Source organism: Chenopodium quinoa, unplaced genomic scaffold (genome assembly GCF_001683475.1).
Source record: "Chenopodium quinoa cultivar QQ74 unplaced genomic scaffold, ASM168347v1, whole genome shotgun sequence".
In the NCBI taxonomy this organism is placed as follows: Eukaryota; Viridiplantae; Streptophyta; class Magnoliopsida; order Caryophyllales; family Amaranthaceae; genus Chenopodium; species Chenopodium quinoa.
In genome coordinates, this window is record NW_018744100.1 from 1053622 (window position 1) to 1164087 (window position 110466).

Genomic DNA, 110466 nt, shown 5'->3' on the forward strand with positions numbered 1-110466 from the left:
AAAATAAATAAAAAAAATAACCTATTTTTTAGGTTACCGGTTATTAGGGACCATTAAAAGAAGATGACCCCTAAAGGTGGGATTATTATCTGCGAATCGGCAAAAGGTTAGATTATTGGAATCAATTTTTTTTTTTTTATATTTATTTATACTTTATTAAATATTTATAATTGCATATAAAAAGGTGGGAAAAAAAAAGAAAAAAAGAAAAAATTTATCCGATTTAGCCTTGATAAAGTAAGACAAAAACATTTTAGTTTTGAAAAATAGAAAAGGTTGTAAATGGAGAAAGATTTGTGGCCGACCACACTATCCTTTTAAGATTAATGTTTTGACATTATGGTCTCATTCGAATTGTTGAAACTTCATTAATCTTGTTTTAAGTTGATTAATTTTATAAAAATTTTATATGTCTTGGTTAACTTGAAACATACTTGAATTAGACGACTCGTCAGTGAAATATGACACTTACAAGCCATTCACACTAAATTGAACAATCTATTTGTCACTTTGCATTCAGTTATAAAGGACTTTCTTCGTTATAAACTTAAGGCCTTGTTTGGTTGACAACATAAAATGGGAGAAGTGAAAATTCATGGGATTTGATAAATTGAAGAGTTGTTTGGTTGACACAAAAAAACAAAAATGAGGGAAGTGAAAATTCATGGGATTTCTAAATTCCCACATTGCCAATCAAACAAATTTAGGAAATTCCTAGAAATAACTTCCTATGAAATGCAATTTCCTATGAAAATTTAATTCTCATGTCAACCAAACAAAGCTAAGGCATATTCAGCTTATGTAAAATTCCTAGGAATTTCATTAGGGAAATAAATTCCTATGAAATGCAATTTCCTATGGAAATTTAATTCTCATGTCAACCAAACAAGGCTAAGGCATATTCAGCTTATGTAAAAAAAAAAAAAAAAAAAAAAAAAAAAATTATATCTTTTTTTTAAGGTCAAATTTCAATGTCAATTTCATTGATTTTGACAGGGAAGTTTCATTGAGAATAAGACTAGTCCTTTTATTTGCACACAAATTAAAATAAGTGGAGAGAGTTGCTGATATTGTGACTTGTGAGTGTGTAAGAAATAAGTGAATGTAATTATCAAGCTCGTTCAACTTTTAGTTGTAACAAAGGAATTTCTTATACTTTATAAATAATACCCATTTGTTACAACTAAAAATTAACAGAAATAATAGAAGATCGAGATTGAATTGAAAGTGTTAAAGATGGATAAATAAGAAAAAAGAGTGGAACTTGTAATTGGGGTTTGCCAAATACATCGTATAAAACAAAGGGTAAAGAACTTTCAAGAATGGTGTAAAACAAAATCGTAAAGAATTTATGGAAAGAAAGTAAAAAAAGTATTTATGTTAGATTCCGAATAATAATACAACTTAAACAATAGAGTAAAAAAGCTTGCAAGAACAAAATATATACTTGTATAATCATGTGAGATTCGATTCTGATTTTCAGCTTGATGTGTAGACACGTTGAATAGTCAAATTTCAACTAAAAAAGTGAACCCATTTCGAGCCTAGGGATTGAGTTGGATTGTACCAACTATTGGGTCGGACTCTTCCTATCAAAATAGTCTGATTCTTCGCATTAAATTGGGCCAACTTAGGTTTTAGATTAGAATAGTACTTCAAAAAAAAAAAAACCCTTAAAATTTCCCCAAGCTTTAATTTTCCAAATTCAACATAGAAATTAAATTGTCAATTTCGGGTCAAATTATTGAATCGAATCGCAGATTGGAAGACTAAAAAGTTTGGCGATATAAAAATATTTCCACCAAACTAATATTGTTTGTTTAGTTATAGATTCTTAATATGAGAGGAACTTATGTTAGATTACTCTTGTTTGATGTTATAGGATAAAGATATGACCTAATACATATGAATGAATGTGGATGTCACCTTCAAGAAAGATTTAGAGTATCTACTAGTACTCTAGTTGGGTGTTCATCTGAAAGCGAAATGTAGATTATAGTTCGTTCCAAAATTTAATTATATTTATATGATGCTCAAATGACAGTTTAGGTAGTTTCTAAGATAAATACAAATTAATTATGTACTTAATTTAGCCTAGCATGTCTGCAATTATATGAAGTATCACAATTTTAGGTAGGGGACCATGCATGTTTCAGCTTAATCCTCGCGTAATCCGGAAGTATGCTGCACCACTTATTTCTCTAAACCTACAGTTTAATGTCTCTCTACCTTTCCACTCTCTCGCTTATCTTTTATTTAAGGAAAATGTCAACACAACCTTTAACAAATGAAAATGCAAACAAAAAATTGTTAATCAACTACTAAACTTAATGATGCATAGTTTTGTCATGAATTTTTTAGCTTAGTAGTACGTACCAAATATGAATACAGATTAAGTGATTTGATTCTTTTAATTAATTGTATGTGCGTGTATATATATATATATATATATATATATATATATATATATATATATATATATATATATATATATATATATATATATATATATATATATATATATATATATATATAAAGTTTAAATAAAGCTATGTTTAACGTGACTTTCTTCTTATTGACTACAATGCACCAATTAATAATTTTTTTAGCATCATATACTATACTTTAATTGTATCCATGTATACATAATACTTCATCCGTTTTATTAATATTGCAACAATGGACTTTTTGCACTATTCATCATTCTTGTTTAACCATATAATATGATTTATACGTTAAGCAAAATATAGTCATGTGGGATCTGTTGGATTCGTCTCATAAAATATTTTCACAATATCAACTTTTCTATAATTTTTACTCTTACACAATTATAAATATTTAGCATATAAAATGTGCTTTAAGATGCATAATTTCATCTTTGTTGCAATATTAATAAAATGGAGGAAGTAATAAGAAAAAAATGACTAATAATGACTTATTAGAGTACAACTCTTGTCAACCAACCTTATTGATTCAAAGAGTCCGTGGGTCTATAATTACAAGACTCATGTAAGTGAATAACATACGTCAAGAATAATTATGAATAACATATGTCAAAGCGGATCAAGTAAAAAAGAATAGAGGAAGAAATAATTATTACTTCCTCTATTCTTTTTTACTTGATCCACTTTGACTTTTACACTATTTACCACCTCTCTTTGACCGTTTTTTGAGAATTATATGTAATGAAAAATATATTGGTGTCGGATCTTTTTAAATTCGTCTCAATAAGTACTATCATAATATACATAACTTTTACAATTTTTAATTATGGAGAATTAAAGTTATTGATCGTTAAAGTTTTGCATTAACAAGCGTGATAAAAGAAACAGATTCAGTAAAAGAGAACTGCGAAAGTATTAAATTTACATAGACCTACTTTTTACCAATAATATTCATGTACCTTTCTCCGATCTGATCCTTGATCAGTTCTTTGTGCATTTATTCTCCATTAGAATCACTAATCCATTAAATAATCTTTGAATGTAATTAGTAGATTATTATCTTGCATAGCCTCATTATCTACGTCTAAATTAGGGCTCCTACCCTCCTATCGTCAATTAGCCATATAATGGGTAGCACATTAGCAATTTATGGGCTGCTGATGTTAGCGTGCTGGCTTAGGTAGCCGTCTTAATTAATTACATTTTTTTTCTTAATGTTATTTTTTTTTAATATTTTGGGCAAGTGGTAAGGAGAAAAAATGAACTATAGAAGATAGTTTTCACGATAACTAATATTTCTGATTCTGAAAGTTCGACTCACTTATTATTTCATGTGGTCAAAATAAAATAACTTTGATCATATTTTATGATTTATACAATCAAAATAAATTAATAAGTTTGATCTTATTAGATTTCCCTTATGATAAAATTTTCAAATATCAAACTTTTTTAAAATTTTACGTATACATAGCCGAAGTTATTAATGGTCAAAGATGTTCTTTGAAAACAGTGTAAATGCAAAGTGAGTCGAACTTTCAAGAACAGAGGGAGTAAGTGATTTATACATCAAGTAATGAAAATTAGGCTAAAAATAAGTAAATTCAAGCAATACAAATCAGTTATTTATTTATTTTTATTTTTTTTTTAGAGAAACAAAGTAGTAACAACGTGGGCTCTCGGTGATCAATGAATTACACCCTCTCATGGAATTGTAGAGGTTTGGGGAGTACCTCAGCGATAAATGCAGTTAAAAATGTGGTAATGCTTGAAAACCCCAAATCAATTTTTTATCGGAAACAAGGCTAAAAAGTTTCGAGATGGAGAGGGTAAAAAATAAGCTTCAGTTAAATAATCTTCTTGCTGTTAGTTGTGAAGGGGAGGGAAGGAAACGTAGTGGAGGCCTAGCTTAGTTATGGAAGGACACAGTGGAGGTAGAAATTAAGTCATACTCTTTGCACCATATTGACTCATGGGTAAAGATACTTGGTACCCAAGGTTGGAGATTTACTGGAATTTATGGCAGCCCAGAAGCTGGAAAAAAGCACTTGACTTGTAATTTGCTCGAAAGCCTTAGAAGTCAATCAAGCATCCCATGGATTTGTAGGGGGGACTTTAACTTAATGCTAATGTCGAGTGAGAAACAGGGTGGACATGATTTTCGTATGGAGGAGGCTGAGAACTTTCGGAATGCAATGGAGGCTTGTGAACTGGTGGACTTGGGATATGTAGGCCACGGTTTTACATGGACAAACAACCAGGGAGGTGTCCGTAATGTGCAGGGGCGTCTGGACCGATTTTTAGTCTACAAAGCATGGAAATATATCTTCCCTGGTTCTTTTGTGATGCATCTATCAAAGAGAAAATCGGATCATCTGCCCATTCTGGTGTGTATTAATGAGGGGGTGGGGAAAATAAAAAAGAAGAAAAAAGTCAAAAAATACAGATTTGAAGAAATGTGGCTCCGAGATGAAACATGTGGTGACATAGTAAAAGAGGCGTGGCATTGGGAGGGCGATATATGCTCAAAAATTGCTCATACCTCGAACAACCTGAGTGCTTGGAGTAGGAATAAATTCGGTGATTTTAGAAAAAAAAATGAAGGAATGTAGAAGCATGATGGAGAGTCTCATGGGGGAACAACAGACAGAGGAGATTATTGCTCAAACTCGGGCTCTGGATGACAGAATGGATGAGTTTGAAAGGAGGGAGGAGGCCTATTGGAGGCAACGAAGTAGGCAAGATTGGCTAAAAAATGGCGATAAAAACACGACTTTTTTCCATACAAAAGCTAGCCAGAGAAAATCAAGAAACCACATCAGAGAAGTGAAGGATGCGACTGGGAATTTATTCAGAGATGAAGAGCAAATTTCAAAGGTGTTTGTGCGTCATTTTGATGAATTATTTTCTTCAGGAGGACATTGTGATGTGGAGACGGTGATTGAGAAAGTGGACTCTGTGATTTCAGAAGCTCAATGTGCAGATCTTGAGGCTCCGTTTGTAGGTGAGGAGGTGCGTGAGGCTCTTTTCCAGATGCACCCTACTAAGGCTCCTGGGCCTGATGGTATGTTTGCTATCTTTTTTCAAAAATTCTGGAATGTTGTCGGTAGAGATGTAGTGGAGAGTACTCTAAATATTTTGAATAATGGTGGTGACATAGGTTCTATTAATCAGACGAATATTGTTTTAATTCCGTAAAAAAAAAAGAATGTGAGTCTCCTGTTGATTATAGACCTATTAGTCTGTGTAATGTACTCTATAAAATTGTGTCGAAGGTCTTAGCTAATAGACTAAAAAAAATTCTGCCATTTATTATTAGTGAAAACCAGAGTGGCTTTGTTCCCGGTAGACTAATTAAAGATAACATTCTAGTAGCCTATGAGTGTTTCCATTTTTTGCGGAAAAAAAAGACAGGGAAGAAAGGATATATGGGGCTAAAACTGGATATGAGCAAAGCATATGACAGAGTTGAATGGGTTTTCCTAGAAAAAATGATGATGAAATTTAGCTTTCCAGAGTTTTATGTGAAGAATATTATGAGATGTGTGTCATCGGCCTCCTTTGACGTTCTTGTGAATGGGCAGCCATCTCGGGCTTTTACTCCAAGCAGAGGTTTGAGACAGGGAGATCCACTATCTCCTTTCTTATTCATTATGTGCGTGGAAGGCTTATCTACTTTACTCCGAGAGGCGGAAAAGAAAAAGTATATCCATGGTGTTAAGATTAGAAGGCATGTTGAATCAATTTCCCATTTATTTTTTGCTGATGATAGTCTCTTGTTTGTACGAGCAAATGAGGATGAAGCTGACAAAGTGCTTGATTTACTGACAACCTATGAGATGGCGTCGGCCAGAAATTGAATATGGAAAAATCAGAAGTGTCTTTTAGCCGAAATGTCGACCCTGAGAAGAAAAACATGCTTCAGATGAAGTTCGATTTTAAGGCTGTCGAGGGACATGACAAGTACTTAGGTCTTCCGACGTACATTGGAATCTCTAAGAAACATATTTTCCAGAATATTCAAGATAGGGTTTGGAAGAAGCTCAAGGTTGGAAAGGAAGGTACCTCTCTCAAGCAGGGAGGGAAATTCTCATAAAATCTGTGGCACAGGCTATCCCCTCTTATGCTATGCAATGTTTCTCTATCCCCGTCGGCATATTAAATGAAATAGAAAAAATGTGTAGGGGTTTCTTTTAAGGACAAAAAGGGGAGGAACGGAAGATGAGTTGGATTGGGTAGGAAAAAATGATTCGAGCAAAAAACCTGGGAGGGTTGGGGTTTAGAAATATGAGATTTTTTAACATAGCTTTGTTAGTAAAACAAGCGTGGAGAATTGTGACTAATGAAAAGGCTCTTATGACTCGGGTCCTTAAGAGTAAGTATTTTCCAACCTCAACGTTCTTTGATGCAAAAGCTGTCCCGAACATGAGTTTCACGTGGAGATCGATTTTAAGTACTAGGGAGGTAATTGAGAAGGGTGCTATAAGAACAATTGGAGGAAGGAGTAGTGTGCATTTGGGAAGACCCGTGGGTGCCAAAACTCCTAAATTTCAGAATCATGACTCAAAGGAGGGAAGGTAGTGATGGGCCGATGTTTGTGAAGGATTTGTGGGAAAATCAGAGGTGGAATTTACCTACCCTGAGGGAATTATTTTCCCAGCGAGAAATTGATGCAATTTGCAGCATTCCAGTTCCTATTTTGAACGAAGAGGATTCCTGGTCATGGCACCATACGAAAGATGGGTTGTATAGTGTCAAAAGTGCCTACAACTTTTTGATTGAAGAAGAGACTCGGAAGAAGGCTACCTCATCAGAATGTAATGTAGACTTTAACTGGAAGCATATTTGGCATGCCTGTATCCCACCAAAAATAAAACTGTTTGCGTGGAGATGTGTGAGGGAGGGTTTAACCGTGATGAGCCGGTTGCTGGCCAGGGGTTTGAGTGTTGATCAACGGTGCCCTATGTGTGGGGAGGATGAAGAAAATACAGCCTATCCGATTCTTTTCTGCCCGGCTGTTTCCTCTATATGGAGGTACTCGGTATTACGGCTTGACACAAAGGCTTTTGCTGCTAATGAGTTTCGAGAATGGTGCAATCGGGTGTATGGGAAGATAAAGGAAAAGAAGTGGTGGGACATTTTCTGGTGCCTGGCGTGGGGAATATGGCTGAAGCGCAATTCATGGGTGTTTGATAGAGCTGCGAAATCAGAAGAAGACACCATTCACAAAGCAATGTGCTTAGTGGGAGAATTCGAAGCTGTCAATGCTTCTGGTGAAGGAGAGATTCACGAGCAGAAGGACAGATCAAAATGGAAGGTCCCCTCTGCTGGCTTGTATAAATTGAACTCTGATGTAGCCTTTCAAGAATCGAGGATGGGAATTGGAGGGATCTTGAGGGATGAGGAGGGAGACGTTGTGGTGACTTACTGTTCGACAATGTATGGGAACTTTGATGTGGCAGTAGGCGAAGCTGTTGCTATGCGTTCTAGCCTTATAACAGCTATGGAAGCGGGATTTAGGAATTTGATTCTGGAAACCGATATATCAGCTTGTTCCATCATTTGAAGAAAGCCTTCTCTCCTTCTGCTATTTTGGAAGTGTGGTAAGGGATATCCTTTATCTAGCAACAAAATGTCGGAGGTGTGACTTTTCTTTTGTAAAAAGGTCGGGAAATTGTGTTGCCCATAGCTCAGCAAAGTTGAGTTTCTCTTTTAGCACTTACCGTGTGTGGCTAGAAGAGTATCCCCCTGAAATCCAAGGGGTGTTATGTACTGACTCTGATAATTTGGTGAATTAATAATATATGCTATGCTATGCTTTCCGTCAAAAAAAAAAAAAAATTCTTATCTCTCACGATACCACTTCGTATCATAAAAATATTTCTGTAAAGACATCTAATCTAATAAAAATCCACAATTACGGAGTACTTAAATTTTGCTAACCTTATTACTCCGTACGGGAATTGATTTTCTCACTCCAAAATTAATTTTTCGCTTCTTTTATTAGAGCACGAACCCACAACTACACAAGTAATCATTTCTCTTGTACTATAATAGAGAAAACAAAACATTGATCCTAAAAAGTACTATAAATTTCTCCTAAATTTGATCTAAAATCCCAAATTGGTGGGTGGAATATTGACAATGTTCAATTTACAACATCAATAGTGCAATGTTTTCTTCAGTGCAATAAATTTATCATTTCACACGTTACATTATTCATCTTTACCACTCATTTTCAATTTTCATGATACTTTTACTAATGATCCGTACTATAACTTTATGATGGACGTAAATGGAAGTGTCGTATACATACAAGATTTATGCTCTCATATATAGTATATCCAACAACAGTATCCATTTCCATTTCCATATACTTCATACATCGATCAGTTTCATAATATCATAACAGTTACTATATATATACTCCTTATCTCTATCCTTTCACGCGTTAGATAACGTAAACCATATTTCACGAGTTTATATAATGTAAGAATTGAAACACAATTAGCTTAGAGATTTTATTAGGCCTGTCTCAAATATATAAATTTTTAGAAGTTTTAAGTTTTATATATAACTTTCACTTATAAATAAATGGTCAAATATATTAATAGTCAAAATTGTGGATTGAAAACCAAGCATTGACCAAGTGAGTCGAACTATTAAGAACGTATATAGGAAGTATGTAATTCAATTAAATCATAAAAATCTTTTTTAACTAGCACAAAAACATATCTTGTCAATAAAATGAAGATTTAAAATTTTAAATTAGTAGAAGGTATCACATTCATACACAAAATACTTGTGAAGTAAGAAAAATCATTGATGATCAATAAATATCAACTCTAATAAGGTTAAACTAGTTTTGAATTTGATTGGTAAAGTTTGGTTTTGATCATCAAAATGGATTTAGTAACAATGCTGAATTTTCTTGCTAGAAGATTACAAATACGTACGTATGAATCAACTGAAACCAAAATGGGTGGATATGATACTCCATAATTAATTGAATCCATTGTAAATAGAGCTGATCATCAATAACCCATTTCATTAGTCTTATTTGATTCGAAGAAAGTGTAAATTTGAAAGATCTAAGAAATGGTTTGATGCTAACTAAAAATTTCCATAGTTTGATGCCAACTCAAATCTCCTTATAGTATATAGATAGGTGGTGAAGTTAGATGGATGAATGATGGCATGAAATTACTTTTTTTTTTTTTTTTTAAAACCTTAAATTAAGAAGTGTGCAATATGGCATCAGAAATATTCTTAGCCTCTATTAGTAAATGGGCCAAGATTTCTCAGCTCAACTGTCCAAAAGCCTATATTTTGTGGTCCATGGCCCAATGATATGTCCATTGGGTTATGATCTTATGATCACAAATTAGATCTAGGGCTATACAGCCTTTAATCTTTCTCAGGCCCATTAAAGAATTATACATCTTGCCACAATAATTTCAAATTTTCAACTACCCAACATTTTTTTGGATTAATGCAAATAATTCATATGGATAAATGCAAGATTTTGGATTAAATCTTGTTATCTGTAAAATGTTACTTGTAATAATATAAGATTCTTCTTCTTGGTTAACATTTACAACATTTTCACAAAATTTACTAGCATGGAAAATAGAATGATTCATCTCCAATGAAGATTTTCGCTACTATTATTGGTTGAGAGTCTTGAGACCACAAATGGCATAGTGATCCTAAAATAAGTACGCCAAGAACCTACATGTATGTGTAGTGTTATTGCAACATTTGCGATTTCAGAAAATTGTACTCGTAATAACTAAAATAAGCCAGTATCTAAGCGAACAAGGTTGAGATAGGTGGCAAAGATACGCACTAAGATAACTTTTAAAGGATAATTTTATTAAAGAATGATCCAAGATACATACCCACTATAATGCAATTGATCACTACATAGAGTAGAATTATAATTAAACCTAGGTACAATTGCAATTACATATTTGTACTATGATAAAGAAATGTTTTAATCATACTCCTCGCTAACTCAAGTTATTACGGGTTTCCAAACTTATTTATTTGCCTCAATTGTAATTACAATGACATGAACTAGCCAACCCTCTGAAGACGTTCACCATCGCAGCTTGGATGGGAAATACTGCATTCAAATTCAATGGAAAACATTAGATTATTAGGTGACTGACGGAATTTTATCATTTTATACACACATTGTGTAACTCAAACTAATAATATGACAACTAAATATGAATGAAGATGGGAAAGTATGACTTATCAGATCAAGACAATTGGGCCTCGATACCATTTGGGCCAGACACAATGCAAATTTAGCCACACGAAAATGGCAACCCAAATCGGACCAACTCGGCCGGATCATACATGATCAACTCTAGTGAAACGATGTTACATAAACACCCAAATTTGAAAAAAGAATAAGGTAAGAGTAAGGTTGAAATACCTTGTTAATGAGAGAAAGGTAGTATGGCTTTACTTTCTCTACATCAACTCGAACTTTGCTCTTGCTGTAAAGATCATATTTGCTGCACATAAATGGTAAAACACGAATTTAATCAATTAATTAATTAAAAAACAAAGCGATTATAATATGAAATTTAATACAAAAATCGCGCTAAATTACTTGAAAACATGGAGCCATTTCAAGTTCTCCTTATCCTCATCATTCAACAAATGCATATATGCTCCTGATCTATGCAAAGCTGCAAAGCCATTAAAATAACATTATAAAATTTAGTTCAACATTAATTAGCCTTTATATAATTGCATAATTAAGAATTTATGTGACATTTAATCTTACCATAAAACGAGTGAAATCGAACTATGAACAGAGCTGCTGGAGGAAGAGTCGTACCATTTTCTTTAGCAACCTACAAATAAATATATTATAATTAGATTATTTTCAATTAGTATTACAATTAAAATTTAACTTTGTAATTAAAATGAAAATAGTAATTACCAGGTACATATAATCATCATGTCCCCAAGAAATCAGAACATTGTCTAAACCACATCCTTCAGAGTAAATACCACACTTGGTGTTATAAGCAGGGTTGTGATGATCTGGATTTAACTCGAAATACTGTTTAATAATTGCGAGTTTAAAAATGTGTTAGCGTATTTAATTATGTGTGTTGATAAAAATATCAATTTGATTGATTATTTAGCTAAAACTAACCTTGTGGTGAACAATTGATTCATCAAATGCACATCCAACAGGGAACGTGTCGCCGACAACTGCCCATTGAGGAAGTTCTCCAAAGCTAGGATGAACAAGAACTTTTCCAAGATCTAAGAAAACATACACATCAATTTTGTTAAGATATCAATTCAGTGACGCAATTTCTATTGTACACTTGAGAGTTAACGTTCTATGATAAGTACACTCAATACAACATGTGCCTCAAACATGTATGTACGTGAGGACAATGTAATAATACACGTGTCCAAGTGTGTGCACTACTTGCCTCAATGTACCACATGTAGGTGTACATGTCTTATAATATACGTGTTGCTAATGATTAAACCCGGGTGTATGATAGACGTGAATTAAGTATGAAAGTACAAGTTAGCGTACCGTGAATAAGGGCAGTCAAGTGAAGCCAATCTTCATTAGGGTAGTCCTTCCTGATAGCTTCAGCAGTTTGGAGCAAATGCTCAATTTGAGGCTCATCCAAGTCAGGGTCACTTTCGTCCACAACTGTGTTTAAAAGTTCACAACACTCCCATATGCTCATTTCCACCTTGTCCAATTTACTGTATTCCTCCCTCATTTTTTTCACCTACAATCCATTTTTTTTTATATTGTTAATTTATACATATTTTTTTTTCAAAATTTTCTCGTTTTTTCGACTATAAACACTTGATTAACTTTTACAAAGTATTAGGCAATATAGGCTTAATTGTTCTCCTAAAAATTGACACCGTATAAATAATTGGAAGACTCAATACGTTTGAACATCAAAATTGTTATGAGTATTTATCTAGTTACACTAATCCCAAAGTGTCCCTAGACATATGAAAATGATTTCGTGTCACAAATTGGACAATTCAAAGAGATATATTTATCATTGCTCGAGGCGGAAAGAAGGGAATTTACATAATTTAATTATTACTTACAAAGTCAACTGTTTGGTGGATATGGTTTTGCTTGTAGAATTCTTCAACAGCCTTTCTCCTTTCAGTTTCCGCGTCATAGTCTCTGTACATAAACAACGTTGAACATGTTAAAACATGACTCAATTATTATTCAAATATTATTTTTTATCATAAACTGTATAAATGATTTTAATAATTTTTAATATTGATCGTAATAATTTGATTAATAAAAATAGATGGAAAATAAGACCTGAAAGTGTTGCCAAAGGCATTGGTTTCGGGAGTCGAAAATCCATTTTCTGAAACCAATTTGGATTCGGGCATTTTAAATCCAGCATCCAGTACCAATTCATTGGTATCCAAGTTAATGTTCTTGATGTTTTCTTCGATTTCTATTGCAAAATATTTTCAAAAAAAATGAACAAGATAGAAATCAGATTTAACATCTAACATAACAAGTTAATCATTTCATTAATTTAAGCAACCAAATGATATTTACTACTCCCTCTGCTCTTTTTTATTTGTCTCGTATTTTTATGCTGTTTAAATTCAATATTATAATCATATTAATATATCTCTGTGCACGTATTTGGTTGACGGGAATATATTTTAATCATTCACAAGTATTTTGCTACATGAGACATAATTTGTGGCCGGTGAGAAAAATACAAAACAAACGTCAATCTAAGTAGTGGAGATTTGGTGTATTCGGCCAAATTGTTAATAAACTATACAGTAGTATATAAGTACCTTATCTATCCGATATAAAAAATAAATAAAAAATGAAAGGCTGAAATCTCCAATCTTAGGCATTTTGGTATGCTATATATTATGAAAAACACTCGAAATACAGCCAAAAAAATAACTAGTAGGAAAATCATAAATTTAAAGAATGGAAAATTTGATAATAGTGAATGACGCAAGGATTTGATAATTTTCTGGATTCTAAATGAAATTCATGAGACTAATTTTGCCCTGATTTATGATCCCCTATACCTAAGGGTCAAAGATCGACAAATAATTTTAATGTAGGGTTTTTTCAAGGTTAAAGAGAGATTTAAAACGATAATGATGCAAACGAAATACAATTTAACTAAATTAGCTAATATTTGTCGTGTTCGATACTTTGAAAAGAGAGAAACTCACAAAAGTTGGACAATTGCAAAAATTAAGGGTAAAAAGAAGACCAAATATAAAATTTTAACATACCAAAAACGGGTTTCTCAACAATTACAGTCATATTTGATAATCAACTAGAGACGATGAAGCGCACACCAAAGAAGAATCAGAGAAAGCTTTGAAGAACAAAACACAAATTTAAAATTGGATACAATGAAAGAGGAATACACAAAAAGATAATGGAAAATGGATATGCTATAAATGATTAGGGTTATGATATTTATAGTGAAGGTGGAGTCCTTGTTACAAATATAGAGACATAGTAAGTCCTTGCTTGAAATTTGAAGATTTTGGTTATTGTACATTTATTACCATAAGCAACGTACAATTGTGTCCTTGATAAAAATTTCAAGCGTTAGATTGTCCTTAATAACAAATAGTATGTTTTTGAATCTTCTTAAGCCTCATAGTTTTATGGATTGAAGTTTCCAACAAGCTGTCATCAGACTCATCACCAACGCAGCATGCACTGGCTTTATCCACATGCCACACAAGCGCGTACTTTTTGGGATTGTAATCTCAATTAATTTATTTTCGAATTAGAATCATCTGTCTCATTTTTAGTGATATCTTATCCTTTATTTAAAATCAAAACTAATATCTTACCGTTTATTTAAGATCAAAATTGATTTCTTATGTAGGTTGCTACAATTTATTGTAGAATGTATAAATTTGATAATAACATAATTGAAATATCATTAATGGTATACACACTAATTTAATATATGTTAAATGGGAGTACATATCATTTACTATAGTATTTTTGTAATCTTTATCTTAATAAATAGTCGTACGACATCTATCATATTAATTAATAAAGGAACGGCAAAATGACAAATATAAATATCAATATTAATATTTTATACTTCACGCGCTAATTAGTAGGCTACAAAAGGCATGATTGGTTGAAATATAAGCTGGTGGAAATTAAAAATGTTTAATGTATGAGAATTCTGAGTCAGCATTGCGTAGATATTTAGATATGATAAAAATATAGTCACAAGTTCAACTAAGTTGACGAAGATTATTGTTGGCATTGAGTCACTCCCAACCGCCCAAAATTTTGGATTTACTTTCTTTCAATGGTTTGGATTTATTCGGAGTAATTTTAATGTATGAGAAATATTTGGAGTCATAGAAAAAAATAATGTATCAATCAAAAAATCTTCATGAATTGCAAAGAAGGAATTGGGATCCACCCAATTATAACATATTCTAATACAAAGAGTTTATATTTAACCTTCATGAAACATTATATTTACATACATTATACATTATCTTTTCATAGTAGTTAATTGATAACTAATTGCTTGCTTGACATTATTTTTTGTTTTCAATTTTCTGTTTTTCTGAAAACAAAAAACTAAAAATAGGAAACAAGAAAAAGGCGTTTTCACTTTTCTGTTGTCAGTTTTCAAAATTATCATGAGTTTAAAAAATTTGACTACTTTTTTTATTCATTATATGACATATATCATATAATTTTGAAAAACAAAAAAACGAACCACAGTGATGCCAAACGAAACCTTTCAACCACAGTGTTTTAGTTGATAACTTGTGAAGCAACCATTAGCCGGAAGGATAAAGTTCACTATAGTTGTTGCTTTACTTTTCTAACACCTTCAAATGTTATTGTTTGTAGGATTAATTGAAGTATATAGGTCGAAGGAGTCAATACGATGCTAGATAAGGGGTAGGTCAAAATGGATGAAACAAAGTTCAGTTACAACGTTTTGAATGTGGTGAAGCAGCAAATTGAGTTGAAAGAATGAGGTATTGCAATACAAGTCTACAAGGTAAAGAAAGTAAACCAGCTTGAAGTAATCTGCGGCATAAGACAGCAACATTTTCTTGGTTTAAAAGGATAAATTACCGAAAGAACGTGTATAGGTTTAACAGAGCATTCCAAAACCCGAAAATCTTCATTTTGCTTTAATTTTTAAAGATTTCAAAAAAAAAAAAAAAAAAATCCACGAATCTCTTTCAATTCTAACAGAATGCGAGAGATTGTTATATACACCCAGGTGTATGGTGCACCCAAGTGTAGTTTTTAGTCATTTGGATGGTAATTGGTTATTAAATCATCAAATTAAAAACAAAAATTAACCTTTACTTAGTTGGGTGCACCGTACATCCGGATGTACATAAAAAATTCCAACAGAATGCGAGTATTTAGGGCTGTTTTTGGAACATTAGACTCATCACTTAAGTTTCCACTTGCTATGTATGCATCAATGCATGTATCTTTCAAACTTTTAACCATTGAAGATGTTATTTACAGCATATTGACAAGAAAAGAAAAAAAAAATTAACTGCTACAAATGAGCCTTTCCCCCCACCCGGCCACCCCACACAAAGGGGCGATATACATTTCTCACTACTATTCTAAATTAAAGCCTTATCACAATTTACAAAATGTGAACGGTAAAAATGTAAGAAAATTATAAAGACCTCGGTTCCAATTGTCCTCGACAGTACAAAAAAAATCATGACTGCCAGAACTGGTCAGGGTCCTTGCTGTATAATGTTAGATCCTGAATCTCCTGGTTTGCGACATGGTAATCGATAAGTCGGGCTTGAAAAAGCTTGCACAAAATTAAACCTGAAGGCAGCACCCACCATTCACTTTCTTGCCTGCAGTCAAAATATAGTCAAAAACAATAGACAAAAAAGTGAGCCACAATGACTGAAGGATAAATACGAAGTATAATTTACCCTTGCCTGCTAAAATTCCAAGAATGGACGTCCCCAGGTTTCTTGCTTGGTTGAATCTTATAATGAACAAGCCCGCAAATTAACGCAGTGAACTGTCACCGACAAATTAATGTAACCTTTAAGCTTCAAGATATTGCTCAGTATACACACACATAAGAGATTTTATATATAATAAGCAAGACAATAAAAACGTAAAAGATATGATTCAGTGATTAGGTTTTGTCACAAGTTGATCCAAAACAGATAAACACATACAATAAGTCAGTATGTGACAATAAACACATACAGTAAGTCAGTATGTGGTAAAAAAACAAAATGCCTTTTACAAAACACATTGACTAATGTTCAATCATTTGACATTGTTTAGAAATTAAACCACATTCAAAGTAGATGTACTTTCCCTGAGCACAGCATAGAATTCCTATAATGTGAATCATAACCATATTGTAAAAGTAGAGACTTACCACATTGATAAAAGAAGTGATGTTCCAAAGAGCATGAATGCGTGCAAGACCAGCAGTTTTTCTAGGTCCTCTGCTGAACAAAGCATTTATTCCAGCAGGAAATGGAAGTAATATTCCAAGAGGAAGGATAAAAAGAACCATAAAAAAGTCCAGAAGTGAAATAGAATATAGCTGAATCAGCGTGAGCACTACCAAGCTAAAATCTGCTAGCAATAGTGTTGAGAGGGCGAGACCAATTAGATCCTGCAATCGCACCGCATGAAAGAGGGCTGTGTAAAAAAGCTACAGCAATATTCTTGGATCCACAATAGTTACTGAGGAATTGAATTACCTGATGACCAGCGGGCTTGGTATTACATGCTAAAAAGTTGAAAAGACAAAAAATGTTCCAACTATTTTTAAGCATGTGCAAGCTCTTTTCTTGAAGAATATATCCGGGAATTTTTTTATCTACCATCTGGAGTTCAGAGTCTTTCATGTGGTCCACTTGATCATCTTTATGAACCCTGCATATGTGAAAGAGAATCAGTAAAATAAAGTCTTAAACACATTAAACAAATAGTATCAATACATACACCACAGTCACATACAACAGGAAAGAAATAGAGGGTAGACATATATAACCAAGGACATGGATTAACCTTTTTTCAGTTGGTACACCCTTAATTATAATTCATGTGAAAACATAATTTGGCTGGCCCACAAAAGATCTGCAGGAATAATTTTTTTTCTTCACACTTCTTAAATTAAATGGAAATTATATCCTGCACATGGATGGATATGCACATCATGCCCTCAAATGAACAAGTTCAAAATTTCGAGCATTTTGTTCGTGGACTATTAACATATGTTTAAATAGTTACAAATATTATGAACATTAATTTAATATACCATGAACATATAGTTCAAAGATTGCGAATCTGTAGTTCAAAACTATGAAAATAGGAAGAAAAAAAAAAATCATAATCTTCGAAGTATTATTCATAATAAGGAAAATAACAAGTATGTTCAAAGCAAATATTATGAGCATATAGTTCAACATTATGAACATCGAAAATAGTTCATAATCGTTGAACTATATATATTTAAAATCTCAGAGCTATTTGTTCATTCGGAGCACAGTGTGCATAATTAATCTTGATCCCAAGTGCATGATATAAATTCAAAAGGAAGATTGCTTGCAATAACCTACATTGTCCTACATAATTGACCAAAATAATAATAACCTGAACTGTACTATAAATAGATTTATCACTGTCCCGGGAGGATTTTGCAGGTGTGGTATTCTTGTTCTTACTCCCTTTATAGCCATTTCTAGATTTAGACCTTTACTATCCCTCGACCATATTTCCATCACTTCCAACTAAAACTTGTCTTTTCTATATGATCGAAGGGGAAGTTTGGTTCCACCACATCAAAAAATAAGTACGGGATTAGAATCAACAAGCTCATACTTGTATAATAGCCAAAAAAAAAAAGGCATTTCAAAACCCATGCCATAAAGCCCCTCAAAACCTATAACCTAAAAAATCAAAGAGGATAGGCAGATTAGAGAAAAAGCCGCCATCTTTGGAATCAGGTTTAAAATAGTTCATATTATATTTGACTCATTCATCCTCACACTTGGACCATCACTACCATTCTCCATTGTTGTTGTCGGCAGCCGGCACCACCGTACCCATCATTATCACCCCCTATATTAAATTGGAATACATATTCCACCATCTGGAGTCATTTAACCCACCTAATACAATTACCAACAGAGAGATTTCTTGGAATTGCAGGCTATGGGATTTAATTTTCATCCAACATCTAGAAGCAGGTATAGGTCATTGCCATCATTCCAATAATTACCTAAAACTGTACTTGCTACTAGTCATTAAACTAAGCAGGGGTTAGAGGAGGACACTAGATCAAGGTAATGCCAAACTCCAGCAGTCCAGCATATCGCTATAACTAGACTATATCCAAAACAAAACAATACTAAACCTAACTCCATTTTTTCAAGAATAACATATTCTTAAGTCTCTCAGTAGTCAGAATAGATCCAAGAGACAACAATTTGGCATAGCATCTATGTTTCTTTTCAATTTCCCCCTTTTTAGCCAGGGGGTGGGGGGAGGGAGGAGTTTTGAGGTATACGTTAAAGTATAAGAGAAGTGAAAGGTCCGAAGAAAGTGGTAACAGAGCATACATGCATTTCAATGCAAGTAAGTAAACATCTGGCATATATCAGTTCGGCATTCTGCATTTTACCTTGATGGTGGCTTCGGAGGAAGGAACCTGTCGATATTACCACCAGATGGCTGGACATTTCTTGCTCGACACACCACAAGACCAAACTGAGAATAGCCAATAGTAGTTGGCTGAAACCATGCCAGATCAACTCTCAAGCCATGGATGCTAATGACAGGGTTCCCTAGGGTTTCAAGCCAGTTGACAATAGGTCCAAAGGTTGACTTCAGTTGTCCACGACGAACAAGACGCAATTGAGCATTGAGACCAGCAACAAATCGATACCAAACTGTGGGTGGCATAGACTGCAACAGAGTGACAAAGAGGCATATAGTACTCATTCAAAAGTTCACATTCTCACAAGTCTACACTGAATTCAAGCAAAAATAATATTTACCTGATTTATAAGGCTAGTCAAAACATTATCATTGTGAAGAGAGAATGGAGCCATATAGCTTCCATCGCCTCCAAATATCAATGTCAAAGGTAAACGCTGGTTTAGACGAGGAGGAAGGTCAGATCGTTTTTCATCTCCACCCAGGTAGAAGTCCAGGTATGCAAGCATCAAGTCTGAAGTAGCAGATAACTGGAACAGTAAACCAAGTCAAATCAGGCTAGATAACCTTAATCAAACTACTGATAAGTGAGTTGGTCTAGTCAGATAGCTGTATTATTATAAAAAGTCTTCCCAAGTGAGCACATTATTATAACACTTATCATTAATAAAAAAAATGAAACATCTACACGATTCATTCATAAATACATCTTAAAAATCTGGGGAAAAAACATTTAATTGTTTGTCAATTTCTGAATACTTTCATTTTTCCATCTCCAAATAAAAGATACCCAAACCGCCAAGCATACATGGAGGACAAACCCAAGCAGAGTCAAAAATTGCTATGGAAAATTGAAAGGAGGTTAAAAAAAAAAAAAAAACCTTCAGCCCTTCATAAAGAGCACGAGAGCGACAGGAACGTAAACAGGAGTGATCATACTCTGAACGGACAAATTCACGTAGTCGCTGTAGCTTCTTTTTTCGACACCACTGCAGCCATGACCATGCCAGTGGATATGCTAGAATAGAGAGAATGCTGTGCACCGATCCTTCCCACCACTGATAAGAAGCAACTCCATTTATCTCATCAACAAAGCGGATAAATGCATCCTCATACCTGCAATTTGGATATTTCTCACAGATTAAAACAAAGTTGCAGCTTATGCATTCATGCTGATACACAAGCAGGGCATTTTTAGTCAGGCTCAATTCATCTTTTTATGCCAATAAACATTTACAAAAGTATAGCATACCCACTTATCATCTTGCTATCTCTTCTAAACCCAACCAAAAAGTTTGCATGCCAAGATAAGAATCAATATGAATAAGTCACATGTGCTAATGTCTCTATCAGACGGTAAATAGGAGTTATCATGCACATACGATATAACACTAGCTGGTATCTCAAGTAAATAGATGTATGCCAAGATAAGAACCAATGGAAACCTACACTATCTCTTTCACTTGATCTGGAGGAGAGTGAGGTAGATGCCACGGCTCACTAAATGTATTCGGGCCCAGGAAATACATTCTATGAACATGGCTCTGTGCTTCCTCATTTCTATTTGTCTCCAACACCTGGAACACAGACACTAACACTTGTCACAAACACATAATAAGGGTGAAGTTAAAGGTGTATTCAAAAGGAAAGAATTACGAGCAGAAGAAGAAGCTTTGCTAAGACATATAAGAGCCAAGAAATAGATGCCAACCTCATTCAAGGACTCAAGGAAAGGAAAGGAATGGTCTAGTTGAGTACGTCCTCGATGGGGTAATAAACCTGGAAGATCATCCCCGGAAGCAAATTTCATCCGCGCAACACTAAGAACTAAAGCCAGCAGGATGAGGATACTGAGAAGGAAAAAACAAAACCACCACGGCCCACCAAATGTGTACACTAACTCTTCCAATGTTGTGCGGCAGTGTGGCATGTGATATCTATCAGATACACACTTGTATGGACAAGGAGTTTCAGTAACACCACCTGTAAAGAATATAGAGCCAGAGAAATAAAAAAAAAAAAAGTTACCAGCTTTATCCAAAATCTAATGATCTCTGAGGTCCTGAGGCACTATAAATCAATTATACAACACAGTAAATAAAAACAATCTGAGACATCAATTCTCAAGGGCACAAGTTATAAGGAAAGTATTAAAAAAAATAAAAAATAAAAAAATAAAAAAAATAAATATTAAAAAATAAATAAATAAATAACTAAACAGGTGATAAATAACATAGCACCATACTTGCAAAGTTAAAAATGATGAAAATCTGAGATACCTCGTTGATGAGTATACATGCCACGATCTGGAAGCTCAATAGCTGGGCAACTATGACAGAGGGTCGCATCAGACCCGGTGACATTTTTGAATGTGCCAATAGGACATTCCTGTGATACAGTAACAAAAAATGGTCTAAGATGCAATCATCAAACACATCTGAAAGTATTTTCAAACAACTAATGTCAGGCAATGAGCAGGATAAAGCTGACACAAATATCACAGCCCGCAGCCTCTCAGAACTAACAACAGTTGTAACTAGATGACACTTAGCTGACTTAAGTTAGTTAGACATTCTAATTTTCTGAAGGACATATAAGAAATGAAATTAAAACACACATAAAAGATCATGAGACAAAAACGCTTGAATGAGATAAACTCATCTTATTAAATCCTTCTTGCCATGACAGGTTCCATGATGTAAAGAAACAGACAACCTTTTGATAATCAACAAGAAAACAATAAATCTACCTCACAAAAGATTCCATGGAGCCCAATTGGGCACGCCTTTCCAGTGACAGTTCCTTCTTCCCCAGGATACCCTTCACTTTTACCTGGGCCACCTCTGTATTAAGAAGGCATTTACTTATTACATAAAAACACTGAAATGACCACCAGAACAACAATTAATTTTAAAAAAGCATAACTGAAGTATGAACCAAACAAAATCAACGTTAACCCAATGTACAACCCCCCCCCCCCCCCCGTCCCCCAACCCCACCAACATTAAGGTCTGAGTAGCCTTATAGTTATCCCTCCACTATGGCAAGGCTGCTCCCTTGAGCAAGAACACACCATTCATAAAACACTACCAAAAACCACTCTCAAAGCTCACCATGACTAGACCTCTTTATTTCTCATATCAGGATGAGTCACCAACCCTTAAAATAGCCAAATTCAACCACAACAAGGTGATGGTGCAGCAAGCTCATTAAATGAGGAAGAAGAAACAATGAAGAGAGAAAGGAGAGCTTTGTGGGGGCAAATGATAGGGAGGCAGTGATTAAATTTTTCAACCTATTCAAATGAGTCCCAAAAAAAAAAAGAAAAGAAAAAAAAAAAAAAGATGTTTCAAGTAGGTAGTTTGCAGCTTAACAGAATAAGGAGAGTTACAAGTTTACAACAATAAGTATAATTTTTGACATGACAAACATATCACGATAAATAATTTATCCCCTAATTATAGTCTAAGAACTACTCCCAAGTATTTTATTGGCTCCAGAGCAAAGAAAACTTTAGAAAATAGATATACGGGTCACTACGATAGATAGAGCACCTTGGCCCTTGCTTTCCTTCATGCGGTCTTGGGTTGCTCTATTATGACGTAAAGCAGGACGAGACTTTTTCTATTGCATTTTTATTCTTCAGAGATTCTTTGGGGGAATCCTGTCTCCAACTATTGCAATCTTTTCTAGTTCATTTTGTCCATAAACTTATATGTTCAACAAAATTCATACCATGAATTGCACTCATTCCAAGCATGCCTTTGATTCTGCCACTCACACTATCCAAACAGATATCCAAACAGGAATATGTAACAACCAGATAAACATAAAGGGAAAAACAAACCAGATATCCAAACAGGAATATGTAACAACCACAGATACCAAGTATTAGGGCATGACATCAGTGGGCAATACATACTTAAATAGATATAATGTATAAATAAAACCCAAAAGTTGACAGCTGGATACTAACCGAACAAGGATTCTGCCACTCACACTAGCAATGGGCTGGTACTTATCTGCAACTGGAATGTCAGACCAATGAAAATGGACCCTTCCTCCACCGCCACCACCACCACCATTTGGGCTACCATTTCCTCCAACAGCTGAAACCGCAGAATAATTCCCAAGATGCAATGTTTGAACAAATACAAGAATGGTTCCACCAGAACCACCACCTGGGCCATTACTTGCAAACATTGCACCTCTTTGCTTTGTTATACCTTCTTCACAACTCTGCCCATCAGCAATTAATGAACCCTCAATAATCATATTGGGCAAAGAGTGCTCCAGGGACCCCATCACTGATCATGATGAAAAAAGGTATTTCAAAAAATAAATATATATATAGGGTAATGAGAATCCTAGAAAGAAAATATAGTTTTTACTTTTTTACAGCTTATAAAACAACAAACCCAGAAGGTAAGAAAGGGTACATCGCTACAATACTACAACCAAGATAAAAGAAGAGATATGTTGTTCCAGTTAAGATGTACAGTAGAAAAACAGTAGATAACAGGGATATTTATCTGAAATCTGATCAATAAATTAGATTCCACCTAGAGCTGTAAGGGGGCACACACACACACAAAAGATGCTCCAGGAGAGTGAGCGTTTTAAAAATTCCAAACTCTGACATGGAACAAGTGTAAGTATTTTTTGACGGGAGACAAGTGCAAGTTTCTTCCCAACAAATGCTTATTCGAAGTAGCTTGAAAGTACAATAAGCCAGAATGTCCAACTTAATTCTCCACCAAAGAAAATTGGAGAGCAGGGGGTCAACTATATGTAAACCACGACTAAAAGGGTTGGCTCCATTTTGATGATAGCCATTTTGTTTCCAGGTCTGGGAACATAGAAATCCAGAAGTTTTAGTTTTACCCAAAAAAAATCATCTTTCAGGCCACAATCAAACCCATAATGTAGAAGCCACTTCCAAGAAAAATCAAGCACAATTAACTTCCATATCTCAAAAACCCAAAGCATTGTCAAGTTGTACTTCCACCACCAGAAACTATTCTACATAATAAGGGCTCAACAGTTAAGAGGGATACCACAAGATAGGCAGAATGCAAGTGCCATTAAAATTTACGTCAATGATTTGCGCGAAAGCACAAGGGGCAGGGGGCGGGGGGTGTCCTTTACCCATCCTCAAAAATGCATTAGGATGATTCTTGAATGTCTAATTAGCACTGTAATCGAAAATGATATAAACAGGAAAGAAACGTGAAACGTCTATCATTAAAGTGTTGTAAATATTACAGATATATGGAATCTACCAGAGGAGCAACAGCAGAAATGCTTGTTCGACGGCCCTGTCTCTTTTAGGAATATTCATGACTAACAGCAAAGGTGTAGTATAACTAAAGACCTGGATAGCAACACAAACATCACAAGAGGAAATATCTGGGAAAACAAGAGTTTCTTTTATATACAATCAAAAGAAATGATACTTGTCCCACATGCGCGATTGTCAACAGATGATGCATGTAGTTCTTGACATATGTCATGCATGTTTGCCAGAATTAGCCATAAGAAGAGAGATTCCAGGTAAATATTTTTTCATCCTCAATACGTATATGAAATGAAATAACCCGTCTTTACAGAGAATTCTGCTTGATATACAAGTAGAGCCTATTTCTTTTGTCAAAATACTTCAGCAATGATAAGTGAAACATCAATCTACCCCACCAATTCCATCAAAACAAAGAGATCAAGGAAGAAGATGAAAAGAATAAGGAAACATCGATACAGTACAAGGCTGTTACTCTTATATATTCAAAACAAAATATAAAGCATACCAATGATACCGCCACCAGCAGTTGATCCTGGTAAACTATTGTTTCCGCTACCACTACCGAGTTCGCATGGCAAATTAGCATCTCCATACGCACCACCACCATCAGCAAATTTCCCATCACAAAATCCATCTCCACCTCTGCCACCATGTCCTCCACCCCCTCCAAGACCATTGCTGGAAAGGTTTCCTCGACCAACACCTCCTATGCAGCCTACACACATAGCAAGAAATCATTACTCCTTAAATACATATTCCAACTCCCAATCAGTCATGATAACCAAAGGAAAATAAACACAGAGAGAGAGAGAAGGGGGGGGGGGGGGAGAGTATTGTAAATTCTTCAAGGAAAAAGAAACACGGAACAATCTTCGACTAGCCAAACAGTTCTCTCCTCCTCCCTACCTTATGAGAATCATACAGCATCAAGTTAACCAACTTGGTTGAAAAAGACGGAGAAATTAAGACTCTGTTTTGATCAAAAATATTTTCCAGGAAAATGATTTTTCCCACTTTCCGTTGTTTGGTTCGTAAAGGGTGGAAAATAGTTTACCCAACAGTGGAGAATCCTTTTGAAAGGAATGCCACATTTTCCTTCCTACTACCAACATCCCTTTTTATCGTCCCATCCATCTCTTTAAACTCACACTATTTTCTTTGTCTAAGGTTCTTCTTGTACAAAACAAATAAAGAAACACTATTTTTATTTTTACAATTATGCAGCTTTCCCCAGATAAATGTCAAAAAAAAAAAAAAAAAACAGGAGAGACCTAAGAGCAATACCCAATCCAGATGCACTAATCATTCCCGTATGTGGAACGGACACAGATCTGACCCAATGGAAATGAACAACGGATCCTTCCACAACACCTTCAATGCTAACATCTTCAACACGACAAATCTGCATTATAAAACCTTGTCAGAGGGACATGAGAGTCGACAAGAGTGAGCAAACAAGGATTATATCACTCCAATATGGATAGAAGAAGCTTCTCTACAGCAAAAGTCAAATACTCCATATCAATGTTGAGTCTCCATCCCCCCCCCCCCCCCGAACAAGAATAAATTTTTACTCTATGTCATTCCCCCCCCCCCCCACCCCACCTCTTCCCAAAAAAAGGAAAAATAATAATAAAAACACAAAGCACTTTATCTAACAACCCCCCCCCCCCGAACAAGAATAAATTTTTACTCTGTCATTCCCCCCCCCCCCCACCCCACCTCTTCCCAAAAGAAGGAAAAATAATAATAAAAACACAAAGCACTTTATCTAGATCAGACTTGGCAAAGCTATTGTTCTTATTGATCTATACCTGTAAGGTGAAGGGCAGTGAGGAGTTCACATTACAATCTTCAGGCGGATGAAGTATTTCCACAGGGCATTCTTGCCGGTCACAATACAGATGCGGGGAACTGGAAAAATCACAAGGTGCAAAGTAAGCAGAAAATATATATTGAGGAACCTAAAGAATGGTTTCAAAGGCCAGAAGACTAGCTTACGCATCATGATTGCTCGTCCTTACCAAAGGACCTCGCAAAATTGATTCTGGCCCAACCTTCATAAACAACAAGTATGATTTAAGAACATTAATAAATAAATTACAAATGGTTTCTCAAGAACAACAAACGAATCTAGTAATATTGATATTTGGCTTGATGAAAACTGAACACCCACACCTATGACATCTTACTATCTTAGAACCTACTCCCTGAGTTTCCCAAAGATGGTTACACTTTCCTTTTTTAGCCAACTGTTACACTTCACTTTCTATGGGTGAAATTAATTTATTACTTCTTTCTCCACGTACCTTATTTATTATGCTTTCCTTACAACAATTTACTACTATATGTTATTTTATTCATTACTTACAACTTCCACTACTTACAGTGCTCTATTTGATTTTTCTTACAGCTCACTACTTAATCATTTTCTTTGTTTTTGTGTGAAAAGTGAAGTGAAGTAAATCTTGAAAAAATGACCGCACCTCTTGAAATTACATCTCCATTTGTCAATACACAAGCAAGCTTGGATTACAGAAAGAGATAACATATAGATGATGAACAAGATGTCCTCAATGCAACATGAGAACCTAAAAAAAACACAAAAAAGGTCTAGAGAGCTCAAGCCCACTTAAGCAATCCTTTTTTTTCCAGACAATTACCATCTTAAATAATGCCGAACTTCAACTTTCTAGTACCACATTCCAATTTACTCCCAGGATTACGTCTAAGTAAATAAAAAGCCTAAGCTATTTTATCATTGAGTCAACTAATATGGTAATTCATTTCCATGGAGTACATTTAACGTACATTTCCTATCAAGCAATCAGACAGACAGACAGACGGTAATGACTATGCTTCAAACTCTGAAACAGACGAATAAAAAAACGACAATTATGTTCAGCAAATAACTCACTCGTCAATTGTCACTCACACATCAGGGTAGTTAGGATCGAGATTCTACATTGGATTGATAAGGGGAATAAGATCGAATTGGATCGTAAAATTATAAGATCCTACTAAATAACAAAAAAAAAAAACGTGATAATATTGCTACAGTGTGACACAAAATTGCATGTTTATTAGTATTAATCATAAAGACATTGTTTTGCTTACATAAGGCTAATACTTGAGAATTTGAGATTTAATAAGTGTACAAACAATTAAAATCTATAACACAAGTTTTAATCGATACGGTATGGCAAGATTGTCGAAAATAAGACTACAAGATTAATCGACTTCAAAACTTAATTAATAAATATGTTCTTTATTTTATTTTTATTCTTTTTAAGCACAATATGTGAATATAAACGGTCAGAATGTTAAACTATTGTCTTACATAGGATCGGATCGGTGAATCGCAAGATCGCAGAATTGCATTATGATCCTATCATCCAAAATTATTTTTTAGCTATGATCGTAAGATCCTAAAAATATTAAGACCATACTTAAGATCCGGATCGGTGATGTGTTTATGGATTGTAGAATCATAGGATCATAAGATCCGAATCAGGACTTTAACAACCTCTTACACATTTCATTTAGTCAAAATAATTTTAGACTCATTTATTATTTGTTTGTTTTTATTTCACCGAGAAACAAGCGTTGGAATAAAAACAAACAAATGCTTGCTAGATTAAAATGTTAGACTGCCAAACCACATTTCGATTATATGACATTGGAGCAAAGGAACTCACATAGATACTGAAAAATAACGAAAGAACAAGACGTTGAGCCTCAATAACATTTCCAGGGCCAGTCAAATTCAAAAATCCTTGTCCGTGAACTCCCAGATTTGCTGAAGAATGTATTGCAGACGATTCCTAGAGATCAGAAAAATGAGCAAGCCAGTAATCCTAGTATGGGTGTATGTCTCAACTAGAGTTGCAACAGTTGTTACAACTGAATAGTAGAACAGTAATAAATAACAAATGGTTAATTTTTAAGTACCTTGAGAACCAGTAGATTGCTGATCTCAAGAAGAGAAGTAGCCACAATTGCATCACTGCTGCCATCTATCAACATTTGTGAGTTCAACATGAGGTGCATCTTCACAGTCATACGTAAGGCGCCATATACCTGAGAAAATTGAATTATAGAATCATAGTAAGTTATCAAACTTATCACTATAGAACAAATTCAAATGGTGAACGATGAAAGAAAAATCATCAACATGATTACAAACCAAAAATTTAGAATACTACAAACTTGCAACAGGTTGCAAAAATGCAAACATATGAGCATAGTGCAATATAAGAACATACAAGATTTGTTGCACGCTAATTTAGCACATACAAATATTCAATGAAACGACTGTTGTCACTTGCATGAAACATGATGTTCTCTCTATCTATAGTCAATTTTATATCAACATTAAGGTTATTTCAGTTTTTTAATTATTTTAAATAAAAACTTTACACAGAATTTTCAGCATACTATAAATGAATTCAATTTCACAGCATAAAGGGCAAAAAATAGATATTGACATTCATGATGGGACCTCAGGTGTATTATAATATTTGTCAATTAGAGTTAAATAAAAAGAAGAGATTGTCTTTTAAGAGAAAAAGAGCAAGGAGAGGGAAAAAGTCAGCACAAACTGTCATTAAAAAAAAACCAAAATAAATAAATTAGACAGCACTCCTCACTTCTGCTATTTCAGACCAAAGCAAGCTGCCTTGAAACATTGGTGAACCAACAACCAGAGAGGCCAAAAACAGCTCTTAATCCAAAGGATAAAATAGAAAAGGTTATTTTGGGAAGATCCTAGAGATGTATGCTAGAGTAAAACACCAAACAATTGCTGAGATAGAAGTATAGAACAGTGCCTACAGAAGAACCAAATCCTTCATTGTCCAGAAGCAGCAATTCAGAGTTATAGACCACAGGCATATAGAAACATCACATGTATGCAATTTGGTGTATGTTTGACAGGTAATCTTATCATTAGCCCTTCAATGGACTAATACACAATTAACAGAGAAATTCCGAAAGTAATACAGCAGGCTCAGTGATGCTGAACTTCTTCATCTTAGGTTGATTAGTTATGGCTTCCTCTTTCAAATTGTCAGCCTTGAGAAGGCCTTTAACCTCTATCATATCTAGTAATGAGACTAATGACAAACATAGTGACAGGAAAAATATATATGGAGCATACCTTAATCAACGAGTCACTCATCAAGAGTTCTTCTGCAATTAGTTCGAATGCTGATGATGCATAATGTGCGAGGCCAAAGGTCAAAGCCGCACCGGAGGACAGAGTAAGCTGTCCTTGGACCTGTTTAAATTAAAAATATACATAAATCAAATCAAGATGAAACGAGAAGCAACACTGAGTAAGATCTAACACTTGCGTCAAGACGAAAGATTAATCCTTTCCACAAAAGCTAAACTCCAATTAATCACATTACTAGTAGCCAATCAGTAAACTGCAGATTGCTCTACCATAGGCTATGTTACTTGGACACGGCAATTTTGCCGTCATACCCGGGTCGGTACGACCCGACACGGATCCGGGTATGAAATCCGTTCCGGCCACGTCATCTTGCTCTCAGGTACGGCCGTTAAATAAATCTCAGAAATTCAGGCTATAAATTTTATGCTTTTGCGAGTTCATGGCTTCAAGCTCTTTGGAGCTTCAAAAATGGCGGAGAAGATGAATCAACAATATAGAGGAGAGAGGAGAGAGAAATAAAAAATAAATGGCTTATGGCTGGAGAGAGAAATATAGACTGACAAGTACTACTTTTCTTTGGAAGAATGACCGACAAGTACTGCTACCCACACTCCATTTTCTCTTTTTAGAAAAATTATAATCTATGCTTTTTAAAGCTTGTTCAGTAAATAAGAGTACTTTTTTTTTTTATTAAATTTGGCAGTACATTTTTAGATTAGGTAAATAGTACTACACCATATAGTCTAATAGTCTATTTTAAAATTTTAAAAGAAAAACTTGTTACCATTTTTATGGGAACTTGCCACGATTATCCTTTTTTTTTTTTCCTTTTATTGCCGTATCCGTACCCGAGTCCAAAGTTAAGACGGTGTCCCCATGTCCTAAATTTTTGAAAATGACATATCGGACACTCGGATCCGTACCAATATCAGATACCCGTACCCGTGTCAATGTAACATAGACCATAGGCCTCCTCAAGATCCAACTTCACAAATGTCTTGTATGAACAAAACACATTAATAATCAAGAGGGAAAAAAAAAAGGTTAAGAAAAAAATGTTCAGCTTTTGATCTCAAAAGTAAAGAATACGATTTTAAGGATAAGAAATCAGGAATCAGTTTGGGAAGTTGTGTAAAATCAGGGAAGCACCTCAATTTTCCCATTATGATAATCTAAGGGTCCATACATACATATATAAAGTTCATATCACATCAGTAAAAATATGGTATGCTAAACATAGCAAGACTGGGACACAATATTTGCAAATGCCTAGAAATAAGCACCAGAGATGACTCAATAGTCAATACTAAAGGCAATCTTTTAACTGCATGATTGAATCATAGAATGAAGCAAAACATTTTCTTTTACCAAGTGAATAAAGTGGGGCAACATACACAAACTCAGGGCTGAAACAAAAACAATTACCAACACCACAAAATAAAATGCTCAAATCAACACACTGTTTACCTGCACACGACTCCAAAACAAAGGAACTGTAGCCTTTGCCTGATTCTGTATGTAGACATTTGACCACAGTGGCTGATTAGGGAATTCTAGAAGAAGTGTGTTTGTGTCTGTTGACAAGTTGTGATTGTCGATAGTCAGCCTCCGAGGAACATAATCATAAAATGTACCAGCACCACCAGAGTTTTTAGGGCAACCAAAACTTCTCCCTCCTATAAAATAAAAAAATAAAAATAAAAAAATCAATATATGCCTAAGTATAGCATGCATAAACAAATAGGGGAGACTGGACACGGGCAAGATCTATGAGTCCACTGGCAAGAAAAACTAACTACCATCTTACAATTTCTGTCCAAAACCTCCTAAATTGAACATAAAATTAATGGCGGCAGTACTTTTACGTCATGGGAACTGTGAGCCCTGTAAATTTCCACATTATAGATCAGGAGGTAGTGTAACTAAGTTCAGCAATACAAAGGTCAGAATGTAAGACATTTGATCTGCCCCTAGTTCCATCCTTGTAAATGTTCATGGATGAAGTTAGCAATACAACAGGTACTTGGGAGGTTCAGAAGAATACTAGAACACAGTCACAAAAAGGCAGGTCAGCTACTGAGTTATTTGTCACCATTGCATAAGAAATCCAAGTGAGCAAAATTTGATAAACAACAAGTTTATGCTGGATCTCAAAAACCTAAATCTTCCACTAAATATTTTATAAATCTTTTCTTCCTACAAGTCCAGAGCAGAAAAGCAAATGGTTCTTGTTGACAGCAGTAGTCATATATTTTATCAATATAAGAAAAGGAATACATTTAGTTAATTAGCCTATATAAAATTATTGAAAGGTAGCATGGAGGAATTGTTACCGTGAACATAATATTCTTGATCATCATGCCTGCTAAAGATGTTGATAGAAACTCTTCCACCACCTCCTCCAGCAAAGCCGTCACCTCCAGATGCACTTACCCGGCCATTTCCAGCCCTGCTCTTTGCAAGGAAAATTATAAGGGTAGATCCAAATAGCAGATTGTAGCAGCAAGGTATATATAATGAAAATCAATGTGGTATGCTACTATGCTTGCAATGCTGTCCCAACAGGTTGTTAATTCCGAGAAAGGGTGGAAGAAGACACTATTGAAAGGAGCAGAAGCAGAGAGGAACAACACTTCAACCAACCCATCCTCAACCATATCCTATGCTTGAATAATGTCCCTCTAGAGACGACATAAATTCAAACAGCACCAAGCACCTCATACTGATTCAGCAATCCCACTGATGTAATATAACTTCTGGAAGAGAGGAAAGCTTTCCTCCTCGTACATTCTTCTCTCTTCCATAAAGATGTCCCAAAAGGTTGGTAATTCCGATAAAGGGTGGAAAAAGACACTATTGAAAGGAGCAGAAGCAGAGAGGAACAACAGTTCAACTAAGCATCCTCAACCATATCCTATGCTTGAATTGTTGTCCCTCTAGAGACAACATAAATTCAGACAGCACCAAGCATATTCTACTGATTCAGCAATCCCACTGACGTAATATAACTTCTGGACGAGAGGAAAGCTTTCCTCCTAGTACATTCTTCTCCCTTCCACATCTCCAGTCTCCCTCATCTTAACAATTTAAAATTTCATGCATTCTGTTCCTTGGACAAAAGAATGATTGGCACTTGGCAATCTAATTCCTCATAGGGCCATAATTGATGTCTGGCTTATAAAAAAGTCATACTGGAGGGGAATATGAGGGAATATAATGAAACACTATTGGAGCTTGAACAGTATTATATGAGTTTGTAAATACTATATTGTAAACGAAATATAACAGAAAGCTACACATCGGAATAATTTATATTCCTAATTATAAGAATACATTGGGGTCTGAGTTAAAGCTTGAACAATAAAACGGTTGACACTACAATGACTCAGCTGCAAAACCAAAGTGAAAAACCAATTCTATGACTGAATCAATACAAGTTAAAGAGCTATAAAAACTGATGTACAGAAGCAGCATTTCAAGCCCCTTATCAAGTCTCTATTGAAGGGTTGTGACCTTGTATTCTTCCCTCAAGCACACCCAATGAGCTCAGCTATTTAATTTCTATTAGTCCCCACTCACATCCCAAATACACAATGCTGAGTATACCATCCACTCTAACCTAGAGAGTGAGAGCGAGAGAAAGATGAGATCTTCTAAATGTACTACAACAAACCTGTCACTGTACCCAACTCTTCTCGCTTAGCAATAACAAAAAAACAAAATTGGTGAATAAAATTCATATGAAAAAATCAAAAAGCATGTCTCCTACCAATCTGCCATCGAATGGTTTGAGGTCTAGAAGCATCTAGCCTTACCCCTAACCAAAAAAGAAATTTTTTTTAAAAAAAAAGGAGTAAAAAAGTAACTTAGCATTTTCAAAATGAATTAACTTAAGAAGGGAGGAGAGTTGGACCACTAGCAATCTAGCATTCCTATCTCAACTCTAAATAAAGGCCCTACTTGAATTTCATTGTGATACTAACAGTAACGAATTCATTACCCTGATGCCTCTAAAATAGGCTCCTGCCTTGGTTGGGGCGAGCAGATCAATAGTAAATTAGTAACCAACATTCCCCGTGTAATAGCTTAAAGGTTGTTTCTAACTAACCATTAATCCAATAATCTGACCTTCTACATCATAAAACCTGCAACACCACAATTCCTATCCAAGCCTCATATTTCATTCATGGATCTTCCACTAGATCAGAGATAATTTCCCTAAATTGTTTAACTAGAGACTCCAGAGAGCAAGCTGTCTGACTAGAATATGAAATGCAAGGAGTTGAAGCATTGAAAAAAACATAAGGTAAAACTCCTTAGATAAAGATCCTGGCAAGTTACAACTTGGAACAATAACCAATATGTACGTAGTATCTTCTCACTTTAGAGCACAAAACAGAAATTTTGTGGCAGCCGGGGGGGTTGGCATGCTGCAGAGCATGGGGTTGACAAAGGATTACTGAACAGAAAAGATCATTCCCTGAAATTCTGAGAACAATATATAGAAGGCATAAGAGATGAAATAAGTCCACTCAATTGTCACCTGAAGTTCTAGGTCAAAACCAGATGCTGAAAAGCACCATGGGCTCTACAAGAAAGTGATGCCAAGAGAACACAGCCAGGGTGTGCCATAGTACAACTGAAAAGCCCTCCGGAAGATATGGCAATGGATGGCACCTAAGTCCTAACTAATACAAGCACTTGCTGCACAACCTGAAGGGTGGTGCTATTATGCATCTTTTATCTTTTAGTTATGCCATATCCTTTCATGACGGTATGGGGCTTGAAATGCTGCTTCTATACATATCTTATAGTTCTTTTTGTTCAAACATGCATCTTTAGTCATGAGACTCATGACAAGGATTTTAACAACTAAAAATGTTCACAATGGGCCATAATGCCATATCCTTTCATGACGTTATGGCCTAAGAGGCTGAAATAGTAATTATGGAATGAAGGACCAAATCCAAATTCAGCTTCTAGTCCAGGATAACTTTACTCCAACAAAATAATGCTGAGGCAAGCAAAGCCAACGTCAAAAATCTATATACCATAGTCACAAGACATTAGGTCTAAAAACCCTTAACTCTTAAATGTCATATATTTCTTACTCGCATAACAAACATAGATAATCAATAAAAAATTTAACCATTTAACAAACTAAAAAAAGCCATCTCTAATGACCATAAAATCCTCCCAAACATCTAATTCGCCCACCCAAAGGATTACAAGTAAGTACAAACTACAAAGTGACAACAATATAGCCTGTAACAAAATATCATTATATACCATCAACAGACTTAACAAAATTCAAAAAACCAAAATCAACATAAAAATCCATAATTAGAGAAAGCAGAACATACATTTTAGAAGCCTTTATAAATATGCTACCACCTGATCCTCCTCCCCCTTTGATACCCGTGGTGCCGCCATCCGCCAGAAGAGTCCCATCCATTTCAATTGAATTAGCCATATTTAACAGTATCCTCCCACCACCTCCACCACCATAATTCTCCCCTTTACTTGTAGTCCCACCGCGGCTGCCAAAACTCCACGGCTTGTCTACCTCAGACCAAGCATAGGCATCCCCACCCCACACATCCTCAGGAAGCTTTGAATTGTCTGCCAAACAATTAGCACCCCTCCCACCATGCCCGCCACCGGCACCCTGCACCCCTACAGGCGTCCCGCTAGTCTGTGCGGGCGGAGGACCACCCAAAGCACTAACATTAACTAAAGAACCTTCAAGAAAACTCGCATTCTCGGCCACAACCCAGAAAGCTCCGGCAACTATAGTAGCATTCCTACCCAACTGAAATTCACCACTCAAATTAACAGTTATTGAACACCCAGCAACAGGGCAACTAATAATCACACCAGAATCAATCTCTAAATTACCACTCCCTTTTATATACAAATCATTTGATAATTCTAAGCTAGAATTAAGCTTACAAACACTCTCAAGCGATCCAAAACCCCTAAGATCACCTTCACACGACGCCGAAGGCGGTAACGGTGGAAGCACCGGAGGTGGAGGCGTCGGAGGAGAGTAATCCCCATGAAATTGATACGAATTCTCAACCCCACTTCCAATAATCGAAAACCCATCATCATCAATTGAATCAATTGCAAAAGTATAATTTAAATTCAACCCAAGTATAACCATCACACCCACAAAAAGTAGCAAATCTCTGCATATTCTCGACATTATAGTTCATGTAACTAACAAAAATTAAAACCCCAGAATCAAAATCAGAGTAAACCCTAATCAGAAACAATGATCAATTGCAAGAATAGAGAATAAAAATGGGGAAAAGGGTAGGAGAGAGAAAGAGGAGTGAGAGTAATGGAGTGACGTCGAAGGAGAGAGAAAGTGAAAGGTGGGAACTTGAAAGTGTGTACTGTAATAACAAGGAAGAAGCAGTAATACCCAGGAAAGAACCCAACTGAGCTTTCCTGGGTTTCGTTGATTTTGATAGAGAGAGAGAGACACTGTGGTGTATTTATTTTAATAATTCCATTTTTATTGAATTTTTTTGCTTTTATTTTTCGCTTTCTTGCTTCCTTTTTCTGGCTTTTTTCTAGTTTTATTTTATCTCTTGGGCGGTTTGGTATACAATAAGAAATTCAGGATGGTGTTTTCATGAGGTGAGTAGGTGATACTGACACACGGACATGTATGTTACTCAATCCGTTTGGAAATAATGTTTTATTTATCTTATTGGAAATTATAAGGGATTTTAATGAAAATACTGCGTAAAATTTAATTTTTGAACGGTTTTTTCTATATGGAGTACTTCGAAACATTATAGTCGTATAGGGTCTTGTTATTTGTTGTGATATTTAGTTTCCAAACATGCGATTTTTTAATTGGGTGAGTAGGTAATACACAATAAGAGTCTAACTCATATGTTAGTCAATCTGTTTGAAAACGATAATCATGTTGACCTTATAACCCCATTATTAATTATAGCTCATTAAGTCTTTCAGGAAAAAAAAAAAAATTATAGCTCATTAAGATAAAAGGAAAAATTTATTTACTTAAAATCTTGTGCTGTGAAAGCATGCCAAAGTAAATCAAGATTGAGGGAGTATATGCGAACTATAATTGCATTATTGTGTGCTAAACTATACTAATCTTATCTATCTCAGTAGTGAAATAATATGGATCATGAAATATAGTCCAATCTAATTTTTTTTTGATACAGAATTTATAATTGTAAAGTAGGACGATATGGGTTAATATGCATGATAAATTTTCATAGATGGACACTAATTAAATCAAGAATATTTTATTTGATGTGATATACATAAAGTAGCTAGGACGATATGGTCTAATATGGTATATTTACATACTAGTTACTATCGATTAGGGATGGCAATGGGGCGGGTCGGATGCGGAGGATGGTACCTCACTCATACCCGCCTAAAAATCTTATACCCATCCCCGCCCCACCACCCATGGCGGGTACAATATCCACATTCATACCTGCCCCATCGGGTACAAGTTAATATCCAGTTCCGCCCCACCGCCCATTTGGATATTCATACCCATCTCAAACCCGCCCCATACCCGCCTCATACCCGCTACCATAATGACATTATATGACAATAATATGAAGAATTATCATTTCTACTAAACCTCTTTTTTCATCCACTCGGCGAAATTCATATATGACGTTAATGTTATTAATAAAATATTTTATGTTTATTATATTATTATAGTATAGATTCTAAGCTCTTCCAAACTTATTTCAACCTTTACAAAAAATAGTATAAGGTGGGTATGAGGCGGGTGATAGGGCGGGACGGGGATGGGGCGGATTTACTCTATAATCCATACCCGCCCCACCACCTATGGCGGGTACAATTTTTATACCCATCCTCGCCTCATCACCCGTCAAACCTCACTTGGGCGGGGATGGGACAGGTCTCCCATTTGACCCGACCCACTGTCATCCCTACTATTGATGAACTTATTTTTATTGATAAAAACTAATTTATGTTTACCACAAATGATTTTAATTGATTCATTGACACTTTTTTTTAAAGGAGTTATTAGTTAGTTATAGATTTTTATTGACTTATTTTATACATTAAAAAAAATTACATCATTGATGGGAAAGAGTCAATCAACCATCTTTACATAAAACCTTGAAAATTTAATTATGTAATATTCATTGTCATTAAATAATCAATATTATCTTACGTGTTTACTTTGTTTCATATTATTGCCACCTTATCTCTATATATGTATAGACAAAGATGTCTCCAATCATGTAGCAAGACTATAGCAACCATGATCATATATGTTCTTTTTGTACATACTCTAGTAATTAGCAAATTATTTCTATCAACTTGAAAATGTCTTCCTCAGATCACTTCTTTCTTAACATCCACTTCAAAGTCTATTGAACACTTTTTTTTTTTTTTTTAATAAACACTTTCTTGAAGATAATAACTTTTTTAATAAATAAAACAAGAAAAAATTAAGATCATGTATTTTTCAGTCTAAATTTACTCTTTATATATTATTGTAATATCATTAATACTTGCTCATTTATACAGAAGAAGACAATACACTTATGATGTTACAGTATAAATTTTGGGCCATACTTTGAATATAAATTTTGGGCCATTTTGATAGAAGAAGACAATACACTTAAACTAGTCCAAGCCCAACCACCAAGGTCTTTAATGCCACTGTAATTAGGTCAATCAAGGAGAATCATAGGTCCTGTTTGACAAGACTAGCGGTAGCGGGTAGCTTTTAGCGGTTGAGTAACGGGTAGCTGTTCGAGTAGCAAGTAGTTGTCAATTACTAGTGGGTAGAGATTAGCTGTCAATGAAGCGGTTAATGGTATGAGTGTTTGGCAAAAATAGCGGTTGAAATTTTAAAATACAGTAAAAATACATGCATAATATTTAAATAAATAAACAAAATTTGTAAAAAGCTACCTAAACGCTACATCTACCACTTATAGCTGCACAAATCGCTATCTTACCAAACACACTCTTTTTTTCCTACTAGTGTTTTGACTTGGTCCAAACGCTAACCGCTACCTAAAACGCTACCGCCAAACAAGACCATAAACACGTTATTACTCTGTATATTTTTTTACCAAAAATCAATGTATATACGGAGTATATATATTTTTTTAAAATAAATATGAACCATATTAATAAAGAATCAACTAGTGTGTGGCCCGAGAGTTACTCCAGGTTGATACTTTGAAAGATAATGTTAGTAAAAAAGAAGATTTAAAGAGAATAATTATCTATCGTCCTAGAATTGTTGAGGCTATTGCTCTTTATTTTTTTTTTCCATGCTATACATACTTAAAGATAGAATTATTTGATAACCTGAAAATACATAAATTACTATTGGTAAGATGGTAAGTAATGTGATCTTATATCCATGGGGTTTTTTAGTGTTTGAAACTTGTTGGATACTTTTTTCTCATTGATAATGACATGGAATAATTGATGCAATGCTAGGGGTGACGTACGTGGCACAGTGCTAGTTAAATGATGATATGGCACAATGCTAGTGTAGATCTATGTGACACATAAACGTTTTTAGGAACTTTTTAAATATATATATAAGTATTGATTCAGTAATCTCATCTCCAATGATCTTTATGTAAAACCTTCAATTTTTGTGAATGTTAAAGGATCAATTCAACCAAAAGCTTATGAAAATATATTGATTAATGAAACAATAAATATAAGTAGAATTATTTTTATTGAGCTAAAATTATTATTTTTTTACTTATTCCCTGTTTTTGGAAAATATTTTTTCTTTAAAGTTACTGATTTTTAATAAAGTGAAACTATATTTACTTAACTAAAATTATTTCAATTGAACTTAACTTATTTTTACAAAACCGAAACTATATTTACTGAACTGAAACTATTTTTTTTACTGAATATAATCTTTTTAAGGTGAAATTAATAGGGCCTTAGCCTTTATTTTTTTATTAATTTATTTATTTTTTTAAATGCATTCTCAATATAGAAACCTCCCATCAATCCTCTAGTTTCTAAGTATATCAAACATTGATCCTTGTAGCGTGCATGGTAAGTGTCAGTTCAATAGTAACACCCTTTGAAATTTCAAGAGATTTGATTTGGCACACCTCTATCGGCTCTATGTCAAAAGAGCATAGCAAACGATGCACTCACTATGGATGTGTGCTAAATTAATTCTCAAATTTTGGGTACTTTAACCAACAATAACTACGTACGATTGAATTATCATTAGTTCAACTTGTTTTTACATATTTCAAATAAAATAAGTTAAGATCAAATCATTATTTTATGTGCGGTTATTTATTGCTAAATACCTTTAAGTTCATAATGGAGATAATTATGAAAATTACATGTTAATAAAATACACATTATTATGAATTTAACAAGATTCCAATTGATATACTTATTTATTTATTTATCTATTTATTTTATAGATTATCATATACATAAGGTCAAAGTTTGGTCAAATCAGACAATCAGATCATGTCATATCATACCAGATTAAATCAGACCAAATCAGATCAGATCAGATAAGCAAAAATAAGGTGAACCAAACATCTCACCTTGTTAAACATAATTAAGAAGGATCACTGCTATAAGATTAAACTACTTTAGGTATTATCAATGATTTTATGAATAAATGTCTTATAGGCTTGTAATAAAGTCGTAAGTGGACCGAATTATCTTCCTCCGCATAACCCTATTGTATTATTCTATTGTAAGAGACTAAGACCCATTTCACCCTTTTATATCAACTGTGTTTTTTCTGTGTGCGCAGGGTTACTTATTCAGGGTTTACTCAGTTAATCAGGGTTATTTATAGGGGTTACTTATAAGGGTTACTTAATCGGTCAGAGGTTACTTATAAGTAACCCCAAAATAAGTAGCCCCTATAAATAACCCTGGCCACACAGTGTGGTTAACCACATATAAAAATTTAAACATGTTTTCATCCTTTAACTCAATTGATAATTAATAATTAGGAAATTTTGTCAGAAACTACCTTTGAGAAATCGAATTATGTGATTGATACGAAAGGGAAACTCTAATCAACTGATCTATCCTTCACTCTTTCTGACAACATTTTTATTTAATACATAATGATTTATTTTTCACATAATTCTATTTAACAGTTAATACTATAATACTTCATTATTGTTGATATTAGAGCTTCCATTATTATATGTGTTTAATTTTTACCCTGAAAATTAAAGTAGCAAAATTGATTTAACTAATTATATAAACTATATAAACTTAATTGATTTAATTTTCCTAAAAAAATTTGACAAATACCAATATACCATGTGTATTCCTTACTAATCTACTATCAATTATAATAAGAATATTTATAAGAGTAAGTTCTCACTTTATTACTTTGTGAGATAGCAATTTTTAGGATGCACTATTTAACTTGATTTCATTTATCTAAACTTATTAAATGTTTATAACCACCGTATTTTTTGTGTGGCTGGCCACATCGTGTGGCCGACTAACACACCCCCAAATCAGGGTGGAGTTTATTGTCACAAAATGCACATCTGTGACCAACAACTGTCCTCACAGACCAACACAAGTTCTTCCGGCGCATTTTGTCCTCACTCATGTGTATCATGGGAAGTTGGGAGGTCATTCATCCTACGACTACTCGCAGCCAAGCACTACGCTTAACTAAAAAGTATCTTAGTATATGAGCTCCTTTAAAAAAAAAAAAAAAAAAGGTGCATCTTGTTGGTGTGAGTAGTACGTCAAATCCTTTTTAGAGCAAAGCAAGAGTATCATAAAACACTAACTGTGTAACCCCGACCCGACCGACCCTTGACCGACAGAGTAATCCCTGATCGATCGAGTAACCATTGACCAACCGAGTAATCCTTGACCGATCGAATAAAAAACTCCTAATTAAGTAACCTTTGACTGACCAAGTAACTTTGATCAAGAGCCCCGACCATATGGTGTGATAACCACATATGAAAGTTTGTGGTTTATAACTAACGTCTACGATGATGCTTTAGGGTTGATTTTTTTTTGTTTTTATTTATTTTTTATTTTTTTTATTAATTTAATTTATATATATATTTTTTAATTTAATATATATATATAAATTGACATGGAACGCAATAAACAATGATGTATATTATTCTAATTAAAGATTCTTGAAATGATAATATTGAACTTGCTTGTCCCTACTACATCATTCCTACTCCGTTCTTTTTTAGTTGACCTGTTTCTTTTATCACGCTTATCAATGCAAAACTTTTACGATCAATACCTTTAATTCTCCATACGTAAAAATTATAAAAGTTATATATTATAATAACACTTATTGAGATGAATTTAAAAAGATCCCACACGAATATATATTTCCTTACATATTATTCACAAAAGACGGTCAAAGGAGGGGTGGTGAATAATGTAAAAGCCAAAACGGGTCTAGTAAAAAAGAACGGAGGAAGTAATTTATACTAACTCCATTTTTTTTTGTTGACACGTTTTGACTTTAGCATTATTCACACATTCTCCTTTGACCGTGTTTTGTGCTTGATACATAATGGAAAATATAGTCATGTGGGATCTTGTTAGATTCGTCACGATATAAATTTTCAAAATATCAAATTTTCATAATTTTTTCTTATCGATAATTAAAGATATGAGTGATTAAAATCATGTATTAGCAAATGTGACTAAAGAAACGTGTCAACTAAAAAGTAAGTAAAGAAGTTTAATTTATACTGAATTACGATAGAATGAGTACTTTTTGGTATCATATTATCTTTTCCCACCTGTACTAACCAACCGCTCTAACCTTTTTCAAATCCAAACCATAATTAGAATGCGTATAATTTAATCTGCTTTTTCCTTTAAAAAAAGCCTGTTACATTTTTGAGAGGAAATAAAAATTAAATTATAAATAGTAAGGTTTACTTATGCCAGTTATAAATCTCCACGTTTAGTTGGCTGTTTCTCATTTTCTGACTTTCTCTCTCCTAATTTCATGAAAGAAGCTCTTTGCTAATCTTGCTATGGAGACTCCTCTTCTGAACAACACCCATAAAAAATCCCACGCTTGGGGCAAATTCGTCTTTTCCGTTTTTGCATTACTCATAATTACAGGTAATTCGACTATTACTTTATTAAATCCTGAATTATTTTTATCACGGTGAATTTTAATTTCAATTTTTTCCCAGCAAAATAACTTATAAGTAAATTGCTAAATGTCGTCCTACGATATGATAAATCGTAATAGGAGATATATTTGTTTCAAGTCTTTTAGCTTATACTCAAATTGATCAAGTCAACTTCGGGGAAGATTCAGATTCTATGTTGAGTTTACGGCTACAGATTCCATAGTTATTGGGATGGGGTTTGACCGTATATAGTATGATTGGATAGTCTTTGAAAGTCAAATGTTTTGATTTGTTTGATTTAGTTTTGTTTTGTTATTTTGACGAGAAGTTGTGCTAAATTATATGCACAATTATTGGTAGGAATGGTATCTAATATGAAGTGGAATCTTTATGTGAATGACAAAAACAATTGATTCATGTCATTGACATGGGGGTAGCTTCCATGAAGTATACACGAAAACTAAACTCAAAATATGAGGTTCATAAAATATTTGTAACCGTTAATATCTACCCCCTCCGTCTCATATTATACTTCCTGTTTCTCTATTTTGGAGACTCAAAATATTGTTCCTATTTTTATTTTTAGATAGTACGTAAATACCGTTATACCCTCATTTTTTTTAACTTTATTCATTGAACTTCCTAATTTACCTTTAAATTATCCACTTGTCTTGTACTTTTTTCTACAATTATACCTTTTACTTTTTTCTTCTTAATTATCTTCTCGCCTTATACTTTTGTCTAATTTTTTCCACTTTTAATGTACTTCATTTACTTTCTCCTCTCAGTAAATACTGTAAAAAAATACAAACTAGAACAATATATTAGAACGGAGGGAGTACTTGTATAAAAACTATAATCATTTATAACTAGAAATTACAATAAAATTTTATTTACCCCTCATTTTATGATGTATATCCTTTGTTTATTAATTAAAAAAACAAGGTTAAAGTTAACAAAATGCGACTTTAAAAAGTCAAATTTCCCACTTTATTGGAGCTGATAGAGTACAGTATATGAACGTTTGGCTCGTAACCCTTTATCAAAATTTTTTTAAACAACTTCTCCAAACACCATCTAATTTCGCATAATTCTTCAAAATGCCTTCTTATACGGAGTAACTTATAACCTTAAACAATTATGAACTGACATCTCTTGTTAATCATATTCTATAGAATCATGAAAGTTTGATCATGCGTCATATTAAAATTATACACGAGTTGTCTTTACCAATCTAGCTCATATCTTTTTGACAAACAAGATATGAGCTAGATTGGTAAAAACAACTCATATCAATAACATATATAATGTCAATATCAAAATATCATCCACCGCTTGTAATAGCCAATCATTAGTCCATTATCCCTTTCTTTCCCTAGCATTTTAGTTTTGACTCCATGTTTATGAAAACAATAATTCATGTGCCAATTTTATTGACTTTGGTGTTCTTATGACTTTTCCTTAGTCATCACTTAATCACGAGCATGAAAATTTAGACTTAAAATAACTGGGATTTTAAGTATATATACAATACATTTAATCTTCAACAGCTGCAAATTTATTTCTAAGTTTACAGAAACAGATGAAAGTTCCAACAAACTTAATCATTCTCTTTAGCAAATGCCTTATTATAGGCCTTGCTTTTGGGAGTACCAAGACTTCTTGGTTGGTAAACAATGAACAAAAGCTCAATGGAAAACCACAAGTTGATGTACCTGAAATTGTGGAGTCAGGAAGAGGGATTGTTGCAGCTGATGACCGCCGTTGTTCAGAGGTTGGAGCATTGATGCTCCGACTAGGTGGACATGCTGTCGATGCTGCTGTTGCAACCGCGCTGTGTGTGGGTGTGGTTAATCCTATGGCTAGTGGAATAGGAGGAGGAGCTTTCATGGTTGTCAGGTCTGCATCAACATCAGAAGCTTTAGCTTTTGATATGAGAGAAACTGCTCCTTTAGCTGCTTCTGAGGTTCACTCTTGTCACTATTTTATCTAATTGCTTGATTTTGGTTTAGTAGTTTGGTAGTTTTATATGAAAACTGAATCAATTTTGACTGTATTCTACTGCTTTTGAAAAGAGGTATGCTGTTCTATCTTCATTGAATCCGAGTCCTTGTGTTGAAACTCAGTAAGATTGAGAGTCGGTATTGACATTATGTTGATATTTTTTTAACAAAAACAGAATATGTATGAGAATAATCTAGCGGCGAAGCTTTCAGGCCCCTTGTCAATGGGTGTACCTGGTGAGTTGGCTGGTCTCCATGAAGCATGGAAGAAGTACGGGCGGCTTTCATGGAAAACTCTATTCGAACCTTCCATACATTTTGCTGAAAATGGTTTTGAGGTTCTTCCATATCTTGAAAAGAACATATTAAAACATGAGAAGATGATCAGGGCTGATCCTGGTTTAAGGCAAGTGTTTGCACCAAACGGGAAGCTCTTGCAGACAAAGGACATATGCTACAATGTAAAGCTTGCAGAAAGCTTGAAGGCAATAGCGGAACAAGGGCCACGAGCCTTCTACAATGGCACGGTTGGTATGAAGTTAGTGAAGGATGTGAGAGAGGCAGGTGGGATTCTGACAGAGGAGGATCTTAGGAATTACAAAGTGAAAGTAACGAAAGCTTTAGCAGCTGATGTAATGGGGTATACGATACTAGGAATGCCACCTCTTTCAAGCGGTACCCTGGGAATGACCCTGGTTAGTGCTCTTAGCTACTGGTTGATGCACTCATGGTAGCACTAGCACCTCATATCCATCTTAGTGATGCATGAAAAATGTGCTATGATTGTGTCTTCTAGCAACACTCTCTTACCACTCTATGATGCTTTGAACTGTTAGAACTTAGTAAGGCTTCAGATATTGCACCTCTGATATAATGCCATTGGCTGATGTTTATATATTTCTTTTCTGTTTTTGAAGTACCCTGAGGTCTTGTAAAGTATCAACTGACGCATAAAATCAAACATCTGCAAACATCATGCCTATTGTTAGAATCAGCTTGTTTGTGACCTTAGAGGCTTAGACTCTTGGAGTATTTCTTTGCCAGATCTTTCATGAGGATATTTCTTACATTTTATCTATTATATTCAAAAAACCTATTAGTAAGGAGTTTTATACAAAAACTAAGGATATCTGTAAGGCTTAAATATTTCGGTGTATGGTTTAAGAAGCATATTTTTCCTAACTCAAAGAACACTTTTTCATTTTCTGGTGCAAAACAGATATTAAACATACTAAACAACTATGGGAGCCCCAATGCGATTGAAGGGTCTTTAGGCTTACATAGACTGATTGAGGCAATGAAGCATATGTTTGCTGTCAGAATGAACTTAGGTGACCCTGCTTTTGTTAACATTACTAAGTATTCGTCAGACATGGCTTCTACGTCTTTTGCAGAGGAAATTTGGCATAAGATATATGATAACACAACTTTCCCTCCTGAATATTACTTGAGCAGGTATATAAAGGAAGGATTTTTTAACTACCTTAAGATACACTGATAAAGGGAAAGGAAATTAAAGTGGGAAGGTTTTACAGTAAAATTTAACATATGCTTGAATTATGTAGGTGGAGTCAGCTTCAAGATAATGGAACGAGTCATTTCTGCATCGTTGATGCAGAGAGAAACGCAGTGTCAGTAACAACCACAGTCAACTATCCATTTGGAGGCGGGGTGTTATCCCCTTCTACTGGGATCGTGTTAAATAACGAGATGGGTGATTTTTCAACTCCTGCAGAAGTAAGCCCTGACAGTCTTCCTCCTGATCCTGCAAATTTCATACAACCAGGAAAACGACCCTTGTCTTCGATGACTCCCCTCATTATTCTCAAGGTAAGACAATGTTGTATTAATATCTTCACCCTTCTTTCCTTTTGAGAAGTTTAATTATGTTTCCCATATGGTTAATTGACAGGATGATCAGTTGGCTGGAGTTGTAGGTGGTAGTGGTGGGATGAACATAATTTCAGCAGTAACCCAGGTTTTCCTAAACCATTTTGTTCTGGGAATGGATCCTCTCACCGCTGTCCAAAGTGCAAGAGTCTACCATAAGGTTTTATTTTTCTCTTTTTCCTTGCTGTCAAAAAATTCATCTTAAAGATTATCAGAATTCAGAAATATTTTCAAACAACTGATAGAATCCAAAATACTACGTATAATTTTTTACTGAATTGCAATGGCCAACCTCTAAGTGAAAATTGATGTTCTGCAGCTAATTCCGAATGTAGTCTTATATGAGAATGTGACTGTGATTGACGGGGAGCACATTGAACTCCCCAAAGGAAGGAGGCTTTTTTGGAGAAGAGGGGTCACCAACTGCAGCCTATTGAAATTGGAGCAATCTGCCAGCTTATTGTTCAGACATTTGAAAGTTCAGTTGATCTAGGCCGGAAAACTGGAAATAATTTTATCGGTAACACATACTTTGGTAAACTTACTGGGGTAAGTGACCCCAGAAAAGATGGAAGGCCTGCAGCAGTGTGAATATGTGCATATAGGCTTAAGGTTAATTTGTGCATCTATGAATCTTGGTTAATGGTTAATTATTACCATAATCTCATCAAAAGACAGAGCTGCCACTAAGGCACAACATTCTTAAAATCAAAATAATTAAGTATACCTTCAGTAACTAATAATCTCTCCAGTAAATTGATAATAATTACTCATGGAGCAATTCACAGGTCTTGAACACTGTAAGCCCAGGACAACTAACGATTAAGCTCCTATCATATCATGCTCATCCTCAAGACCGAAAAGCTTAAACTTTCGAATATTAGCAAATCCCTTAGGGTCACTAGGTGAAAGATAACACGAGAGTTGTTGCATTATCCAAGAGCATCAATATAGGCAAAACTTATAATAATGTTTAGCCTGATAGAGAATACACGAATGGCCTTATTGATTTGTGTTCTCCTTTAATGTTTAACACAGTGGTACTTCTCTATTAGCTATAGTTGATTCCCTTGCTTTAACTAGTTCTTACAAATATGTTTATATCTAGTTTTCGTGATGAGGGGTGGCTTAGCAGAGATCCTGCTTGGTATAATAGGGCTTGTTCTCTGATTTACTAGGAACTTGGCTAGTTAAGATGGATAATGTACTCTGTTGCTTGGTAATAATAAGATGACAGGATTCACATATAGTTTATTTTCCATAAAAGTAAAATGCAAAGGAAACAATTTAACTTGAGCTACCAACAGTACTCAAAACTCAGAAGTACATTCTTAGACCAGGAAATGATTTCGGCACACCAACTGTGAGAACACATTTTTCTATACTCTTCTCACAATGAGGTGCGCCAAAATCAATCAAAGGGGTGCCAAAATCAGTCTCCTCTTAGACCCTCTTCTACTCCATATAAATAAGTTGTGCCTTTGTTGATGCTCTTTGGAGTCGCAACAGATCTCTCGACACCTTAAGCTTTGAAGTGGCATCAAGTTTTTCACACTTGAAGAGAAAAAGTTCTAGCACTTCCGAAATAGCAAGCAAGTACTTCCATGAATTTCAGCTCTGCACTTGATCCTTTTATGCCTGTAAATTTCACCTTAGTAAGATGGCCCTATTTGTAGCTGTCAATCCTGTAATCGCAGTCAATTTCGAGCTGAAAAACATCTGTGTTTGCTAAAACCTGCGGAATAAAACACAATCAATTATTGCATATAAACAATCAAAGAAGTCTTTACTCTTTAGATAATTTAGTTCTAAGGATAGTAGATGATATACAAAAACTAATATTAGCAAAGATTAACAAATTAGTTGTGAAGATTGATATATAATGTTTTTTAATATACTCACTGAAATTTCCAGATCCCTGATGCAAGGACAACTCTGTACCATGCCAATAACAAAATGATATACATCTACGCGACCCAAGTTAATTTCTGTCAAACAAAGCTTACTGAGGTAGTTAAATGACAGGGGAAGTGATTTTGTTACACCACTTGCAGCCAAATCCTTGCAAAACCAAGCCAGGAGATGAGATAATGAGGTAGAATACGAGTGACAAACAACTAAAGCAAAGTACGTGATTATTCTACAATGTCAAACAGTAATAAAAGCAATAAGATTTTACCTTGCACAAACGGCCCCCAAAATGAAGGTATTGAAGTTGACATGAAGTAGCAAGATCCCTAATCGAGTTGAGTTCTACTGCATCGCTATCAGGATACTCGTTCAAACACAGTGAGATGCTATTAAGACGTACAATGCTCTTGAGACAAAGACATTCTAAATCCCCACTAATAACTAGCCTTTCAAGACTAGGTACATCGATAATAACAGTATCCAAGACTACGCAATGCTCGAGTTTTAACACTATTAGCCTGGAACAACTTGCATTCAAACTCGCAAGCACATAACTTTGCTTGAATTTAATATTCCATAGACTAAGACTTCGAAGATTGGTGAAGCCCTTAAAGTCACGAGGTGGAGGATTCAGAGTAAAACACAGAAGCCTCAATTTGACCAACTCTTTGCATGAGAATATATGAGAAGGTATGGATGTGTGTTCGAATGAAAAGTTTATTAAAGCTATCTTTTTGACATTAGTCTTGGAAAGAAAAGATAGCCATTGGCTGAGATGAATGCACGTTATACTTACAGAAATTGGCACCAAAAGACGGAATTTATGTATAGGTCCATTGCGATAGAAGAGTATACTGCTGATGATGCCATTATAGTCTTTTTGCCCACCTCGTCCTTCCCAGAAAGTTGAGTCAAAGACAAGGTGTCTTTGAGACAACCAATTTTCCTTCCATTTTCTTGATAGCAAGCTCATTTTGGCTGCCATAATGAGAGGCAAGCGTTTAAGAAATTTTTCAGTCGCGATAGCTGGTAGATTACAGATTAAATCTTGTTTAGCTTCATCAATAGTGTTCATTTTGAGTTTGGATGAAGCCATTGGACACTGGACCTATTGACTACTAAGATTGAATAATATAGGGTAGTTAGGACTTAGGAGTAACATATGTTCTCACAACATACATTAACATTCTAAGACAAGTTTTCCCCCTCCGTACTCGGTTGTTTGCCCCATACACATACTCCATATTTTTACTTTATTAAGTTTTAGTTGAGTGAAACTGATGAGCAGGAAAAGTAGTGAGACCTAAAGTAATTTTTGTGGGAGCAAAGCAAAATGGTGCTGATGAGCAGGAAAAGTGGTGAGACCTAAAGTAATTTTTGTGGGAGCAAAGCAAAATGGTGCTCCACCAATCCACCATGTATATTTTCAGTACGAAGCAATCTTTAAAAGACAACTTTGAAAGCAAAATGAAACAAACAAAAAGGGGCGGAGGAAGTAGATAAATAATTACTCTGAAATACTCTCTCTGTCCCCTTTTTTTGCACCATAAGCCCACTTATGTGAGAATTTTATGAGTCATATGGTGCAAACATAAAAGGATAAAATGAGTACACTAATTAAAAAGTACATAGTAATCAATATAATAAGTGGAGTAATAACTATATAATAATTTCAAAGTCATTTTGCCTACTTCTCACCACACCATTCTAAATCTTCAATCCTCAAATTCTATACAACATTTTTTTTGTAAAAAAAAAAAAACCCAATAAATACCTATTCTACTAGCTCCCCAATAATTTATTAATTTTAGGAACCTAATTTCTAAAATTGTATTTCTATTGTAGGTATTATATCTCGTGCATTAGCACGAACACATTCCAGTGTATTTTAATTATATAGCACTCCCTACATTACAGCCAAAAAAAATCATTAAAAATAAGGAAAATTACAATTATTCTCGACAATTTTGCATGTTTAACCTTAGGAACCAATTATATAAAATCAAGGCTTACATTCAAAAATAAATACTCTCCCATGCTATTGGGCAATATGCTTTTGATTTCGATGTTTCAGATATGTTGTATACATTTATTTATAGCCTAATTCAAATATAAACCAACTAAATTCAATCACTTAACACAATAATGTCATACATAAACCAACAAAAACCAGTAATATTTCAACCATAATGTTTATTAGCAGTACAATTAGAGTAATCAATTATTCACTCATATTCACATACAACAAATTTGGGTGATAATCGATGTAATCAATTACTAACAAAATAAAAAATTCAATTAAGTGATTTCAAGTATTTTAACATACAATAATTCAACAAATTTCACTATAATTTAATACAAAAAAATAAAAAAACTTTCTTATCATCAATTAATCATCTAACGCAAGGTATGTTGGATAATATTCCTCCTTATTATTAGAATTTGCTAAAAATAAATAAAGGAGAATTTACAAGGAAGAGAAAAAGAATGAGAGGAATAAAAGGAAAGAAAAAGAAGGAGAGTAGTAGCAAAATAAGAAATAATCAATGGCAAATTATATAACGATAATTTGCATCATTAGTTATTTAGATATAGGCTGATTATAAATATGTTTGTTAATTGTAAATTGAGATAGAATTTTTATCACATTATTTTTGATAAATAGAAACACAATTTAAATTTGAGAGTATACCATCGAATATTAATTTATAGTTTATAAATACTTTGTGAGTTAATCTATAATGTTATAGAGATATAATTGTTACCTATTTTGTTTATACACAAAGGGAAAGAAAATATTATTTCCGCTACAAGATTATTTGTGATCTTTCCCAACAAGGTATTAGCAATGTGGAAACAAAAATCCAATCCAAATTTCCAAAGTAAAAATTACAAATGAATTGAAGAGAAAAAGAATAATCGATGAACATACCTTCACTGGCTTAATTGAAGAGAGGGAAGAGGTGAACAGTGGAGAAAGGGCCCTCTACGTATCAATAAAAAGAAAAAAAAATCTGACTAAAAAAAATAAATTAAATTTTAACCCCATACCACCCTAATTTCAGTCCTAGTTCTAATGCCATATCAGTATACCACTTTGTGAATCTAACGCCCAATATTACACTTAATTGATACGAATAAATAACGATATAATTCGCCCCTATAGTTTTAGGTTATTTAATTGATACGAATATAATACTACCTTCGTTGTTTTTTATTTGCATCAGTTTGACCGACATATTTGCCGAGACGCAACTTTGAACATTAATATTTTTTATTGTCTATTAGTAAAAATGGTAACAAAATTATATTATGAAACTAGACATTATGACTAATCTAATGATATATTATATAATAATATTTATTTATTTTATAGAGGTGAAAAAATTAAGTCAACCATGGTATGTAAATAGTGCGAAAATCAAAGTGATGCATTTAAAAAAAAACGGAGGGAGTAAATAGTAAGTGAGGTAGTTGGATTATATAAATTTTATAAAAGTAATATAGTGGGTTAATAGTTTATTGAAAAGTAAGGAATGTTAGAGGAAAAAAATAATTAGAAAAACATTCGTAGTGGGTTTAGGTGAGACCGTAAGAAAAGAGATACAATATAATATTAAAATGTAGATTTTTGCCAAAAGGGGAAATGTAACATTTATAAAACAACACGATCGTATTTGAGAATTGAGATTACTCCCTCCGTATTTTAATGAGTGTTACAGTACAGTTTGACTTTTTTCGCTATTCACATAATGGGTTTGACTTGATTAATTACTAATATATAAAAAAACAAATGTTATTGTATAAAACATTGTTGGATTCGTTATAATGTATACTTTCATAATATCAATTTTTCTACAATTTTATTAACATATGATTAGATAAATTAATGGTCAAAGTCAATTTTATTAACATATGATTAGATAAATTAATGGTCAAAGTCGTGTATCGACATGCGTATTTGGTCAAACTGTAACACTTGTTAAAACACGGAGGGAACACTATGAGTAGTATAAAATTAATACTCCCTCAATTCCCAAAGCAAGGTTACGTTTGGGTGGTTTTCATGGTTAATAAGGAAAATAAGATGATGGAAAACAAGTTTAAATTAACTTTAAAAATATGAACATTTGTATTGGGTATTGGGAGTAAGTAAATGTTTTTGTAGATAGGAATAGTTACATTGTAAATATGTAGCTATTTTGATAAATGGGGATAGTTGCATGGAAAATATGCAAGTATTGAGGAAAATATGTAAAAAAATAATTATTTTAAATTAAGAAATAATTGGAACGTAATCATTAAAGGGAAACGCCAAAACCCCTCTTTATGAACGAAGGGTGTACAATGTACATGTACAAGAAATATATTTTTGAGAGGGAGGAATAGCTCAAGTGGTTAGAGCTTTCTCCCTGTTCCAAGAGATCTATAATTCAGAGTAAAAAAAAATTGAAAGATCATTTCCTCTCAACAATGAATTCGCCAATTACATCTTCTGATTAAAAGATTCATTGAAACGATAAAATTAACTCCGTAATAACATTGAATAATTTTGAAATTCAAAATTTATCTCTCTATATAAACTCAATTTCACTCTCTTAACAAAAAAATAAAATTTTATTTTCTCATACAAACATATTTTCCATGCAAGATACAATTATTCTAAAGGTGATCAAAATTTGGGCCGGGTGGGGCCTTAACATAGAAAACTAGTTCCCAAACCCGCAAGAAAGTAGCGGGCTTCTCGGGCCAAAGTGGGCCTTTTGAGCTTTTTCGGGTCAGATTTGAGTTTTTAACTAAATGAGTTTTTACCCTTGCCCAAACCCGCCCTATTTTTAGGCCGGATCGGGCCAGATCGCTGTTGATCTCTAAGTTATTCTTATATATCAAAATATTGACGTATTCTCAATGCAACTATTCCTATACAAAAATATTTACATGCTTTCAATATAAAGATTCCAATTTATTTTTTTTTTAGAAAACTTTCAAAGTTAATTTAATGTTTGTTTTGGTACATTTGTAGAAGCTTCTCTTGGAAGCTTTTTGACGACTGAGGAGTGAGGATTGTTTGAGCTAGTATCAAAAGTCAAGAAAGGAGAGGACGGAAAGGGTGTTTGAGTGAATCTTCTTAGGTTCGGATTTTCAGGACAACCTTCACAAAACTGTCCGTTGCCGGAACTTTGACCGTAGGATCGTTGTTGGGAATTCACAGTGCCTCTACTTGGAACGGTTGGATCGTCATTTGAAGCTCTGATTTGTCTGGAATTGCTGTTGGAAAGAGACCCTACGTTTGGTAATATTCTTCACTTTTGCTCTTCTACTAATTATTATTCTCTTATTCATGTACTTGTTTGTGGATTGACGGGTTGAGACACTTTGTTGACTGATTTGGGTTTCTTTTGCCCTTAATTTTATGTTTGAAATTATTTAAGCCTAATTATTTAGCTAATGTGCCAATGTATGCTTAGGCCTTATAGTTTTGTCATTAAGTTGTATGTAAACCGTGACTAATGATAATCAAAGGCAAGGAAATTGAATTCCCGACACAAATAGTTACAAGTAATTTGAAACAGATGTAGTATGATAATAAAGAAATGAAGAAAGAGGACTCCTCACAAGTCCCCTGGTTTTTACTCTTCACATCAAAGGGTTTTTCTAGGTTTTTACAGTGTGTAATTGTGGTTTTACTTCTTCCATATTGTTGCTTCACTTGCTTGTTCTTGCTGTCCATCTTGGTTGTTTTGCTTGGTGGATTATTTGTAGTGAATTTCGGTTGTTTTTTGTTATATTTGTGGGTGTTGACTCGGGTCCTACACTAGATACACTTTTCTGCATTGTTTGTATACTCCTCTTATAAGACTTGGCCAAATTTCAGGATCAATCTCTAAGTAGTGGGAAATGGCTTCTTCCGAGTCTAGTAAAAAAATCCAAGGTCCCTGAAAGCAACCAAGATTTAATCAGTAGTCTTCCAACTGATCTGATAGATGAGATCCTTAAACTTTTACCAGTGTCAATGTTAGCTAAGACAAGTGTGCTATCAAGAAAATGGAGGCGTAATTGGTTGTCCCTTAAGTACCTTATCTTTAATAAAGCTTTCTGGGAAGAACATAAATCAAGCACATATTTTGATTGGAAACGTATCAACGAAATCATCAGTGGTATATTGCTTCATCACAATGGTCCTGTTCATGAGTTCTATCTTCATGTCCCAAACGATCCAGATCAGGAATTTTACCTTAATCTAAGTCAGTGGCTATCTTTTCTATCAAGAGCCGCGATTAAAAAGATCACTCTTGTGAATTTGGCTAAAGCTGATAGCCTACCTATTATGCCTTCTCATATTTTCTCATGCAATGAGCTGGTTGATTTGAAAATTGTTTATTATGCACTGAATGCTCCACCAAGTGACTGTTTGGGCTTTGCTTATCTTCAAAATCTTGAGCTACTGTCTGTTGAATTTAAACATGATGTTTTCAGAAGTTTGATCGCAAGTTGTCCAGGACTTACTCAGTTAAAGCTTAAAGATTGCATTGGAATTACTAATCTGGTTTTTGATCATGTGCCTATCCTTGTCCCCAATGGAAAACACTACATACTTAGAAACAGTCCGCGCTATTCTGACTTTTGCAATGCCGCCTGTTAGGCTTCAATATCTTCGATTTGATGGCCACCTCTGTAAGGTAAAATACATACAGTAGCTACTATTTCTATTATAGTATTCAATATCAGAAAATAAATATATTTTGGTCCCTTTATATGATCTCTGTTCTCTTTGTTATGCAAGTTCTTGGCTGCCGGTTGTTTCAAAAAACTTACTCAGACATTTAGTCACCTGCGAATTCTTTGCTTGACAAAGCTCGACTTGGATGATTTTAATGTATTTTGTTTCACTATCAACATGGTTCAAAATTGTCCCTATATCAAGTATCTTGAATTATCATCAGTAAGTATGTATACGTTAATTTCATAGCATATGTTATAGTATTAATACACAGATTTTGAAGTTAATAACCTTATTTCAACTTTAACGAGTTTTGTTCAATTATCGTGTTCCCCTGTGTTTTTTAATGCTAAAGAAATTATTGTGTCATTGTGGACAGATTACTCCGAACAAAAGCGTTCTTCAACACAAATTTGACTACGACAACAATTTTAAGCTTAGACATCTCCTTAAGGCAAAAATTACAGGTATTACTGGATCAAGTGCGGAGCTCAAATTGGTAGAATATATTGTTGGTATCTCAGTTAAGCTGACAAGATTTCTGTTTAAGTGTAATAATCTTGACCCGAGCTCAGAGCTAAAGGTGTTGCGCGAGCTATTACAGTTGCCAAGAGCATCGAAAAAGGCTAAACTTGTTTGTCTGGCGCAATAGAGTATGTAGGTTTGGCTTTGTTGGTTATTATGTATAGTTAATTAGTTATGTTCTTGCATTTTCCTCAAATGATCATGAGCTGTGTTTTGCTGTATGAAATGTTAAAATATTTCAATGTATGTATAAAATGTTAGGGGAATTTTTTGAGAATTGAAGACTATGAAGAAATTTTATTGAAGAAAATGTTGTACTGAATTCATATTTTACCCAAACTTATGGGTTACATTTAAAAACAAACTAGGTTAAAATTCCGTGCAATGCACGTTTGTTACATATTTTTGACAAAATTTTTTCACAAGATGATGACAAGTATCATGAAAGGATTTGCTTTTAGTATGGGTTAATAGATAGATACTCTCCCATGCCTAGGCAATATGCTTTCGATTTTTAGCTAACATGCCTGTTTTTTTGTTTTGTTTCGTTTTTTTTTTTTAACAGATTTTTTTGTTCTTTTTAGTTAACATGTTTATTTTGTTACATTTACCAGCATACAATCATATAAATTTAACAGTTATACTTCTAATTATGTCGGAGTAAAAATTATAAAAAAAAAGTTGATATTAATAAAATTTTATATCCGCGCATTTAAATAGGCTGTTCACGGAGGGATATCAGAAATTGATATCCAAATTCGATCCGAAATTTTCGAATATTCGGATATTCGAAATTTTCGAATCGAATGCTTCGGATATCCATTATCCAATATTAATTAAAATTGATTAGGATTATTTTCTAAATTTAACTAGTTTTGTCGCTTTTTTATCGTCAAGCTGTACAACATATTTTAACAAAATAGTACTTTTTTTTGCAATAAAAATTATCATAAAATATAATAAGAATATTATATATAAAGCTAATAATACATGGTCAGTTTTATTTGAACAATTTAAAAATTCTATATATTTCACTATTTCAGCCTTTATTTTTTGGATATTGGATATCTAAAAATTTGAAAATCAATATCCAAATCCGCATCCAATATCCGCCTTTTCAGATCGGATATCCGATCCAAAATGAAAACTCGGATCAGATATCCAAAAATTCGATCGGATTGATTGCGGATCGAATTTTCAGATCATTTTGCACATGCCTACATTTAAACATGATCCCACATGACCATATTTTACCAGATTAATAATTACTTGCTCTGTTTTTTTTTTTTTTTTTTTTTTTTTTTTTTTTTTTTTACTTGCAATAGTTTAACTTTTACACTATTTACATATCTCACTTTGACTAGATTGGGCGATTTATAGGTTAGGAAAAATATAATCATGTGAAATCTTGTTATACTTATCTCGATTTACACTTTCATAATATAAGCAAAAGAAGAAGAAGAGTACTGAACTGAATGCTCTGCCAAGTGACTGTATTGGCTTCGCTCATCTTCGGATTCTTGAGCTAATCTCTTTTGAAATTAAACATGGTGTATTCAGTAGTTTGATCACAAGTTGTCCACGACTTACTTCATTAACACTTGGGTATATCATTGGTAATAATAATCTAGTTTTTGAACATGTGCCTATCCTGGAAGACTTAACTGTTCATGGCCCTTTTGCGTCGCTGGCTTTCATAAATGTTTTTCGTCTCAAGCGCATTTCACTATCATTATCCTCAATGGGGAACGCTTCATACATAGAAAGATTAGAAACAGTTAAACGATTAAGATCCTTGCAATTCCGCCAGTTAAGCTTCAAAACCTTGAATTTGATGGCACCTTCTATTAAGGTAGATTAAAATCACAGCTACAATATCTATTATAGTATTCATTATTTGAAAATACTTGTTTTATATATTGGTCACTTTATAGAATCTTTGTTCTGTTTGCTATGCAAGTTCTTGGCTGCAGGTTGTAACAACAAACTTACTCAGACATTTAATCACCTGCAAAAGCTTTGCCTGACAGAACTCGACTTGGATGATTTTAATGTATTTCGTTTCACTATCAGCATGGTTCAAAATTGTCCCTATATCAAGGATCTTGAATTATCAGTAAGTACTCGTATAATTTATGCATAAATTTTATAGCATATGTTTTAGAATTGACTCACAGATCTATCTCGAAGATAATAGCCATAGTTTTACAGCATGAAACATTTTGCAGAAGTCGAATCTACCCTATGAAACTTTCAAGAGTTTTGTTCAATTACCGTGTCTATACAAGGCACCCCTGTGCTTTTTAATGCTAAGAAATTACTGTGTCATTGTGGACAGATTACTCCGAACAAAAGCATTCTACAGCACAAATTTGACTATGGCAACAATAACAAGCTTGGACATCTCGCTAAGGCAAAAATTACAGGTATTACTGGGTCAAGTGTGGAGCTCAAATTGATTGAATATGTGCTTGGTATCTCAGTTGTGCTGGAAAAATTGCTGTTGAAGTGTAATGATCTTGACTCGACTTCAGAGCTAAAGGTGATGCGAGAGCTATTGCAGTTGCCAAGAGCATCGACAAAGGCAAAAATTCTTTGTTTCGCGTAATAGAGGATCTAGGAATGACCTTATGTGTTGTTCTAGATCTTGTGTTTTGCTAAATACTAGTAAATTGTTTGGGGGAAAAATTGATAATTGAGGAGCTTTTGTTGATTACATAACATGATATATTGAATTCATATTTTGCCCCAAACTAATGAAAATAGAAACAAAAGAAAGAACAAAGAAATACTTCACCCGCCTTATTATTATCATTGCAACAGTTGGACTTTTATGATTGTCAATGTATAACTATAGCCATTTGTGCTTGAAGAATTGCAACTCAAGTTTGATAGGATTACTTCAGATTAGAGCTAAAGGTCGGCAATCATATCATGTATGATTTCACTCTTTTTATTTCATTTGTTGCGAGCTTAGCTGAGCATGGAGCTAGTCTGTGGGAGGGTAAGATTCTCTCTCCTTTCTTTCAAACTTTGCTCTAAAGTCCTTTTTTTAACCGGAATTTTGAACGAAGGGCGTAAAGACGAGTTCCAAGAGTTGTCTAAGCACATCCATTCTCTTAGGGCTTAGGGGATGCCAAAAGCTAGCATCACTCTCATATCTCTTTACCTTTCTACCACGGTTGAAGGAATGTCCAAGGGCAACATAACGAAAGAGGAAGGAAGATTCTCCCGCTGGTGCTTACTCTCAGTCTCAAGGAAAAGCTTTTATGACTGGGCAGACATACCGAATAGTCAAAGAGAAGGAATAGACCTAGGAAGGAAAGAAAGCCCCTCGATACAAAGGAAACCAAGAGCATAACAAAGGCAAAATCTGTTTGTTTGATGCAATAGAATAGAAGATATTGGAAAGGCCTTTGGAGTATGTTTTTTTTTTTTTTTTTTTTTTTTTTTTGCCTACTCTGCCTCAAATGGTCAAAACTTCTTTATTTACTTATTTATTTTTAATTGATAAAATGCTTTTTTTAATAAAAATAATAAAATGTTACTGCATCCACAATTATTAGGAAAAAAATGCAACTTGAATAAGCCTTAGATTATAACATAACTTCATTTTATTGCAAATGAATGACAAAATTACAGCTATTCCACAGAAAGGAACGTTCCACTTAAATTCTTGAAATAAAACAGGCTTAGTAACAAACTTAGTGATTGTTAACAGCAGTGTCCTCTATTTGTAGGATAGTGAATTTGAAAATTCGGCGAAAACAAGGATGTCAACATATACAATATAACCTAAAATGTACCTCATCCAAGCACATAATTAAGATGCTTTATCCATCAACTGTATAGGGGCCAAAATGTTAGATTTGTTCGTCTCGACGATACATCCATTCATCACCATTTCCTCCAACATAAAATGCGCTTTCTCTAGATGGAACATAATATCTAGCTCACACTGCATTATCGCAATTAAAATTAAGAATAAAGACCATATGATAATACAAGTTTTAAGAAGGAAGTATGCAGTATGACACTCACCACATTGCCAAAGTGTCGATCCATGGTTTCCACCAATAAATGTATGAACTCCAGAATTGCAAGCTCATTCTGCAACATATTAGAGAGCAATAAAATACTTTATTAAATGCTGAGGTGAGAGTTAACTTATGCAGCAAAGAAATCATAAGACAGAGTATCTCCATCAGTACATTATTACACATAAAAATCGCAAGCAACAGGCTACATTAAAACAAGATGAAAACTATGAGACTTGACCAAATTAATTGTTCTATGATTTGCATCAGAAGAGCTCGGGTACTGAAGATACTACAGCATTGAGAGAAGGGGATGAAAAGTCAAACACAAGTTACACCAGTCTCATATCTATCTCGAATCCCAAGTAAGGATTTAACAGGAATAAGTAGGTCAAACAGTGTTGAACTTGAGCTATTGAAAGATTCCGGATTCCAAACAGAAACCAAAAGACAATAAAAGAAAATTTAATAATTGAAGTTTGTCCTGCTTTACCACCACTCATTCTAGATGTACAACTTTTTTGTATTATACAATGCCATCAGCATATGTGTAGTGTATAGTTGTATACACAAGCAAGATCAAACATATAAACTAAGCAATATTCAAGAAATTGGAGAATAGCTAAGAACATAATAATTCCATCTTCACTTCGAAGTTTAAACCTTTTTTTTTTTTTTTTAAGAATCGCTCTATGGAGGACCTTAAGCCAAGAACAGGATGGAAAATTTGACAGGCAAGGAAAACTAAGGTAAGCGAATGTTTGAATGTGAAAGGAAAAAGGAGATAAGATGAGGATAAAATGGTTTAGGGAAGATGATTGTTGAGATGTCCATAGATATGAAAAGAAACTCAACTGCCCATCTTCCCAATGGATGATGATGTTTGCAGGGAATTCTTTCAGCGTAGAGTGCAAGATTGCCGCATAATACTGATACACACAATCCCAGCTATTTTCATTCCCTCTGATTGAAGAATCACTAAAATGAATGTACAAAAAGACAATAATTATTACATACTTCAATAGCCTGTCTATCATAGCTGGCTGCAGAAACTCTCAGCAAGAGTACATTTACACTTTTTACAGCAAAGCACAAAAACATTTCTATCCTCAACTTTCTGATAGAAAAAACATCAGGATTACTGAAAGTAACATCATCTGCAATACATTTTAACTTGTATTGTTTTTAGGAGGTACGATGTATAAATCATCCCCCAATAGAGTATAAAGACCCAAATTAAACGAGTAGCACACTAGCAGAAGGGATGTAAATTTGGAGATATCATATAAGAATGTGATCATAGGAGAATTAACAGATATCACGAAACATAGTTGCTCCCTCTTCCCAACAAAGATAGAGGGAAATTATTTAGACCTATAACATGTTTTAACAGCGCAATACTGATACACAAAGACAGGATCAGCACAGGGTATAGTTGTTGTTGCTCAAATAAGACTCCACAAAACATAGAAATCACCAACACAACACTTACGATGGAAGATACGTGAAATTTATTAATAAATAAGAGTCTGACCGGGTGTTTAGTTGGCAGTTTGGCACAAAAATCCAAGTGAAAAGCAGAAAACTGAGGAGTTAACACTGGAAAATTTTACTTCCCACAAATTGGGGCTAGGTAAGTGGAGCTTTCGATAAAAATCTCTACTCCTTACAACCAGTGGCGGACCCAGCGTAGTTCACGCTGGGTCACATGACCCAGGAAGTTTAAGGCTTAAAAATTAATGAAAGCAAGAGTAACACAAAAGTAGCTCTGTGGTTCAGCGGTAAATGCTTTGATTGAATCCCACACCAAACCTTTTGTGCCTTTTTTTTCCCCCATTTTATATGCTAGCTTGTTAGACATTATTGTATTATGTTTTGTTTTTCTTTTGTTTCATTATTTGATTTGTATTATTGTTTGGGCCTAATTGTTTCTACTTTTCCTTAAAATCAAAGAACATGTATATTATTTATTTTTTAAAAAACTTTCATACTTTTTGTTTGACTATTTTTTTACTTGACAATTTACATACTAGCCTATTAATTTCTATAATTTTTTTTCTTCATTTCATTTTTATCACTGTATATATAACTTTTTCCTTTTCATTAAAATCATATATATATATATATATATATATATATATATACACACACACACAAAATCATAATTTTATTTTGTACATGTATATTATTATATACATCAATTAACTAATTTAAATTATCTTATGCAATGTTCGATAACTCCTTAAGTCCGAACCCATAATGGATATTTTTATAATCCGCCACTGCTTTTATTTATATAATCCTAGCTTTGTAGTCCATAATTGTAACCTATATTACATGAGTAATATCAATTAATCTCATTGAAATTGTAACTTAATTTTTAAAATGAAAAGGAAAATACATGTGATATAACAAGTTTCTTTAGTCCTAAAATTCATCCTCCTCCACAAAATCATCCTCCATCACAAAATCATCCTTCACAAAATCCACTTTTTGGGTCGATGGATGATGGTGACCAAGCACCCATAAAATCCTAGATCGGCCACTGCTTACAACCAAACAGTTTTCTATACTTTACAAGTTTTCAGCAAGTTAGACTCCATGAGACTTGCAAAACCCTCAAAGTCTAACTTCCTACATTCACATATCAAACTAAACGACAACTAAGAAATCCTAAAATGAGGTTTCAAGACCTTTTTTTTCTTTGAAAGTAGATGCTTGAACTCAGCCTATAACATGAATACCATATCCGAGGTCTTGAGGTTATAAAGAAGCCTGACACCCAAAAGAGTGATAATAAAAGTGAGCATGCACACAAACACATGCATTCATGCCTGTGCACTAAAATAGAAAGCTGCCTTAAGCTGTTTAAAACACGACAAGCTATACCAAAGCTACAGCTAGAAATAACATATTCGGACAGATAAAGACTTAAATGAGAGCAAATAATCACCTCATCGTTGTCAACTCCAACCAAGAAAAATAGAGATGCATAGCGCCTATATACAATCTTGTAATTGCGATGTTCCACAAACGAACACTGCCATGTCAAAAGGGGAAATGTTTGTTTAGTAATTTGTCAAACCAGAAGCAAGCACGGTCATACAAACTCACTTGTGGAACAAGTTTAATTATCTTTTAAATCAGTAGCTAAAGTAAGACTGATTTTCATACTATACGGATAATCAAATTGCTAAACAAAATTGCATTAAACCAACAATAATCCATATGTCACTAAACAGTTCAAGACAAGGGGCAACAAACATGAGTAACTTTGGTACAACATTAATTATTAACTTTACAACAAATAAAAATCACACAGATAGCTGGTTTATTTACAGTGGAGGAATAAAACAATGTTAGAGAACCTCCAAACAATCAAATTGCACACTTCAGCTTAGCAAATTTAAAGCTTTCAGTTGGTATTTATGAATTATCAAAAATCATACTCACAAAGTCACAATCCACAATAAAAACCTTACCTTGCAATTCTTATAAAGATCAAACAGACATAAAATTCTGTAAAAGGGGGATCCAAAACCCTAAACACCCAAAATTAATTACAGCAAAAACAAGATCATAAATCATAACAAAAAAGAAGGAAGACCTAAATTTCAAATACTAGTATACAACTACCCGCAATCCAATTTGTTCATCTGGATGACAAATTACCAGACCCATAACAGAAAAAACCCAGAATTAATCCAAATTTTTCACAATTAGCCCAATGTCAATAACACCCAGATCAATGCTCATTAATAGAAGCATGAACAAGATCAAACATCCTCAAAAACACCTAAAATTCAAAATTAACAACTACCCACAATTAGATTTGACCCACAATGCTCAGATGAATGATAGATTGAAAGACCCAATACACAAAAAACACATATTTGATCCAAATAACTCCTAAAAAAACTGAGCTAAATTTGAGAATAGTAAAGAGAGATCACAAAAGGAAAGAGAGAGACCTGCTGATCGTTGCGAGCGAGGCATTTGCGGACGATCTCACCCTCAAGAGCTCGGCGCTGGTCGATAGTGAGGTACTCGTAGTACTGCGCTAGCCGAGTTTGGCCTTGTTTGTTCACCATTAACACGAAACGTATCGTCATCTTTTGATCCTTGATTTTTTGCAGAGAGAAATTTACAGAATTTCTGTTTTAGCTACGAACCCAACAAAGTGTTTGGACATTTATTTGATTGGAAATAAGGGTGTCACAAATCTCACAATTGAACTAGAATAGACGGATAGTATTAGGAATTTAGGATGCGCTAGGCTGTTTCGTGCGCCATGGGTTAGTTAGGATGGTGCCGCGGAGTTGCGGACGAGTCAAGTGACTCAAGTCTATTAGTGTATTGTCTAACATTCTAGGGTTGTGGTTAATTTGACCATGTTAAACTTGATTGTACAAGTATACAAAAGTATGGATTATTATTTTATTTTATTTTTTAAAGTATGAAAAAGGATTCGACCCTACCTCAATTCTTACGTTTTTTTTTTTAGTATTGGTGAAGAGGGGGGATTTAGTATTTGCGGGTTAGACATTGTGAGATTGAGGGAAAAGAGTAAGGGATCCCTCACCTCAAAATGCCCTTGGGGTCATGGAGATTCAACCCCCATTCTTCCAACCTAAAGGTTGAGGAAGAAGTATTTCCTACTAGATTAACCTTCTTGTTAAAAAAATATATGGATTAATTGGTCGGATATTAAGTTGTACTCCCTTTATTTTTATTTTATTTATTTATTTATTTGTAAATACATATGGCAATGCAAAATTTTGACCAATACTATGGACTAGTTCGGACAATGCCCTCATTGCAGGTAATATGAGGTTAATATTGCTAAACAGACGTAATTATTGATAAGAAATAAAGTTTAATATAATGAGAATATGTGGTATATTTTTGAAAAATAATTATTATTGGTGTATATATGTTATTCACGGCTTAGATACATTTATCATATCATATCACTAATAAATAAAGTCGGTCTCGCAGCCAGGCCACGAGACAACGACACTTGTCATTCCAATTATTCGCCAAGTGTCACGCCACGTAGGCAAAAACTAGGTATTGTTGTGACACATATGATGCTAAGTAAGCAAATTTTGGATATATTTTTTAAGATAAAATTGTTGTATAGAGTTTTATTATCGATATACTTTTAATATTTTATATATACAAAATTAATCATAACTTTTAATGAATATCCTCAGTTCTATTTCTATGGTAAAATTCGTTTTATAAAGTTATTTAAAATAAGATCCATTTATATTATATAATTTATTTTAGAAAATAATAGTGAATATTGGTAAAAATACTTTCAGTTCAGTAAAAGTAATTTAAATTCAATAATTTTAAGTTAATAATAAAATAGATATATTTAATTTATTTAAAAAAAATAGAGAATGTGTAGAAATAAGTTATAATCAGTAAAAATACTTTTAGTTCAATAAAAATAATTTCAAGTCAATAATAACATAGATATCTATTTACTAACAAAACTACAAAAGTACACTACTATATAAACTATCAAAAGGGATTATATGACCGTATTTAACATTCACGCCAAAAGTTTATCCTAAATCTTATATATTATCTGGGCACGCACCAAACTAGTAACTAATATATAAAGCTAAACTTTTAGTCAGGCCATGAGACAGTGACACTTGACATTTCAATTTTTTGCCAAGTGCCGCGCCACAACAATTAAATATTAGTATGACATGTAGGATTTATTTGGATAAATTTTTTACGAGTAAATGAGTTGTATTTTTTATTAGGATAAAAACTTGGATAGATTTTATAGGATAAAAAAGTTAGTTTAGAGTTTTATCTTCAGTAAAATTTGGATAGATTTATAGGATAAAATTGTTGGTTTAGAGTTTTATTTTCGATAAAATACCAATATTTCACATGTACAAAATAAATTATAAGTTTAGTTAGACAACGAGACAGCGACACTTGTCATTTCAACTTTTGACCAAATGTTGTGCCACGTAGACAACAATTAAATAATTTATCATATAAAATTTTTTTTATATCAATTTTTTTTTTTTGAGCAAAGGAATTGAAGTAGTTCAAAACATACAACTTTCATTTATAATATACCCTAATCGATTGAAATAAAATATTTCACGATCTAATATGATTTTACTCCCTCTGTATTTAAATAAATGAAACGTTTTGACTTTCACAAAATTTTAGGAAGGTTGGTTGAATTTAATAAAATAATAGGTTGTGAAGTATAAGTTTGAGGAGAGAGAAGAAAGTAAGGGGTTTTGTGGGGACCATAAGTTAGTTGAATATTATCAAAAAATAAATAGAGAGAATATTATTAAAAATGGAGAGAATTTATAAAAAAAGGAAATATTTCATTTATTTAAATACGGCCGAAAAGGGAAAACGTTTCATTTATTTAGACACAGGGGGAGTAAAACTGTATGTAGACCTGTCAATCGGGTCGGGTCAAGGGTCGTTTCGAGTCGAGTCACTTCAGGTCACGGGTTAAGAAATGTTTAAGGTTAGCCCAAAGTTTCGGGTTCGGGTCAACCCAACGAGCTTCAAACTTTTTTTTTCGTTTTTTTTTCATAATTTTTTAAATCGAACATTTTCACTAATATTATTATTAGTCATTACATGCATACTACATGATTTAAATCGTCACAAAATCACAAAAATTCCTAAATAATTTTGTATCAATGATATATTTTAAAACTTGGTACATATAGATAAAAAAAATTATCTTCCAATTCAATAAACAACCCGGGGCATCGCACGGGTACCAAATTAGTTTTATTTATATTTTTAATGTTTTGAAAATATGACCTTAGTATTTCGTATGTTGGTATTTGATACAAGATATTAAAGGTTTAGGTGAGTTAATTAACATACAATGTTATCAGATGGTTAATCCTTTTTTTTTTTTTTTGAAAACCGGCTGAGCTTCTCATTAAAATAAATCCATTTTCGCAAGTCTTGTGATACCTTCCGGAGACGGACCAAAACATACATGTTCCACATAGTCAGACAAGCTTGACCGTGCTAATAAGTGGGCTAAAGTATTTCCCCCACGTTTAACATGACTACAAGTAAAAGAAGAAAAAGAAAAAGAAGAACTCAATTGGATAATACAATCTGTAATCATATGAAGGTAATTAAATCCTCGCTTCTTCTCCTTCACCCGTTGCACAATCCCAAGAGCATCACTTTCTATCCACACTTTCTCGTACCCCAGACGTTTAGCAAGCTCAACACCATAATGCATTGCGGTAGCCTCTGCTATGCTCACCTCCCATCTTCCCCTGTACCTCTTTGTGCCAGTAACAATAATATCCCCACTTCCATTCCTTGCAACAACACCAATACCCACATCCCTGTTATTGAGAATTGCCACATCCACATTTATCTTAATAAAACCTTCTCTCGGCTTCTTCCAACTATTGTTGCTGCACAGGCCTCTTCTCGTCGTTACACCGCCCATCCTCATATTATATTGCTGATATCTATCTATATAGCTCACAAAACTAACAGCGAGCTGATGTGGATCGTGTCGAGTTTCATCAAACAGCTTCTTGTTTCGGCTTGTCCAAGCAGCCCAAGCTAATGCAGAGAAAATGCATAACTTCTGGCTTGGTAAGTACTCACGCATATTAGCAAAGGTCTCCACAAAGCTGTCACCTATTCGGTGCTGGGCGTCCCTCCAGAAGCTACAATGATCCCATATCCTATTCGCTTCACTACAGGAGAAAATAGCATGCATCGATGATTCACTCTCTACATTGCAACGTTGGCATATATCTGAATTGTTTATATGTCTTCTATACAATTCATTACTCACTGCCAAGGAATTCGTACACGCACGCCACAGGAAGTGTTGTAGTTTTGGAGGGTCATTTAGCCTCCAAATGCTACACCAAATCTCCTCTCTTATTGTACTAGTCACAACACCTCTTCCCAGCATACCCAGCCAATACCCTGACTTCACAGAATACTCCCCATTCAACGTCACACTCCAGAAAGCTTCATCAAGCCTACTCTCCTTTATCAACGGAATTGATAAAATTCTATCAATATCCTCCTACCTGAAGTGTAACACCAATTCTTCTTCCTTCCAGCACCTGCTCTCATCATCAATTAAGGTAGCTACACAGAGATCTGCATCATGAAGGGCATTCGGAGGAGGTTTAGGTGTTATGGTACCCTCATGACTGGCTATCCAATTATCCTTCCAAGCCCGGATGCTCGACCCATCTCCCACTCTCCATTACAGCCCCTCCTTCAACAGCGCCTTGGCCCCCCAAATTCCTCTCCATGTATAGCTCGGGCAATGGCCTCTATAGGATTCCAGAAACTATGTGTTTTTTAAGTATCTTACTTTCAAAACCTTGTATACCAGAGTGTGTTTTCCATGAAGCAAGCGCCATCCCTGTTTCGCCTAAAGAGCTTGATTGAACACTCTGAGATCTCGAAATCCCATACCCCCTTTCGCCTTTGGTAAGCATAACTCCTCCCACCGTTTCCAGTGCATCTTATTTTGTGTTCCGTTATCCCATCAAAACCGGCCTAGGATGCTATGTATTTCCTCCAACAATCCATCCGGGATTTTAAAAATACCCATTAAATACGTTGGGATTGCTTGTGCTACTGCTTTAATGAGTATCTCTTTCCCGGCTCGTGACAACAGTTTCTCTTTCCATCCTTGTAACTTCTTCCATATTCGATCTTTTAGCCCTGCAAAAATAGCCTTCTTAGATTTCCCTAACACTGTCGGGATACCTAGATATTTTTCATATCTGTTCACTTGCTTGACACCCAATATGTTACACATAGCCTGTTTTCTTGCATCGGGGACATTTTCGCTGAAGACTGCCTCAGATTTCTGTAAATTAATTTTCTGGCCTGAAGCACCTTCGTACACCTGAAGAATCCGAGCAATCTCCCTACATTCTGCATCGGTGGATCGGGCAAATAAGATATTGTCGTCTGCAAAAAGCAAATGGGAAATACAGGGTGCTCCACTACAAATCTTCACTCCATGAATGGTACTATCAGCCACTGCTTTTGACAACATACAAGAAAAAGCATCAGCAACCAATAAAAAAAAGTATGGAGACATTGGTCACCTTGCCAGATACCTCTTTGAGGCTTTACATCTCCCACCAAGTCGCCATTCATCTTAAATTTAAAAGAGTAACAGGACAAACAATTCACTATTTTCTGGGTCCACCTTACATCAAAGCCCAGTTTGAGCATAACCTGTTCCACAAAACCCCATTCCACCCGATCATAAGCCTTCATCATATCCAACTTTAGGGCTATCATACCATGTCTTCCCTCCTTCTTCCTCTTCATTGCATGAAAAACTTCAAAAGCAATCAATGCGTTATCAGTAATCTGCCTCCCTGGAACAAATGCACTCTGTTGAGGGGATATCAGCTGTTGTAGTAGAGGCTTGAATCGATTTGCCAGAAATTTTGAAATGATTTTGTATAAAACGTTACACAAACTAATTGGTCTATACTCGGTAATATTTTTTGGATCATTACATTTTGGAATTAGTACAATACATGTTTTACTTACTTCCGAAATGTCCACAAAACCGTGCCACCAATTAATAACGTAATTCACAATATCATTTTTAACTATATGCCAAAATTTCTGGTAAAAAAGAGCATGCATACCATCAATCCCGGGTGCCTTATTTGGGTGCATATCAAACAGGGCCATTTCAATCTCCTCCCTAGACGGCTCTTTAAACAATTCTTCATTGATTGTTGTTGTAATGACCGGGCTAATACCGCCTAAAGCTTCCTGCAATCCCGTTGTGTCGTCAGAAGTGAATAGCTTGGAAAAATAGTCTATTATCATATTATTAATGCTTTGTTCATCTTGAACCCATCTCCCATCCTGATTCTCAATGCCCCTTATCGAATTCTTTGCTCTTCTCGCACTAGCTTTATGATGAAAATAAGAAGTATTTTTATCCCCATCACGTAATTCATTTTTCCTAGCTTTGGCATGCCAATAAGACTCCACAAGTAGATGAAGATTGTCAATCTCCTCTGATAATTCCCGACATTTAGCTAGCCTTACATTATCCATTGCACCCACCTGGATTATCTTGAGTTTCTCTTCTACCTCTCGGATTTTCTTTGGTATACTACCAAAGGTGTAAACAGCCCACTTGCCCAACTCATGTGCACAAGAGGCGACCTTAGCCGTAGTATGGCCAATAGTAGCATCATTCCACGCAGCTTTCACCACTTTCTCACATTCCGGGTTTGACAGCCACATTGCCTCAAACCTGAACAACCTCTTTCTCCTCCTGTTTTCCTCACGATGTCCAGCTTTCAGTAATATAGGCGCATGATCCGACCTCTGAACTCTAATCGGGAGGTGAATTACACCATGGGCAAGGAATATATTACACCACGAGTTGCTTGCTAGAAACCTATCAAGCCGCTCTTGAACAAGAGTATCTTGGGACAGTCCACGTTGCCAAGTATACTTATTTCCTTTGTATTGTAAATCTCGGACTGCAGTGCTATCAATAGCTTCTCGAAAACCATCCATACTTCGTTCACTTCTCTGTACACCTCCCGTCTTTTCATCATCGCTGAGGATCTCATTAAAATCACCAAAAAATATGACCCAGTCTGGACAATCTTGCCTCAAGTTCTTCATTAACAGCCACGTTTTGTGCTTGTTGGTGCTTTCCGGCCACCCATTAATGCCTATTGCCCTCCACTTCACTTCATCATTATCATCCAACACATCCACCGCAACATGATTAGCTGAGTAAGACACCACTCGTACTTTAATATCTCTCCACCACATCCCTAATCCACCTGACAACCCCATACTACTTACCCCAAATCCCTCCACATATCCACATTTTCTTCTTGCTCCCTCTAATTTCATGTCATCGATCTTGGTTTCCATTACAAAAACCAAGTTTGGCATTTCTCTCCAACACCACTCCCGGAGAGAGCTCACTATTCGAGGGTTGCCAAGCCCTCGGCAGTTCCAACTGAGTATTTTCATTGTTGGTCGCGGGATGGGCTTTTACCCACCACCGCTACTTTCTCAGTTGGTACGTCCATCATCGTACATTGTTGTGTCTTACTCTTTTTCTTTACGAACTCATCCATTACAGCGTCTCCTCCATCCATTTCCATCTCATCCGGGGCTTTCCTCTTTTCACCCATTATTTCTTTCATAAGAGGTTCATCTTTGCTCCTAGTAGGGGTGTCATTGTTACACCTTAACTGAAGCTTTTGAGTGTTCTTTGCTGTGCCTCTCTTTTTTACACTCGTTATTTTCCTCCGTTCCCCTGTCATTTTTCCCATATTGAATTGAGGAGGGACCCCCTTTGGGTTATTAACTTCATCAATTTCATGCATACTGTTCGATAATAACCCCATGTATCCCCCCTAACTTATTTCAATACTACCTCCCTGTTTCTTCACATGCAATTTCCCAACCATACCCCCCCTTCTTCTCCTACACCCCTTTTCCCCTCCATTTCTATGACCTTCATATCCTCCTGCACTACCTCTTCCCGTATAACACAAGTTTTTGTCCTTCTCACGCTAATTGTGTTCATGTTTCCATCTCCGACCTCCTCACGTTCCTCTGTTCCCGCCTCCTCACACTCCTCTGTACCCACCTCCCCATCCCTCCTACTGGACTGTCCTCTACATTGTCCTTCTATTAAGTGCACATCTCCCTCCTTCTCCACCAAACCTTTCTCCTTTCTATGATGAAAGGTGACTGTCTCTGGCTTATATGCTGCTTCAGTCTTCGAGGTGAAATTCAATCTCTTTCCCGTTATCAGCTCCCTCACTTCCATCCCCTCCTGGTTTTTACCTTTCATCGGTGATGCCTTCAACCAAGCTCCCCACCCATGGCCTTGCTCATTCGAATCATCCGCCACCACTAGGAAATCTCTCTCACTATGCCCCATTGTCCCACACGAGAAACAAAAGAACGGCAGTCTTTCATACTTTAGATTTATTTTTATGACATTACCTTCTTTCGTTCGTAATGTCTGATATCTCTTCAGGGGTTTTCGTACATCCAGCATGACCTTCACTCGTCGGCTTTTGCATATGGCTACCGATTCTTCTTCAATCTCAATTACATCGCCCAATTTTGATGCTATTAACTGAACATGGTTATTGGTACGACAATTAAACGGCAAGTCCTCAATTCTCACCCAGAATGGTGAAAAGTTCAAGTTCACATTGCGTGGCTGCTCACCTCCAGTAATCTCATTGAGTATTAGCAGGTTATGCTCAAATCACCAGGGTCTACCTGTCATCACTCTCTCTTTATCCTTCCAATGAAGAAATTGGAACGCATAGAGGTTTACTCCAATACAGCGGATAATAACTCGCTCTTTCAACGCCCAAGATTGGGTGATAGTGCGTTTGAAAGCTTCTACATTAATGCCTCTGTCAATTTAACCGCCTTCCAATTAACATCAGCGAAACCCTAATTTCTTCTCCATTCGTTTCTATCCCTCCAACGTCAATAACATCCTCCTCCTCTGCATTTATATTAAGCAACGCACACTGGTTGATTAGATCATTAGCCATCAATCTCAGAGACCGCAATATTGTTATCGCAGTGGATTTTCCTCTCTCGCAAGGTAGGTTTTCCTCTCTCTCAAGGTAGGGTTCCCTCTCTTTCAAGGGGGGTTTAGTAAAAAATTATCAGATGGTTAATCCTTAACACCTTTAATAAGAGAAAATGTCTTCAATTCTTATTAGGTTACTATTTTTATATGTAAAGGGATAAATAAAATCAAAGTGCCGTCATTAAGTGACTAAAGCTATCAATGTACCATGTAGCGTAAATTGACTAAATTCGTGATAGCATGTCTTAAATCTATACTATTATTTTAAAACAGGAAGTTGGAAGGACACGTGTCCACTTCTTGTTTTTTCTGATTAAAAAAAATTTAAAAAAAAAAACCTAATCTCAGAGTTGTCCTTTTCTGACCTTTTTTTTTTTATTTATAAAAATTTAAGCCCTATTAATTTTATTGAAGCGTCCTTTCCAAATAAAAAAAAAAACCATCAGGGTAAAGCGTTTCAATTTTTTTCCTTTTAAACCCGTTATTTCTTTTCCTCTTATCATTGTTCTTCATTTGTTTCTAAAATTTGTTCCTTTAATAGTCAGTTCCACATTCCCCTCTCCTATTTATATCACAATACACATGCAAGGTTTGTATTTTTACCAGTTTAAATTTTTTATTTCAGATCTGAAATCAGGTTGCACTGGTGAATTTATTTGTATAGATTTGTGATACCATGAATTATTTCTTTGATTTTTTCAGAATTTATATTTTCTCACTCTCATTGTCTATCGTTGTTAATTGATGTTTCTTTTTTCTGTGTTTTAAGAACTTCTGGGTCATCAAGTTTGTAGGATTGTTTTGGCTGATTTGGTCAGATTTTTGTTTATTTGCATGACAAAAATTGGGTTTATGGTATCTAACAAGTGACGACTAATCTGTTTGTGGGATGTTGAGAAGAAGTTAATTTATTTTCCATCTTCAATTGTCACAAGTTTCGTATCCAATTGTCATAAATTCCGTCAAAAATTGTGAGTATTAGGCAGAATTGTTGTGATCATTTGATTATCCTTTTTCTTTGCAATGTACATCTTTTCTCTTTTTATGAAATTCGCTTACAAATATTAAGATTTTTTGGTAAAAATTTACATCTTTTCTGATTTAATGAAATTCGGTTTCATATATGAGTATTTTTGGGGATAAATGTTTTAATGGTGTTGTTGAATTTCTTAAAATTTATGAAAGTTTTTAGATCAATAAATCACTATACGATCAAATACAAAAAAAAAAAAAAATTATAATATATTAGACAGCTGTGCATTGCACGGGTTTAAAACTAGTTTTGTTTATACGAAGTACTGCATCTACTAATTAAAAACGTATACAAGAATTAAGGTTGACTTAGTTGATTGGAGGACCTCCTTCCACCCATGTGACTTTGTGACATTGTTCATAACGCTAATCATTTTCATTTGCCCTCCTATGCAATCTAACTGTTACACGTTACAACTTCCTCCTGGTTCTTTAATGGAAAAAAATTTGCAAGTAATATAGCTCGTGTTTGATTTTTGGGGACCATAAAATTTCGTTTATAATTGGTTACTTTCTTTCTTCTCCAATTTGTCTTTGCTGGCATATTGACCATTTCTTGTTAGTATTACGTGCCTATAGGAGTATTTTCTGGAACTCTGAATGTAGATGACTACGTCTACATGTCTACATGTTCAAGTTTGTTTTTTCTTCAATTAGCTTCAAGATGGCCAAAAAATAGAGCTGATCACAGGGCCAGCTCGGGCCAAATACGGGCTTTTAGCCAGAAATACCGGTTACAGGTCAAACCAGCCAGGATGTTCGGACCCAAATTCAGGTGGGCTAGGCCCGGCTATTATTATTTACCACTTCCAACAAAAATGTAAAATAATACTAGTACTATTGAATTTAACAATTGCCACCTTATTCTTGGATACACATGAAAGTTTGTACTCGACCTAAAGACAAGATGATTAAGGAACTTCGAGCTTTCTACATCTACAACACAATGTATTTGGCATAGATTATATTCCACATATAAATACATGATCAATTCACTCTTCAATTTTTACAAAAGGCACAAATAACTAGTTGTTAACAATTTTGTGGCATCCGATCCCCTACTATTAGACAAACACTAATGTAAGACGAATCCAAGGTGACTGATTATTATGCATCTCCTCTGTTCCTTTAAAACAGCGGAAGTTTTCAGAATCTCAAAAAAATATTGAAACTATTTTACTCTAGCATCGGATGAGTAGATCCGTTGTTCAACGAATGCTGATCATTGACATGATTATCAAGGATTGATGACGAGGTTGGTGATGGTGTACACTTTTGATCGTTCTCATTTGATTCTTCAGCAGAAGACTTTGATAGTAGTATCTCGTCCTTATTTCCTGCAACAACTGCGCCCTTGGGAGGATTCATAAAGCTCGGCTGATTGGTTGAAGACAAAAGCCTAGCCCACATTCTATCTGTTATCACAACCTTGTTTGGTTTCTCGATAATTCGCTGCAATTATCAGAGAGAGATTAGATAAGTACTCTATACCACGAGTATTATTGAGAGGAAGTATCCACTCTAATTCTATTATCTTCCCAAATATGCCCCCTAATTATTCAGGACATAGCAAAATATGCCCCTTCATACCTCCCAAACTACTTAATCCACTCTCAGTGATGTGTATTTGCCCTTCTATAATTAAATGTAAAGGAAAAAACAATATCATTCTGGAAGATTACTTCAAATAAGAGAAACTTACATAGAAAGGTATGTAACATTGCCTGCCATTGACTGGCCCAACAGTACAACCTGTGTAACCCGCCATAGCCCCATGAATCGCGCTTTGGGCAAGAATTGTACAGTACACGTTGTCTGATGCGTTAGCAGGAACAGCTCGGATCATATATGTAGGATCTGATTGCAAATATCACGGAATCAGAGAATCTTAATCAGTTGCTTATAAATTTAAAGCCTAGCAGTCTAGAACTGGGTATATTAGCAACACAAAAGTGCTGAAGGAAACAAAAATACAAAACTAACCTATGTATTTAAGAGTTATGTTTAATTTTGTCTGAGCAAAGTGTTCCTGTTAAAGAAAAATAAAATCTAGTTAGCTTGAGTAGATAAATACATCATTGACTTCGATAGAGTATAAGTGGAAATTCATACCTTGATCATGTGAGACAACCAGAGACCAACATCTTTAAAAGCCTTATTTCCAGAAGGGTCTCTTTCTTCTACCTTCTCGCCTGCTCCTTCAGCTATGACTATAACCATGTGGCCATTTTCTCTAAGTCGTCTCCCAATGAACTCATAGAGTCCGCCTTGCCCTTCGAGATAGAAGGGTGATTCCGGAATCAAGCAACAGTCAACATCTCGGCTAGCAAGGGTTGCAAACATTGCAATGAACCCTGCAGGATGAATTATATGTCATTAGATCAATTTCTTTGTGCTACTCAAAGGAAAAGGGAATTAACTTCATGATTTCATAGTCTTTTCTCAAAATTTTGGTGGATGAGAATTGTTTGGCCAAACTTTTATGCTTACCACTGTCACGACCCATCAACTTAACAAGACCAATCCCATTTTCAACACTTTCAGCTTCAGTGTGTGCTGCATTTATAGCACGTTGTGCCTCCTCCACAGCAGTGTCAAATCCAAAAGATTTGTCAATGATCTAGAGAAAGTATACAAAACTGCTATCAGAACAAGCAGTTTCACAAGAACAACATCTGAATTGTTTAGGAAAGATGCCAATGAGAAAATTGAGAATGAATAAGGTATACCGGAATGTCATTGTCAATTGTTTTCGGAATTCCCACAACTGCAACCTTAAGGCCTCGTTTTCTTACTTCCTGATATGGAAAAACAAAAGTAATAAGTGATACAATCCTAGCTTAGCATGCATGAGTATAAAATTAGTTTCTCAAACTAAGTACCTGATATATTACTGATGCACCCTTTTGAGTTCCATCCCCTCCAATTATATACACCTAATCACATAACATGGACAACGTTATATGCCTAGATGAAACTGTCACACAATTTCCAGAGCACAACACAGTAACCTGACAATACCTGATTAATTCCCCTGTCCTGAATGCTGTCCACAATTTTGGAAGTGACATAGCCACCTCTTGATGTGCCAAGGATTGTTCCACCCCGTTTGTGGATGCTGTCAACAGTCTTCGGTGTTAGTGGGAGTGTATTCCGAGCATAGAACCCTTTGTAGCCACACTACATATCCAAACATAAACCAGATTTTAGTCAATCCATCAGAAAATTATAAGCTCATACCAAAATCTAGTAGAGAAAAACAATTGTTCTTGTCATAAAGCATGCGAACATACCTCAATTCCCAGGATATTTTTAACACCATACATGTAATCTAAGCCACAAACTAATTCCCTGATCACAGTGTTAAGCCCAGGACATAGCCCTCCGCATGTAACAATACATGCTGTAACTTCATCCGGCTTAAAATACACCTAAACCATGATTTATGGCATAAAGGTTAGTATCCAACTTCAATAATCCTATACCATATATAATATCCTATTATACTTCTCAAAACCAAGCAAATTAATAAAGTAATTACCTTTTGACGAGGACCTTGTCGTCGAAAATGTATACCCCTCGGACCATCTTTATGTTGAACAGCCTGTGAAATCAGAAAACATACTCACCTCAGTCTCGGTTTCCTAAAAACACAACTCTACATTCATATATACAAATTTGTGTAATTAAAACCCTTTGCTACTCAAACTCTTTCATTTATCATTTGAAGTAGTGGCAATCCTTGACCAGACACGACAACCCATCCCAAGCCATATCCAATTTTGTCCATTGGTAATATTATACACACCCATCCTGTGTTTATGCAGTACTACTCTATCCCAAACTGTGTTCCCCCCAAGAGTGGTGGGGCAAAATGTATTGCATATGAGTAAAATTGCGACCTTCATGATCAAAAAGAAATGGGGCAATCATTCAGGGACGGCCTCAAATGAAATATGGGGCAACAATAAGGAACTAAAGAAGTTTGTCAACAACCCAAAATCGACACGAGTACCAAAGACAAACATGGCCGCTCCTACACTAATTGCCAGCCTTACAGTACAAAATAAATGCATATACTTCCAGAAAACTGGCAGTTATGAAGAGTCCAGAACATCAAAACTAACAGCCTTTTACAGAAAGTCATAGGCTGAGAAAAGACTAACCTTTTGAACAACCGTATCATCAAAATCCACAAAATATTGCCTGAAATAGGAGAGTGGAAAAATCAAAGTTCAATTAGAATCATAAAGAAAAAGTGACAAGTCAAAATTATATACCCATGCTAATTCATTCCATTTCTATTTTCTAAACCATGATCATCAATTATTAGATTAGAAAACAAGTGGGTGTCATATGGCTGTCAACGAGCTTTGTCAGAAAAAATGTTCATGGTGTCATTAAAAACTCGGATCAAATCTCGTCTACATTATTACCTCGTCCAAATCTTCTCTATACAAAAAAAAAAAATTAACAGCAAAAGAAAAAAAGTGTTGCCTTACTTGGTTACTGAATATGAAGGATTGTTTTGTAACGGGTTTGGATACGTCTGAAAAACAATCAAACCAATCATAATCAATTAAAATTCAAAGCATACTCCAAATTTCTGGGAAAAAAACCCAGAATCACAAACATCTGAAATCAAATATTATCAAGCTTATAATATCAAAATACATAGTAAAAATCAAACTAACATAACATCAAACATACAATAAAATCATAAAAATCAACAAAAAAATTAAAATTAAAAAGGAGAGAATGAGAAATTTACAGGGAGATTTGAGAGATAATCAGAAAAATGAGGAACGTCATCAAGAACATAACCACCTTCTCCCTTAATAATCTTTGGCTCCATTGATAAACTTTTAGCTTCCCTTTTTAGTAACAATAATAATAATCAAGAGGGTATTAGTGATTTACAAATCAAGAAATTAGTGAATAATTATGATGGATCTTAACAAGTTTATATAAAAATGGCAGGTTTATTTGTTTTTGGTGGGTAAAAATTGATGGTATTAGAAAAAAGCTCAAAGTTTTTGATCTTAATATAAAATTTGTTTTAGTTTTTAGATTCTGGTTCGGACTTTTTAAAGGGCTTTTTGATGATTAAAATAAAAGGGTCGGAGGAGAGAGAATGTGCACATAGAAACGTTCAGTGACTGGCTACGAAATTTCCTCGATTTTTTTTTTCCTGCTTTTTTTTTTTAATTATTATTATTATTATTGAAATTTTTTAATTATTTTACAAACATATAAAACTATAAATATATACACGTACGAGTTATATGGTTTTTCTTCAAAAAAAAAAGTTATATAATTACATTTACTTATTCAACCTCTTGTTTTTAGGAGTGATAATCTATGTTATAGGAGACCATAAATAGTTGTACAATTATCGTATGTATGTTTTTACAATAATCGTATCAATTACTCGTATGTCAAGACTTTATGGGTATAGTTTGAATAAGCAATTACCTTGAAGATAAGTGTTTGAAAGAGGGCACAAGAAGGGTGAAAATAAAAACAATCAAAGAAGAATATTATGGAAAATTCAAAATTTTCTAGAACGTTTCATTCTAGAAACTTTTCTTTTTTTATTTTTTGGTTATGTAATGTGACTTTAAGGAAGAATTGGAGGTGAAGTCTAAAGTTACTATTGTAATTGAGGATGCCTTTAAACTTGTGGCATGAGTTTATTGGTGGATTTAGATCTTCTACTTGCAGCTTTGTAATTTGTATTTCCTGTTGCCCAAGAAATTATAATATATTGTAATTTTTTTTCAAATAACGTAACTATGTTTATATGTCACATAACTCAATAACATGGAGTAATATCTTTGCCTAATTTTATTGCCACCTTAAAAATAAACTTATTGACCCTTAAATTCTAAAACCAAACTAATTATAAATTGAGGAAAAAGGCTTGCACATGTGCTAATTTTGGTAAAATCGATTTAACATGTTTCATTGCTTCTAACCAAGTTTAGTTAAACAAAATTCAATAAAAAATTTTGAAAGAAAGAAATTCTTAAAAAATAAAATAGTTGCAAATAGATACTCAGAATGTTGAAGAAATGAAGCAAAAGGTTTAGTCTTGCTAAATGTTTGGTCAAACTATTTGATTGGCCTAGAGACTATAACTTGTGTATATGTATTATGAGTTATGAGTAAAAATTGAACAACAAACTAGTAAACCAAATAATCGAGATACATAATCATATTTAATCATCTTAAACAATTAACATATATAGATCTTCTAACTACTCCAATTTTCTCTACACCCAATAACAACTAACATCACTTATTTCATAAAGGGAAGGAACATTATATACACCCTAATTTAATGATAAATACTTAGTATATGAAAATCACCCCTTACTATTTTCAATTTTGTGGTGGCTTGAAAATTGTTGCACCCTTGGCTTACGCTGCCGGGAACATAGAAAATGGAAATTCTGGTATTAGATCAAAAGTTACTTGGCAAATTTACTGCTGAGGCCCTGTTCTTTTGAGTTGTTCTGCTCTACTCGATTTTGTTTAAAAATAATAATTAATAATTAATAATAATAATAATAATTAATATTTAATAATATTAAATATTAAATAATAATAATAATAATTGATATTTAATATAATAATTGATATTTAATATAATAATAAATATTTAATATAATAATAAATATTTAATATTTAATAATAATAATAATAAAAATGAAATATGCTCTGCTCTAGCTGCTGACCCTACTCTACTCTGCTTTGTCCAGAAGCTCAAAAGAATAAGGCCTAACTAAATAAAATAGAATTTTCATTTCTCATTTTGTAGTACATACACATCATAATAGTTGCACAAACAAAACCTATATTCAAACAAGTTGACTTCTTTTGTTACAGAGTAGTTCTTTTTCACTTGTACAATTAGCTAGGAGAATCACATTTATCTATGCATGCGTAATTTTAACCATAAATTTATTTATTTATTTATTTATTTTAAAAGTTGATATTTTGAAAATATATGGAAAATATATGGTACATAATTTAATCTAACCAAGTCTCATGTGATGACTATGTAATTTTATTTTATTTTTTTTGTTTTTTTGAAACCTCATGACTATGTATCTCATCATGTATAATTCACAAAATATTTTTATTAAATCAGTGCATGTATGACAAATGTAAATTAAAATTCCAATTGCAAATAACACAAGTGAAAAAAAACGGAGAGAATATTTGATGAGTATAAGTAGCTCTTGGAGTATATTGTTTTCCACATCATCACATATATGTTAACATATACGAAATATATATTTTTTAGTAACGAACTTCAATTTATATGCAGTCATGCAGATGTTTTTTTAAAAAAAAAAAAAAATAAAGTTCGTTTTTTTACATTGAAAATGTCAAATGAGTGCAATAATCACTCTAAATTAGTACTCGTAGCTCTATATCAGATTCTAATTATTATTTTCCATACAATACATACAAATAATTTACACTGCAAGCATCATGCATGCAATTTCAAAATTTGACCTCTAGGGGTAGCATGTTAAACAGCATGTAGCAATAGCAGAGACTTTGTTAGAAAATGAAAAGAAAAATAAAATAAAATTATGTATTAAAATCATTTTGTAATCAAATACTGTAATACACAAGTTTTTGGTTTAATAAGAAGTACTCCGTATATATATTAGATAGTAGTGCACACGATATGACAATATGAATCAGAGTACACAATCAATTTAATCACTTAATTAAAACTTGATCATCACTTTAGTTAACGATTAATTAGTTAGGTTTGCTGTTTGTGTGGTTGATGTTTGTCATTTGTCATTTGTTCCCTATTAATCTCAATCTTTATTTTATTTATTAGTTTTATTATGTCATCAATCATGATCACTAAAAAGAATTTGATTAAAACAAAGATGGGCTTAACGACCCCAAATCCCATGCTTTCCTATGACTGCTGACTTACGTGCCGAGGAGTTGATATACTTGGACCTTTCAATTTCAAAGTCAAAATAATACCATAGCTTATAACTTATTTGTTATAGGGGGGTCCATATTGGATTGATGTCAACTATGGTTTGTTAACCTCAATTTTTTATTTATTTTTTTTTTTTTTGGGTCTAATTCCACGTTAAATATATATACTCCCTCCGTTTTTTTTATTACAAGCTCAATTTTATTAGTATTATTTTTTTATTTTTTTTTTAGGTTGGATTTTATTACTTGCTCCATTTCTTTTTAACCTTTCACAATATTTTACTGATTTTTTCTCTTCTAATGGACCCCTAACTATCATACTTAAATATTTTTAGATTCTCTCTCTTTCCAACTATTATATTTTTTTCTTCTACCAACTCCACTTCCTTCATATTTTATTAATTTCTACTATTTCTTCTAAAACTCCGCGGATGAAGAAAAGGAGCAAGTAATAACATACACAGAGAGCATGTACCTAGCTTATATTTACTCCGTTTCCCAGGTTATAAGTGGCAAAAGTAAGCATGTGAATGAAAATAATAGGTTTGTATAAGAGCTAGAGTTAATAATAGGTTATACTTTGTAAGGGGTAACTAAGGGTGCTAATCGAATGAGTCGATCACGAGCTAAGGGGTGCTTGACTTGACTCGAAAACTTTTTTTCATGTGTTCAACTCATAGTCGTTAAAGTTTCGAGCCAATAAAACCTGCTCGACTCGTGCTCGTTAAAGTTTCGAGTTGAGTCGAGTAGCTCACGATCTGCTCGTTAAAATTTTGGCCCTTCTAAAATTTTAGGCCTTTATTGTTTGTATTCACTTTATATAGTTTTCTTGTAATTATTTTATTTATTATTAAAGATTTACTCTTTTTTTTATATAATATAATTAAATTAACTCTTAATAAGTGTCAAATTTGTTTATATTAATAAATTTGTTTGTAAATTCTATACTAATAAAATATATTATCGAGTCGAGTTAGAGCTTTGCTCAACTCGTGCTCGTCAACATCTCGAGTTGAGTCGAGTCGAATTCGAGTCGAGCCAACTCGAGCCGAGTTTTGACTGAATCGAGTATGAGTTGCTCATGAGCTGCTCAACTCGATTAGCACCCCTAGGGGTAACAATCAAGAAATGAAATAAAATATTCCGTACGTAGTAGTGCATGTAACCGTCAAAAGGAACATACTTGCAAACATAACTAGTAATTCTCCTTTGAGTTGTTTGGCAAACTCAACCCGTTATAATTCTACCAACTATAGGTACACCAAGTTTGGAAAGTATATACTTCGTATGATAGTTTCAAGATGGCTACAAATAAACGTTGCGAAGCACATATAGCTAGAATAGCCGCCATGTTATTGATTGAATGCTTTTCAACCACCTTGCTAATATCAATTACTATAAAACGTTCGAGTTTAGGGAATTAATTAGGGTCCACCTTATGTATGTAAAAGAGAAATTAATTTAGAGCATTACTAGCAAATTTGGACCACTATTCACTTTATTATTGATGGAGATATAAATATTTATCATTAATTGTTTTTTTTAGGGTAAGGCGAAAAGGATGTTTAGTTAAGAGAGGTTTGAGGTAAAGAGAAAGGTTAGAGACAAAAAGAGAAGTTTGTATTGACTAAGGTCCTATTCTTTTGAGTTAGGCCCTGTTTAGTTCACCTTATTTTTACTTATTTCAGAAAAAATAAGTTCAGATCAGATCAGATCAGAAAAAATAAGTTCAGATCAGATCAGATCGGAAAAAATAAGTTCAGATCAGATCAGGTCGGAAAAAATAAGTTCAGATCAGATCAGATCGGAAAAAATAAGTTCAGATCAGATCAGGATTAGAAAAAATAAGTTCAGATCAGATCAGATCAGCTAAAATCAGGTGAACTAAACAGCCTCTTACTCTACTCTACTTTACTGAAATCTTCTCTGTAATGCCGACTCAATCTGCTCTGCTCTGCTTGCCCAGAAGCTCAAATGAGCAAGGTCTAATTCATATAAACATCGGGAGTAATAATAATAATGTAAGTATTTGATTGACAGATGATTGAGAAAGAGGTTTATTTAAAAAAAATATATATATATATATATAAAAAAAAAAACTAATGTGAAAAATTAAAGTCAGTATCCTTTCTCCGAAATTTAATCAAATTTACTATGAGTAATCTTTATCAAGATTGCACAAAAGTAATCAATACAAATCCATTAAACCTATCTATGCAATAAAGTAGCTGTACTATTAGTTAAAAATTATATACCAAACATTTTATGCAAATAAAAATATAGTTAGTACAAGCATCTATTCAAATCTAATCTAATCTAATATATATATATATATATATATATATATATATATATATATATATATATATATATATATTATATAAATAAAGTAGACATTTTTGGAGAGCATTCGGAGCGCTACGTAAGAAATATACTTATTTCGACCAATAAGAAGAAAAATTTGTATTTTATTTTTGAATTAAAGAATTATGTCGCCACCTAAATAAAAGTAACGAATTAGATTTGATATATCCAAAATTTTAATGCCAGGTAGATTATAATCCACGAATTTAATTATTTTAATGAAAAAAAATAAAGTAAAAATATAGGAAAAAGGTAAATTTATTAATTCAATATTACGAGTATAAGAAATCCAAAAAAAATATACTAAGAAATATTTAAATGATAAACGTTTATAATAAAGTTTGATACCTATAATTATAAGATAAATTTTGATAGTATTTATGATAAGAAATACAAATTGTTCGTTAAATATAATTAAATTAAAATTTGTGATACCTACCATTATGAATTGACACATCATACGACACAAATAAAATTTCGTATCATTAAAAAACCCATCAAGCGAATTTTGCGTTAGTAATTTTGTGTTAAATTTTGGTCATCAATGGTCGGGTAATTTTTAACTTAATTTTTAAAATCCTATGTTTAAATTAGTATTTCTAATTATTACTTATATTGTATTAATTTGGGATACTCAACGATTATATGTTTATGTTTTATATACTAAATATTTTTTTTACATGCAGATCTAACATATCATACGACAAAAATAAAGTTTCGTATCAATACAAAACCCTATCAAGCGAATTTTTTGTTAGTAATTTTGTGTTAGCTTTAGGTCATCAATGTCCGAGTAATTTTTAAAATCTTATGTTTAAATTTATATTTGTAATTATTAGTTACATTGTATTTATTTAGGATACTTAACGATTATTTGTTTATGTAATGGCATACGATTAGATGTTGTATACTTAATATATGGATGGCTTTGGTTATTTTTGGAGATGGTGAAAAAATTCCAATGCATAGATTTGATTTTATATCGCAACAAATTTTCATTTATTGGTAAATATATTGATTTATTTTATATAAATGTAAAGATTTAATTTATATCAAATTCAGTTTGGCTAACCTTTCACGGTTCAATTTATCCATTGATGTAGTAGGTTGGTCGTGGACGAGGTTGGTGATTCTATCGAAATAAAATATATGGTAAAACAATGAATAATGATTTAGGATTTAATTTATTAAAAATTTATCATTTCACATTAAAGATTTTATATAACAGAAAAAATATCATATTTATAATTTATTTATATTAAATAAATTCATTATAAATTAAAGTAAAAAGATATAAATATTAAACTTTTGTAATTTTGTCTGAAATTATTAAATACAATAAATCAAATAATTAAAAGTTTTAGATGAAAAAACTGTGCATCGCACGGGCTTCCATCTAGTCAACTACTAAAACTAGCTCATATAAATAGCTAGCAACTAACAACTAAACTTTCGTTGCCATACAAGGCCTTAAAGGCTTAAACTAGACTTCAATTCATATATGGAACAGAGTTGATCTATACTCTAACCATACTTAACAAATTTTATAATCTTGTATTTACGGCTCAAACATTTCAACATATGGGGGATGAGGTAAAGTGAGCTCCTATCCACCTCTAAAACATCCCCGCTTGTTATAATTTACCTTGAAGATTTATTATAAATAAAACATGATTTAGGAGTTTACCAAGTGAACGAAGTTTGATATGTAACTTTAAATAATTAATTATCCACAGCATGATTGACCATTTAATATTAGCGTTGCTTTAATTTTTATTTTATGTAGCAAATAATAAATTACTTGTAATAATGTTGGAGTACAATACAACATTATTGTGTAGTTTATGTGATTTGATGTATACCAAGTGTCACCGCTGGCCCATCCTGGCCGTACACTCAGAAGCCGTCATGCTTCATACCGTCATCTCAACATCACGTGCAGGCCAACACCTTTTTTTTTCTTTTTTTTTTTGACTCATGATATGTAATAGTAAACATGGAAAATTAAAACAAAAAGAGTGGCAAAATCAATGGACTTTGAACCCAAAAACCACCACAAACTTTAGTTTTGTTGCATGAAATTACCATGAAATCAGCTCATGTGAGAAGGAAAAGAAAGAAAAAATTGAAAAAGAGAAATGTAACATAGCAACCAACTCACAAACTTACATTAATCTTAAGGCGTCCTTGGCTCTAGCTTGGGCTAAATAAGTCCGGAATTTATTATTTTTTTTAAAAAATACGAAGTATACTTCATATATGTCACTAAAATTATCCATTGAAAAAAAAACCTCACATAAAAATGAAATTGAAAAATCTTAATAAGACATGAAGAGTATAAAGAGATTGTGTTTAATTTACCTGATTTTCACTTATCTGAACTTATTAGATGTTAATAAAACTTATTTTAATTACAATTTGTTTTTGGATAACCTTTATCATCACTCTTTATTACCTTTCTTCACTTGATTCTATTTCTATTTACTTCTCTCAAATTCTTTCTTTCCACTCACACAAAATTATATACAAAGTGAAAACTACGCACAACGAATTTTTTTTTTTAAAAAAGGAAGGAAACTACACAAATCTTACGAGCCAGAAGTATTGTTTTTTCAAAAAATAATTAAAATAAAATAAAATAAAAGGATAGAAATAATAAAATTAATGTGAAAAATAATGTAAAATTATAGCTCATCTAGAAAAAGTCATGATATTAACGGATATTCTGATTGAACAGTAAGGAGTAGTAGACTCATTAATATTGTAGAGTTAGAAGTAAACAAAATTATTAAAGTCATTAAACTATCAAGATCACTTTGTTGAAAAAAGGGAAGTTTATGGAAGTTTCAAGAGTCCAAAGTCTCATGCGGTGGTACGGTCATGGCCATTGAAGCTTTTAACCTCACGTGATCCTTCTTTCAAGGTGATAAAATGTACTACAATTACGTGAAATTAACAAAGTTATAAATTCATGACTAAAATGAAACATACGGTCATGTGGTCGTGTAATCTTGTTTAGAAGTCAATAGAAAATTCATTTTTCTGGATATGTTCTAGATTATCAAATAATATTACTCGCATCAATCAAAGATGATAGAGTTATGGGAGCATGTAATATTAAGTTAATAACTTGTCAGTAAGAGAGATCGAGAGTTCACTTTAGAAGTCTAAAAAAGATTTATTCTTAAACCATGTCAATAAGAGATGTATTTTCAAAGTATTATAAAGTGTTTAACTCTCTCCACCTTTAATTTATCAATTAATAACACTTGTATATATATGCTATTTGGGTAGACAATGCTTCAGCATATAGATTTAGAAATAGGTTTGATGTGATAGTTGAGACCAAAATTACTTTCAATTTATGAACGACAATATAATATTAGTATATCCGCCGTAGAGCATTGCTTTTGTCTCAGATTTGTGTATAAAAAAATTAGGTCTACTGTCTAGTTAATAATTTAAATTATAATAAATTAATAAATAATTATAAAATTTGTAAAAGAAAAAAACACTTGTGATTTGTTTTGCCATTTACAAAAAATATTGCTGAAAATGAATAGTTCAAACTATTTGAGCATTTCTACGAACTTGAATTTTATATTAAATATTATTTTAGTTTCTACTTTTACTAAGTCCCATATAATATATTGAAAAATAAATATTTATTATATTACATTGGTCTTCTTTTCATATGAAGTGCCCTTATATATATTTGCTCTTCTCATTTAATTAAATTAAAATCTAAACGGAATGTCAAGATTGTCAACCATGATATAGCGGTTATTCCACCAATCCAATATTGATAATTTAGATTGATTTCACAAAATAATATAATAACACAAACTAATTTCTTATTTAGTTTAAAAACTATTTCCCACGATACCGTCCACGCAGGCTTGGCTTCAAGGTTCGGTATTTGTAAGTATAAAACCGTTAACATTGTTGGCGTTTTTAACTAATATAGAACTTCTATTGGTATTAGAGGTTTTATGCATGGAACCTCTAATGGTATTAGCGGTTCTTTATGTAACGGAGAACCGCTAATACCATTAGAGGTTCTAGGTTCTATATATTTGGTTGTGAAAGCTAAAGTAAACGAGGTAGATTCAACTTAGAACCTCTAATGGTTTTAGCGGTTCTATGTATAGAACTGCTAACATTGTTAGTGGTTTTATACTGCAAAATTCCAAACTTAGGAACCGATGCTAAGTGGACGGTATTGTGGAAAATAGTTTTTAAACCGACTTATATGAGGAATTAATTTGTATTTTAGCATTATTCAGAGAAATCACTCATAATTTTACAACCTACCTTTTTGTAATATTTGTTTAAATATGACCTAATTAGTCAATTAAAGTTTACAAACCTAATAGAATATACGGGCACTACACAATCCCTATTCAAATATTCAAGCTTAACAAGCATATGAATTCAATTATTCAATGACATAAGTTAATTTTATTACTCAAATGAATTATGATCATGTAAACTTCCCAATTTCCCAACATCAAACATGAATGATCGCTCGCACATGTTACAATAGTGGGACTCTACTACTCCGTATAAGTTATAGGCTTTTGGAATTTGATAAGCAACAGTCCGCCCCCTGATTGGTTTGATAAGCGCCTGCCCTACCTTGGATTCGCTTTCTCGTTGGAATTTTCACTTCTCAACTACAACTCTCATATCTGTATCTTGTCTAGTATTGTAATCTAGAGATGGCAACTGAAGAATGTTCTTCTTTTTTATTATTTTTTTTTCTTTGAAACATTATATTTTATTTATTTATTTATTTTGTTTTTGAAAGAACTGGAGTATTATTCTTGTTTTATCATGTGTGCATTTATCAACAACTTTAAATTATTTGCCTGTGAGTAGTTTTGACTGAATTTTTTGCATTTTTTTTCCTTCTAATTTAAGACATAAAATCGAACCTCACATACATTATTGTCCTTTGTGACTTTCTCTATGTATAAATATCTAATATGAAGAACCTCAATAGAAATAGTTAATTTAATGATCCATCCAACACTTTTTGAGGCTAATTATCTGTTAGTTCTTTCTTACTCAGAGTGAGTCAAGTCACACCACAACCCTCAATCTCATGTACTAACTATGAAGTACTTGTTAAAATAATTAAGGTCCATATGGTTTTAAGTTAGAGGCCAAGCAGTGTTCACATCAACCTTTTTTTTTTCCATTTATTTAGGTTTAATAAGTTTTCAAGTTCAAATAACATAAAATAAGTCCAAATAAGAAAAAATCAGAAAATAAAACATACCATACGCTAAAATAAAATAAGTTTAGAAAAAATAAGACTTGACAAGTGAACTATCAATTCAATTGGGCTTAGAGACCTCTAAAAGAGTCCAAATAACATTACAGACCAGGGCTAGCAAATGAGCTGGGCCAAAAAGTCTTGAACACAAACAAAGCCCAGATTAAATAGTTTCCCCCGATTTTCTCTCTCCTCCCCTGAAACAAGTAACAGCAGTCTCAACTCTTCCACATTTCCATTGAAACTGAAGAGAGAGAAACAGGAGAGAGAAATCCTCCATTGAAGAATCTCTAATCACCTCATCATTTCATCATGTACAGAGCTGCAGCTTCTCGCCTTAATGCCCTAAATAAGGTTAATCTTTTTTCTCCTTTTTTTTTTTCAATTTTTATTAAAACCCTAATTTTTGGATTCAATTTGTTCTTTACTTTCGTTGTTGTTATTCAAGTTCGATTGAGTGTTTAGGTTGTTTGATGATATTATTTATCCTGAAATTGATTTCAATTTGACGAAATATCGATTATCGCAAATTATTTTGATGTTGATGTTTAGATCTGTTGAAATATTATTTCTTCTTTTCAATCATTTTCCGTTTGATTTGTATCATTTGCGTCAATTTGATTTTGTAGAAACATATGAATTTGATCTATGTTTTTGATATGCCGCCATGGTTGGGCCTTTTCTGTTTGATATGCAATGCAATGCCATATTTATTTTAGAGTTGTTTATGCAATATTTGTTGGAAATTTCTATACTCTAATGGTGATTACCATCGTTCAATTTTTGATCTTGTCATATTAGTTTGAATATGCTACTCTGCTAGACTGTAATAGAATTTTCCTTACGATTTTTGGTAGAAAGGTTTTGCCTTTTAGTTGTTTGGTGTACGACTTTACGAGTATTACGATCACTTTGTTAGTCTATAAGAACAATAATGAATTCTCTTGTTTTTCAAACAAAATAAGCAATATTGCCCTATCAATGTGCCTTTGTTTTTTATATGACAATACAATTAATAGTATAACCAATTAGTTATACAAGAGTAATTTCCTTTCTCATCCTTGTTACGCTGTGCCCTTTTGTTAAAGTTGTGATCTTTACGCAGTACACATGGTCTTGGATATCTTCCTACAATACAGTAGCTTGATGCATTCATGTTTTGGATCTCTTCCTGCAATACAGAAGGTTTAGTAGATGTGTAATAATAGATTGTGCATAATATCATAAAAGCTGATTGTATGATGTCAAATTATTGATTTAGGGTCGCGAAGGCAGCAGGTATTTGACAAGATATGCCAGTTCCAGTGCTGTAACTGCCAAAACAAATGCTTCTGGGGGATTGTTAAACTGGATTTTGGGAAGTAGCAAATCCCTTCCTCCACTAGACTTCCCATTGGAGGGAGTGACAGTGCCTCCACCACTGCCTGATTACGTGGAACCAGCCAAAACCAAGATAACTACTCTTCCTAATGGACTCAAAATTGCCTCTGAGGCTTCTTCTGTAAGTCTGGATTTTCTTCGCCACAAAATACCTGAAATAGGTGTTTGGTATGCGTTTAGTTTTTCAATGATGAATTTTTATTTTTGGAACTTCATATGCAGAACCCTACTGCCTCAATTGGTTTGTACATTGACTCTGGTTCAATTTACGAGACACCATTTTCATTTGGCACAACACACCTTTTAGAGCGCATGGCATTCAAAACCACAACAAATCGTAGCCACTTGCGTATTGTGCGTGAAGTAGAGGCCATAGGAGGCAATGTGAACTCCTCCGCTTCTCGAGAGCAGATGGGTTACACATTTGATGCTTTGAAGACTTATGTTCCTGAAATGGTCGAACTTCTTGTAGATTGTGTTAGGAACCCTGCTTTCTTGGATTGGGAGGTCAATGAGACGGTAATTTCTTGATCGCACGACTCTAATCTTTACCAATTTAGTGGCCTTGTTGATTATAAGCGTATATGTTGAATGCTACTTTTGCAGCTTAAGAAGCTAAAGGTTGAGGTAAATGAAGCTTCCAACAACCCCCAGGCATTGCTTGTTGAGGCAATCCATTCTGCTGGTTATTCTGGTGCCCTTGCACATTCTCTTATGGCCCAAGAATCAACGATGGCCAGATTAGATAGCTCTGTTCTGGAGAGATTTGTTGCTGTAAGTATAATATGCTATTTGTATACTTTGTACTTCCATGATTTTTACATGCCAAGCTTGCCATATAGACTTTTGTTTCTATGTTATCTTTGTCTTGATCAAATCTGCCTCTGATCAAGGTTACCCTTTAACAATTGCAGGAAAACTACACAGCTCCTCGTATGGTACTTGCTGCTTCTGGGGTTGAGCATGAAGATCTGTTGTCAATTGCAGAGCCTCTTCTGTCAGACCTACCTCGTGTACCACGCCCCGAAGAGCCAAAATCTGTTTACATCGGAGGGGATTACCGTTGCCAAGCAGGAACAGGGGTTTGTAATATTAGCCTGTTGAATTTTCTCATTTGTATTCAATACTCAATGACTGATTTTAATGTTTAACTTACTATATGGCCAGATAACACATTTTGCACTGGGATTTGAACTTCCTGGTGGCTGGCAGCAAGATAAAGATGCTATGATTCTGACTGTTCTTCAGGTATAACAATAGGTGCAGTGATTTTACTTCCTCATATGTATGATTTCATATTACACCAGAGTTCATAGAAGAATGGCTGCGTATACATGATCTGTGCAGTCATGAGCAAGAACCTAATTTGAGACACTGGGGTGGCCTTTTGTTTTTTTTGGTAGTGTGGGATTATAAAAGCTATATCAAGTTTTCTGCTCTTGTTCTGTCTACCTCTTATTCACTTTGTAGATAACTAAAGCAAAAGGTTTTTGTGGTTTATATGTAGATGCTTATGGGAGGTGGTGGATCCTTTTCAGCTGGTGGTCCTGGAAAAGGAATGTATTCACGATTATGTGAGTGTTCGTGCAAGATAATAGCTATTAATTTATTTTGTTCTGAATCTGTAGAATAATTGAAAAGTATGACCTTGGAGTGTATTATTGAAAAAATAAAGTACAAGCTAATGCCATTTAACGGAGAAGTATAGAGAAGTATGGCTTGCTGTGTAGGCCATGGCCCCTCATAGGTTTGAAGTACTCTTCTTGTTTATCTATTCAGGAAAATGTAATTTCCTGCGAATAGATTGTTGTATTTATTTAATGAGATTCTTTTCTGTAAAATCACATATTTTTAGTCCATGCTTGCAATTAATCTTGAGATTCTTGACTGTGTTTTGCTTTACTGTATATCTGAATTAATATTATTTATTTTCTAATATTCATTCTTTGTTATGATCAGATCTGAATGTCCTAAATGAGTATCCACAAATTCAGTCTTTCTCTGCCTTTAACAGCATCTACAATAATACAGGCATATTTGGAATTCAAGCTACCACTGTAAGCAGATCTTTGACTTATAATGATCACACGTCATGTTCTGTTTCCTTTATTTAACTTTTGCTGTAAACATTTCATTTTGCACAATTCAGCATGTTTGCCTTAATTTTTCGATGAAATCACTGCTTTTTAGTTCAATCTTTATGTATCTAAACATTTTGGCTTTTGTAAGCTGTCATAAGATATCTGAGTCCTGACAAGTGATCCTGCCTTGAGTGATTACATTGCAGAGTGATTGAATAACGTATGCTGTTTCGTTGTTTGTCACTGTTTTTCTCTCTAACTTAGCATAAATTAGGAGCACCGTTAATTCTTAAGTCCAATGTTTTATATCTTATGACTCAAGAGTTGAATATGTAGTAAAAATAAAGATTGCATATGTTGTAGTGAGTTACATGTTACATTATGACTGGAGATGTACTGGACTTTCCCATCATTGTCTACTTCGCTCTTCTTGTAAAAGTTTGCAGTGCTGTAATTTTATTTTATTTATTTATTTTTTCCCCCTAAATGCTTTCTAATAAGATATCCAAGGCTATATGGCTTAGCAATATTTTTTTCGTTAGGAAAGTACTGGATCTAGCTGTTGCTTTATCTAAGTTTACTATTTAATGGAGGTCTTTCACTTGCACACCTTCCCAATATCTCTGAGAGCATTTGGCTTGAAAATATTTAATCAGGAATAGGAATGGATCCTGCTTTTAGGTTAATTGTATTCTTATGTGGATGCTGGTGATATAAACACATCCGCTCCCACCCCAACGCTCTGTGGTTCCCATTCTTGAGGGATTCAAAATCTTTGGCACCCATCCCTTTTAATTTAACAATATAGCTCCAATGTCATTTCATGCTCTTGCATGGAATACAAATATACCATTTTGCTTTCTGGCTCGTCTTTCACCTATCAACGCCATCTTGCATCCTAGCACAATACCTCATCAGTGGGATAATCTGTATGGTCTTCACGACCAATTGCCAATCTTTTCTCTGGTATTGGATGTTAAGTTGACTTTGTTTACCTGACATCCATTCACCTTTTTTTGTCGTACCCCAATTGCCCTCAAATCTATCACCCTCTTAAATTTACTTTCTTGCCACCTTTAGACCTTGAGAAGTGGCTGTTGCTGTTTTCCAGATCTATATCTTTTTCTCTTTATTTATCCCCTTGATCAGATCTTGTGCAAAAGTGGTGAATCTTTGAGGTTCGTTGTGGTGGGTTGGCATTTGAACAAGGAAAGACCACTGCCTTTACACATCCCGTCTGCTGGGGGTTGATATTGCTGAGATGACTTAGGGCATCTAGTGGTGGTGGTGGTGTTGTATTACTGTAGCTTGGGTGTTGTGTATAATTCACCCTCGGAGATTGAAATAATTTGAGTAGGGTGATAATTGGTGGGGGTTAACTGGAGCTTATTATTCCTGGTGGTGACTACATGTAGGAAGAGAGATGGAGGATTTTAAGAATCAGTAATGACTTATGAAGAAGGGCCTGATTCTTGTGACAGTGTGGAGTGTTATTGGGTAGAGGGAATGCTGATGGGTTACTAAGTCAGACCAATCAATCAATCAATCAAAGCCTTAATCCCATATGTGGGGTCGGCTATATGAACCAAAAGTGAATATTTGTGTAGTCATTGTCAGAAATCTTCCTCCTCCATCCCTTATGATCCAATGCCTCATCCTCACACAAATCCATATACTTCATATCTTTCCTAGCTCCTTCCAACCAAGTCATTTTCGGTCTCCCTCTCCCTCGTTTAACCCCTCCATGGTCCAACTCTTCCACTCTTCGTACTGGTGCACAGTGCACCCTCAGGTCTCCGCCTTATATGCCCAAACCAACGCAGACAATTTTCCCTTATTTCGTCTGCAATGCCGGCCACCCCTACTTTCTAGTGAATAACCTTTTTGCTGATTCTATCTCTTAGAGTATTCCTGAACATCCACCTTAACATGCGCATCTCTGTAACCTCCATCTTTTTAATGTGCTCCTTCTTAGAAGCCCAACATTCGGTACCATAAAGTAACACTGGTTTTATGGCAGTCCTCTTTGCAAATAAGAACGAACGTGGTCTGATGAGAAATGTTCCTTTTTAAAACCCAACAGATCTCATGAAACTTAAATTATTTTTCAAACCTTTTGGCCCTTTTCCATCTTTTTGATTTTGTTTGACATCAGAGGATCAGAACGAGCTACTTGATAAAAATGGCTTAGAAGCTGTCTTTGATGAACTATTCTTGGTATGCTGCCCATTCAGCAAAATGAAATGATTTTTGTTTTCCTTGCATCTTTTCCCTCATCCCTTTTTGCCTTTGTTTCACTTTTCAGAAGGTTTAAGCCCTGGGTGAATGGTGAAATACGCCTGGGTGGACCAAGAGTTGGGTACACCCAAGGGTATTTTTTCTGCTCATTTGACACATTTTGCCCTTATTATAATTTTTAAATGAGCAAAAAAATTACCTTGGGTGCATCTATTTCTATCTGCACTTATGTTTGTAAAATAATCTCTGGGTGAATGAGAAGTTGAACAGGCTATAGAGTTTACTGTTTAGTCATGCTTGAACATCTTGCTGGTAATGTGCATTTTAATGGATGCATAGTTTTATACTTGTGTTGACATCGGATAATTAATGATTATGCTTCTTAGCGTCAATGGATGCCGCAATTTATTAAGTGTTCTGTTTTTTAGATGTGCTAGTAAAGTTATACCAGAGTAAATCAAGATTTTCTGAATTTTAACTTTTTATGGATACACTATGGCACTTGCATCTCATGAAATATTTTGTTAGACAAGTTGAAGCGGGGATAGCTGTAAAATTTTTGTTTCTTCATTTTACGCGTTTTCTTGCTTATCCTGGTTTTTAATCTAGCTATCCTTTTTTAGGGATCTGACTTTGTAGCGAATGCAATCGAGATTGCTGCTAGAGAACTCCTTGCGGTAGCAACATTCGGACAAGGTTTGCCAGTAGTTTGTTTTGGATATGTTAATATTTCGGTTGTGTATTTTGAAGTTATGAACTGTAATATTTTTCAATCCCCTTTCACTCTTTTTTTCAGTCTCACAGCTACAGCTCAGTCGTGCTAAAGCAGCAACTAAGTCTGCTATTCTAATGAATTTGGAATCTAGAGTATGCTTTCTTTGGTTTATTTCTTTATTTTTATTTTATTTAATTATAGAATATTTTTCTTTTTTTAGTTTCTCTTGGTCTTAATGTCTGTATGTATGTACAGATGGTTGCATCTGAAGACATTGGTAGACAGATTTTGACCTATGGAGAGAGGTAACATTTTTTTTTAAATGTCTGCACTATATATATTATTACTTCTGTTTATATCTGTCCTAATGACCTAGTGTTTCCCAATTTCATGTTATATTTTCCTTTTCCATAATGCCTATTGATTTTTATCATGGCAACAGTTTTTACAATGCAGTATTTGTTTGGCTAGCAACAGCTGCAATGCTTCACATATTGTAGTAACAGAAGGACTGGTTTGTATAAGTTCATCTGTGCAAGGGTTCATTTAATAGTTAGAGGCTTAGAGCCTGATGGAAGGGCTGTTTCACCTTTATAAATTGTGCTAAATTAATATGGTGACACTACACAGTTTTATTACCACATTTGCTGTTGTGATATGTTACTAAAAGCCCATTAAACAATAAACATGTTCATACTATAGATATGTAGTTATTTACATATAAGAACTCTGTTATCTCATATATTAATATTAGTATGTATTTCACACCTCTTCTTTTGCCACAACAAACAAGTTAAAGGTGCTAAGATGAATTTTCAAGTATAAATTTTAAACAATATTCCATAACTCTTGAATATGATGAAATTACAGATTTCTTATTTGTTTATTCATGCTGTGAAACTTGAGGCAACACTTGCTAGATGATGCTTCTGTGACATTGTTACTGTTACTATGTATGCAACTGCAACCATGGTTTTTTTCTGTAGCATTGCTAACCTGCAAAGTGGGAGAAAGTGTATTGGTAATTAGGTATCGTATCATTGTATTGGCAGTGAGATTCTAGCAGACTAAGGATCAATGTAGCTGCTGCTGTCATGATGTTACTTTCTCTCAAGCATTTTCTTTCCCTGCCTCCCTTCATCTCATACAAACTATTCTCTTCCCAGCTTCGAGCTGGGTGGTTGACCTACCCAGGACTAGATTAGTAGTGGCCTGTTAGATAGCCAAATTTGGTATTGTGTTGGTAGAAGGCATGTGGCTCAACTCGCCATTTCTACATGCTTTACAAAGTTCATGAAAATGAAACAACGAACTTTATGATTGCGATTATGGAATATTTTGACAGACAGAAGGATTATTTAAACATTATGTGAGAGTAGATTCTGGATGTTAGCCGAGAAGCTACTATCATTTATCATATTTGTGTATGGAAGATTGTGTTTAGCTAGGCTTTCCAGCTGATAAGAACTTTGTTATAATGTTACCAGGAAACCAGTAGAGCACTTTTTGAAAGCTATTGATGAAATCACTGAAAAGGACATTACCTCCATCGCGCAAAAGCTCTTATCTTCTCCCCTTACAATGGCTTCACATGGAGATGGTAAATTACTTGAAATTATTTTTGTGTCTTTTTTTTTTTCTTTTTCTATCCTTGCTTGCTCTTTTAAACTTAATGTAATGATTTTTTTTTTTTTTCGATTCTGTCTCTTTTGCAGTTCTTTATGTTCCAAGCTATGATGTAGTAAGTGGTATTTTCCATGCAAAGTAAAAGTCCAACTAAGGACCTTGGCCATCCTTCCCTTCTCTTCCATTTCCTGGATTTACTTATAGAAGCTTTTACAGGCAAGTGGTATTTTTTGAAAATAAAAGGAAATTGGAGACGATAAATTTTCGTGTCCTGCATATGCAGTTTTGAGGAGCAAAATTTCCTTGTATTTATCCTGTGCTGGCGGTGTAATGCAGCCCTAAATGAGATTTTCAACAATTGATGGTTGATGTTGTAAAATTTAGATGACCTTAATATACAAAAGCTTTGCATTTTTTATTCAGTTGTTTGTTCTAGCTTATAGCAAATATTTGTACCGTGTACAATCGCTAACTTGCTGTGGTTCAATAACCTGCTAAATCAATGCTAATAATGTGGGTTTCTTACTTTAATGACGTCTTCAGGGAAATAGATCGAAGAATGTGTTTTGGTTGATTGTGGTTCAATAACCTGCTCTCTCTTCTGATTATCTCTTACAGTAGTTGTCGATTATCGTTGTGATTGAATTGTGTATAGCTTTGAAAATTGAATAGCTAAAAGTATATTAATACTCAAATCTTTAGAGCTATATCTGTATCGAATTGTTAGTGCTGATCTTAAGTATGTCATTAGAGCTGTTTAGTGATATTACTAATCCCTACGCATTTTACAATTACGCAGCAAATAAAGATAGATGAATGTTTTTGAGAGTGCAGTTTATCTGTGAAGTACAAGATCTCTTGTTCAATCTATTGACATGAAAATATAAGCGAATGACTGTTATTCATACTACAAACGTGCAAGAAGCTATTGTGCAAAATTGTTGATTGAAGATCGGCATACTTTTAGATTACGGCGATTAAGAATTCATAGAAGCTGAATTTGCTCTAGTTGATACAAGTCCTTTAGAAAAATAGAAGTCAGACCACAATAGCCGGAAAATTAAGACTAGAAGTTTAAGGATAATTAACTACGGAGTAATAAATTTTTGAAAGTAAAAGAATTACTTCATTTTCTCATTTTTATTACTCCATACAATGTGAGACTCTTTGGTACGTAAAATGAGGGGGTAGTTTTTTTTTCAGTGAAATTCATAATTAAATCCATGTGGTAAGGAAATTTAGCAAAGAGCCATTATCAATTTCCAGTAATTTATATCAAATCCTGATCATGAGTAATATAAAGGATTTGCAAATAGTAATGATTGCAGCAAAATATATATATATATATATACGAAGTATATATTTTCAATGCATACATTTGAATATGCATGTTTTCACCTGATATATATTTAATAGAAAATTTATTGGAAATTATTTGATTGGTAAATTGAATTGCAGCCCATATCAGCTTTTATACAAACTTAATTTTTAACCTAACTTAAATATTTTGAAATTGCAATAAGTTTGGAGAATAAAGGATCTTGCTAGCTAACAAGTAGCCAAGGACGTCAATGTCGTTAAATAACAATTTTAAATATCTTCTAAAATAATATTAATTTTATAATGCATTTCAAAATCACGTGTCAATCAGTGTAATTAATGTTTATTTCTAGTTAATATCCTTAATTTTAATCATGTTATCCAACGCCATCGGGACGTTTGTTTTGTAAAAGCAAATTATTTTAGTGTAAATTAAAATTATTTGTTGATATTTTCAAATATGACCGTACTACCAAAATTAAGCATTACTAAATTTCACTATAACACAAAATTTTTTAATCTTAGTAGAGTATGAAATTTCCTAGAGGCGTACGATAGAAGCAAAAGCCAAAATTAGATGAACCTACCTACCAACATATTTTCCGTATTATATCATAGTTATGGGGGTTTCTTTTTTTTTTTTTTTTTTTTTGACAATAGCAGTTATGGGGGTTTCAACCAACATACAATGACAAAAAACCTTAATGAATGTAGACAAACTTCTTTTATGCCTTGAATATATATAACTAATGATTTGGTCTAATCAGCAGATTTTGATAAGTGGACTTTCCTTATTTTGCTTAATTATTGCTTTCCAAAAGTGGAAATTATTTTGGTACATGCTCGTGGGAAAAGCCAACTATTGGTTTAATTTTCTTTTGCTTTGGTAAGATCTCTTTGTCAACGAGGAATTTTCTTGGTGATTTGATATTAATCAATAATATTAATGATGGGAGCAAACATATTAACAATCCTTCCGCTCTCATGGTCATGAATTTGATCACATAGGTAAAGTTACATTTTAAATCGTTGTGATGAGAATAAGATATATATGAAAATAATTTGAATAACACGATATACTATCTATCATTATTGTGTATTTGGAGTCAAACAAGTTAAAAGTTAAAGATTTTTTATTAGTATTATACACATACTAGTTGTTAATCATGCACGTTCTTGATTCTAATTACTTACAACGGTAATGCGCGGTTGATAATCCTAAAATCTAACTCTAACTTTCTATTCAAGAGTCACAGTCTAACATATACCTCCAAACTTTTTTATTCTACCCGCTTTCTACTTAGTTACAAGTTTTTTTAATCTATTCACTTTTACTATATCTTAATCCTCTCACACCACGATACTTAAGCATTTTCACTCACTAATAAGTCTTTTTAGTGAACTTGGTTCCTATTTCAACTCCAAAAAAATAAATTATATAATAATAATAATAACAATAAATAAAATAAAATGTTGCTTGATGCTAAACTTTAAGATTTGGTGGAATGTATATTTCCTTTATTTTTTAACCTCAACTTGAGAAGCTTTGTGGGAATCTAACCTTTTGTCAGATTTTTGAATAACTTGTAAATTTATGGATTTTGGCTTCATCACAAATCACAAATTCACAATTATAGTAGGGTCACACGTTCCTCACGTTTACTGTTTTATGTTTTATTATTGTCATGTCACAACTCCAAGATTCGATCATTTCTTGACAATAAAGAAAATTACATATATCATGGTACTATACTCTCTATATGTTAAAAATTGGCAAAGAATAGAAAATATATATTTTTTTTTTTGTTGGTAAACAATGTGTTTTAAAATGAAAAGTTCATTTTTGCATAAGAACACTCTAACAGTACAATTGGAAGAGTAGAGAAGAGAAGACAACAATCAAAATAATTGGTGGTGTATCACTATTGTGGAGGTATATATTATTACGAAAAGAAATATAGTCATGATTTAATAAACAGCGGAACGATAATTGTTATTGGGAGAGTTTTAAATAGCTAGCACACCTATAAACACAATTATTTGATCCCTCATTCTTTTGTTAATTGTTGCCTCGTTTTGATTAGACATGTTTACCAACGCACTACTTTAATATTATTACTATTTTTTTTTATTATGCTTTAATAATAACAATTAAAGTATAAAAATACATATCGAGATTAATTTAATATTAATTACACCGATTTACTCGTGAATTGTTGATAAATTCCCAACTCAATACTAAAAAGGAAGTATAGAAGGGCTGCATATAGCATTACCCTTAAAATAAAAAAATAACAAAAATTAAAATAATATAATACAATGTATCTACATATATTATTAGTATTAAAATGTGGTCAAAATAAGTGTAGGAATAGTGTAAAATGTCAATATCATGCAACTATTAAAAAATAAAGTATGACATTATAATAATTAGAAATTGTTTGTAAGTGCCGTTTGACTATCTTTCATTAATGAAATCCTTTTTCTTTCTTTTAAAAAAAAATACTACGTTTATTAAAAATATTATAATATCACGACATTATTATAGTATTTTTAATGAATTTATTATAGCATTCATTAAAAAAATAAAAAATACTACGTACGTTTATTAAAAATAAACGTAGTATCTCCAAGTAATAAGGATTAATACAGTTTTTTAATCCCAGCTTTCACCAATTTACTTTCATTAATCCCAACTTTGGATTATTCCTCAATAATCCCAACTTTAAGGTGGCCTATCTTTCTTCAATCCCAAAAATCGATGACCGGTTCAATGGATTTTATTTTTTAATTTTTTTAAAAAGTGACACGTGCCACAAGTTAATTGGTTAATGAAATCTAATAAAAAAAAACAAAATATAAAAAAAATATCAGAAAAGTAGAAAACCCTTGAATCCGACAACCACCTACGGACGTCGGCTACCAACCATGAAACTCGGCCACCAACCACGAAATTCAGCTAACAGCCACGATATCCGGCCACTAGCCACGAAATCTGTCCCCCAGCCATGAAATCCGGCCAAACCCCTTTTCATTTTCTCTCTCCTCTCAATTCCCCCAGCCACGAACTCCGACCGGTATACCGGTCATGAAGCTCACTTGAAACCCCTCCCTTACTCCTGAAAACACCTAACCCACCCCCTGAATTTGCGAAACTCCCTTGAATTTGCGATTTGGGGTTTCAATGGCTGCGATTTTGCGATTTTGGGGTTCCGGTGGCTGCAACAGCCACCACCACCACTTGTTACTCCTTTTCCACCCCTCTCTAACTCTCGAAAACCCCCAAATACCCCTCCCCCACCAACGAAAACCCTAGCCGCTAGGGTTTTGAGGTGGGGGAAAGGCGGTTTGGGGTGTTTGGGAGGGGTTTATTTCGTGGTTGTTTGAGGGACGGAATGACAGGGGATTTCGAGAAGCTAGGGGGGAAGTCGGTGCCGGAAAGGGGCGGCTAGCTAGCAGGCAATAAGCGGCGGTCTGGGCACGGGCTGGTGGTGTTAAGGTGGGCCGGTGGGGAAGGAGAGGCTGGTTGGTGTTTTGTGATTTTTGGGTTTTTTTTTTGTTTTTAATTTTTTTATTAGTTTTTTAAAATTTTTGGACCAATTAGGACTTGACATGTGTCAAGTGACATGGTACAACAGGTTTAATTACCGGTTGGGTATGAAGAATGATATTCCACCTTAAAATTGGGATTATTGAGGAATAATCCAAAGTTGAGATTAATGAAAATAAATTGGTGAAAGTTAGGATTAAAAAACTGTATTAATCCAAGTAATAATAATTGGAGATACCATAATAAATTCAAATTTATTAAAAATATCACGATAATAATTTTTCTTATATGGAGTATGTGATTAGATTATTTTTCAATTCGTCGTACATTTTTCCATGACTATCATAAGAATATAAATACGAACTTACGAAACATTTGTGATAAAATAATGATATACTCCATCAACATTAGTGAGAAAACAGCCTAAATCTTTATGTTAGTAGTACTAAGGAAAAAACTTTACTTTAAGTCAAATTTAAACTTGTACGCTAATTATCAATGTGCGTTACTTTAATTGTAGAGAAAACAGATTAACACAATTGAATGAATTGATCAACAAATAATGTAAAATAGTGGCAGAACATTATTTAAAAAAAGTATTGTCTGTTATCGTACAAAGAAACACAATGTAATTATTTTTTCTTCAAACTTTCCTTTTTCCACGGAAAAAATGGACCAATATTAGCATTAACATCGTGATTATGACATATTCTTCTTTTTCCGAAAAGGTGGCCAATTTATATGACGTTAAAACTTTAACCCCCTGACTGCAATATCTTTCTTGGGACTAGCAACCATTTGAGAGTTCACAATGCATTTTTTTATTTTTTATTTTAAGGAAAACAAAAGATTGTTCTTCTATAATTTATGGGAGTCATAAATCTTTTCAATTTAATTTGCTATATTGTTTTAATTTAAGTATTTTTGATGTTGAATCATCTTCATCATCAGACAAAACTTATTTCCTCCGTTTTTAAATACTTGCTTCACTTTCCTTTTTCGGCCGTTTTTAAATACTTTCTCTATTTTCTTATTTGGAAATCTTTTACAATATTTTATTCATTTCTCTTAACTAGTAAACCCAACATAAATCATATTTTATTAATTTCTTATTCTCTCTCCTCCAATTCTCTCAACTACTTTTGATTTTTACCATTTTTTATTCTTCCACCTACCCCACTACCTCCATATTTTATTACTTTTTCTAATTTCTCCTAAAACTCCGCGTATGGAGAAATGGAACAAGTATTTAAAAACAGAGAGAGTACATGAAAAAACTTCATCCGTTCCATAATAACTGGCATACTGGATATATAAACATTATAAAATTTTATTAACATATTAACAACATATTTTATCATAAAATATGTTGTTAGATAAGTATTGATATATAGTTTAATATGGAATTTGTTTTATACACCCGGGTTTACAGTACACCCAACTAACTCAAGGTTAGTTTTTGCTTTTCATTTGATGATTAAATGAAACACAATCATCAAAATAAGAACAAAATACTCATGAGTGTACAGTGAACCCGGGTGTATCTAACAATCTCTCATATTAATAATATAATTTTTTTTATATAATTTTCATTAATATGTACGTATGTAAAAATAAGGTCAAACTAGTGCATCACCGTGTGTGTAAAGTTTGTTTGTGTGATGAGTTACATGATACTCCCTTCGTCCCTAAATGATTTTTCCATTTCTAATATTTGGGTCAAACTTTTAAAATTTTGACCATAAATTCACGTTAATCTATAAGAGATTATATATTCATGTGGGATCTTGTTGGATTCGTCACGTTGTATATTTTATTAATATCAAATTTTTATAATTTTTATTCGTATGAAAATGGAGATATAGACGTTTTAAGACACGTATTGGAGATCGTGAAAAATCAAATGGGAAAATCATTTGGGGACGAAGGGAGTAGTATTATATTGGTAGATCTTATTAAAAAGGGAACAAAGGGAGTTGAGTAAAAATTATTGACATACTTTGTATTAAGAAGCATCCTCGTAAGGACAAGGTATATAGGTGGAAATGCATAGGTTGAGTGTTGTTTGGGTCCAATTTAGTCAAAATTGGGCCTGAGCACTAAATGATCCAATTAAAAGCCCAAGGTCAAGGTTCAACTCTCCAATTGCTCAAAAGTCAAAAGTCAGCCCACAAAGTAAGCCAATTGGGCTAAAGCCCAACCTCTCCAAATATGATGAGGTATAAAAGCCCTCATATTAACACATTCAAGAGGACATCTCATAACATCACATACGAGATCAACGAGATCAGACACAACAACAGACACAACATCACATGCATTATCTCATACACGGATTATTCCAACTCATATGCTCATTCTTGCATTGAGAAATACTCCACAAAAGCCTCAAGCTACAAACTCTCTTGCATAGTGTCTTCCTTTTTACACATTGTACTGACTTTAGCATCGGAGGGGCCTTCCTCGGAAACACCCCCGAGGCTAGTTTACGTGTGTTCACTGTGCAGGAAACCTTCGGCCCAACACAGCTTGGATCGAATCCAGTCTTCTCCATTTTAGTGGACCTTCGGCAAGGTCCCATTGTTTTCAACCGAAACAATTTGGCGCCGTCTGTGGGGAAGACTTTCAAAAATCTTTAAGCCAAATTCCTAACCAAGATCATCTTGCAATTATCTTAGCAGCCATGGCTAAGAACCGCAACAGCAAAAGCCTCCGTCAAGGAGCGGGCGAAAAGCCTAAAACCCCTACACCATCGCCCTCGCCGGACCGGAACTCTCCCAAGGGTGCCGGCTCGGGGGGAGGATCACACAAGGAGGATTCCCTATCTCCTATAATGCATGACTCTCAATATAGGCCGGACCACTCTCGGTCTAGCAGGGGTCAGTCTGATCATAGGACATATTCAGTGTCCCAAAGCCAACCATCGGCTGCACGGCCTCATTACCACACTCGGCCGGGGACCCCTTTGACGGGGCCCAGTTCGGAAGAGGTGGCAAGAGCGCTGGCAGTACTCATGGAGGCAATGAGGGCACAGAATATGCCACCGCCTCGTGATCGAACTCCTCCGCATACCCGGCATCAGCGGAGGAAGTTAGACCATGACGGTGGGAAGCTTCCTTCCTTCCGGGAACTGGAAGAGTGGGAGGAGGATTCTTGGAAAAATGAAAAACAGAGGAAGAAGAACTCTCAATTATTTAAAGGATCCTCATCCTCAAGACCAGCAGCGCATAAGAGCAGCAGCTCAGCTTCTCGGCCAGAATCTGCTCGCCGGGAACCTGAGACTGCTCGCAGAAGCGTCCTTGACCGACTCGGCGGCCAGGAACCGAGCGTGCGTAGTCGCCTCACGTTCCCTGCAGCCGAGGCCCAGACTTCCCAGCCAGGGACGAAAACCACTCCTACCTCTCTGAGAGGGCGGAGCGCGGTCCCTTCGGCCAGGAACAAGGGCAAGGCCATTATGCTTCCCGCTAGTTCACCATTCGAGCAATGGATACTAGAAGAGCGCGTACCCACGGTTAAAATACCGTCGCATATCACATATGACGGGACCACGGATCCGAAGGACCACGTGGCCTCGTATGAGACTCATATGCATCTTTGCCCCAGATCCGAGGCGACTTGGTGCAAATATTTCCCAACCACTCTCAAGGGGGTCGCGCAAGCGTGGATCTCCAAGGGAGTAAGGCAAGGCTCCATAACAGGTTGGGATGATCTGTCCTCCAAGTTCAGAAGCAAGTTTTCCACGGCAAACCGCCGAGAGAAGACTACCGCAGAGCTCATGGGTCTGCAACAGGGGGAAACTGAAAGCCTCCGAGACTACCTGACCCGTTTCAGTAACGAGTCATCAAGCGTCTCTCAGCTGGACCAGGGGCTAGCTGTTTTTGCAATGCAGAATGGCCTTCAGCCAGGAAAATTCCTAGACTTCATGGTCATGCATACCCCGCAGACCTTGGAGGAAGCTCTTAGTGCTTCGGATAAGTTCATCCGAGCCGAAGAATGGAATAAAGCAAAAACCCAACCTCAATCCGGGGGAGGGAAACAGAGGCAAATACCCTTGTCTGAAGGCCAAGGCCATAAGGCAAAGGGAAAATCAAAGGCCTCGGAGCCATCTTCGGCCAGCGACCTAAAGGACAGGTTTGCCTCATACACAGGCAGATACGAGTCCTACACTCCGCTCTCTCTTCCACGCGCCAAAATTTACAGTGTGACGAAGGAGGAGCAGAGTTACCGAAAGCCGAGACCACTCCCAGAGTGGTATTAGCGAAAAAATAAAAATCAGTGGTGTGAGTTCCACGAGTCTTCGGGCCACAACACTGAAGAGTGTATCCAGCTGAAGGACCAGATAGAAGACATGGTCCGGAAGGGATACTTGAAAAAATACATCGCGGATCACCGCGAGAAAAAAGAATCCGAAAGGTTAGCAAAGGACCCTCGGCAGGACCTTGATTTCCCTCGGAAAAACAGTAAAAAACCGGAGGGGAAATTCCCTCCGATCAATGTTATCTCGGGAGGAATATACTCTCGGAGGGAGCACAAGCGTCACCTTAGAGCTTTGACTCACCAGGTGAACAACGCGGACATTCAATCTCCCCAGTCGCCGGTGCCGAACATGACGTTCACAGCCGCCGACTGCCGGGGGATTACGTTCCCTCACGAGGATCCGTTGGTGATCATCGCCACGGTGGCCAACCACGACGTCAGTAAGGTCCTTGTTGACGGTGGCAGCGGAGCAAACATTCTGTTCCGAAAGGCCTACAACCAAATTAAGCTGAAGCCCAAGCACCTTACGCCGGTACCCTATCCGGTATCCGGGTTCAATGGGGCTTCAACTTATCCAGATGGGAAGGTGACACTTCCTGTCACCATCGGTTGCGATGAGGCAGCCCGGAACGTCATGATTGAGTTTTTGGTCATCGACGCTCCTTCAGTGTACAACGTGATTTTGGGGAGACCCATAATTCACGAGATCCAAGGGGTCGTCTCAACTTATCATCAGCTGATGATTTACGTCTCAGACGCCGGCTTCCCCGAAAGGATACAGGGCAACCAGAAGGACGCCCGAAGGTGCAACTACCTCAAGCCATCCAGTAGTCGCCCAGATAACGACAAGGATGAGGAGGAGAAAGAAAAAGAAAGAGAGCCAAGCACAAAAAAGCCGAAAGGCCTAAGTGCTTCGGCCCAAGGATCAGTGCCCAGAGAAAAAGGTCCCGAAAGGGAAAAGGTTGACTCTTCATCTGAGCCGAAAGACTCAGAGAGCCAGCCGAAGAACACAAAGACTGGGACACCTGCTGACATTGGCAGCAGACCAGATTCTGAAGAGTCCAGTCCATCGGCAATGGACATGGACCAACAGACTGAAACAGTTGAGTTGGCCGAAGGAGATGCTGAGAAATGTGTAACAATCGGGATGGACCTTGATCCTAACACCCGTTGTGAACTTATTCAGCTCCTTCGGGATAACAGAGATGTGTTTGCTTTCTCGGCAGCTGATATGCCAGGGATAAGTTCAGACCTCATCTCCCATAAGCTTAATGTTGACCCAGCGTGTCGACCAGTTAAGCAAAAGAAGCGGAATTACTCCGCCAATAAGAACCGAGACATCGCAGCCGAAGTCAAAAAATTATTGGAGGCAGGATTCATTGAACCTTGCCAATATCCGGAATGGCTGGCAAATGTGGTGATGGTTCAGAAGCCCAATGGTACCTGGAGGATGTGCGTTGACTTCACGGACCTAAATAAGGCTTGTCCAAAGGATTTCTATCCCTTGCCAAGAATCGATCAGCTAGTCGATTCGACAAGTGGCCATGCCTTGCTTAGTTTCATGGACGCATTCTCAGGGTATCATCAGATCTTCATGCACCCCGACGATCGAGCAAAGACAGCATTCGTCACGAACGCTGGGGTGTATAATTACAAAATGATGCCCTTCGGATTGAAAAATGCGGGGGCAACCTATCAAAGGCTGGTGGATCAAGTTTTCGCCGATCAAAAGGGCCGAAACATGGAAGTCTATGTTGACGATTCAATCGTCAAAAGCAAAAAACTAGAGGACCATGTAAAGGACCTGGCTGAAACTTTCGCCACCTTGAGAAAGCATCAAATGAAGCTGAATCCGAAGAAGTGTGTCTTCGGCGTGAAGTCAGGGAAATTCCTGGGTTTCATGGTCAGCAAAAGGGGGATTGATGCCAATCCCTCTAAAGTCAAAGCGGCGCTCGACCTTCCTGAGCCGAAAACGAAGAGGGATGTTCAGCGGCTCACCGGAAGAATGGCAGCCCTTTCGAGGTTCATTTCTAGAGCTTCGGATAAGGGGTTACCCTTCTTCAAAGCCCTGAAACTCCCGAAAACAAAAGAGCTTGTTTGGGAGGAAGAGCAAAAAGACGCCTTTCAACAGCTTCGGGAGCATCTGGCTCAACTCCCAACGCTGGCTAGCCCAGTTGAAGGAGAAACTCTATACCTATATGTGGCCGTTAGCCCAGCCACCATCAGCGCAGTATTGCTGAGGGAAGAGAGTAAGAGTCAGCAACCGATTTATTTCGTCAGTCATACACTGACGGATGCCGAGACCCGCTATCCTCTACTCGAGAAAGTTGCTTTCGCGGTAGTGGTAGCTGCTCGGAAGCTGAGGCCCTATTTTGATTGCCATCAGATAGTGGTCTTAACTGATCAGCCGTTGGAAAAAGTTCTTGGCAAGGTTGAAAAATCCGGTAGACTAGCCAAGTGGGCTTTTGAGCTCACCGAATTCAGCATCAGCTACCGTCCGAGGGCTGCCATCAAGGCTCAAGCCCTGGCGGATTTCTTGGCCGAATGCTCATACCAAGAAGTGCTGGACAGTGACAAGAAAGTCTGGACCGTGTTTACGGATGGGTCTTCCACCGAAAACGGTTCGGGGGCAGGAGTAGTGATAACTTCTCCCGAAGGCAAATCCTTTGAGTATGCACTAAAATTTTCTTTTAAGGCCTCGAACAATGAAGCCGAATATGAGGCAGCAATCGCCGGCCTACAATTGTGCATCTCCTTGGAAGCCGATCATGTCTGCTTAAAAACAGACTCTCAGCTAGTTGCATATCAGATCAGTGGCAGCTATGAGGCCAAAGAGCCCTCCATGATAGCTTATCTTGCCAAGATCAAATCAGTCATTGCAGAGCTGAAAACTTTTGAGGTTCAGCTGATCCCAAGGGGTCAGAATACTCAGGCCGATGCACTCTCCAAACTTGCTAGTTCATCTTTTACCGAGCTGAACAGGTCTGTATATGTAGAAGTGCGTCGAGTAAGAAGTGTCGACGAAGCACCTGAAGTGTGCTGCGCCGACCCAGAGCCTAGTTGGATGGAACCCATTTTAGCTTTTAAGCTTCGGGGAGAAACTCCTGAGGACAAAGCTTTGGCCTCCAAAATGAAGAGAACCAGCTCTAGGTTCATTGTCTTCAAGGGGGAACTTCTGAAAAAGTCCTTCTCAGCCCCATTGCTGAAATGCGTGGGACCAACAGATGCAGATTATATCCTGCGGGAGATTCACCTCGGCATCTGTGGGAACCACATTGGGGGAAGAACCTTAGCCCACAAGGCATTGAGGGCCGGATATTACTGGCCCACCATGATCGCAGATGCTAAGGAGCTGGTTCGGAAATGCGAAAAATGTCAAAAATATGCTCCAGTTATCCATCAGCCAGCAAGGGATCTTCAGCCGATCCTTAATCCACTCCCGTTTGCCCAATGGGGACTGGATATACTGGGACCATTTCCAGAGGCTGTGTACCAGAAAAAATGGCTGATAGTTGGTGTCGACTACTTCAGTAAATGGATCGAGGCCGAAGCAGCCTCGAACATTACAGAGCAAACTGTCAGAAAATTTATCTGGCAGAATATCATCACTCGCTTTGGCATCCCGAGAGTATTTGTTTTCGATCATGGGAGGCAATTTGACAACTTACCGCTGAAGCGATATACAGATCAGTTCGGCATAAAACTGGCATTTTCAGCGGTATGCCACCCGCAGAGTAACGGACAAACCGAAGCAGCAAATAAACAGATCTTAAGTGCCCTCAAGAAGAGGGTGGAAGATCAAAAGTCCAAATGGCTAGAGGAGCTCCCTGGAACCCTTTGGTCCCTTCGGACAACTGAAAAAGAGGCAACGGGCCACTCACCTTTTGAACTGGTGTATGGTGCCGAAGCCGTCCTTCCAGTGGAAATTGGCTCTGAGAGCCTTCGAGTGCACCATTTCTCGGCTGAGAATGAGCGACTGATGAGGGAATCTCTCGACTTCCTCGACGAAGTAAGAGACTCAGCTCGAGATAAAATGGCGGCCTATAAGCAGAGAGTCAGCAAATTTTATAACCGAAGGGTCCATGCAAG

General features: G+C 34.7%; 9 protein-coding genes and 1 pseudogene across 10 annotated transcripts; 5 read left to right on the top strand and 5 right to left on the bottom strand.

Annotated features, from left to right (window-relative positions):
- Window positions 1-6999: 6999 nt before the first annotated feature.
- LOC110692356 lies at window positions 7000-8007 on the top strand. Its single transcript, XM_021869363.1, has one exon. It carries the CDS (start codon window positions 7000-7002, stop codon window positions 8005-8007), a length of 1008 nt encoding a protein of 335 aa, XP_021725055.1.
- Window positions 8008-10290: 2283 nt separating this feature from the next.
- Window positions 10291-13998, bottom strand: LOC110692313 (inositol oxygenase 1-like). Its single transcript, XM_021869319.1, has 10 exons — window positions 13752-13998; window positions 12793-12934; window positions 12564-12645; window positions 12022-12226; window positions 11623-11735; window positions 11404-11526; window positions 11245-11314; window positions 11068-11146; window positions 10888-10969; window positions 10291-10569 (listed from the first exon to the last, which is right to left on the bottom strand). The coding sequence occupies exons 1-10, from the start codon at window positions 13780-13782 to the stop codon at window positions 10543-10545; spliced, it is 954 nt and encodes a 317-aa protein (XP_021725011.1). The 5' UTR covers window positions 13783-13998; the 3' UTR covers window positions 10291-10542.
- Window positions 13999-15919: 1921 nt separating this feature from the next.
- Window positions 15920-36394, bottom strand: LOC110692314. Of its 2 annotated transcripts, none has more exons than XM_021869321.1 (22): window positions 35030-36394; window positions 32000-32115; window positions 31134-31342; window positions 29649-29768; window positions 28442-28570; window positions 28189-28314; window positions 26492-26547; window positions 26305-26404; window positions 25775-25892; window positions 24996-25205; window positions 23168-23498; window positions 21941-22034; window positions 21471-21579; window positions 20903-21174; window positions 20641-20768; window positions 20073-20307; window positions 19533-19721; window positions 19157-19440; window positions 17232-17406; window positions 16901-17143; window positions 16437-16528; window positions 15920-16355 (listed from the first exon to the last, which is right to left on the bottom strand). In XM_021869321.1, the coding sequence occupies exons 1-22, from the start codon at window positions 35872-35874 to the stop codon at window positions 16208-16210; spliced, it is 4329 nt and encodes a 1442-aa protein (XP_021725013.1). In that variant the 5' UTR covers window positions 35875-36394; the 3' UTR covers window positions 15920-16207. The 2 variants fall into 2 exon arrangements, with proteins under 2 accessions (XP_021725013.1, XP_021725014.1); XM_021869322.1 differs by having other exon boundaries at window positions 16443-16528; window positions 35030-36393.
- A 6087-nt stretch (window positions 36395-42481) lies between these two features.
- On the top strand, window positions 42482-47489 carry LOC110692315 (annotated as a pseudogene).
- Window positions 47490-48382: 893 nt separating this feature from the next.
- On the bottom strand, window positions 48383-49723 carry LOC110692357 (F-box/FBD/LRR-repeat protein At1g13570-like). The gene is made up of 3 exons (XM_021869364.1): window positions 48896-49723; window positions 48619-48777; window positions 48383-48451 (listed from the first exon to the last, which is right to left on the bottom strand). Exons 1-3 carry the CDS (start codon window positions 49721-49723, stop codon window positions 48383-48385), a joined length of 1056 nt encoding a protein of 351 aa, XP_021725056.1.
- Window positions 49724-53567: 3844 nt separating this feature from the next.
- On the top strand, window positions 53568-56150 carry LOC110692316. Its single transcript, XM_021869323.1, has 4 exons — window positions 53568-53920; window positions 54503-55307; window positions 55412-55570; window positions 55728-56150. Exons 2-4 carry the CDS (start codon window positions 55185-55187, stop codon window positions 55998-56000), a joined length of 555 nt encoding a protein of 184 aa, XP_021725015.1. The 5' UTR covers window positions 53568-53920; window positions 54503-55184; the 3' UTR covers window positions 56001-56150.
- A 1017-nt stretch (window positions 56151-57167) lies between these two features.
- LOC110692317 (F-box/LRR-repeat protein 13-like) lies at window positions 57168-58687 on the top strand. Its single transcript, XM_021869324.1, has 3 exons — window positions 57168-57725; window positions 57834-57989; window positions 58212-58687. The coding sequence occupies exons 1-3, from the start codon at window positions 57615-57617 to the stop codon at window positions 58479-58481; spliced, it is 537 nt and encodes a 178-aa protein (XP_021725016.1). The 5' UTR covers window positions 57168-57614; the 3' UTR covers window positions 58482-58687.
- Window positions 58688-59464: 777 nt separating this feature from the next.
- Window positions 59465-64137, bottom strand: LOC110692318 (AP-4 complex subunit sigma). Its single transcript, XM_021869325.1, has 4 exons — window positions 63882-64137; window positions 62864-62950; window positions 59915-59983; window positions 59465-59831 (listed from the first exon to the last, which is right to left on the bottom strand). The coding sequence occupies exons 1-4, from the start codon at window positions 64020-64022 to the stop codon at window positions 59697-59699; spliced, it is 432 nt and encodes a 143-aa protein (XP_021725017.1). The 5' UTR covers window positions 64023-64137; the 3' UTR covers window positions 59465-59696.
- A 10267-nt stretch (window positions 64138-74404) lies between these two features.
- On the bottom strand, window positions 74405-78804 carry LOC110692319 (ATP-dependent 6-phosphofructokinase 6-like). The gene is made up of 13 exons (XM_021869326.1): window positions 78357-78804; window positions 78088-78134; window positions 77752-77791; window positions 77127-77189; window positions 76879-77016; window positions 76607-76765; window positions 76468-76521; window positions 76315-76383; window positions 76076-76205; window positions 75698-75939; window positions 75569-75614; window positions 75288-75442; window positions 74405-75037 (listed from the first exon to the last, which is right to left on the bottom strand). The coding sequence occupies exons 1-13, from the start codon at window positions 78438-78440 to the stop codon at window positions 74762-74764; spliced, it is 1503 nt and encodes a 500-aa protein (XP_021725018.1). The 5' UTR covers window positions 78441-78804; the 3' UTR covers window positions 74405-74761.
- A 10598-nt stretch (window positions 78805-89402) lies between these two features.
- On the top strand, window positions 89403-97784 carry LOC110692321 (mitochondrial-processing peptidase subunit alpha-like). The gene is made up of 13 exons (XM_021869327.1): window positions 89403-89564; window positions 90472-90711; window positions 90813-91109; window positions 91197-91364; window positions 91505-91672; window positions 91758-91838; window positions 92098-92164; window positions 92550-92647; window positions 95533-95605; window positions 95706-95776; window positions 95880-95929; window positions 97112-97224; window positions 97340-97784. Exons 1-13 carry the CDS (start codon window positions 89523-89525, stop codon window positions 97390-97392), a joined length of 1521 nt encoding a protein of 506 aa, XP_021725019.1. The 5' UTR covers window positions 89403-89522; the 3' UTR covers window positions 97393-97784.
- The last annotated feature ends 12682 nt before the right edge of the window (window positions 97785-110466 follow it).

What these genes read in the sequence shown, in the direction of transcription:
- LOC110692356 (XM_021869363.1), top strand. Translation starts at nt 7,000, where the DNA reads ATGACTCAAAGGAGGGAAGGTAGTGATGGGCCGATGTTTGTGAAGGAT.
- LOC110692318 (XM_021869325.1), bottom strand. Translation starts at nt 64,022, where the DNA reads ATGACGATACGTTTCGTGTTAATGGTGAACAAACAAGGCCAAACTCGG. An exon ending in TCGCTCGCAACGATCAGCAG is followed by an intron (nt 62,951 to 63,881) that starts GTCTCTCTCTTT and finishes TTGACATGGCAG; the next exon opens with TGTTCGTTTGTGGAACATCG. An exon ending in ATCGACACTTTGGCAATGTG is followed by an intron (nt 59,832 to 59,914) that starts GTGAGTGTCATA and finishes GCGATAATGCAG; the next exon opens with TGTGAGCTAGATATTATGTT.
- LOC110692314 (XM_021869321.1), bottom strand. Translation starts at nt 35,874, where the DNA reads ATGTCGAGAATATGCAGAGATTTGCTACTTTTTGTGGGTGTGATGGTT. An exon ending in TCCATGGAATCTTTTGTGAG is followed by an intron (nt 21,580 to 21,940) that starts GTAGATTTATTG and finishes ACTGTATCACAG; the next exon opens with GAATGTCCTATTGGCACATT. An exon ending in CATGTATACTCATCAACGAG is followed by an intron (nt 21,175 to 21,470) that starts GTATCTCAGATT and finishes TATTCTTTACAG; the next exon opens with GTGGTGTTACTGAAACTCCT.
- LOC110692313 (XM_021869319.1), bottom strand. Translation starts at nt 13,782, where the DNA reads ATGACTGTAATTGTTGAGAAACCCGTTTTTG. An exon ending in AAATGGCTCCATGTTTTCAA is followed by an intron (nt 10,970 to 11,067) that starts GTAATTTAGCGC and finishes ATTTATGTGCAG; the next exon opens with CAAATATGATCTTTACAGCA. An exon ending in ACCTTTCTCTCATTAACAAG is followed by an intron (nt 10,570 to 10,887) that starts GTATTTCAACCT and finishes ATTTGAATGCAG; the next exon opens with TATTTCCCATCCAAGCTGCG.
- LOC110692319 (XM_021869326.1), bottom strand. Translation starts at nt 78,440, where the DNA reads ATGGAGCCAAAGATTATTAAGGGAGAAGGTGGTTATGTTCTTGATGAC. An exon ending in GACAAGGTCCTCGTCAAAAG is followed by an intron (nt 77,017 to 77,126) that starts GTAATTACTTTA and finishes ATCATGGTTTAG; the next exon opens with GTGTATTTTAAGCCGGATGA. An exon ending in CAATTGACAATGACATTCCG is followed by an intron (nt 76,206 to 76,314) that starts GTATACCTTATT and finishes TACTTTCTCTAG; the next exon opens with ATCATTGACAAATCTTTTGG.
- LOC110692317 (XM_021869324.1), top strand. Translation starts at nt 57,615, where the DNA reads ATGGGGAACGCTTCATACATAGAAAGATTAGAAACAGTTAAACGATTA. An exon ending in TGATGGCACCTTCTATTAAG is followed by an intron (nt 57,726 to 57,833) that starts GTAGATTAAAAT and finishes TTGCTATGCAAG; the next exon opens with TTCTTGGCTGCAGGTTGTAA. An exon ending in TCAAGGATCTTGAATTATCA is followed by an intron (nt 57,990 to 58,211) that starts GTAAGTACTCGT and finishes CATTGTGGACAG; the next exon opens with ATTACTCCGAACAAAAGCAT.
- LOC110692321 (XM_021869327.1), top strand. Translation starts at nt 89,523, where the DNA reads ATGTACAGAGCTGCAGCTTCTCGCCTTAATGCCCTAAATAAG. An exon ending in TGATTCTGACTGTTCTTCAG is followed by an intron (nt 91,839 to 92,097) that starts GTATAACAATAG and finishes GTTTATATGTAG; the next exon opens with ATGCTTATGGGAGGTGGTGG. An exon ending in ATTTTGACCTATGGAGAGAG is followed by an intron (nt 95,930 to 97,111) that starts GTAACATTTTTT and finishes TAATGTTACCAG; the next exon opens with GAAACCAGTAGAGCACTTTT.
- LOC110692357 (XM_021869364.1), bottom strand. Translation starts at nt 49,723, where the DNA reads ATGGCTTCATCCAAACTCAAAATGAACACTATTGATGAAGCTAAACAA. An exon ending in TTGGGGGCCGTTTGTGCAAG is followed by an intron (nt 48,778 to 48,895) that starts GTAAAATCTTAT and finishes TGGTTTTGCAAG; the next exon opens with GATTTGGCTGCAAGTGGTGT. An exon ending in TCAGGGATCTGGAAATTTCA is followed by an intron (nt 48,452 to 48,618) that starts GTGAGTATATTA and finishes TTTATTCCGCAG; the next exon opens with GTTTTAGCAAACACAGATGT.
- LOC110692316 (XM_021869323.1), top strand. Translation starts at nt 55,185, where the DNA reads ATGTGCCTATCCTTGTCCCCAATGGAAAACACTACATACTTAGAAACA. An exon ending in TTGATGGCCACCTCTGTAAG is followed by an intron (nt 55,308 to 55,411) that starts GTAAAATACATA and finishes TTGTTATGCAAG; the next exon opens with TTCTTGGCTGCCGGTTGTTT. An exon ending in AGTATCTTGAATTATCATCA is followed by an intron (nt 55,571 to 55,727) that starts GTAAGTATGTAT and finishes CATTGTGGACAG; the next exon opens with ATTACTCCGAACAAAAGCGT.